Source organism: Lissotriton helveticus, assembly GCF_964261635.1.
Source record: "Lissotriton helveticus chromosome 1_1 unlocalized genomic scaffold, aLisHel1.1 SUPER_1_unloc_8, whole genome shotgun sequence".
Lineage (NCBI taxonomy): Eukaryota > Metazoa > Chordata > Amphibia > Caudata > Salamandridae > Lissotriton > Lissotriton helveticus.
Window position 1 is genome coordinate 1,576,495 of NW_027611725.1, and position 144,179 is coordinate 1,720,673.

General features: G+C 46.6%; 2 protein-coding genes and 1 long non-coding RNA gene across 3 annotated transcripts in view; 2 read left to right on the forward strand and 1 right to left on the reverse strand.

Moving 5' to 3' along the window:
- Positions 1-8,981: 8,981 nt before the first annotated feature.
- LOC144806507 (uncharacterized) lies at positions 8,982-73,133 on the reverse strand. The gene is made up of 3 exons (XR_013605820.1): positions 73,019-73,133; positions 67,658-67,712; positions 8,982-10,437 (listed from the first exon to the last, which is right to left on the reverse strand). It is a non-coding gene; the product is annotated as an uncharacterized LOC144806507 (long non-coding RNA).
- A 10,540-nt stretch (positions 73,134-83,673) lies between these two features.
- Positions 83,674-144,179, forward strand: part of LOC144806531 (uncharacterized) — a 653,350-nt gene continuing 592,844 nt past the window's right edge. The window contains exon 1 of the mRNA XM_078672872.1: positions 83,674-83,795. The gene's annotated coding sequence lies outside the window, so the exon portion shown is untranslated. The remainder of the gene's footprint in view (positions 83,796-144,179) is intronic.
- Positions 83,693-108,566, forward strand: LOC144806530 (uncharacterized). The gene is made up of 3 exons (XM_078672870.1): positions 83,693-83,795; positions 102,949-103,117; positions 103,267-108,566. Exon 3 carries the CDS (start codon positions 104,201-104,203, stop codon positions 106,115-106,117), a length of 1,917 nt encoding a protein of 638 aa, XP_078528996.1. The 5' UTR covers positions 83,693-83,795; positions 102,949-103,117; positions 103,267-104,200; the 3' UTR covers positions 106,118-108,566.

Genomic DNA, 144,179 nt, shown 5'->3' on the forward strand with positions numbered 1-144,179 from the left:
CTTTTGGTGTAGCATTCATTAAGGTTTGACCAGGCTTGAAACTAGAATTCCTGAACTTTTGGACATTTAAATGTCATATTTCAAAAGAGTTCAAACAGAGCCAGCACGAGCTCCACGAAAAATAGAAGATGAGTGAAAATGTGCTGATAAGTAATCTATTGATGAAAAATACAGTGTTCAGGCAATGCTTGTGGATATAATCTATTCAGATTTTAACTCCATAGTTTGTTCAATAAATTGACTGAGCATAATACTTGAAGGTCCATCTCTCAGATCAGTTCTATTACAGTTTTAGTTGCGATAACACTAATAGAGATCATTGATAAATAGATTTTAAAAGCCATGGGTGGAATTGATCCTGGGTCTAAATCTAGATTATTGTCATGCATAGATCTAAGCTCTGCTTTTGACTGTGTGGTCCATGACCAATTGTGGGAAACTCTTGACCGCTTAGGGATGGACCCTTCAATTCTTGCCTTCATCATGAAATTGTATAAGGATACTGGTGCTAGGGTCCGGTTTGGCCTGAAGGGAGAATGCTCGCCAAGGTTTACCATCAATAGAGGGGTGAGGCAGGGTTGCATCCTAGCCCCCCTGCTCTTCTCCCTCTATATAAATGCCATTGGTGAGCAGTTAAAAAACATCGAATGTGACTACCCTAAGGTGGGAGGCCAATCCATCCCAATCTTGTTGTACGCCGATGATGCGGCTATCATCTCACAAACAAGATTGGGGTTACAAAGAGCTGTTACTGCTTTTACCATCTATATGCATGAAAGGGGCTTAAAAGTCAACATTGGGAAGACTTTTTCCATGGCCTGTAGTAAAGGCAGAAAGAAAATTCCATGCCCCATTTTTATCAAGGACCAAAAGCTGGAGACAGTTGACAATTTCATGTACCTTGGTATAAGTATAAACAGGAAGGTATTATGGCACTCCGCTGTTAAAGCTAGGAAACTTGCCTTTGTTAGAGCAATTGGAGGCATACGTGACTTTTCAAGCAAAATAGGAGGGAGGCCAGTTAAACAACTGATTAAGATCTACAAAGCCAAGTGTGTGTCCACAGCCATCTATGGGGCCGGCCTCTGGGGTATTGAAAATGACATCTCATCAATCCAAGTGGCAGAAAACAACTTCCTAAGGTACCTGTTGGCGACATCGAAATCCACATCAGTCTATATGATGCATATAGAATTAGATCTACCGTATATTATAGATCTAATTAAAGTCGAGCCACCGCTTCTATGGCACAAAATTTGGACCACTGCCGAGACTGCTCTAAATCGCGACATAATAATGGATATCTTTAAACTGGAGGGAGCAAAACACATGAAATGGCTTATATATGTCAAAAAGATGTTCCAAGATATAGATCGTCCTGAATATTACATCGACCCAACGACTTTGGAGAACATCTCAAGAAAAGAACTTAGAAAGATCCTATTGGATCATTTAGAAGCCAAAAGGTGGGCGACCCAGAAACCAAACAAATCTGTTCAGGCCTATCAAAGGATCACAGTGAATAAAGGGTTACAACGATATCTGTCCAGTGACAATTCCTGCTATACAAGAATGTTGCTTACAAGATTCAGGCTGGGCTCCTTTTTTCGCTTAATAACTTTTCCAAATTGTAATGACTGGTCGCGAAATCTGAGCCTATGCCCTTGTGATCACATGTCGGCCCAATCAAATATTCACTCCATATTATTTTGCACTTATTATACCACCCCAAGGGAATCTTTATTGAGACCCCTGCTGAGAAAATGGGGCCTAAGGTCCTGCAGAGACGCCTTTGAACGCCTACAAGAGCTGGAGGACAAGGATGTTATACGTAAAATGGAACATTTTTTAAAATTACTACTTAAATTTAGAAATACGTTAGCAGGTACAACTTGATTCGCTAAAGCTTTTACTGTATATTAGTATGTTCTTAAATTATCATCCCTGTCGAATGATTCTTTTTTTATGGAAAATGTATTTAATTGTTATACACGTTATAAATATGAGAAGCTTTTCTTTTAAACCAAAAATTTCTGTTGAATGCTTTTATGATATTCTATGTAAATATCGAATAAAGCGTATTTTGATTTGATTTGATTTGTCTGCAATAGACACCAGTACAAACAAATCAAATCTAAAGGGATTGAATATGTTTATTATAGTGGTTTAGAGTAAACCCAGAAGACACACATTGTTCCTGAAACTCAGAAAATGTATCTAAAGATTCTGATTACATCCTATTTTATGTCCAGAGACCGCTTTACATCCTTTCCTGTTTAAGTAACAACATTTGCAAATATATTTAACAAAACATTAAAGCTGGATGTCAGAAATTCTGTCTTTAAGTATTGTGTAAGAGTTACGTGTGATGGTTTTTATTTGATCTGAAGCAACACTAATACTAAATAGGTACGTGCACAGGTTATCATTCAACTAACATTATTATCAAACTTAATTTGGAGGAAATTGAGAAAACTTGCCTCATGTACCAAGGGTTTTATTGTTAAAAAAATCCACTGGTTCGGTAATTCACAGAGTTTGCAAATGCTAAACCCCTTTTAGAAATGTACTAAGCCCATTTAACAATTCAGATTTCGGAAGGGGAATGTTAATAGTTTACCTTCTTAATATTAAATACATCCTTAAGGTATGTATGAAGCTTTGAAACCATATGTGGGCTGAAAAACCGTAACAGGAGGTAGTATCCCAAGGGGACATTTGTAAATCTGAAAGTAAAATGGGGTGCATTAAAAAATTCCATTATTTAAAAGCAATCGCAGACACAGTAGTGTGCTGACTCCACAAGCAACCACGTTTTACTGAATGGATTATTAGTACCTGAACCTCAGTATTTCCTATATTGGTGAAATTTAGTCTCTAATATTTTTGTAATGTTGTGTAAATATGTGTTTCTGTTATTTCAATATTGTCATGAAATGTACCTATTCTTTTTGTCAAACATATTGAAATATATTTATCACAATTTTTGGGGCATTCTAAAAAGTGTTTTCATTCTCTAACTTGAAGCTTCCTCAGAAAAATACTGACGCCAGTTCCTGGTTTCTCCTAGATTATTTAGCTATCTCACTAAACAAGCACAATATTGATTTGAGAGCGGTGGTTATTGTAGTCATACGCACAGGGGTTAGTTTAGAAAAGACCAATATAGAACTTCCTTTATATTTAGAAATAATACTTGCAAAATTTACGTTCAATAATTTCAGATAATTTACTGATAAATATATCAGATAAAGATCCCCTAATTTCTTATACCTTGTGGTATCACAAATCTGCTAGAATTAACAGACTTCTCTTCTAGATAAATCCAGGTATCAGAAGTTATTAAATGCGATTATCAAGTTTCCGTTATTTTAACACATTTTCTCAGTGCACAGAGTATTTTCCCTACATAGATCACAACATTTCATGCAATGGTCTGTGCTTGAACGTACAATGAAGGGGTAAAAATGCATTTCTACCACAATCAAGAACCCTTGGGTCTCTGAGGATTACTGTTGCAAATGAAGACCTAGCTAAGATGAAATATCCATTTAAAAGGACGATTTCCCTCACCCACCATAGTTGGCATGCTTCCTTATTGGGCATCTCCTTGCACCGTGATACAACCCCCTCACTGAGAGGGAGGAGTTCAGGCATATTTTGTTATAGAGAAAGGTATACTAAATACCACAATAATGAGCTCAGGGTAGTGGGGGCAGCAGAGTGAAAGTTAAAACTGGCTAAGTGTTTAGCCATGCAGATCAAGTAACAATGTGAAATAATTTCTATTAAAAAAAAGAAGACTATAAACTAAGCTAGACGTGACTTTATAACTGGTTAATCAAACGTTTCTGGAGGTTTAAACAACTCCTTCTTTCTATGGTGTGTCATAAAAATGATGCTCTAAATTTTGGTAAGAGTACACAATGTCAAAATATTCAATACTGCTTTTATATCAATTTACTTTTAAAAGCTTGAAGTAAAAGACAATTCTAAGTGGCATTTGGTTATGAGTAGGCGCTAATGACTATTCCCGGATGACAATGTAGTTAGCATTTTTTGTATAAGATGTGTTAAAAGTATGGGTAGGAAAATGACTATTTTGGCCAAGGGCTCCCCTTTCTATATGCATGCGAGTTTTAATTTGTAAACAGAATCACAATGTTTTATGTGGTACACTGTAATGTTAGATGAATCTCTTTTACCCTTCTTATAAGCAAGGGATGACGATGAACCGTTTTTTTGTCCCTGGTTTTAAATGGATTAAGTTTGGAACAGACGAGGTGTTGGTTGACTTTGCCTCAGAAAATGGTTGTTTCCCGCATGCTGCTTTCATGCGACTTAAATCCCTTCAGTGGAAGAGGCGGCTGCATGACTGCATATATGGCCAGATCAGTACTTGGCTGTTTTGGTTCCACAGTGGGGCTAGAATAGAAGCTGTTAAGGGCTTCCCATTGGTGCAGCAAGTACAGTGGCACCGGCTCCCAGATGCCTTAAAGGCCCACTGAACCCTGATAACTGCTGTTTGTCACAGTTCAAACAGAGGCCTGAGGTGCCCAGAGAACAATGATTATTACTGTTTTCCACAGTCCAAACAGGGGGCAGGGGTCACATTTCCTTTCTTGCCTTGGGGCCCAGGGAACACTGGCTAGGCCACTGGTTAAGGATGCAGCATGGAAAAGGTGGCGAGACAGGTGGATTATTTAAACAGCTCGATGATGACTTCATGCCTGGGTATTAAAGTATTCATTGCAATTAAAGACTGAAGCAGGAATAGATCTCATAATATAGGAAGGCCTATCTACAAATGCAGCTCAATTAACGGCTGCCTTTTTACTTCTCACTTCTCACCTCTCCTAATTTACAGTTTTATTTTAGATGCAGACTTAAATTGTGACCAATGAATATGTTTATCTATCTTTAGGTTCCAAATGACCCATCTTTTCCATATGCAAGTATCAGACAGGTCGGGAAAGCCTAATGGCTTTGAACTTGATAAAGCCACATTAATCACTGGTCTTGAAATGCAAATGGCAGCATTAGGCACGTAGAGGTGTAATCTACGTAATCTCATTATGTTCAGGGTACGGGAGGGTGTTGAGGGCATAAAGCACTTTGACAAAAACATTGCTGCCATCGTAGAAATTCAATCTTCCTTGTCCTACCCTAGTATACAAGTAGTACCACATTCTTTGTATACCTGAATTAAAACACAAAATAATACCGTATTTAAAGGCCCAGTTCAGAATTACATGGAAGGTGCACCATCCCAGACTACACAACGATGCAGTCTTTAGTGGGTGCTATCATCCCACACAGGGGGAGTACACCAGATTATGCTGGAAAAAGCATGTGGTGCCCCAACGTAGGTACAGTTGTAAACCACCAGTCTGCTTACAAAGTAAAGTGTCTGGGAGCTATTAAACGAGGTGGCCCGTTTCCCCTGCAGGTGGTTGGGGTCTGTCACCATCCTGTCATGTGGGGGTATACAAGCCTCCTGACTGCTTGTTTGCCCTGCTTGTTTGTGTGGAGAAGTGTGGCTCAGTGGTTAGAGGCGGCAGACCCGGAATCTGAGATCAACCGTGGACCAGGGTTCGGTTCCCCGCCTCGGCGGGTCTCGGGCTCATAAATTCCACGCTCTCGACAATTCTCGCTCCGGTGCCTACTCGACTCACGGGGTCACACTCTGCGACTCTGGGCAATAGCTTGCTTAATCTCCACATCGGCCCCTCGCGGCGGGATGCCTGGCTTTCACCTTGTGGATACCCTGCCGGGGTCTCTCACAGGGGAATACCAGGACGGGTTCCCTAAGCAAGCGCGGAGATGCCCCAGGGTAAGTCCTGCGCTATATAAGTTTCATACATTTACATTTACATTTACTTTCACCCGTGTCAGTAATACAGTGCAGTCGCAAGACAAAAGGTTTTCCCACATTTGAACGTGGCCATGCCCAAATACAAAGGAAAACATGCCCGCTTAGAATCTCTCCTACGTGATCCACGCTACATAAAGGGCTATGGAAGTGTCTGCAGCCTCTTCTGTAGAACAAAAGCCAAAATGCCCATGGGACGCAGAAAGAGGGTGCACTCTGATGCTTCATTATGTACGAGGACCTTTGGCGTTCGTCTGTACTAAGCTAGTGACAGAGTTAGTGGAGTGTTTATTGCCCTCTATGTCACTCTACTTCTAAGCACCTAACACAGCTTGTACAGTGGTTACTGTCATATGTTCACCTACATTATGCTTAATATAAATAGTGCACAATTTCGGCGTTTGTTTCTGCCTACAACGTGGACCTGATACAAATAGCAGTGCCTACAAGTTGGATGGTACAATTCAACAAGAGTCTAGGATACTCCAGCACAGATGACTTTGCATCAACATTACAGGGTATCAGTCTTGATGGCAAGCCAACTGTGTATACATTATTATCAGAGACTATACTTGCCTCTTGGATACAACTTTACAACAGGATTTTATGAATTTTCGTACAGTTGTATTTATATAATAAAACAACCTACCCATCATAATTGATCTATCTATTCATCTTTTTGGGTTCTGGAGTAGCATGCTACTCGCTGAAAAGCACTTCAACACTTCATATGGGGTAGAAAGCGCTATATAAATGCAAAACCTTCCCTCTTCTATCCCTCCACTCTCTTTTTCAACCCAACTAACAGACCAACAAGTCCAGCTCTCAAATACGTTTTATATTTCCCTACACTAATTCACCACTAATCATTTTTGGATCCTGGAGTAGCGTGCTACTCGCCGAAAAAGCGCTTCAAATTGACCCTAACGCACTCCGCTGCTCGCAGAACTCTGCGTTGAGCGGTTGAGTTTTTTTGACATTTTGCGGAGTTCTTCATTGCAGAACACCACCAAGGCCTAATCTTATCATAAAAATCTAGATTTCAGTCATATGTAAAGAAACAAGTGTGAGTAGAAACCTTTTGGGTGGAGAAAATGTAAGACATTAATATTGTGAATTTTGTGTTAATTAGTTGATGTTTGCAAGTACGAACACTTCTCTGTGTCAAGTAAAGACCTTGAGAGTTTTGTAATTTTCAGATACTCAAATTGTGGATTTTGTTGCAATTAAAACATTTTCAAGGCCTGAAATTTCTTTGGAGGTTGCATGCGGGCAGCCTAAGTTATCCTGCAAGAATTTCTTGATGAATTCTATTGCAACTACAAAATGTGCTCTCTCATGTAAAGTCAGGTTGTTAGAAGCTTTTCTGCAACTCAAGATACGCCTTACTTTTCACCTGGTGTGGGTGCATTTCTCATGTTAAGTGAGATCTCCTTTCTGAGTATAACGTTTCTGGCTTTCCCCTCCTGTATAAGGCTTTAGTCCAGTGTGAATTCTCTCATGTGAAATGACATTGTATTTGTGAATAAACCTTATCTGACATTCCGAACACACATAAGGCTTTTTTCTCCCTTGTGAGTTTGCTCCTGACAAGTGAGAAGTAATTTGTGACCAAAACTTTGCTTGCATTTTGAGAACTCATAAGGTTTTTCCCCAGAGTGGGATCTCTCATGAAGCATAACTCTGTCTTTCAGATTCAAGCTTTTATGGCATAAGGATTTTCTCCAGTTTGGAGTTTCTCATGGTGAGATAGCGTTTTTCTCTGCAGCTTTTCTGGCATTCAGAGCACTCATAAGGTTTTCATCAGTATGGAGCTGATTATGGTTGGTGAGGCTGTGCCTATCAAAAAATAGGAATTTCTGGCATTCACAGCATTGGTAATGTTTTTTCCCTGTGTGCGTCTGCTCATGTAGAGTGAGATTGCATTTACAATTGATGCTTTTCTGGCACTTGGAGCACTGAAGTATTTTTGATGGTGTGTTTTCTTATGGTGCATGTAACCATCACTACCTCTGAATCTTTTCGGACATTTAGAGCACTGATAATGTTTTTCCCCCAGTGTGGATTCTCACATGTGCAGTGAGATCAGATTTACAGCTGAAACATTTTTGGCATTCGGAGCACTGATAAGGTTTTTCCCCAGTGTGGGTTCTTATATGGTGAGTGAGATTGATTTTTTTCACTGAAACATTTGTGGCATTCAATGCACTGATAAGGTTTTTCCCCAGTGAGGATTCTTATGTGCCGTGTGAGACTACTTTTTATACTGAAACATTTCTGGCATTCAGAGCACTGATAAGGATGTTCCACAGAATGGGTTATTGAATGTTGAGAAAGACTCTGTTGGTTACAAAACCTTTCTTGGCTTTCAGAGCACTGATAAGGTTATTCCCCGGTGTGGAATCTCACATGTGCAGTTAGAAGTGATTTACGGATGAAATGTTTTGGGCATTCAGAGCACTGATAAGGGTTTGCCCCAGTGTGGAGTCTGATGTGCCGTGTGAGACTACTTTTTAAACTGAAACATTTCTGGCATTCAGAGCACGTATAAGGTTTTTCCCCAGTGTGGTTCATTGCATGTAGAGAAAGACTTTGTTTTTTACAAAACCTTTTCTGGCATTCAGAGCACTGATAAGGTTTTTCCCCAGTGTGGATTCTTCTATGTTCATTGAGTCTTTTTTTTAACCTGAAACATTTCTGGCATTCAGAGCACTGAAAAGGTTTCTCCCCAGTGTGGGTTCTTATATGAAGAGTGAGACTGTTTTTGGCAATGAAACATTTCTGGCATTCTGAGCACTGATAAGGTTTCTCTCCAGTGTGAGTTCTTCTATGCCGAGTGAGATGGGTTTTGGCATTGAAACATTTCTGGCAATCTGTGCACTGATAAGGTTTTTCCCCAGTGTGGGTTAATACATGTTGAAAAAGACTTTGTTTTTTACGAAACCTTTTTTGGCATTCAGAGCACTGATAAGGTTTTTCCCCAGTGTGGGTCCTTATATGTACAGTAAGGTCTCTTTTGTCACTGAAATATTTCTGGCATTCAGAGCACTGATAAGGTTTTTCACCATGGTGGATTCTCATATGCTCAGTGAGATGAGATTTACGGCTGTAACTTTTGTGGCACACTGAGCACTGAGAGTGGTTTTTCCCAGTGTGCATTCTCTCAAATTCAGTGAGATGAGATTTATGGCCGAATCTTTTTTGGCACAGGTAACTTTTTTCCCCAACTTGGGTTACTTTGCTTTGATTGAGGCGAGTTTTAACACTGAATTTGTTCTCACAGCCCGTGTTTTTATAAGGTTTATTCCTAGAGTTAATATCTCTACATTTAGTTTCCTCTTGCTTATATGCCACGGTAAGAGTGAACCCGATTTTAGAGTCGGGCTTGTTTAGATAATGTTCAGCATTTACCTTTACAAGAAATTGTGTGTAATCTTCTTAACACTTAAATTGAGCAAAATATGTCTGGAAGCAGCCCTGTAACACCTGTCGTAATGTTTCTAGCAAATAACAGTCTTTTGGTTATAACCTCTCCGGCAGCAACTTATTTTGTGACTGAAGTTTTTCTCAAATCTATTTGTATAGGTTCTTAACAATGCAGTGATAAGGTGTTAGTCTGATATTTAATGATTAAACTGAGAAGTACCTTTTTGCACTGGCGTAATGGCAGTAACTGAGAACATTAGAACATGCACAGTAATATTGTGTCTCACCAGTCGCAGAACATCAGTTCCTTTTACCCTTTCTATGTTTGGTGGAAGGTTAAGGATTGTAGTTCTGAAGACGAGGATTTATTTACATTACCTATAGCGCAATGGTGCTCATTTAATCCATTTTTATATTTAACAGTTTTACATATCACTCCTGCACAACAGATAATGTTGAGGCGATTTACATAGAATTACAGAACAGTACACAATAAAAAGGAAACAATCTGAGATGGTCATGAACACAATAAAGTGGTGAATTTTTAAGGTTTTCGCCAGAGTGAGCAGAGGGGGTCGTGGTGTTGTATCCCAAGGTAGATAGTCTCAAACTTGCGTAACTGGTTAAAAACGGTTGTTGAACAAAGGTGATTTTCCAATCTTTTGGTTGTTAGCGTGTCAGCTTCGGAGTCTTCTTTCAGTGTCGTTTCTTTGATGGTCTGCAGAAGAAACCTTTTGTTATATCTTTCTTTTATGCAGTGTGTGCTTCCACTCTGGTATTACATGATGCTTTAGATCATGCGTGCTTTAGATGAACGTTATTCTGTCATGCTGCGGCAATTTGTCTTTCTGATACTATTTCAGATGAGGATGTTGTGATTGGTCTTTCTGGCATTATTTCTGATGCTGTGTGGACAGATATGACTTTGCTCTGGGTTAATGAAATGCAAAATTAGAGACTTCACTTACATGTATAGTACCTTCCTCAGCTCCCACTTCCTCGCCACACCAAGATTTTAGAAATTGTTTAAACTTAGAATGCTGGTTGTCAATCAGTTTTTCAAAATAAACCTTCTTATGGCACTAACATTCAGTTGGCTGGTGCTAAATCTTGCTTTCTTCGTCCATAATTTCAATCACCTATAGTATTAAAATTAAATAGTTAATACATGTAAATCTCCCCAAAAATAATTTACAAGCCATATCAATGCAGAATTGCAGAATTTTTAAAGTGTTGAGCTGTTTTTCAGACAGAGCAGAGTGTGGAATGGTAGCCTGAGAGTACTTGGATCTATGAGTGAGGATTTGTAGAATTTCCAACATTTTATTAAGCTCAGAAAGGATAAATGTACCCTATGGACATGTAACATAGAATCCCAAAAGCAGACATTAAAGTCATATGGACTGGCAACAAAAAGATATTTAAAATAGAATACTATTAATTAATTTTAATGTAGATTTCTAGGATGGGAATTTCCCCTCCACGGACAACAGGCGTTTCCCCCGCCCTGAGTTACCACCTACTTGTATCTGGTATCCTGACTTTTGAGCTCTGGCCTCTGCCGCACGCAAGTCTATTGTGTGTTGCGGGGACTAATCCTAGACCTATCCCTCAACTATGGTCCACAGTATGAATCAAGGGCAATGAAATTAAGGAATACTTTCATGTGTGCATTTTATTCCACCTGATTATCAGTTGTTAGGCTTTTCTGCACCTGAATTTACCGGACAGAAAAATTAGACTGAAAAGACCCACAAGACTCTGGGTGGAGCAGAAGCAGCCAAGACTTATGCTGTTTTTTTTACTAACTGGGGGAAACACACAATTCTTCCCTCTGTTAGAAAATGCTTTCCTCTTTCCTACCCTGCTTCACCCATCTCCCCCCAACCAACCACATGCATATATCTACCACCTGCTTAAAACAAGTGGTAAATAAAAGCAGAAAAACACTATGAAATAGTGAATGGCATATGGTTTGACAGGGAGAAGAATCTGTTCCTCGTGGCAACTCCCCAGTCCATGGCATCAAACTTGTAACTGCACGTTACTGAGTTAAATCTACCACAAAACAATTACATACGATTTTTCTGCCAACCCTGTACTATGCAACTTCTAACAAGGGACTATGAGAGATCTTGGACCGGTCCTGTGACCTGGAGGGTCACAGCAAGTGTGCCCTCATTTAAAGCAGAGGACTGTCATGGGTTTAACAGCTAGAGCGGTGGTGGCAATGCACCCTGTTGTAAGGATCAATAGCCTGATGAGATCTTTGCATCATTGTCAGTGGAGTGGCTTTCTACTGACACACCCATGTAATGCTCCATTTCTATACCTGTGCCCAGACTTTGCAATAACATCAAGTGCATGTTTAGGGTGTTGGTGTGCATAGCATAAATGCAATGTGAGGGTGCGACAGAGTAAACTGCATCACCTGCCTGCCAGTCGTGTAAACAAGTGGGACCATATATCCCTCTTTTATACCCTAGTTCAAAGTCCTCTGTTACCAAGGAATAATGTGCTCTACAAAGTACTCAGGTGCCTGCTGTGGCACCAGGGATGGTGTCAGCCTGACAGTTTATATAAGTTGAGGGGACATAATCTGCAGGGAAGGGAGTTTGACTATCCAGCAGGAGGACAACGCTGTCCTGGAAGAAGCAAGGTCCAACACATCCCCGTTATCTGTAGGGCGGGCCGGAAAGCCATCCAGCAGGACCAGCTAGTCTGAGGGACCCCATCCCGCCAAGACTCTCCCAACAGTTGAAGGCAGAAAATAAAACTCTACAACATGATTGTTGAGGCCCAGTAGGACGATTGTGTGCTGCCAACCGTCCCGTTCAAGGTTGCATTTGCCAAATTCCTAACACAACAGAGTCTGATTCTACTGACTTCCTGTAGAGCCTGTGTTGGGCTTTTAGCTGCTGAATTTCTGACTACTCTGTGTCAGAGGCCCATGAAGGACTACAACTACTCGAGTGTCGAACACCCTGTCAGAGCTTACGCCTGTGGTCCAGCCAGCCACAGTATGGGCTCAATTGCTGATGGTCGGGCCTCCAGAGGGGCTGCACTTACCGACAGGCCAGGTGTGACTGCTACCTTGGAACTGCTGATCTTCAGGCAACTGCAAACGAAAGGCAGAGTGGGTGCCCTACAGAATGCAGCCCTACATCCAGGGCAAAAGGGATCCACAAAAGCCTGTTGGTGGGTCACTGCTCTCTCGAGTGTTCGGGCATGCCATTTAAGTGCCGGGAAACAGGAAAGAGACCCAGACAAGACTGACTCATCCTGTGAAAGGGTAAGATGCTTATGACACAGCATACAGGAAGGGGGGTGACTGGAGTGACAGAACTGACACTATACTATATTCATGATACTCCTAAATGCCCTTAGAGGGGAAGAGGGGATCAGAATCGGATGCACCTGTCTGCAGCACATGGTAGTCTGGCATGCCTGCACTATCTTTTCACCCAGACACTCCATAAAGATGATTTTAGAGCTGCTACACACATATAAGTGGGAATCACAGACCATTCGCCGGTGGAGGTGCGACTCGATGGTCCGGTTTTGGACTTCATGCTATCCCCAAGGGTTGATCCGTGATATTTAAAAGACAAGACATTCAAAGCTCGTATGAGAGATGGAGCAGAATTCTACTTTAAGGAGAACGGGCGGGCTGTTGAATCAGCTTGCGTGCTATAGGATGAATTCAAGCCAGTGATCCTTGAGGACACTGTCAACAAGGGGACGGAAATACTGGGAGAGACTTCCTGAAAGACCTGACCCTGCCAATGCTAACGAATGAGGACCAAGATGCACTAGCCCAAGACCTGACAGTAGACTAAATAAATAAGACAATAAGAACCTTGCAAACAGGGCAAGCAACAGGGCCTAATGAGCTCTCCTTAGAATTATATAAAAGCATGATGGATAAAATCAGAGAGTGCCTCCAGAGTAGGTTTCAGACTGCCTGAAAATAAGGGTGTCTCCCAGAGGACCAAAGAACGCCAGAGGTGGTGTTCATCCCAAAAAAGGACGAACCAGCAACTGAGTTTGGGTCTCATAGACCTATCTCCCTTCTTAATTTTGAGACTAGGGTCCTTGCGTTGGGGGGGGCGCTAGAGGGCGCACTGCGGGATGGCTGGCAGAAACGGCAGCTCCGCCGGATGGACGACTAATCACGCTATATCTCTACTATTCCACAACCGAATCCTCTATTGGCAAGCATGATCCGAGAGCGGAAAGCGCAGGGAATCTAATGACGGCTCCCAGGCAGCAAATCTATTGATATCTGAGGAGCAGCGGCCTTCGGAGGACCCGCGAACGTGACGGCGGGATCCGGGTAAGATGGCGCCCGCCTCCTAACGGCCTGATCATCGCCCTTGTCACCTTGCGGATGCTGTCCACGGCTGTGCCCGAGAACGCCGCTGTTATGCCGGCTGCAGATGCCACGCAGTTGTTCGTGTTGACCGGCTGCAATGAAGCATAATTTTAAAGACGAATGGTTTACTCTGTATGGCGCGACAAGATGGCGGCGCCCATAGAGTCATAACGTAACGGACCATGTAAACCCGGGGGTGGTCCAGTATCCCATTTCGCGCTTACCGAGAATGCGGGGGCACAACTAGCGGACACACAGGCGTTGGACTCCTGCGCCACTTCAACGCTGCACGGGAAATTATTCCATCACAGATACCACCCGTGTGTCCCAACTGAGCGCCATTGCGAGCTGTACTGGTAAAATGGCGGCGTACCTCGAGGCGAATCTATGAGGTACTGCTCCAAGAAACTGCGTACCTGCAAGTATTTAAAAAAATCCGAGCGAGGTACTTTAAATTTAGTCTGTAAATAATCAAAAGTGACTATCTGCTTCCCCTGACAAAAATCTCCCAGCCTACAAATTCCGGACCGCTCCCATTTCCTCATCACATTATCCCTAAATACCACTGGAAAAAGGAAACAATTGTGAAAATGTGTATAAAAGTTTAAATTATGACATAAAGCTATTCTCCTCTTTATCTTATTTCGAATGCTGCTATCATTATCTTAAACCTTATTTTTATTATAATAACTTGGTTCCATTATGCGAACTAAACATTGCTTCGCCTCTTTGCCCATCGCCATCTCGTATATGGATGGTGTGGCAAATTCTTCCGTTGGATCTTCCTGAAAGAATAAAGGTCCCATATATTTCAAAAGAGATACCCAGTGGTACAGACGAAAGTTAGGTACACTCCAGCCTCCTTTCAGCCTCGGTAACGTCACCATTTAAGTGCTCTCCTCGATCTATGATAATTCCATAAGAACCTAGAGCACATTCTTTCAATACGAGAAAAAAACAGTTGGTATAAGTAAAGGAATAGTACGGAAAATATATAGAGATTTTGGAAAAATGAGCATCTTTAAAACATTAGTATGTCCATATAATGATAGATGTATATTGTTAATCCTTTCTAAAGACCGATTTGCAGAGGCGATAGATGGATTCAAATTTAGATGTACTATCTCTTCTACCTTAGGAGAGATTTTGATACCCAGATAGACAGCATCTGTTTCAAATGACATATCACTGGGTCAACCTGCTTCTGAATGAATCAGTTGAGTTTTATTAATGTTTAGTTTATATCCTGAATACTTCCCAAAGTTTTCCTCAGCTGAGATTATTCCGGGGAGGGCAGTTCTTATATTAGATGTAGTAATCGCAATATCATCCGCGTATGCCAGTACCTTATATGGTTTATTAGATATCATGACAGGGTCTATTTCGGGATTATTTTCTAGGTACTTTAAAAATGGATCCATATATAAGCCAAACAGCAAAGGGGAACAAGGGCAACCTTGTCTTGTTCCCCTAGCTATTGTGATGTTACCGGATAATTTACCAGAAATACGGATAGCAGCCCTTGTCCGTGCTTATAAAGCCTGCACTGAAGTGATAAATTCTTGTGGGAATCCCTTCCATGCCAGTACCGTCCACAAAAAACGCCATGTAACCCTGTCAAATGCTTTTTCTGCATCTAACAGGGCTATCGCTACGGAGGAATTTGTGACCTGTGACCAGTCTAGCATGGAGATGATCCTTTTGACATGATCTGTTGTGTCTCTCTGTTTAATAAACCTGTGTTGATTTTTTGAGACCAGGCTCGGCATAAAATCATTAAGCCTGTTAGCAAGCAGCTTGGAATAGATCTTACTGTCAGTATTTAATAAAGATATAGGTCTATAAGACCCCATTTCCGGGTCTTTTTTACCTTTCTTTAAGAATAATACAATTATTGCCTCCAGCCAGGAATCAGGAGGATTACCTATGAAAGCTTGTTGAAAGACAAACTTCAGTATACTCCTGAAGGTTCGGTAAAATTCCAATGGAATATTATCGGGCCCCATCGCCTTGCCTAGTAAAGCACACTAAATTTCTTCCCCTACTATGGGAGCAGACAATAGAGCTTTCTGCACATCCGAGAGTTCTTGAGATTGTATATCCTTCAGAAAATTCCCTTCTCCCTGCCGCGAGGGTGCTACCTCAGTTGCACTATACAGAGATTGGTAAAAGCTGCGGAAGGCTTCTAGAACCCCTCCTTTGTGTCTTGTAATACACCATTTTGATCAATAATTTTGGTAATATCATTAAAAACGGCCTTCTGCCTAAGTCTAATAGCCAAAGTCCGGCCCGTCCTCTCACTGAATTCATAAGAATCCTCTCTATGCTGTAGATATTTCTGCGCTATTTGGTCGGCTAGATTAGCATAGGCTGACGCTCTTTTTATCGTAAGATCTCTCTGAGTAATGCTTGAATCCAAACCCTGCCTAATAGTATTGGCTGTGTATGAATGTACGGGTTGTACCCAACAGTAGTTACTGGAACCTGGGTAGACTAAGTGATAAAAGGAAGGGGTTCCAGCTTAATAGGACAGTTTGTAAAAGAATTTCAATCATTTATTTACACAGACACTGGATCCGTCCACATTGTTTTAATCACAATGGGGAAAAATGATAAATATCATATATTTAGACAATCAATGAATATAATGAACAGTGCCCCGGTTAGGGAGGGGGGAGTGAGTGATATCAAGTGAGGAAAAGGTGATGGGGAGTGAATATCGTGAGAGAATAATCAATCAATTGAAAGTAAGCCATTGAACTGTTACATATTCTGTACAAAAAAGACTTATACGTTCAAAATTGCTGTATTTACAAATAACATACTCCACATAGATTCAAATAAATGAAGAGTTAGGACATGGAGTTGTCATAGAGAGCAAACAGGTTGTCGACGTTTCGACCCCTAAATAGTTGCAGGTAATTCTTATTATCCTTGCCGTGGGGTCTTCATCAGGACGGGTGGTGGGGGCAGGTAACCTATTTAATATATACATTTGGTTAGTTGACTGACAAAGGATGTGTGTGATAACATCATCTATTGAGAATAGCGACACAATTGATTGCTTAAGTGGGCAGTAGGGAGCATGGAAATATAGAGACAATGAACCAAATTACAATTGATTCGGGCCAAAACGTGGCAATGAATCAGAAATTAATTAATCAGGTATCGCTGATTCGAATATCAAAGAGTTTTATTATGAGGTTATATACATCAAATTAAAAATGTTGAATGTGGCAACTAGGAGCGGCGCGAAGAAACTGGCAACATGTTGGAACAGGTGGGCAGGACAACTACAAACAAGAAACCATTACCTGTATCATGAATGGATACGGTATCTTGATGAGGAACCTCTTTATGCCGGTTTCTGAAAGGAGCATTTAATAGTCAAAATATTACAAAAACGTGGCTACATTCTGCACGTATTATCAGCATGTTGATTTAACAGCATGATGTAAATGTAGCGAAAACACTACGGGAAAGAATTAATAAGGGAGAGGGACTCACCAGGATCAAGCGTTCATGACGCCTACCTCGGCGGTAAATAAGTTGGTAGGACGATGTACAGCAGTCTTTGTCAAGTACTAGGAATAAAAAGAAAAGAAAGAAAGCACGTTAGTGCCGGCTGACCGCAGAAGCTGAATCTGTATCTACGAGTCATTAGTACCAGCACTCGTGGTGCCCGTGGTTCAAAAGGGAAGTAGGCGGCGGGGGTGTGCCTCGCATCTGCTAGCCTACGGGGGTGGTGTGCCCACCGAACTCACCAGATGCCGAATCAATCGGGTGCATTGACGTTCAACTCCGCAATGGCAATGGCGGGTCAGTCTTCCTGGTTAGGTTTGTTTCCATGGGAATATGGTCACGTGGTCAGAACTTGGTTGGCTAAAAATAGATGAAAGACTACCCGGCCACGCGTTTTACTCAAACTGGATGAAAGACTAAATGGTCAAGCGTTTCGGCGTTATCATGGTGACTGAAACGCATGCGAGAAAGAACCATTCGTGTAAGGTTAACAGTAATTTAGCGCGATTATTAGTAAGGAGGTAATGAGACTCAGAAGAGGAATTTATGATGGCTTAATATTCCAATTACCAGTGGAGAGTTATATATGAGTAAAAATATATATAGTACCAATCTGCCAAAGACATTATTCCACACATTGAAATACACACCTTGAGAAAAAATATAGTGTCAAATTGCCAAAGATATTATTCCACATATTAGTGTCCAAGCACTTAGAAAGATTAAAAATCAATTAGAAATAAGGGTAGAGGCATAGCTCTCACATTCTTACATACATTAGTATCCAGTAATTTGAAATTACGATCATTTAGAGAAATTGCGGACTCAGGTGGAGGCGTACCTCTCACATGAGGGTATAGGCCTTTGACTCCCAACATGACTACCATGATCGAGATGAAGAGTACACAGTGCCAACATCAATGATTTAAAACGCATGGCAGTAGGAGTGAGTGCGGCGTACCTCTCACATGAGGGTATAAGCCTCTCACATAGGACCCCTGTGAAGATAGACAGTAATCAGATCCACACCTTATACATGTGTTGGAGTTGTGGCTAAAATAAGGGGTTCCTCATACGGATAAGAGAGGATAAAGCCTGCGTGAATGTATGTACATTGAATAGGGATGGAGCTGTTGGCATCTGATTGAGTGGGACGTGCCTCTCACATGAGTGTATAGGTCAAATCAGTCTGATTTCCGTAGTGGGCCGCTCAAAGCAGAGTCGCCAGTTGAGAGAAAGAACTGTCATATTCATTAAGTCCCATTTCTATGGAGTTAAAGAAGAACATCCATTTTAACTCGCGGATGTTGAGAATGTTAGAAATGTTCCCTCCACGTGGACCCAGGACTACTCTTTCAATCACTACCCATTTGAAACTGTCTGGCAAGTGAGATGCTGTAGTGAAGTGCTCAACTAAGGGCGCCCCTGGTACCTGGCACCTGATTCTGCTCATATGCTGCAACATTCGTGTTTTAATTTTTTGTTGGGTCTGTCCTATGTAGATGAGTTGACAAGGACAGACTATGGCGTACACAACGTTGGTCGAATTGCAGTTTGTGTGTGTTTTGAGACGTACTCGCTTGTTGTGGAATATGAATTCCTTAGTTTGAATAGTTGATTCGCATGCCTTGCAGCTGCCACATCTGAAATGTCCAACTACGGGTGGTAGATTCCATAGAGTCGTCACAGTGGGGTCCTCCGGGGTTGTTAGGAAGGAGCGTACCACCTGATCTTTAACACTTTTTGCTTTTTTGAATGCGTGTAAAGGTTTGGCTGGTTGTTCAATGTCATCAGATATTAAGTCCCAGTGGTGATTTATTATTTGTCTGATTTTGTTACTTTTTGTGTTGAACGTAGTGACACATACGATCCTGTTGTCAGATGAATCTTGGTTACTTTTAGGAGTCAATAGTTCCTCTCGCGGGTAAAACCAAGCTCTTTTTCGTGATCGCTTAATTAGGCGTCTGGGTAGCCTCTTTGGGTCAGGCGATTGGAGAGTTCTTCTGATTCCGTGAAGTAGTCGTCCTTGATTGAGCAGTTCCTGCGGATACGCAGGAATTGCCCAAAGGGCAGATTGTCCCGGAGGGCTCTGGGATGGTGGCTCTGATAGTGTAGGAGCGAATTCCTCTCGGCCGGTTTGCGATAAAGTTTGGTGGACAGTTTACCCGATTCCTCATATATACTGAGATCCAAGAAATTGACCGTATGGGTATCAGATTCGATGGTGAATTTAAGAAACTCTGATTGCCCATTCAGCCAGACGAAGAAGGCATTTAGTTCTTCCAAAAGTCCGTGCCAGACGATGAGGATGTCGTCGATATATCTCATCCAGAGACTGAGATGGTCTCTGAATGGATTGACGTGATTCAAAATGGTGTCTGCCTCAAAAGCCGCCATATATAGAATGGCCACATCAGGTGCAAATGGAGCTCCCATCGCCACTCCCGATGTATGGATGTAAAATTTATTCCTGAATACGAAAAAGTTTTTGGTCATGGCAATTCGTAGCAGGGCCACTATGAATTCAGTGGGTCTTTGATATTCGAATCAGCGATACCTGATTAATTAATTTCTGATTCATTGCCACGTTTTGGCCCGAATCAATTGTAATTTGGTTCATTGTCTCTATATTTCCATGCTCCCTACTGCCCACTTAAGCAATTAATTGTGTCGCTATTCTCAATAGATGATGTTATCACACACATCCTTTGTCAGTCAACTAACCAAATGTATATATTAAATAGGTTACCTGCCCCCACCACCCGTCCTGATGAAGACCCCACGGCAAGGATAATAAGAATTACCTGCAACTATTTAGGGGTCGAAACGTCGACAACCTGTTTGCTCTCTATGACAACTCCATGTCCTAACTCTTCATTTATTTGAATCTATGTGGAGTATGTTATTTGTAAATACAGCAATTTTGAACGTATAAGTCTTTTTTGTACAGAATATGTAACAGTTCAATGGCTTACTTTCAATTGATTGATTATTCTCTCACGATATTCACTCCCCATCACCTTTTCCTCACTTGATATCACTCACTCCCCCCTCCCTAACCGGGGCACTGTTCATTATATTCATTGATTGTCTAAATATATGATATGTATCATTTTTCTCCATTGTGATTAAAACAATGTGGACGGATCCAGTGTCTGTGTAAATAAATGATTGAAATTCTTTTACAAACTGGCCTATTAAGCTGGAACCCCTTCCATAATAGTATTGGCTAGCTTTCGCTCCGCTAATATGAGTTCATCAAAGTCCCTTTTATGTTTAGCCAGTGTTTTATTTCGTTTGGTGTTCGAAAACCATAATGTTTCTCCCCTTACAATGGATTTAAAAGTGTCCCAGACCACTTTAAACGAGGCTGTTCCTTTATTAAAAGCCAAAAATTCCTGTATTTTCCTGGTCATAAACTGAATGTATTCATCGTCCAGGAGGAGGCTCCGATCAAACGTCCAGGCTTGATTCCCTGTTTTGTGCTGGGAACCTATCATCAAATCAATAATTAAAGGGTTGAGGTCAGAAATAATTTTTGGCTCAATATGCATATCTATCCTACCTAAAAGTGAAGGGGAGAGAAAAAAATAATCTAAACAAACAAATTTTGCATGAGGAGAGGAAAAAAAAGTAAAGCCTGGATCACCTGGATATAAAAGATTCCAGACATCAACCAGCCCATGATCTAAACACAAACCACATAATGATGAGAATACCTGCTTCTTCCTACCCGAGTAAGGAGCTCTCTTTCTAATATCAACCTGAGCATCGATGTGTATATTCAGGTCCCCACATAGTAACAATGGTTGAGGTAATTGCGCTAATTCAATATTAAGATAATTCATAAGTTCCGAGTCATCCAGATTGGGACCATATATATTACAAATAGTAAACCTAAAAGAACCCATCTTCAACTCACTTATTGCCCAACGGCCCCATTTATCTTCTGCCTTTTTTACACAGAGACCCAGGCCACCTCGCATGAGGATAGCAACACCTCTTTTAATCCCAGTTTGTCTAGAACAGGCAATTAACTCCAGACCTAAGGTCTTTAAGCATCTCCTATTGACCCACGAAATATGAGTTTCTTGTAAACATAACAAGCCAATATGTAATATCTGTATAAGTCTGGCTAAAATTTGTCGTTTTTTTGGTTCATTAAGTCCACATACGTTCAGAGTGCACACCTTTACTTTCTTATCCATTTTCAAGAGAGGAAAACATCTTTCGAGAAATCATTACGTCACAGGGAAAATAGGATGAAAGAAACTCAATGTGGTCATAACACTTTTTATAAGATACCACATTACTTAATTGCCTCTGCACACAACACCACCATACCAGTTGTACCAATAGTATCTTTACTGCCGCTGATTTTATACCCCCCCAACACCCACACCCAAACCCCACCACCAAAACCCTTCCCCCCCCAACCCCACCCACCCACTCAAACCACCTTATGAGGCCCAGGGGCTATAAGTCCCTGTTGTAATGGAGTGCTGTGTCCCCCCACTCCAGGGAAGGGAAGAGAAAACAAAACTTTAACGGCGACACTCATTGTTTGAGAAAATTCAAAATTAACATTCTACTTTAATTACAAGGATCCCAAAAATTCTTTTGCCTCAATCTCCGATAGAAAAAATGTTGTCTGACCCTTAACAGTAACTTTAAGTTTTGCAGGATACTGCAAGAAAGCAGAGGCCCCTTTACTCTGAAACCCTGTTATTAGCTGACAGAGATGCCATCGTTTGCTGACTGTCGACTGCCAAAAATGGGGTCTGACAATAAAGTTACAATCTTTAGCAGAACCCCTTTTATCTGGTCTGGCACGAGAATATATAGCCTCCATTGCTAGAAAATTATTAGAAGAAACAAGAATAGCTCTCGGATAGTCTTCTTCTCCTTGCCTAGGTTTCCTAATTACAAACGGAAACCTATGTGCGCGTTGAACTTCCTGTGACCAGTCCCAGAGAGTCAGTTCAGGAAAAGCTTCAGTTAACAACTCACAGATAAATTTCCGAGGGTCTGCTCCCTCTTTCTTCTCTGGGATACCTAAAAAGCGGAGATTATTCCTCCGTGCCTGGTTCTCTAACTCGGAGAGTTTGTAACTGAGATCATCCCGGTGTGCTCTAACAGCATTCAATTCCGATTTATATTATGCAGCATCATCCTCTAATGCAGAGATTCTGGCTTCTGCTTCTGTCACTCTTACAGCTGTGTCAGAGCAAATTTTAATCACACGGCTTACTGCGTTCTTAACTTTACTACAAGTAGCCTGAGTACGCGAATTTTCCATTTTAATTTCAGCCCTATGGTTCATCATTGTAGTATAAATGGTCGCCAAAGTAATCTCTTGTTGTGAATTAGAGTCATCAACATTCATTTCAACGTCCAACAGTGCAGTTTCACTTGATATGGGGTCTCCTATTGGCGCTTCATCTGAGTTTACTGGGGTTAGTTCATCTTTTTTCGATTTATTGCGCCGAGTCCCACTCTTCTTTACTCTTTTAACTGTGGACGCACTGGCATTAGGGGAGACCGGAATTGATGTTGAGTCATACTCGAAGCTGCTCCCCTCACCATATTCGGCCCAATCCTTACTTAAGTTTGTGCTTTCGTCTGAGGAGGGGTTAGACATTGAGTAAAAGTTATCACCGGCCTCCTGAGACCCATATGTAAAAGCACCCTCTGTTATTGCCCTCGTGTCTATCTCTGTAACCAAACTATCCAAACTACCAGACGGGGGACCCATTAGCAAGCCAGCAGAGGCCCCATCTCCTTCTAGAGCTTCATCTCCCACAATCCTCTTCTCTGTGATAGATGAAACCTGAACCGGAGTTCCACGCTCCCCTTCACCTGCCAAATGATTTACTACAATGTTCTCAAAGTTTTCTACTTCTGATTCAGTCATACGGGAAAAATTGTCTTCCACATTTGGTGAATTCGCTATTACACCCGGCTGCTGCGCTGAAGACTCAATCACGACTGCCATCTCAGCTTCAATACCAGGCTGCAGAGTGGTATTTTTCGACAACTGCCTCTCAAAAAGCTCTGGGAGGGTATTTTTTGACTTAATCATAGCAGGTTTGCTCTTAGTTTTCTTACGAATCTTGCCTCCATCATCTGCTTCCCCACCGGCATCTCAACTGTTCTGCGCCACAGCGGGCTGTTCCTTTGCTCTGCCGCTTCTGGTATTGATTTTCGGCGGCATTTCCTTCTCCCGGGCAGCCACAGCTACATGACCGCGGACAACACTGAGCTGAGCTCCGGTGAAGAGAGCAGGAAGCCGCCAGACTGGAGCTCTGCGTTGAAAGAGAAGGAAGCTGACGGTCATTTGTGCAGGGCGTTCACGATCCAAAGTGAATCAGCCACAGGTGTGTCGGGGTAGCAGGTAAAAGTCAAACAGCTATCTTGCTTTCTAGCGCCGTAAAATTGCTATTTGCGCTGTTCCCAGAGTAAGCACTTAAACCGCTTTTCCAGGGTCAGAAAGCGAGAGTCTACTAATTCCAGCCCGGGGTCCGCACGGTCATTTCTCTCTCGTCCTCGTTCTCTCTCCCCAAAAACCCGGAGTGAGGACTGGGCTGCTTACGCAACCCACACCACGGTCGCCATCTTGCCTCTCGCGGCTGGACTCTAGGTGCACAGTTCGGGTGGCACTACATGGCTTTAAATATTTGGGCGTGTTCATTACAAGAGAGCCACAGGCAGGAACATACTCCTGAAATTAGACCGGCTTCGCTGGGATGCCCACACTTGTGGACGCTCCCGCTTTCCTTACTGGGCTGGGTGGTCCTATTTAAAGTGATAACCCTCCAGGGTCTCCTGTACATCGTGCAAAAAACGTCCTTTAAGATCCCACCAGACATTTTCTTTCAAAAGGTACACTGAGAACTTTGGCTCCTGTTGTGGGATGGTGACACTTCGCGCTGAGTAAGGTGCAGAGGGGAGTTTAAGGTGGACTGGCGGTCCGGAGCATTCGCAGGTATTACTGGGCCACACAGCTGGTGGCAGTCAACAACTGGGTTTTTGCAGACCGTGAGGATCCTGCTTACCGGGTAGATAGATTGGCCATGGGCAAGAGAGGTTACCCCACCCTGGTGCTGTATCGAAGAAAGTATGAGTGCGCCCTACCTACTCATACCTAAACAGTGGTAAGGGTGTGGAGAGAGGCTACCAAGTGTTTAGGCTGAGAAAATAAGCTGACTGAAATTACTCCACTGTATGATGGTGATCTTTTAAGTGCAGTGGGAGGATTGCAGGGCTTTTCAAAATAGGGACTGATTAGCTTAGAATGGCCGGGCGATGTGTGGAGGAGCCAGGCGCTTGTGTCCTTCACAATCCTACAGCAAAGGTATATTAGGTGACTAAAGACTGTTCTGACATTTGCAGGTGGGTCACGCTCTGCAAGGTCACATATGGGAAGGAGGGAAGTTGCCTGATGCATTCCCACTGGAGGACCAGCTGCTAACTAATCCCCGACCAAAAAAAGCAATCTCAACCATCTATAGGAAGTTGATCTACAATTCTCTGAATCCCTTGGGGATGTTCCAGGAGGCCATTCACCAACTTTTGTGTTTTTCAAAAACAAGCTTACAAAGCTGGAGTTGGATTTTAAAAACCAATAACTAATCACCCTCACACCCTTGGAACTTTCTCCCAGATTAATTTTCTCCCAGGAAGTGTGATTCATTTAAAAACAAATTCTCATCACGACTGCCAGGTATTCCCTGGTGGTCCTGAATAAGAGAAAAATACATCAGACAGCTTGATCTAGAGAGGAAGGGCCGTCCGATGTATTTACATCAATGCCACTCAAGTAAGGCTGGACTCATGACAATCCAGCTGACTTGCATTAGGTCAGGCAGACCATCCGTTTGTTGGACAGGATACTCCAACACGCTTGTGAAGGAGTACCCTGCTCACCAAACTCTAAATCAAGACCTTTATCTTGTCTGTGCTATGCATGTATCTCTAGGTCTGCTTCATTATGTCCATCAGTCTTTGTATTATCTACCTGTTATTGAGGCGTGTGTGTTTAGTACAGTGTAATCTTACGGTGTGTGTGTGGGTTTATTTGAACCCTGTGGTTTAATCTGCACTTGTTGTTTATGGAGTGTTATCACACTCTTGTAATTATAAAAAGTATGTTACAGGCGGCCAGATGTCTCTTGCCCCTGACTTCTGAGGAAGTAATGGTGCACAGTTAACAGCAGCAACATAGCAAGCTGTCAAGAGCCTGATTCACAGTTCGCTGGCCGGGTTACTCAGACACAAACGTGACGGATATTCTGGCCACCGTATTACAAGCACCACTGAATATAATATATGGGAGCCTCATTTCTTTCTTTCATACTTTCTATTTCCCTTGTTTTTATTATCTTTACTAGCTGTACCCAGCCACGCGTTGCTGTGGCTCAGTCTGGTTAAATGGAAAAGAAAGAAAAGAGTAAGCGCACGTTTCTAATATGTTTAATTTCACAATGCTTGTGGGTATACAATATTTTTTGTTGTTCCATTGTCTGTGCAGATGTAGAGATTGTCTGGTTTGCCGACTCTAGAACACGCAACATATAATTGTCTGTGTGAGAAGCAATCCTTGTCCAGATCTAAACAGCACAATTCTAAAGATTGGCCCTGAGTTTTTTTTTTTTTTTTTTTATTTAAACAAACTGTATTGAAAACCACAGTTTGTAGTACATGTATCATAGCAAGTACTCATTTTTTTTTTTTGTTTTTGCTGCTTGTTATCCTGTTTTTACTGATATCAATTTGATACATATTTAAATCACATCACATCAGTTAATATAACAGAAACAATCAGTACAGATGGTAGCTTTTGGACGCATCCTTAATATATAACATGTAATAGAACCGCAGGTCGCGGTTGCATTGTGTTCTTTTAAATTATGTTGCAAACTGAACCAACTCCTCCCCCCTTCCTCCACCCACTTCACGGTCTGCCATCCTGACACCAACTGTCCATCCTAATATATGTAGACTATTGTCTCTATGCGTCCCTTGTAGTTGTTGCGCATCAACCAAACGATAGGGTCTGTTCGGGCTTTCGATTAAAAATACGTGCGTATGCGACATGCGCGTTTCCGAACCCAATGTTGTGTATATAACAACGCGCACGTATTCTAATCCACCGTTGTGGCAAAATTTTAAAGCAATCAGTGAAGAACTTTTGGAGATTTAAGATTTTGAACAAAGAAACACTTTACATTTTTAATTGCCTGTTTGGGCTTTCGATTAAAAACACGCACGTATTCGACACGCGCGTTTTCGAATCCAACGTTGTGTCAAAATTTCAAAGCAATCGGTGGAGTACTTTCGGAGATTTGAGATTTTGAACAACAAACAGTTACATTTTTATTTATATAGATAGACTTTACTTTTTTTGTCCTATTTCTTATTTCTTTTTCTGTTTATCTCTATTCCAGGCTATCTTTCATTCATTTTTTAAATTAAGAATGCTTAGCCTCCTAAAGCATTTTATTCATTCATTTGCATTTCTTCTTTCCTGTCATGGGGATGACTGCACAGATATCCTAACAAGTAGGATCTTTTGAATTCTGCATGAACCGGTTTACTAATGGTCCTAGTTGAAGTTGTCATTTAGAAGTTAAATATATGTTTCTTATGTGAGGTAGGGTGGGTATGTGTGAGAATGTGTGTGAGTGAGAGAGCGTGTGTGTCTGTGTGTCTATGTTATGTTATGTTATTTGTACTTGTAAAGCGCACTGCTACCCTAGGGTGTCCAGGCGCTGAGTACTGGTGACCTGGGGAACATCAGCTGTTTAGTGGGAAAAGAATCATGTTGTCAAACCCTTGCGAAAAGAAAAAAGCTTTGGCGCATTTTTGAGATGAAACGGAAGTTCATTCAATGCTTTGGAGGCACAGTGGGGAAAACCTCTGCCTCCCCAGTTAGTTTTCTTAAAGGTGGAGGTTTGGACTAATGTGGATCCGGAGGAACGCAGGAACATACCATGTAAGTCTGGTTTTAAGAAACTCCGGACCAACCCCATTAACCGCCTTAAAGAAGACACAAAGTGCCTTGAAGGGTGATCTAAGTGGAACTGGGAGCCAATGCAGATTCTTAAGTTCTCCTTTGACCGAAGCAAACCTACGGGTTCCCGACAGCATTCTCGCTGCCGCGTTCTGGACCAGTTGCAACTTGTTCATATGTTGTTTCTGAACATTAAGATAGAGGTTGTTGCAATAGTCCAGATGGGACATAATGAGTGCAGTGACAACCGTCCTTAGGTTGTCTACCGATAGGAAGAACTTGATTTTTTTGCTGAAGTTACCTGATTCACTTGGTCCCCCATGGTGAGTTTGTTATCCACTATGACTCCCAAATTCTTAGCTTTCCTAGAGAGTGTAGGGCACGATCCCAGATCCTCCGGCCACCAGTCCGGGGTCCAGACCCAGGGATTATTGCCAAATTTTAACACCTCAATTTTAGCTGAGTTGAGTTTTAAACAGTTGGACGACATCCAGGTGGAAATAGAGCTCATGCAATTATAGAATCTCTCTCCCGCCTCCCTTTCCGCTCCCTCCGTCAGCGATAGCACAATTTGTGTGTCATCAGCGTAGGAGGTGAGCAGGAAACCAAACGACTGGATGACACTGGCCAGGGGTACCACGTAGATGTTAAAAGCCCTGTGGCACCCTGCCGAGCCCTGTTGCCATCTAAATCTACCGTTTGACAGGAAGGAATGTAGCAGTTTCCATGCTGAGCCCTTCACACCAATATCAGAGAGCCTGTTCAACAGGACCTTATGGGGGACCGCATCAAAGGCCGCGGATAGGCCCAGGAGGATTAAGATGGTATTACCTCCCCTATCCACGGCTTCTCTGATTTCCTCGGTTGATTTTATTAAAGCCAGTTTCGTACTGTGAAAAGCTCTAAACCCATATTGCGATGGGGCCAAGGAGTTATTGGCAGAGATAAAGTTGCTGATTTGGCTATTTATTTATTTTTCCAGTAATTTGGCAGGTAGTGAAAGCCTAGAGATAGGACGATAATTATTCTGGTCCTTGGGATCAAGAGATTGCTTCTTTAGAAGAGGAAGCAGAGAGCCTTTTTCCAATTTTTGGGAAAAATTCCGGACCGTAAAACTGCATTAAGCAGGGGTGTGAGAGCCGTTCCAATAGTTTCCGGACTTTGCTTAGCAATTCCAGCAGGACACGGATCACTAGGGGCACCCGATTTTATCGTAGACAACAATTTGACCAAATCTGCTTTCTCAATCGGGGTGAAATGCTCCAGTAGTTCTGCTGGGGCACCTAAGCTTCATGATTCTGTTAGATTGAAATCAGTCTGAGTATCATTGATCCGACCATCGAGTGAGGTAAAAATTGTTTCTACTTTAGTTTTAAAAAAGCCAGCTATTTTATTACAAAATTCTGCATCCCCCTGTTTCTTTGGAGTGGCAGGGTTAGCTAGTTTAGAAAAATCATTCCACTTTTAAAAAAGCCTTCCTTGGAGTCATCGGACCTGAGTAACTTTCGTCCAATTTCCCAGCTTCCTTTTCTGGCTAAGGTTACGGAGGCATATGTGAACTCAGTCCTGGCAGAATTTGTAGAGCATTTCAAGTGGTGGCGCCACCGTTTCATTCTCACACACATGCTATTAAACACGGGGTTCCTCAGGGCTCTATATTGAGCCCTGCACTTTTTAACATCTTTGTACGGCCCCTACTCCTGCTGGCAAAAAGCAGAGGGTTGTCATTGGTTTCATACGCCAATGACACCCAGCTAGTCATCACTTTTTCGAGGAACTGTCAAGACAATCTCATCACATTGAAAGAGGACTTGGTAGCTATCTCTGACTGGATGGCAGCTAATTGTTTACAGCTGAATGCTGCCAAGTCAGAAATTCTAGTGCTGGGTAGAGTCAGCTCCCTCTGGTCAGAACAATGGTGGCCTGTCAAACTTAAATCTGCACCCCGGCCAAAGAAGTATAAAATTTGGGCTTTTGGATCGATAGCGAACTTTCATTTGATGTGCAATCCAAGGCCCTGGCTGGATCCTGCTTTGGCCTCCTAAGAGGGTTGAGGCCCCTACTTGGCTATTTTGCACCAAAAGTTCGCCAAACCATCCTTCAGGCTACAATTTTGTCAAGGCTGGACTATGGGAACTCCTAATATTTAGGCGTCAACAGGTCCTGTATTGTCCGCCTGCAGAGAATCCAGAACCCAGCAGCTCGCGCCCTGCTAGCTTTGCCCAGATCTTGCTCAGTCTCGCACCTTTTGCCTAAATTGCACTGGCTACCGATAGCGAAAAGAATCCAGTTTAAGTCTTTGTGTGTGGCTCATAAAATATTGACCTACCAAAGACCGCAGATTTTGGCGAATCTGCTGGCCCATTATGTACCGGACCGCCTTTTGCTTTCGGCTAATGCGGGCTTGGCTTGCACTTCCCGTTTTCTCAGAGCTAGAGCGGGCGGTCGATCATTTAAAGTTCAGGCGGCACGCCTTTGAAACTCTCTTCCTACATCTATCAGAGGACTCCAGAACCATCTGGCCTTTCGTAAGGCGTTTAAGACCTGGCTCTTTCCAGCTTAGGCTCTTCTTTTTCCTTTGAAGTGTTTCAGCCATGGCTTAGTTAGCGCTGGAACGCCCCGTCACTGGGGCAGCTATGCGCTTTATAAAACTTAAAACATTAAAAATAGTTCTAAACAATTATTTGTAGTTGGATTTGGCCATGGTACTTTGTAACGAGAAGTACTCTTTTAACTGGAAATACAAGTTTTGTAATTCTCCTTCTCTGCTTTGTCATAAAATTTCTGCCAATTCATCTCTGCATGTTTACAAACTAATTTCTTGGCCCTGAGCTTATCCGAATACCAGGGAGCGGTTGGAGAGGCCCGTTTGGGAGTCAATTTTTTGTGAGAAACAAGCTGATCACAGGCATCCAAAAGCCAATTATTATAAATGGTCGTGGCCTCCTCCACATCCAGCGGGAGCTGGTACATTGAGTTTTCCAAGACATTTCCCAGTCCTTCCACATCCAGCTTGTCTGAGTGTGAGTCTCAATATAATATACCATAGTGTGCAGAGAGTCCAGTGGATCCCCAGAGATTTTACAGAGGTTAAAGTAGATAATACTAATGCTCTTTTGTGGTAGTGTGGGGGAGCAGTTAGATGTATCCGAGGGTACTGTTAAGCATCTGTTGTACACACAGTGGTAATACATGACACACACTCAATTAATAAATCTGAGGTCAATTTATAAAATGACACTTGGTTAGATTTATTTTGCAGAACCACAGAATTTCATCTTGAATAAATATGTTTTGCAATAGAAATACTGTCCAATATAAAAAGTGGATAATTAGTGCAATTTTCAGACTTTGCAATGTTAACCTATGAGGTGAAGAAAACATTCAACATACGTATAGGCAACATCCACTTACAAGACCATTCTTCAGAAATTAAGGTCAGTATTGGACAAGGTTCAGTTCAGAACCAACAGTGCACCACCAGCGGCACAGGGGCGCCCGGGTGCAGGTGCAAGTTCAAGGTTGGAAACCCAATACAAATTAAGGGGGACTGGGGCAATCGGACAGAGGCTGCTTACAGGTAAGTAACAGCGGCTTGGGGGAACTAGGTGGTCAGGAACTAAAGTTCATGGACTGGGGATGCCACCTAAAAACTAGATTTAAGGGCGTTACAAGGGAGTGACAGGTAGTGTCCAATGGGCCCTTTGCCTGGGGTGTCTACGCACTCTAACATGCCCACCTTCTGTGAGATCCGACTTAGCGGATGGGTGCAGGTTCGAGTGCTTGTTCTTTGGATTTGCAGTGGCTCTGCTCACTGAGATTGTTTCAGATTTTTTAGGACGTGTACACCAGTACCCGTGTCCTGATGAAGCCTAAAGAAATATTTGGCGGAAACGCGACCGCGACTGCGTTGACACCATTCTAAGGAGTCTCCTTCTATTGATTTATTGTGTTTCATTTCTGGCGCCTTCTTCTCTATATTTTTGTGTATAAAGAATGTACAACGCGCTGAGAGGATCTCCTTTATAGCTATATATCACTCAAAGGTTACAGCAGAGTTCTTCAATATGTGGGACACCATTTCAGGGGGGGCGCGCACTCCACACTAGGATCTTCCCTGTCAGATTCTTTTATTGTCCTGAGACGTGCAGGTCTTCATTCCTTTCAATGACAATCTGTTTATTGAGCTCCGGTAACTGAGGGCTGGAGGAGGGTGGGGGCGGGGAGGGGGGGATATATAAGGCACCACTTGCGCTTTTGTCTTGCAAAGAGCTACGCGTTAACCTTCCCAGGAGGGGGTTAATTGGTAGAGCTGAAGCTTCAGCTGTAGTGGGAGGCAGGGTCTCCTCTGCTAAAAAAACAAAAGCAAATGAACAGACAGTCCTGTTCCTTTGTGTTCGATTTCATAGCAGAGGAGATTCCTTGCCTCCCACTGAAGCTGAAATGACGTCTGTTCCTTGCTTTTAGTTTTAGCAAAGGAGACATCCGGCCTCCTAAAGCAGCTGAAGCATTTCAGCTCTACAAGTTTAACCCCGTCCTGAGAGGAAGCTCTTAGAAAGGAGCCAAAGTTTCTGTTACATTTACACAGGCAGGCGCCACAACACCTTGAGTTACCAAAAGAAAAATGCCAGCCCCCCATGTGTTTTTTTAACCAGCCTGCAAATTGCTTGTCTTGACACCAAATATGCTTATAAATAAATATAAATACATTTGTAATGTGACTTTTCTGTCTTTGTTCCGTTTTATATTTTATTATCAGTCATGGACCATTCAGGCAGCCTTAAAACACAATTAAAAGTGCTACTATTTATATTTGCTGTTCAAAGTATGTGCAGACAAGTGCTGACAATACAGCTTTAGGTGACTGTTTATGTTTGTACCAACTGGGCCATCAAAATAATGAGCTGGCAACCCTAACCATAAAACTGGAAGTTTGTTGCAAGAGCAGCATATTTATTTCCTCCACCTTGATCTCTTGTTAATGCCATAACAGCAATAGTTTAACATATCTGAAACCCTATGCTGCCGTCAATAACCTGCTGAGTTAGTTAAAGTGTCTGGGAATGCACCCTGCATTCAGGCAACTCGCTCCCCATTCTCGCCCTTCACTTTCACACTCACCCTGCACTCACAGTGATCACAATGCACTCACACTGATCACCATGCTCTCACACCATTCACCCTCTCACCCTGCACTCACAGCGATCACCATGCACTCACACCATTCACCCTGCACTCACGCTGATTGCCATGCACTCACGCTGATTGCCATGCACTCACACTGATCGCCCTGCACTCACGCTGATCGCCATGCACTCACACTGATCGCCATGCACTCACACCCATCGCCATGCACTCACACCCATCGCCATGCACTCACACCCATCGCCATGCACTCACACCCATCGCCATGCACTCACACCGATCGCCATGCACTCACGCTGATCAACATGCACTCACACTCATCACCATGCACTCACACTCATCACCATGCACTCACACTCATCACCATGCACTCACACCATTCACCCGCTCACCCTGCACTCACAGTGATCACCATGCACTCACACCGATCACCCTCTCACCCTGCACTCAAAGCCATCACAATACACTCACAGTGATCACCCTGCGCTGACTCTGATCACCCTGCGCTGACTCTGATCACCCTGCACTCACTCTGATCACCATGCACTCATTCCGATCACTCGCTCACCCTGCACTCAGTAATCACTCTGCACTCACAATGCACTTGTGCTGTTCACCCTGTACCTCACCCTGCTGTCACACAAGCACACTACTCACCCTGCACTCACAAAATACTTCACTCACATGTCCCCCTTATTGCTCAATGTGCATACTCACTCAAATAAGACCACCACTAACCATACATTCATTTGTCCGACTCTGCACTTACATCCGAACCCAAATTCATATGGTCACCTCACTCACCCTGCAGTCACTCCTCTTACCCTACTCACACACTGTTGCATCGCTCAACGTGCACTCACATGGGTACTCCTGACACCCACACATCGCAGAGGTTTAATGTGCCTGCTACAAAGAACGTGTACCATGCAGATCAGACTGTGGGTAAACTATGAGTAGAGCTATAAAAAAAATGTGCATTGTTGATGAGTGGTAGTGAGGAAATTCATGGAGAAGGAGGAAAGGGGGGGGGGGGGGCAAAACAGACTGTTGCACTATGTGCAACCAGTGCTAGGTCCAGCCCTGGATGGGAGTGTTAGCCCCCACCGAAGTTCGGGTCTAGTTGCGCCCCTGTACACAAGTATGGGCATGTCGTGCCCTATCAAGGTTTTCGTCCTAAATTACAAAAGCACATATTTACATGCACTGCAATCCAGCCTTTCAGGGGTTCCCTTGATAGAGGCAGCTCTGTTTTTGCCCTGATGGCGGGGAATAAATCCTAAACAGATTCTTCTAAATACTGTTTTGTTTCATTTCTTTTTAATGTGATTGATATGAGAGATTCTATTACTATTTGCAGAGAAATGTTTTTGTTTCATGCAATTTTAGATCAAAACGGGTCCACAGATTTATGTTGGTGGTGTTGTTATTAATCTAGGTCGTGTGTTAAACAAAGCATTCTAGTAAAAAGAACTTGCGCACATTTTATCTTGGAAAATTGGGTTTTGAGCTGTGTAATAAGCCTCTGTCATTTCACCACACCCATTCACAAACCTGCAGTTTACTAAACACTCTAATTATGTAAAACATTATTTTCCAAATATGGCCCGTGATATGCACGTGGCAGTCGATTATGTAGTGTACCAGATTCCAGACATTTCTGTCAGGTGGTGGGGGAGGGGGGGCAACATCTAAAAAAATTCAGCTGGGGGGGCTCAACCTACAAAAGTTTGAAGACCTCTGGGTTATAGTGAATACTGTTTATCCTAATTATTTTTCTTTCCTTTTGTAGGGTACACATTGTTTGTTTATATGTAATGTATATAATGTATTTGTATGATGTATATATATATATAATCTATATATTATTTTTGCTGTTGTCCGCCACCTTGCCTGTGATGCGTATATCTGTGTTTGTAAATTTGTGAAATCATATGCTTTACAAATAATTGTACATTACAAGGTAATTAAATATATCTTGTGTATAAAGTTTTTTGTCGAATTGATCCCTCTATACCCCCTTTGTTCTACTTTCTCATCCTTGTGATGTACCTAGCCCAGGTTTGGGAGGGTTATTTGGGCAGAACCCCTGCATAATTTTTTCACCTTCTGTGAGAGGACACAGTCCTAGCCCTAAGTGGATAAGTCCCATCATCTTCAAGATGGTGGGCATTGAAAAGTGTACGTGACCTAGCCTCCAGCACCCGAGGGGTGGAGTTGGCAGAGGAGGGGCTCATCTCCTCTTCTATCAAAGGTTTCCCACCTGTCCTGCTGCCAAAAAGGGGGTGAGGACAGGATGGAGGCCAGCTCCTTCGAACAGGAGAGGCTGGGGTCACGTTACAAAGGAGGCAAGACCTCTGAAGCTCCCCACCGCGGATGGATCTTCCTGTCCAGTGGGAGATGGGAACACCTCCACCCAGGAAAGGCATTGTTCTCAGTCTCAGACTGCGCAGGCACACTCCCCTGAGGTCAGAACACACTCTGGTGGTAGCAGGCTGGCTCAGGCCAGTCAATGACCACACTAAGGATTGGTAGGTTTCAGGGGACCCCTCTAAGGGGCCGTCTGCGTGCAATTTTTTATAAAATCGACACAAATCAGTGCAGGTTTATTATGTTGAGATGCTTGGTGCCAAATATCACATATTTCAGTGAAGCCATCATGGAGCTCGCGAACTCATAATGACGAGTGTCCAGCCTATGTACTTACTATGACTTCCCTGGTCACTTACAATATTCAGGAATTGACCAGGATATTGCAGGGGCATCAGGGGCATTTCATGCAGATATGCCCTCACAGGGGGGAGGGGATGTGGTGCAGCAGCGAGAGCTGCTGACTCGGGAACTGGAGATCAGGGTTCGAGTCTCTGCTTCAGCGCAACATCATGGGATTCTGGGCAAATCACTTTATCACCCCGTGACCATAGACAGCGTCTGGATACCCTCACGGGTGATGAGCCGCACAATATAAATCTGCGAACTTTAACTTTAACTCACTGCCTGGGATATGGGTAAGACACCCCTCTAGCAGTGTTTATGGGAATGGCACACAGGTTAGCTCTTCAGTTTTGTCTGCAACAGGACACTCAGGCCGCTGTGGCAGGGTGCATGTGCTTGGTGAGGGGCCCCTTAGGGTGGCATAATTTGTGCTGCAGCCCCTAGGGACCCTCTTTACCCACAAGGCACTTGGTACCAGGGGTATCTTTTACTAGGAACTTATATGTGAGCCAAAGGGGTGCCAATTGTCGAACTGACGGGTACTGTTTAGGGAAGGAGATCTGGCACAGGAGGCCTGGTTGGCAGGGGACTCTTTGCACTTGCAGTCGAAACCACAATATTTTCCAAGCAACAAGTGGGGCTAACTATGTCCAAAAGAGGCACGTGTATTCATGACACCCTCCCCCCCAAATGAAAGAGGACGAGAGTAACCTTCCACTACAGTATTCATCGTCCTCTTAGTGGGTAATGTTAGTAATGCAGAGATACAGGGCCTGGCCCTTAAGTGGCTTACGTCTTTCCAAGAGGATTGCCCTCAAGCTGTACGCTTTGCACATTTCTCTACCTCTAAAGTCAAATTAACTTGTGGAGTGCCGCATGGCTCCTCCCTGTCACTACACCTTTTAAATGTTATGTTATCATTTACTTATAAAGCACATGGTCACCCAAAGGTTTTATGGCGCTACTCCTGCTTAAGTTGTTACGATAGACCCGATTAGTAGGCTAGCCCAAACAGTCAAGTTTTTTGTGCTTTTCTAAAGCCAAGTAGGTTGTCACAGCTTCTCATTGTTACCGGAAGAGAATTCCAGAGAGTAGGTGCGAAGTAAGAAAATCTACAACCTCCAGCGCGTTTGAGTTTTATAGTCGGGACAGATAGGAGATGCAGATAGGATGAGCGCAAATTGCGCCAAGAGACATGTTTGATGATCATGGCCGTGATAAATTTTTGACTGTTGCCATGCAGTGCTTTAAATGCTAGGCACCCAGTCTTGAATGCCGCACATTGCTCCACAGGAAGCCAGTGGAGCTTGATCAACAGGGACCTGGCAGAATGCCATTTTGGCTGTTTGTATATTAATCTGGCCGCCTGGTTGTAGGAGAGTAGGGTCTGCTATCCTATGGTCACCCCAAATTTTTGCTTTTTGCTTCACTGGTTTTCGACTACTGAGGCTGTGGGCCTGCTGATCAGACCCCCAGCCTGCTGTTCTCTCACTAAATTACTGACACATGTGCTATAGGCACATACCACAATTGGAAATGGACTCCTTGTCAGCCCCTGTATAATGCACTATAGGTGCCCAGGGCATAGGGGCCACCAAGGCCTACCAGGGGCTGCAGCATATCTTTTGCCACCCCTGGCTGGTTCTTAAATTGACACAACTGGCTGATCACTCAGCTGGGGTAAGGTGGTGTAATCACCCCTTGCTTAGATATAGTATACCTATATCTAAACCTATATCTGGACACATGTAAACCTGTGAGCCACTCCTATGGAAGGCCTCATCAATCCTGGAGGCAGAGTGCGTGGTTTTATGTGAGATGGAGCTCTAGCATGAGCTGAGCCTGTCTGCAGCTGTCGGGAACAACTCCCTAAGCTGTTCCAGGATAATGCCATACCATATACTCTTAAGTGCCTTATAATCCTCGCGGTTAAATAGCAACTTTGGTTTGGCTTTATCAAAACATGTCGTGTAAGGTGTCATACGATTTGGAATACTATCCCCTCGCCAGTTCTGGCGACAGGGATAGCATTCCACCCCTCTAGAGGGGTAGGACATGTTGCTTTACTTAAATGCGGTTAATTTCTCCAAAGACCTTAAGATCTACAAAATGGATGCCTCTGCCACAGACAAATGTCTGGACCCCTGCAGTTGACCGAAACTCGACCAAATGGGGCCTGGACAAAGGGTTTCCTGTCACAGGAGGGTGTCACCGCCCTCCAGACAGGAGATAGTGGATTGTAGCAGGGAGGTTTGAAAGAAACCAGACACTGCTTGGGGCGCACAAGGCTGCCCCTTGCATAATCCGGCCAAACCGGTTCTGGGGCACTCCAGCCCTCGTGCCAGGGCGGCCTGGATCAAAGGAAGGGGGTGTATCCACCCACTTCCTGGGTCCCACCCATAGGGGGGGACCTAGCAGGTAATCACGCCCCCCAGATTCGAATAAGAGTGGGAGCAGTGCCAATGCACATCAGATTTCCTGGAAGAAACATTAGAAACGAAACTCTGGACCCTTGGACCTCCATCTCAACGTGGAAGCCCGAAGAATCTTTCTTGTGGTCAAGGAGTGACCACCCTGCAGCAGCAGGCACCATCCAGCCCTCGATGTCTACTTAGTTGCAGTTCCCGCCGGAACTCGAGCGACTGAGATCGACGAGATCAAGCTTGCCTGCCTTCCAACAGCCCGATCCACAGTCCCTGCAAAGCTGAGACCCGTGGAGGCGACCGGAAGCGTGGGGCACGCCATCTTGAATTGACCATGAGACGCTGACCGTGCAGCCCACGAGTGACCCTCGAAGCTGTGCACCGGGGTTTGAGAAGCCCCCACCCTGAGCTACACCCGAGCCGAAGTTCAGCCCTCCACACTCGACGAGTGCTGCGTGGGGCCCTTCTGCTCCATTTGGCTCAACGCGTTGGCCCGGTCACTTGCCAGCCGGCTAGTGGGCCCTGTGCCGACGAAACTACAAAGAAGACTTGTGAATCTGGTTGCTCCAGATCCACAACAGCTCCCCTGAAAAGGAGCCCCCACTCTGACCTTCCTGGTTCGAGTGAGAAGCAATCTCCCGGTTCCGCGTGGATTGCTCTTGCCAAGTGTTGTTTGCTCCAAACTTGAAGCCGACAGCGCCGACGGTGAGAGCCTGCGTGGGACAGATCGTGACCTGCTCCTGGACGTCGCAGATGCCCCAGAGCCCACGTGACAGCGGAGAGAAGTTCCTCGACGACCACCTGATTGCGCCCGACATTGCCTGGTTCCGTCCTGGTTCCACCCTGGTCACTGCTGAGTGACCCAGACTCTGTCCCCTCTGCTTTCAGGTACCCTTCGACTTGAGTCCACCCTTGGACTCCACCGGACACTTCATCTTCAACCCGCCTGCAGCCCTTTCAGCTTCAAGCACCAAGAGCCTGCGTGTCAAAACCCGACGCCACTTCGACCCTGTGCACCCACTTCCTGTGGGTGAGGTAACTTTGCTCCGCCGGTGTTCCCACACTGGTGCACATCTCTAGGGTCTGTGTCTTAAGTTTTGTTCCTCTAGGTTCAGCGGAAGTGTCCTTAAACTCTAACTTTACACTTTTTACGCACCATTGGTTAACATTGGTGCATGCGTGCGCTTTCCGCACTGCTCCCGAATCCCGAGGGCCATTCCCGACTTCAGCATTGCTTGTCCTGACTGCTCCCAGCGATTCTCTAGGCCCTAGGCCTAACCACTGTTCGAGTGGCATCTCTTATACCACTTGTTTAGTATATGGTTTGAGTGGCCCCCTGCCCTCATCCATAATTGTGCAACTTTGTATGTTTAAACAGTGCTTTTGATTTAACGCTTGTGCCCCTTTATTCATAAAGAATACTGGGGATTGTTTTTAGTAATAAATACATATATTTTTATAATATATACTTGTGTGGTGTCCTTTCATTTGGTATTACAGGATTGTATGTGGTAAAACAGCTCGCTTAACACGACCTCTTAAGTTAAGCCTTTAGGCTGCTTAGTCCATGCTACCCCTAGGATAGCTTGTCTAATAAGGTTGACTTACAACCAGACACCATAAGGGATTGTTTGGTCTGATAATAGGTGGTTCCAGAATTGGAAACATCACCTATCAGGCCAACTTCTCACATTGGTGAGCAGCGGTGCGGATTTGAGCTTGCTGTTGTTTTACCATTGCAATCTTTATATCAAATTGAAAGATCACATTAAGTACCTCTAGGTACATATAAATCAAAAGCTTAGCATATTAAGTTCTACTGAACTTAGTAGTTGTAGATAAAAGGGATTAGCACACCCTGACTACAACTCACTAGTAAGGTACAGTAGGAAAACACTTAGTGTAGGTAAGTGCACCACTTACACCTCACTAGCAGTCATGTCTGACACAGGAAAAGCCTCAGGGTCTACTCCTGTGACAGTTGACCTTACCCAGGCAACTTTCAGCTATGACAAACTAACCCGAAAGGACTTGGTTGCCTTGTGCAAATCAAGAGGGTTAAAAAGGGGCAGAAGTCCCACCTGCCAAATCCTGGTAGGCATCCTAGAGCAGGATGACTTAGAAAGGGCGAAGGAAGCTTCCCTAGAGACAGGAAATGGAGGGAACCCCCCTGTAACTGATCCCCCTCAGGAGGAGGACGAGGAAGAAGAAGAAGAGGAGGAGGAGGACTCAGAAGTTGAGGACCCAGAAGATCAGGATCAGAGGGGTAGCCAGGTCCAAGTTGCCAGGCTTAACCAGGCCAACTTAGACCTACTAGGGAATGGAGAGGGCCAGCCCCTCCCCAGATCCCATCATGTTATTCTCCCAGGCAACAGAAGAGTGAGATCTCCCTCAGGGGACTCTCATATTTCTAGTGCCTCCAGAGAATCACAGAGAGGCATGACTGCTTCTCAAAAACTAGAGCATAGGGCCAGAATGAGGGCTGTCAAACTCCAGATAGAGAGGGAGGAGGTAGCCTTGGCTCAAGCTAGACTTGCCTTGGCAAGAGAGCAGAAATTAAGTGGCTTAGATGCCACTGGTGGCAGCAAATTTCCAAGAGAAAAAGACAGGGGCTATGACAATAGAAACCTGACAAAAATTGTGCCCCCCTTCAAAGAAGGGGATGACATCCACAAATGGATGACTGCTCTTGAGAGAGCCTGCATGGTACAGCAGGTTCCTGAGGATCAGTGGGCAGCAATTTTATGGTACTCCTTTTCTGAGAAAGGGAGGGACAGGCTCCTCACAGTTAGACCTGAGGATGCCAAAAACTACTCTGTTTTGAAGAGTGCTCTTATTGAAGGGTTTGGCCTAACCACTGAGCAATACAGGTTGTTGTTCAGAGACACCCAAAAAGCACAGACTCAAGACTGGACTGATTTCGTTGAGTGTGCCACTAAGGCTTTGGAGGGTTGGTTGCAGGGAAGTAAAGTTTCAGACTATACAGGATTGTACAATCTTATGATGAGAGAACAGATCCTTAATAACTGTACAAACCAGCTGTTGCATCAATACCTTATTGACTCTGATCTGACCTCTCCCCAAGAATTGGGAAAGAAGGCGGACAAATGGGTCAGAACAAGGATTAAGCAGAAACCCCAGAACCAAGGTGGTGACCAGAAGAAAACAGACCAGAAGGGTGGTAATCAGAAAGATAAAGAAAAAGACCAGAAGTCTTCAGGCCCCCAAACTAATAGTAAGGAGGGTGGTTCCCAAAATGGAAACAAGAAGAAGAAGAACAAAGGTCCAAAGACACCTTGGTGTAATACCTGCAAATCAGTTTCACACTGGGGCAGTGAGTGCACCAAGGCAAATCCCGTCCCCACCACTCCAGCTCCTAAAGCAACTGCAACCCCAAGTACAGTAAGCAGTGGTGGAACACAGTCCAAGGGTGTAGCTGGGTTGACCCTGGGTGTTGAAGTAGGATCTGGCCTAGTCAGAATCCCTACACAGGCAGTTCTCCTGTATGATGTGGACATTGAGTTGCCCACTGCAGTAAGCCCCAGTAACCTGGGCAAATACAGGCAGACTCCCTTAATTAATGAGAAACTGGCTCAGGCCTACAGGGACACATGTGCCAGTGTCACAATGGTGACACCTGACTTTGTGGACCCTGGACAGATTGTACTAGGTGAGAGTTACCTAGTGACCAATGCAAGCAACTGCACTACTTCCCATAGTGTAGCAGTTGTGAACTTCTCCTGGGGAGGGGTAAATGGCCTAAAGAAAGTTGTTGTGAGTGCAGACCTTCCAGTAGACTGTCTGTTAGGCAATGATCTTGAAAGCTCAGCGTGGTCAGAAGTGGAGTACAGGACTCATGCAGAAATGCTAGGGATTTCAGAGCATGTCCTTGCCATGACAAGGGCTCAGGCTAAGAAGTGCCTTCCTGAACCAGTGGTGGATCTTGGAACAATAGACCAACCACAACCCAAGAGAAGGAGCAAGAGAGGAAAGGCTGAGCCTTCCACCTTGCCCCAGGTTGAGGATCAAGTTTCAGAGGAAACTGATTCTGCAGTCCAAGAGGAGACTGTCTCTGAGGAACTTGAACCTGACCAGGTTGAGTTTCTGGGGACAGGGGGACCCTCAAGGGCAGACCTGAGGCAGGCTCAATTAGATTGCCCTTCCCTTGAACCCCTCAGACAGCAGGCTGCTGCTGAGCCTGCTGGGGATGCCCAAGGTACCCATACTGTGTATTGGGATGATGGACTCCTTTACTCAGAGGCTAGAGACCCCAAGCCTGGCATGACCAGGAGGTTGGTCATACCTCTGCAGTTTAGGGGGTTCCTTCTTACCTTGGCCCATGATATTCCCCTTGCAGGACACTTAGGCCAGAACAAGACGTGGGACAGGCTTGTTTCACACTTTCACTGGCCTCACATGTCAGAGAATGTCAAGGAGTTTTGTCGCTCCTGTGTCACTTGCCAAGCCAGTGGTAAGTCAGGTGGCACAACAAAGGCCCCCCTAATACCACTACCTGTGGTGGGGGTTCCCTTTGAAAGAGTTGGAATTGATATTGTGGGTCCAATGGACCCCCAAACAGCATCTGGGAACAGATTTATACTGGTGGTAGTGGATCATGCCACCAGGTATCCAGAGGCTATTCCCCTAAGGACCACCACAGCACCTGTGGTGGCAAAAGCCCTCATTGCAGTTTTCTCAAGAGTGGGCTTTCCAAAGGAGGTACTATCAGATAGAGGCACGAATTTTATGTCTAGCTATCTGAAAGCAATGTGGAAGGAGTGTGGAGTAAACTATAAGTTTACCACCCCCTATCATCCACAGTGCAATGGGCTTGTGGAGAGATTTAACAAGACCCTTAAAGGCATGATAAAAGGATTACCAGAGAAGCTCAGGCGGAAATGGGACATTCTTTTACCCTGCCTGCTCTTTGCTTACAGAGAGGTCCCACAGAAGGGGGTTGGCTACAGCCCTTTTGAACTTTTGTTTGGCCACCCTGTGAGGGGTCCATTGTGTTTGGTGAAGGAAGGATGGAAGTTACCTCTCAAAAAGCCCAAACTAGACATAGTGGACTATGTACTTGGTCGCCGCTCCAGGATGGCTGAATACATGGAAAGAGCATCCAAAAACCTGGAGGCCAGCCAAGAATTACAGAAAGCTTGGCATGACCAAAAGGCTGTACTGGTAGAGTTCCAACCAGGACAGAAGGTGTGGGTACTGGAGCCAGTGGCTCCAGCAGCACTCCAGGACAAATGGAGTGGACCCTATCCTGTCATTGAAAAGAAGGGAGAAGTCACCTACTTGGTGGACTTTGGAACACCCAGGAGCCCTCACAGGGTAATCCATGTGAATCGCTTGAAAGCATTTGTGGACAGGGAGGACATGAGCTTGCTCATGGCCACAGATGGGGATCAGGAGGAAGAGAGTGACCCTCTCCCAGACCTGCTTTCTCAGAACCCTGATGATGGTTCAGTAGATGGAGTAGCCTTGGCAGGCAGCCTCACTGACCAGCAACAGATGGACTGCAGACAAGTTTTGCAGGCCCACAGGCATTTGTTTTCACTCACACCCAGCCAGACTGATGTACCCATGTAGTGGACACTGGTGACAGTCTGCCTGTGAAGAATAAGATCTACAGGCAACCTGACCATGTCAGGGATTGCATCAAGGCTGAGGTGCAAAAGATGTTGGAGCTTGGAGTGATTGAGCCATCAGAGAGCCCATGGGCCAGCCCAGTAGTCCTGGTGCCAAAACCTCATACCCAAGATGGAAAGAGAGAAATGAGGTTTTGCGTGGACTACAGGGGTCTCAATGCTGTCACTAGGACAGATGCTCACCCCATTCCAAGAGCAGATGAGCTCATTGACAGATTGGCTTCTGCCAAGTTTCTGAGCACATTCGATCTGACAGCTGGCTACTGGCAAATCAGACTAGCTGAAGAGTCAAAAGCCAAAACAGCATTCTCTACCCCTAGTGGACATTATCAGTTTGTGGTAATGCCCTTTGGTTTGAAGAATGCACCTGCCACTTTCCAAAGGTTGGTGAACCAAGTCCTTACTGGGTTGGATGACTTTTGCGCAGCATATCTAGATGGTATTGCTGTCTTTAGCTCCACCTGGGAGGATCACCTGATCCACCTGAAGAGAGTTTTGGAGGCCCTGCAAAAGGCAGGCCTAACTATCAAGGCCACTAAGTGCCAGATAGGGCAGAGTAAGGTTGTATACCTGGGCCACCTAGTGGGTGGAGGCCAGGTTCAGCCACTGGAGAGCAAAATCCAGGCCATACAGGACTGGGCTCCTCCAGTTACCCAGACACAAGTCAGAGCCTTCTTGGGCCTGACTGGGTATTACAGGAAGTTTGTGAAGAACTATGGGTCTATAGTGACACCATTAAATGACTTGACATCCAAGAAGATGCCAAAAAAGGTTCAGTGGACAGTTAGCTGTCAGAAGGCATTTGATGACCTGAAGAAGGCCATGTGCTCTGCACCTATCCTGAAGAGTCCTGACTACTCCAAACAGTTCATTGTACAGACAGATGCTTCTGAGTTGGGGGTGGGAGCTGTGCTCTCACAACTTAATCAAGATGGTCAAGACCAGCCCATTGCTTTCATTAGCAGAAGGCTGACCCCTAGAGAGAAACGTTGGTCAGCCATTGAGAGGGAGGCCTTTGCTGTGGTTTGGGCACTGAAGAAGTTGAGGTCCTACTTGTTTGGAACTCACTTCCTAGTTCAGACAGACCATAAGCCCCTCTTATGGCTTAATCAGATGAAGGGTGAAAATCCCAAACTGCTCAGGTGGTCCATTTCCCTACAGGGGATGGACTTTACAGTGGAGCACCGCCCAGGGACTGACCATGGTAATGCAGATGGTCTCTCCTGGTACTTCCACTTAGAACATGAAGACTTATCTGGTCAAGGTTAGTTTAATGTCCCTGCGTTTGGGGGGGGTTGTGTAGGAGAGTAGGGTCTGCTATCCTATGGTCACCCCAAATTTTTGCTTTTTGCTTCACTGGTTTTCGACTACTGAGGCTGTGGGCCTGCTGATCAGACCCCCAGCCTGCTGTTCTCTCACTAAATTACTGACACATGTGCTATAGGCACATACCACAATTGGAAATGGACTCCTTGTCAGCCCCTGTATAATGCACTATAGGTGCCCAGGGCATAGGGGCCACCAAGGCCTACCAGGGGCTGCAGCATATCTTTTGCCACCCCTGGCTGGTTCTTAAATTGACACAACTGGCTGATCACTCAGCTGGGGTAAGGTGGTGTAATCACCCCTTGCTTAGATATAGTATACCTATATCTAAACCTATATCTGGACACATGTAAACCTGTGAGCCACTCCTATGGAAGGCCTCATCAATCCTGGAGGCAGAGTGCGTGGTTTTATGTGAGATGGAGCTCTAGCATGAGCTGAGCCTGTCTGCAGCTGTCGGGAACAACTCCCTAAGCTGTTCCAGGATAATGCCATACCATATACTCTTAAGTGCCTTATAATCCTCGCGGTTAAATAGCAACTTTGGTTTGGCTTTATCAAAACATGTCGTGTAAGGTGTCATACGATTTGGAATACTATCCCCTCGCCAGTTCTGGCGACGGGGATAGCATTCCACCCCTGTAGAGGGGTAGGACATGTTGCTTTACTTAAATGCGGTTAATTTCTCCAAAGACCTTAAGATCCACAAAATGGATGCCTCTGCCACAGACAAATGTCTGGACCCCTGCAGTTGACCGAAACTCGACCAAATGGGGCCTGGACAAAGGGTTTCCTGTCACAGGAGGGTGTCACCGCCCTCCAGACAGGAGATAGTGGATTGTAGCAGGGAGGTTTGAAAGAAACCAGACACTGCTTGGGGCGCACAAGGCTGCCCCTTGCATAATCCGGCCAAACCGGTTCTGGGGCACTCCAGCCCTCGTGCCAGGGCGGCCTGGATCAAAGGAAGGGGGTGTATCCACCCACTTCCTGGGTCCCACCCATAGGGGGGGACCTAACAGGTAATCACGCCCCCCAGATTCGAATAAGAGTGGGAGCAGTGCCAATGCACATCAGATTTCCTGGAAGAAACATTAGAAACGAAACTCTGGACCCTTGGACCTCCATCTCAACGTGGAAGCCCGAAGAATCTCCCTTGTGGTCAAGGAGTGACCACCCTGCAGCAGCAGGCACCATCCAGCCCTCGATGTCTACTTAGTTGCAGTTCCCGCCGGAACTCGAGCGACTGAGATCGACGAGATCAAGCTTGCCTGCCTTCCAACAGCCCGATCCACAGTCCCTGCAAAGCTGAGACCCGTGGAGGCGACCGGAAGCGTGGGGCACGCCATCTTGAATTGACCACGAGACGCTGACCGTGCAGCCCACGAGTGACCCTCGAAGCTGTGCACCGGGGTTTGAGAAGCCCCCACCCTGAGCTACACCCGAGCCGAAGTTCAGCCCTCCACACTCGACGAGTGCTGCGTGGGGCCCTTCTGCTCCATTTGGCTCAACGCGTTGGCCCGGTCACTTGCCAGCCGGCTAGTGGGCCCTGTGCCGACGAAACTACAAAGAAGACTCGTGAATCTGGTTGCTCCAGATCCACAACAGCTCCCCTGAAAAGGAGCCCCCACTCTGACCTTCCTGGTTCGAGTGAGAAGCAATCTCCCGGTTCCGCGTGGATTGCTCTTGCCAAGTGTTGTTTGCTCCAAACTTGAAGCCGACAGCGCCGACGGTGAGAGCCTGCGTGGGACAGATCGTGACCTGCTCCTGGACGTCGCAGATGCCCCAGAGCCCACGTGACAGCGGAGAGAAGCTCCTCGACGACCACCTGATTGCGCCCGACATTGCCTGGTTCCGTCCTGGTTCCACCCTGGTCACTGCTGAGTGACCCAGACTCTGTCCCCTCTGCTTTCAGGTACCCTTCGACTTGAGTCCACCCTTGGACTCCACCGGACACTTCATCTTCAACCCGCCTGCAGCCCTTTCAGCTTCAAGCACCAAGAGCCTGCGTGTCAAAACCCGACGCCACTTCAACCCTGTGCACCCACTTCCTGTGGGTGAGGTAACTTTGCTCCGCCGGTGTTCCCACACTGGTGCACATCTCTAGGGTCTGTGTCTTAAGTTTTGTTCCTCTAGGTTCAGCGGAAGTGTCCTTAAACTCTAACTTTACACTTTTTACGCACCATTGGTTAACATTGGTGTATGCGTGCGCTTTCCGCACTGCTCCCGAATCCCGAGGGCCATTCCCGACTTCAGCATTGCTTGTCCTGACTGCTCCCAGCGATTCCCTAGGCCCTAGGCCTAACCACTGTTCGAGTGGCATCTCTTATACCACTTGTTTAGTATATGGTTTGAGTGGCCCCCTGCCCTCATCCATAATTGTGCAACTTTGTATGTTTAAACAGTGCTTTTGATTTAACGCTTGTGCCCCTTTATTCATAAAGAATACTGGGGATTGTTTTTAGTAATAAATACATATATTTTTATAATATATACTTGTGTGGTGTCCTTTCATTTGGTATTACAGGATTGTATGTGGTAAAACAGCTCGCTTAACACGACCTCTTAAGTTAAGCCTTTAGGCTGCTTAGTCCATGCTACCCCTAGGATAGCTTGTCTAATAAGGTTGACTTACAACCAGACACCATAAGGGATTGTTTGGTCTGATAATAGGTGGTTCCAGAATTGGAAACATCACCTATCAGGCCAACTTCTCACACTGGTTCTGAACCATTTGCAGATGTTTAATTAGGTACTGAGGCAGACCAATATAAAGGGAGTTTGCAAAAGAACCAGCACTAACACCACTTGGATTAGAGCTGAATGAGTCAGCAAATGAGCGATTTCCCTAATTTTACGAAGCTGATAGAGACTAGTGGAGATCACGGCACCCACCTGTCCTCTAAGTGAGAGGTCGGCATTAATTACTACCCCTAAACTTTTTACAGACGAGGACGGAGTAGGGTGGGGACCCAGTTCGCTAGGCCAGAAGTGTGGACCCCAGCAGTCCTTACTCTTCCCAGGCAACACCAATTCAGTCTTGCCTGGGTTGAGTTTCAAATAGTTACTGTCCATCCAATGTTGAATGTGGAGCATGGTGGTTTGAAATTCCACAGCCGCATTAGGGGCGTTTAGGGGGGAAATCATTTGGAGGTCGTCTGCATAATTAAAAATAGTGACCTTCCGATTTTTTAAGGAATAGAGCAGAGGCCTCAGATAGACGTTAAACAATAATGGCGACAGGGACGAACCCTGCGGTACACCACAAGAGGTGGTCACCGTAGGGGCAGTCAAATTGCCCAGTTGCACTGCTTGCGTTCTGCCAGTGAGAAATGACTTAAGCCAATTGTAGGCAGGACCTTGGATGCCTGCTTGTTCGGCACAGTTCAACAGGATGTTATGGTCGACCTGTCGAACGCTGCCGACAAATCCAAAAGCACCAAGGCCTGAGGGATTCCCCTATCTGAATTAGCTCTTAGAGTATCCAGGATGGCAAGAACTACTGCCTCCGTTGAATGGGCTGGCCGAAAGCCCGCTTGGTTTGGCTCCAAATATTCCGTTTGTTCAACAAAATTAGATAGACATCTGGCCACATGTGCCTCCAAGATCTTAAACAGGCAAGGGAGAAGGGAAATGGGGCGATAGTTAGAGGGGGTTAAAGGATCTGCCCCGGGCTTTTTCAGAAGGGGAACTATTGTGGAAACCTTGAAGGCCGACGGTACCACCCCTTTAGTGAGAGATGCATTCAAAAAAGGGAGAATGCTGTGTGGCAGTGCTGTAAATATGTCTTTGATGATAGCGGGAGGACAACAGTCATTAGCGGAGCCCGACTTAACCCGGATTAATAAATCAGACAAGGTTTTGGGGCATAAGACAGAGAAATGAGTCATAGTGACAGGGTTTCTAAGGATATCATCCTGGCATTCTATATTAATCGGAGGGGGAATGCCAGATTTAATGATGGCAATTTTTTCCACAAAATAATGGTTTAAAACATCACACATCTCTTGCTTGGGAGCATGGGTTGGTGGTATTCTCTCGTCACTGCTGATCTCACTAACAATTTTGAAAATGTCCTTGGTGCTATTGTTCGCATTGAGTATTCTTGCTTAGAAATGGGCTGCTTTAGCCGTCATTATAGCCTTTTGTACTCTATGCGAGCCAGCAAAAACTGATGTCTGTCTTGAATAATATAGCAGTGCCTCCATTTCCTTTCTAATTGACGAAGCTTCAATTTTTGTATCTTCAATTCTGAGGTATACCATTTGTGGGCATCTTGATATCTAGTGCGAGAAAATGGAATCAAAGGGGCATGTCTGTCACTAGCCGATCTCAGCCAGTCCGCCATAGTAGTTTCTATAGCGTCGATGTTTGAGTTAAGGATGGGAAGAAAGCCAGCGAGGGTGTGAATAAACTCCTGTTTATCAAGAGTTCTCCACTTCCTTTTTAGTCCCCCCCCTGCCTTAGGAGGTTTCTGCCTGCCGCTGAAACGGATAGTAAAATCAATCAGATGGTGGTCTGACCATATACAGGGAGATATCAAGGGAGTCGATATTGTCAGATTGTGGGACCAGATTTGGTCCAATGTATGTCCTTTTATATGGGTAGGGGACGATAGAAGCTGAGTCAGGTTCCGATTGGAGAGCAATTCAGATAGTTCTGTTGCCTGTGGTCCACCATGATTGTCATTAACCCAGTAGTTCAGAGCCCCAATAAGTAAGACCCTGGAATGGTTTGTCACAAGGTTGGCCATTTGTTCACTTAACAAAAGCGGAAAAGAGGGCATGGCCCGAGGGAGGCGATAAATCAGCACATCTGTATCTGTATCCTCTAATTCAATCCTTAGGCTAAAGAAAGGTATGCACTTTCAACTACGCTGACGATCGTCAACTGATCTTGGAAATCGACAAGTCTGCAGCCTCTGTCAGTAACTTTCAAACTACCATGTGACATATTGGTAGCTGGATGAACAGTAACCACCTGAATTTTAACCCAGACAAAACTGAAATGATCCTAATTGGTGGGTCCTGGAACTCTAATTTTTGACCGACTGAGTTGGGAAACCCAGCCCTACCAGCTAGATCAACTAAAAGCCTTGGCATCACAATTGACTGCGATCTGTCTGTGAAATCCCAGATTGGGACGGTGGTCTCTACCTGCTTTTTTCCGCTCCGGAAGATCAGGAAGATGAACATAAGTTACTTACCTGTAGACTGTGGTTCTCCAGCATTGGTATCTTTGATAGATTCACATGCTTGAATCATTCCCCGTCGTCGAAGTGGGATTACCATGATACATAGAATAGCAATATAGCAATAGCATAGCGAAAGCATAGCTAAAAGAGCAATAGGAAGTATTGTAACATGGACGTTAATAGGAAAAAACTTGTCACTTTAATAACTTGTCCAAGTCATTAGATATGGTCCAGACTCCAGCCAATCAGGCAACAGCACCCTCTGGAACCTTCTCCTCAGAGGCTCAGGCGCTCAGATTTCCGAGCACATGTGTGGCATAAGAGCCAAGGAGAAGAGGGGAGCCTCTGAGGGGAGGTGTGTGGGTCGCATGTGAATCTATGCAAGATACCAATACTGGAGAACTGCAGTTTTCAGGTCAGTAACTTATGTTCTTCTCCAGTATTGGGGTATCTTCCATAGATTCAAATGCCTGAATCAGGGTAGATAGAAGTAATTCGAGAATTGTGCATGGTAAATCGTAAAAAGAGTACGAGAAAATACATATACGTATATTACAGTATAGCAGTAAACATGGGCACATCTGCAAAGCAGAAATATATACATATATACAATGTGTGCAGGAGGAGGTAAGAAACAGAGGCTCACCTTACTTAAAAAGATTACGTAGCACCGCTTGCCCCACAGCAGTGTCAGCATTGTTGGCAGCTTCCAACGAGTGCTTGGTCGCAGCTCTGCGAATCTGATAAAGAGGCACACCAGCAAAGAGAGAAGTAGAAGAGGAGACTGCTCTAGTATGGAGCGCTTTAATCGTTGCTTGAAGTGTCTTGCCTGCTTGCTGATGGCAAAAAGACATTTCTCTAGATATCCAACGTGCAATAGTCTGTTTAGCAACTGGATGTCCTTTATGCATCCTCTCATAGGCTATGAAGAGCTGATCAGTTTTACGGATACTGGTTGTTCTTTGCAAATAAAATTTCAAACATATCTTAACATCTAGAGAATGTAAAGTCTTTTTTGCTGCTGACTGTGGATTAGGGAAAAAAGTCTTTCAGATGACCGGCTCATTCAGGTGGAAATCAGATGGAACTTTTGGAATAAAGGCCGGATTAGAGCGTCTTTGGTGAATTGAAGAAAAGGAGGTTTGATAGTAAAAGCATGTATCTCTCTGACTCGCCAAGCCGAAGTAGGAGCTAAAAGCAGTGATGTCTTCCAGGAGATTAATTTAAGATCAGCCCTACGAATGGGCTCAAATGGGGACTTCATGAGTTGTGCCAACACAATGTTCAGAAGCCAAGGAGGAGGGGGGCGTCGAATTGGAGGGAACATCCGAAATAAGCCTTTGAAAAATTGTTGAATAATTCTTGAAGAATAAAGAGAATTGAAGCCATCCTGACAGAATCTGGAAATTGCGGCCATAAAAACCTTCAGGGTAGAGTGAGAGAGGCCGGATTTTGCTAATTGTATGAAAAAAGGCAGAAGCAGCTCTGGCGTAGAGTGAACCAGGGTGAACATTTATTTATTTATTTATTTTATCATTATTTGTAAAGCGCAACTGACACCCTACGGGTAACCTGGCGCTGTGATACAGTCGACGAGCTTAGGGCCGAGAGACAATGTCCCCTGCCCGGAAGGAGTTAGCAGGATGCCAAAGCCTACTCGAGGGTAGGGAGGTTTTTAACCTTTTTCTAAACTGCAGGATGTTGTCTATTTGTCTCGTATCAAATGGAAGAGTATTCCAAAGGCGGGACGCTACCGCAGTGAAGGCCCTACCTCCTGATTTGACTTTCCTAACTCTAGGCACCCTCACCAGATTAGCGGATGAGGGGCGCAGCGCTCGTGGAGGGGCATACCATGTCAGTTTCTCCTGCAGAGATTTGGGCCCTTGACCATGTAGAGCCTTAAATACTATACATAGTGCCTTAAATCGTATCCTCTGCGAGACTGGCAGCCAGTGTAAATCTGAGAGTGCCGGGGAGGCGGAGGTGTGGCGTGGTTGCACTAGTACTAGTTTGGCAGCCATGGTCTGTACTCTCTGCAATCTCTCAATCAGATATTGCGGGGATTCTAGTAACGGGGCATTACAATAGTCCAGCTTACTGAGGATGGTGCTCCGGGCCATCAGCGCTCTGTTCTGTTAAGAGAACATTGTAAGGATTTTCCGAAATGCTCTAATCAGAGTAAAACAACTTCCAGCTGTTTTGTTGACAGTTGTCTAATGTCAATTTGTTGTCAACCATGACTCCCAGATTATGTACCACGCTACTGGGAGCCAATGGAGTAGCAGGGGATGTTGGACAAAACTCAAGCGGAAGTTTAGGAGGGATTCTATCTACTGCACAGTGTAGAATCTCTGTCTTCTCAGAGTTAAACTGAAGAATTTGAAGCTTCATACCAAAGATAGAACCGTTTCCACTTGAGTTTGTAGGTTTTGATAGTGGAGGGTGCTCTAGCGTTAGTGAGGACCTCCCTGCAGTCTGGAGGAATAATCAAATTAGCAAACTCATAGTGCTCAGGCACCAGTAGGATTCGGATGGCAGATCAGGCCGTGGTTCATAGTAAGAAGATTCGAAATTGGGCGCAGCCAAATTGGATTGCACTCCGACAGAAGGAGGAGCTCCGTAAACCAGAACTGGCGAGGCCATCTGGGGGCTATGAGAAGAATGCCGCAGGGTTCTTTCTGCATTTTCCAAAGTACCCTTGCGACTAGAGAAATCAGTGGAAAAGCGTGAGCATATATTTTTGACCGTTTCATCAAAAACGCATTTCTGCACGATTCTGAGTGGGGAAGCCAACTTGCATAGAATGGGCATTTGCGGTTCAGGTTGGTCACCAATAAATCCAGATTGGGGTGTCCGCAAAGCTAAAAGATGCGGTCCAGCGTCGGCTGATGAAGTTCCCACTAGTGGTTTGACGAGACTGACCTGCTCAGGGAGTCCGCTAGAAGGTTGGACACCCCCGGAACATGGACTGCTGTGATCTGATGTTGACTCGCCCAATCCCAAATTTGCTGAGCTTGTAGGGATAGCAAAGTGTATCTCGTGCCCCCTTGTTTGGTCACATAATGCATTCTTGTTCAATCAATCAATCAACAAATTTGTAAAGTGCGCTACTCACCCGTAAGGGTCTCAGGCGCTGGGAGGAGGGGGGAGGGGGTCGCTACTGCTCGAAGAGCCAGGTCTTGAGTTGTTTCCTGAAGGAGAAATGGTCCTGGGTCAGCCGTAGGTGGGTGGGGAGGGAGTTCCATGTCTTGGTCTTCCTCCGGCGGTGGCTTTGCGAATGCATGGGACGGTGCTGAGGGCGAGGCTGGCGGATCGGAGCTGGCGGGTGGGTGTGTAGAATGCGAGGCGGCTGTTGAGGTATTTGGCGCCCATATCGTGGAGAGCCTTGTGTGCATGGGTGAGGAGTCTGAACGTGATCCTCTTGCTGACGGGGAGCCAGTGCAGGTCTTTCAGATGGGGAGAGATGTGGCTGTGACGGGGGATGTCCAGGATGAGTCGTGCAGAGGCGTTCTGTATGCGCTGGAGTCTTTTCTGGAGTTTGGCTGTGGTTCCAGCGTAGAGGGTGTTCCCGTAGTCCAGTCGGCTGGTGACGAGGGCCTGGGTGACCGTCTTCCTGGTTTCGGTGGGGATCCACCGGAAGATTTTTCGAAGCATGCGCAGGGTGTTGCAACAGAATGACGAGGCGGCGTTGACTTGCTTGGTCATCTTGAGGGAGGAGTCCAAGAAGGTTGCGTGCATGGTCCTTTGGCTTGGGGGCGGTGCCCAGGGCAGGGGGCCACCAGGAATCGTCCCAGGCAGAGGGGGATGGTCCCAGGATGAGGACTTCCGTCTTGTCTGAGTTCAGTTTCAGACAGCTGAGCTTCATCCATTCCGCGACGTCTTTCCTTCCTTCTGGAGGCTGGCTCTGGCGGTGGCGGGGTCGTTCGTGAGGGAGAGGATCAGCTGGGTGTCGTCAGCGTAGATGATGTTTAGGTTGTGTTGGTGTGCGATGGCTGCGAGGGGGCTCATGTAGACGTTGAAGAGGGTGGGGCTGAGCGAGGATCCTTGCGGTACGCCGCAGATGACTTCGATGGACGCGGATCGGAACGGGGGAGGCGGACTCTCTGGGTTCTTCCGGCGAGGAACGAGATGATCCACTCCAAGGCCTTTCCTTGGATTCCGGTGTTGCTGAGGCGCTGTATTAGGGTGCGGTGGCACACAGTGTCGAAGGCTGCTGATAGGTCCAGGAGGATGAGGGCAGCTGTTTCCCCGTTGTCGAGCAAGGACCTGATGTCGTCGGTAGCTGCGATGAGGGCGGTCTCGGTGCTGTGGTTTGCTCGGAAACCGGACTGCGAGGGGTCGAGGGATCCGTTTGTCTCGAGGAAGGCGGAGAGTTGTTTGTTGGCGGTCTTCTCGATGACTTTGGCCGGAAACGGGAGGAGCGAGATGGGGCAAAAGTTCTTGAGGTCCGTGGGGTCCGCGAGGGGTTTCTTCAGGAGGGCGCTGAGCTCGGCATGTTTCCAGCTCTCCGGGAAGGTGGCGGATGCGAAGAAGCTGTTGATGATGTCCCGGAGTTGGGGTGCAAAGATGGAGTCGGCTTTGTTGAAGATGTGGTGTGGCTAGGGGTCGGTTGGGGAGCCGGAGTGGATGGTGTTAATCGTTTGGGTGATATCTTCGGTGCTAACCGAGGTGCAGGTGCATAGGGTGGTGGTGGCGAGGGGCGATGGTTCGGTGGTAGGGTGCGTGGTCTGTGCGCCGAAGCTGTTGTGTATGTCGGCGATCTTGCTGTGAAAGAACAAGGCGAGTGAGTCGCAGAGGTCTTGCGATGGTTTAATGTCGTTGTTGCAGGTGCTGGGGTTGGAGAGCTCTTTAACGATGCTGAAGAGTTCCTTGCTGTTGTGGGTGTTGTTGTCCAGTCGTTCTTTGAATGTTGTCCTTTTGGTGGTGCGGATCAGCTGGTGGTGTTTGCGGGTGGCGTACTTGAGGGCTGTCATGTTTTCTGTTGTCTGGTTGTGGCGTCAGGCTTTCTCGAGGGTGCGGCAGGTATTCTTGGGAGTTTTTGAGGTTGTTGGTAAACCATGAGGCTTTCTTGCTGCCGGGTCTGCGGGGAGTATTCTTCCGTAGTGCGAGTTCATCGGCGCAGTTGGTAAGCCACTGTATGAGGTTGCGGGCTGCTTCGTTGGGGTCCGTCGTGTTGGTGGGAAGGTTCTGGCTGAGGGAGGTGGTGAGCTGGTCGGTGGTGATCTTGCGCCAGCTTCTGCGAGGAACCTATTGCGGGTGGTGGTGGGTCGTGGTTCTCCTGAAGTTGAAGTGGACGCAGCTGTGATCTGTCCAGTGTAGTCCGGTGGAGTGGCTGAAGGAGATGTGCTTGCTGGAGGAGAAGATGGGGTCAAGCGTGTGGCCGGCGTACTGGGTGGGGATGTTCACCAGTTGCTTGAGTCCGAGGTTGGCGAGGTTGTCCAGCAGGGCGGCGGTGTTGCTGTCATTGTAGTTCTCCAGGTGGAAGTTGAGGTCCCCTAGGAGGATGTAGTCTGAGGAGGTTAGGGTGTGCGGGCTGACGAAGTCTGCGATGGCTTCGCTGAATTGTGTGCGTGGTCCCAGGGGTCTGTACATGAGAGTGCCCCTGAGGGTGGTCTTGCGGTCGGTGTGTATCTGGAAGTGAAGGTGCTCGGCGGCAGAGTTGGTGTCGTCGGAGTTGGTCGTGATTTGGATGGTGTTTCTGTGGACAATGGCGATGCCTCCTCCGGTTTGGTTGACGCGGTCCCTCCGGGTGATCTTGTAGCCATCCGGGATGGCTATGGCGATGTCGGGGGCTGAGAAGGCGTGCATCCAGGTTACTGTGAGGAAGGCGACGTCTGGTGATGTGTCCAGGAGGTTCTAGAGTTCCAGAGTTCGACTGTGTGCCTGTGGACGGAGCGGGTGTCGAGCAGGATGCACTTGAGGTGATTGTTGCTGGTAGCTGACTTGGCGGGTGCGGTGCAGGTTTGGAGGCAGGTGAATTTGCAGGCTTGGCAGGTGAAGGGTCCGTGGGTGCGTTTCGGGATGGCTCGGTAGCAGGCGGGGTTCCAGCCGGCGTTGAGTGCGTGGATGGTGGCGGCGTCGTAAGTCCGTCGGGTGGGCAGGCATCGTTGAGGGCCAGGGGTACTGGCGCTGGGCGTGGTCCAGGCGCAGACGGGCTTGCCTTTGGCGCGCCTTCTGCGCGCGGCTGCCTTGCGGCCGCCATATGAGACGAAGTGGGAGGGTGGAGCAGCTGGGAGGCGGGAGCGGGCGGCCAATGGGCAGGGGGTACAAAAGAAAAGGGGCGGGGCCATGGGGGAGCTGCGGCAGGAAGCTGGGGGGGCACACACAGAGGGCAGAAGTCCAGGAAAAAAGCACAATTCACAAGTGAGGGCAGAAGCAGAAAGGAGAAGGTAGCAGCAGGGGGACACCGAGGTCAGGGGCGAACCTGCGGCGCCGGGGGCAGAGACCCGGTCACAGCGGAGGAGCCGAGCAGCGTGGGGGGTGGCCTGGGGTCAGGTTGTTGTGTTGTCCATTCGGATCAACACTGAAGCTTCTTGAATGAGGGTGCAAAAGGACTTCAGAGCCGGAAATATTGCCAGTAACTCCAAAAGGTTTATGTGCCAAGTTCATAGGTGGGTGTCCCATTTCCCCTTGACTGTGAGGGCTTGAAGATTACTTTCCCATCATTTGAGGGAGGCATCTGTCGTGAGGATGAAACTTGGAGTGTCCACTACAAACGAACTGCAGAGATGTTTGGTATGCGAGTCCACCATAGCAATGCTATTCATATCTGAGACATTATGTTGATGACATTGTCGAAGGACCCTGAGACTTGTTGCAATTGGTTGTCGAGTTCTCCAGTCGGGGTCCTATTTTGAGGCGACAGTTGGGAATTAGGGGAATACCGGAAGACAGCATCCCCAGAAGCGATTTGAACTGTTGAACAAAAACATACTTTTATGTGCACAGGAGAGTTGCCAGTTTGGAAATCTGCTGTTGTCTTTCATTGGAGACAAAAGCCCTTGTTTGCTGTGTGTCTATGATGGCCCCCAAGAAGGTCCTCACTTGAGAGGGGGTGAACTGAGACTTCTACAGAGTGATGGAAAGACACAGAGACAGGCATGATTGAGTGTGTCTGCTTGCGACTGTGAACGACTAGGCCTTTATAAGGCAGTCATCGAGGTAGCGAAATATTTGGACATCAGCTTGACCAAGATATGCTGCCACCGGTGCCAAGACTTTAGTGAACATTCGGGTGCAGAGCGAAGGCCAGATGGAAGGACTTGGAATTGGAAATCTCTGCCAGCCACTCTAAAGCGCAGGAAGTTTCTGTGACTGGGTAGGATAGGGACATGAAAATAGGCATCTTGAAGGTCCAGTGTTGGCTTGTAATCCCCTTGAGGCAGTAATTGACGCACTTCTAGGAGAGACAACATCCGGAAAGTTTGCTTCTTGACAATCTTTTTGAGGGAACGAAGGTCCAGAATGGGGTGCCACTTCCCTGATTTTTCCTTGATTTGGAAGAATCTTGACTAGAAGCCTGCACCCCTTTGAAGATTCGGTACACTTTGATCGCTCCTTTCCTTAACATGAGATGGATTTGGCATATAAGTTCCATCAGACGGGCAGGAGGAGGACCTCTGGGGGGAGATTTTTTAGGGAATTTCACAAATTCCAGAGTGTAGTCTCTGGACACTATGTCCAAAACCCATCAATCTGTAGTTATTACGGACCAATAGGAGAAGAAATGGGAGATCCGCCCTCCAACTTTGGTCGGATTGATGGGAAGAGCGGTTGACAGTTGGCAGTTGGCAGTGCTTTTTTGAGGAATCTCTACCTCAGCAGGAGGATTTCCCTCTGTACTGCTTGTAAGAGGCAGCCTGCGGCTGTCGAAACGACTGCTGTTGCAGGCAGGAGGAGTAACGCGGTCGGCCCGGATAGGGATGGTACTGCTGATATTGGTTGTAACATCCCCAAAAGGAAGAGGAGGAGCCACGACCCCTCGCGCCCCTAAAGGGCTGCATTTTAAACTGTACAGTAGTCACTACACACTACAAACGGACCAGAGAGGCCTGGAATTTAGACTTTGACATTCCAATGGAAGATCAAGACTGGCAGCGGTCCTGTGAACTAACATGCATGGTTTCTAGTATTGCCCATTTTTGACTGATACATTATAATTTTCTGCGAAGAACCTACTTAACGCCACAAGACCTTTATCGAATGGTCGTGTCTTGCCCAGATATATGCCTGCGCTGCAACACTGTGGGGGCTGATTTCTTACATTAACCATGGCCCTGCGATGCAATACACTCCTTCTGGCAACAAGCTGTCGAAGAAATGGTACATGCCACACAACTAAGTATTGAGCTGACAACCAAATGCTGCTTATTAAGCCTCATTAGATGCCAGAAGGGCGCAAGATAACCTATACATTTGGTCAGTCGCCTATGGTACTGGCATGACCTAGAATTGCAATCACATGGCTGCCCCAGCATGCCCCAACGATTGCGCTCTGGCATAGAGATGCGCTCGACTGGGCCCTAGCTGGGGAGACACATATGCGCCTTAGCAGAAAGGATGACATATTTGAGGATACACTAAACACTTGCCGTGCTCATACAGATAACTCCTAGCTCCTGCTTCCCGAGTGACAACAGACACAGACTCTGGCTCTGAAACTGACGAGGCAAAACACTACGACACTGGGGACGAGCAGGGAGGTGTCTCCACATGATAATTATAAGGTACATTCCCAATTAGGGGAATGGGACACTTATTGATCACCTGGAGAATGGGAAAGCAGATTAGTGCATGTGTAATTATTGACTGCTTCTTGATTAACCTACTTACGTGGAACATATTGGTATGATATGTCTATGTATACTCTGACTGCCAGGTTGTATGTTGACAAAATTAAAATAAAGTTCTAAAAAAAATTTAAAAAACAAAGCCATTACATTGTGGGTGGTAGAGGGTAGTGAACCGGTAATTCACTCCACACTCCTTCGACATGTGTTTCAAGTAGCCAGACATGAAGTTGGTACCTCTGTATGACACCATCTCCTTAGGGAAGCCCACCCTGGTAAAGATGCTAATGAGGGCCCTAGCCACTGGAGGGGCAGTGGTAGTCCAGAGGGGAATAGCCTCAGAATACCTGGAGGCATGATCTACTACCAGCAGAACTGTTCCCTGATGCTGTAGGGGGACAAGGGGACCAACAATGTCAATCATTGACTTTCAAAGGGAACACCAACAACTGGAAGCGGGATTAAGGTGGCCTTTGGGTGCCCACCTGTCGTGCCACTGGCTTGACAGATGGGACAGGAGTTACAAATCTCCTTCACCTTCTGGTCTGGTCAAGGTGTCCAGCTACGGGGATGCCATAACCAGGTCCTCTAGGAAAGATACAAACAAGTTTGCCCCACTGAAGGGAAGATGGCTTAACAAGAGCTTCTGAGAGTTACTTACCTTCAAGACTCTCATCCAGATATGCTTCATGGCTGCTTTCACTGATCTTAAAGCAGATGTGGTTGCACAGACGCCAAACAATACGTCATATACAACTCTGACCCGAAGTTCTATCATGGAAAGCTGTGAAGCACAGTCCGTTCGTTGATAATCTCAAAAAGTCTGGACAGAATAAGTCGTATATGTGGCTGCGTGTGATGCACAAATGGAGGCGCAGGAACTCCCCAAACGCCCGAGGCTCTACCACTCTCCTAGTGGCACTAGGTTTGGGGTCTTTGGCCTCAGTGTAAAGGATTCCTCCCAATACGTCCTGTGGGCACCACTGCCATCACCTCCTTCCTGTGCTGCAGCTTGCCGTCACAGGTTTTCAAGAATGGGACAGGTTTTCTGTCCCTGGCACAGATCTTCCCTAGAGGGTCGCCCCAGGGCCAAAAGCTCATCCTGGTAAAACTTCAGCTCCTGAGGCTCAGTTGTCTCTGGGGCTGACCCTTCTTCCTCCTGAGGAGAGCGGTCTGGTGTCTGACTAGAAGCTGGTTCTCCAGTTTTCCTGCCTTTTCTCTTGGAGGACTGGGGCATTATTCCAGACTTCAGCACCTCTTTTACACCCGGGCTCTGCTCTGTGCTATGGTTTTCACACACACCCAGTGTGAGGTTCCAAGCATTTCTGCATGGATCCTCAGTTCTGCCTCAGCCCAGGCTAAGGGTTCCAAATCATTGCCAAGAAAACAATCAACTAGTATGGATGAAGAGACTGCTACCTCTTCGTTGCCTGCAACTCCTCCCAAATCAAAAGACACCCTCGCCTGGGTTTTTGTCACATTTTCAGCATTGATGACTGGAAAGGTCCTTCAAGGCAGATGCTGTTCCAAGGAAACTATCTGCTCAGCCACCATGGTGATGCTGGCACCAGTGTCTCCCAAGGCCTCTACCCTAATAACCCCATGTGCATGTTAGTGGGCCAGGCACCTAAGGCGGCTAAGGCCACATCCCTACTCGAGTCGCCTCAGTGAGCTCCTTGGCCTGGCCATTGCTCTCTGAGATCCCATCTGGAGATTGGCAGCTGCAGGTACTGCAGGTGGACCAGAGGTATATTTCTTGTTTTTACAGCCAGAGTCTCAAGGTCAGTGCCCAAGTGACCTATAGCCATGGCACCAAGCCTTCTTAGGATCCCAGTTCTTACCCTGGTACCCACCCTTTGGCTGTCAAGAGTCTCTGGGCCCACTCTCTTGAACAGGTTTTTGGGGGCCAGAAGTAGAATCTTTCTTTTTCGGGTTACCCTATTTCCCTAGGGTCGCTTTCTGGCCTCTTTCTTTTGGTCTCCCCCACCAGCAGGAGTCTTGGTCACCCTTGTTTTGACCCAGTGGTCTGCCTTCTTCCCCAACTTTTGAGGAGAAAGTGGACCAAGGTCTACCAGGAATTGATGTAGCTTCCCTTGGTAACAATTACTTAAAAGATGATCCTTCATTATCAAATGATAAAGCCCTTCAAAGTCATGCACATTCTTACCTACTAACCAACCTCCTACTGATTTCAGTGAATAGTCGACAAAATCTACCCAGGCCTGGCTCTGGGTTTTTCGAGCCTCCCTGAAACTGGTGCTATACTCAGTACTGAATCCCAAGCCCTCACTTAGGGTCCCCTTCATGAGGTCATTGGATTCAGCCTCTTTCTCACTGAGTGTCAGGAGTCTATCCCTGCACTTTTCTGAGAACATTTCCCACAGGATAGCACTCCACGGCTTCCTGTGGACCTGCCTGCTAACACAGGCCCGCTCAAAAGCAATGAACCACTTGGTGATATCACCCTCAAATAATGTTGGGTCAATCCCTTTGGGGTTTTTAGGGTAAAAGGAATCTACTTTCTCCTTATTTATGATTGTGATGCCACCAAAGATGGGTCCTAGGCCAAACTCCTTTCTCTCTCTTCTGTAGCTAGGAGTTGGGCTTCTAAAGCTGCCCTCCTGGCTAGTCTTAGCAGAGCAAGCTCTTCGTCTGAAGAGGCTTCTTTGTCTTGGGGTGTCACACGGTCACTCCCACTGTCAGTATTTTGATCTGTAAGATCAGAGTCATCCTCTGGATGCTCTTGGTCATATTCTGCCAAAAGATCCTGGAGCTTTGCTTTGGTAGGGTTTGACCCAGTCCTGAACCTGTAGGTTTTACCCATGCCTCTGAGCTATTTTATATTTAAAGACATAAGGTGTGAGGTCGATTTCCTTCACCTGTATCAGCTCTTCTGAGTGACTACTTCTAGCACTCATTGTCTTTACAAAGTTGGGAACCTTTTTGGAGAGGAAAACCCCTAATGCTGGTTTCCTAACTACAGCAAGAGTTTGACTTTTGAAACAGCTGTACTCAAGGGGACCAAACCAGGGCCCTGACATATTTCAAAATTTGGAAAAATAGTCAATTTGCAAAACTACAATTTAACGAAAGGCAATTTCTGGATTATTTATTTATTTATTTTTTCCAGAGTTTTATATAGCGCGAACTAGAACCGAACCGAATCAGTTATCAGAGCGCTTTACATAGCACCAGTTACGTTACATGAGGACACACTTTAATTTTTTTAGGCACGGGGAGATTAAGTGATTTGCCCAGAATCACAGGGGGTTTTTGGCGTCGTTACCGAGACTCGAACCGAGTTCCCCAGGTCCGAGGTCGAGCGCCTTAGCCGTTAGGCCAACCCCTCTCCCCAATCCTGTTGTCATTTACTGTCAGAGGGGTCCAGCAAATGCAAAGTTGTGTACCCTACCGCTGGCCCCCCCAGTGTAGGAAGCTGGCTCTCTATATACTATACAAAAGGGGGTGGTGATGGACGGAGCATCTGAACCAATCAAACACTCACACCCAGTCAAAAGATCTGGGTTTAATCTATCACCGTTCTTTAGCCCGCTCTGCCACCCCAGTTCAGACATGGCTATATGCAAATCAATCTGACCCTGTGCCTCATGGGAACAGTCCAGCCCGAACTGCCAAGCCATGCCTTCCCTGGACAGGAAACAAGCTTCCGAGGACCGGTTTCTGGCGTTACAGCCGTCTTCCGCCCGGCTTGCTTGAATCCAGTGGCAAAATGAGCAAGGGACTCACGTCTGAGCATACCCTGCCAACTTAGGGCGAACAAAGGAAAACCAAAGGTGGTGATGGACGGACCATCATGATCCATGATCCACAGAACGTCCAACGGCAGTCCTCCCACGGTTCTGGAGGTTGCTGGGCTACTAGACGAGTTGACTTTTGGTTCAGGATCATCCAGGGATGCAGACAGGCCAGTAGGGCTGGGACCATGTCCGTAGTTCTCTACAGAGCCTCACCAGCAGAGAAGGCTGCAGTGCCCGGCTCTTCTTAGGTCGGCAGGTACTGAGATTCAGGGTCTAGGAATGCCACCTAAACTCTTGATTTAAAGGGTGTTACAAGGGAGTAAAAGGTAGTGGCCACCCTCTTATCATGCCCACCTCCTATGGGAAGGGGACATAGTCCTAGCCCTGATTGGATAAGTCCCACCATCTTCAAGATGGTGGGCACTACAAAGTGTACTTCACCTCGCCTTCAGCACCTGAGGGGTGGAGTTGGCAGAGGGGACGGGGGGCACACCTCCTATTCTATCTAAGGTTTCCCACCTGTCCTCGCGCCAAAAAGGGGGTGAGGACATGAAGATCGCTTGCTCCCTCTAACAGGAGAGGCTGGGGTCGCATTACAAAGGCGGCAAGTCCTTTGAAAATCCCTGCCACAGATGGCTCTTCCTGACCAGGGGAGGAGTGAACACCTCCACCCAGGAAAGCCATTGTTCTCGACCTCAAAGTGCACAGGCACTCTACTCATGAGGACAGAACACTGTCTTGTGTTAGCAGACTGGCTCGGGCCAGTCGATGGCCACACTAAGGATTGGAAGATCTTTGGAGACCCCTCTAAGGGGCACTCTGTGTGCAATTTTCAATAAATCGGACACTGCAATCAGCACAGGTTTATTATGCTGAGATGTTTGGTAGCAAATATCCCATATTTCAGTGAAACCTTCAATAAATATGCTTAAACTGGAATACAAGTGGATTTGCTCCCAAGGGAAGGAGACATTGATGCACTTTTACGGGTACAAGCTGTGGAGCAGGAGACACAGACCTGATCTAGTCTAGAGCTATATAAACAACTGTAGCCAAATACATTTCCCTTCTGGCACGCGATGAGTGGATTACATAAATACTACAATAATGAATGAAAAATACACGGCATGCAAAGACAAGGTTTGCTATGTAACCTCTGGACTCCTGTAAACCTAAACAAACACTGGTACTCAGACACTAGGGACATCACCTGAAGCTCCTAAGATTCTCCTTTTGTTTGGTATCTTATTTTTAGAAAGTGGGTTTTTAGGATAAGCTATTTTTAGGTGTGACTTCTTTTATTCCAGGATGGGCACTAGTTTTAGCATTGTCATCTTTTATACTCTGCATACCAAGTTGCTGATTTTTTTTCACGCATCCCTCATTTCCCCGAACGGGAAACGTCTGGGGGTGGGGCTTGTCTGGTAGCCCCTGTGGTAGACGATGGGATAGAGGATAAGGAGTGCCATGCCATCCCTTCATATATTTCTCCCCTCCTATATTCACAGTCCCCTTTTACCAGTTGTACGCTTTGCTGTCATCAAGAAGTGGAGAGAGGGAAATCGGCAGGCGGCCCTTTTAAGCCGGAGCTGAGGCCGGACATCAGAGGATACACACTTGAAGAAGGCGGGGGCGGAGAGCGTGGCAGGTTGGTCAGTAGTTGGTCCAGCTACACGCGGCATGGGAACGTGAGGCGGAGAAACCAGCGGGGAAAGACCGGAAAGACAGAGAAGGACTAACAGCTTTACGAGAGAGCGAACCGGAACCCAGGGGAGGTCACAGCTTGTCTGCGTTTTAAGGCTGTAACTGCCGCCTACCTTCATATTGGGGTCGAAACGTCGACTTTTGTTTTCACCTCAACAACGGCTTACGCTAACAGTTAACCTGATACATGCAGGAGCTTTTTGAGCATGTTGTCTAACTAAATAGTCATGAACAGTTGATGTCGTTCTTCATAACTGGCTCACATTTGAAGCCAGGGTTATTACGGACTGTTTTATAAACTATGAAGAAATGTTTACTCTTTAGATAGGAGTTAAGATCTGCTATATTTTACCTTCACCCTGCACTGCCTCCCCTTCTCCCCTCTTGCCTTGGGGCACACATTTTTCTATGATGATTATGAAATGCCTTTATTGGTTTTGTAATTTGTGTAATCCTTTGCTATGTTATCACACTGTGAGTAAAAACAAGTATGATAAGACTTCAGTTTAGTTGTATTTTCATTTATTATTCAATTGTTTGTCTGTTATCTGTACTGGGACCCCCTTGTATATGTAACAGCTTGTCGGCGGGCAGAACACCTGAACCTGGCGGAGGAGGGAAAGTCGAAGCAGAAGACCAGACCTCACTGAAGGACGCAGAGTCACCACGCCACGGCCCCGGAGTGACGTGGCTCTTCCAGGTGCGTGGGCGTCTACAGGGCTTTTGGAAAGGGGCTGAGTAAGAGAGGGACGGGAGGGAAGGCTGAGGGGTGAAAGGGACCAAGGGAAAAGGAAATAAGTGAGACGGAAACAGAGACAAGAGCAGAAATCATCGGCTGCTCTTTTTCTTTTGGTTGCTCCAACCTCTACACCACAGCTTTCCAAACTATGTGGTGTGACCCATATGCAGGTGTGTCGCATCGGCAGAGTCGAGCTGCAGGGGCTCTTAGAAGGGGCGAAGCAACAACAAAGCCCTATTAACATGCACAAGGTCTTAAAGACCTGGGAAGTACTCGGGTGCGGCTGTGAGCGGTCCCGGGCTGCCACACACAACGGGGCGGGGGGGGGGGGGGGGGTGCTGAAGTAGGGTGACCACCGTTTTTGGCGGAGTGTCCCAGTGTCCTGACACTTTTCTCCAAAGTAGATAAATGTCCGGGTTTTACAACAGCGTCCGGGTAAAACATCCAAATGTCCCGGTTTTAGTATGCTGTTTAGATCACCCCCGCGGGCCTTCCAGCAACAGGCAGAGTGGCGCTGCAGGGGCTCTTATATGAATAACAACAAAGCCTTATTAGCACGTTAAATGGTCTTCATTTGTGGATAGTCCATTTGGCAAAGGGCCCTTCAATGAGTGAATACGGTGGGTTATTGGGTCCAGGGGGTTGGCCTGGGGTTTGGGGCAGCCCCGGGATCGCGGTGCATTGGGAAGAAAAGCTGCCAAGAAGCCCTATAGAAGCTTTCACATTTACATGATACTGCACGCTGCGGCTTGTGACCTTACGAAAACAAAAACATAAACAATTCAGTTCAATGGAGAATGCCCGTGTGAGCCTTGGGCATGGAGGAGTGCGGGGGAGGGAGTGGGTAGGGGCGCTGCGCACCTGGGCACCACCAATACAGGAAAATATAAAAAAGATTTAAGAATGAAAGCAACATTTTTTCCTCTTTGTCACAGACCCTTATGGAACCCACAGAATATGTTGGTCGGGAGAGAGGGATAGAGTGAGACAGAGAGAGAGAGAGAGTGAGACAGAGAGGGAGGGAGTGAGATAGACAGGGAGGGAGACAGAGAATGAAACAGAGAGAGTGAGACAGAGGGAGACGGAGGGAGAGACAGAGGGAGACGGAGCGAGAGACAGAGTGAGACAGAGGCAGAGACAGAGGGAGAGGGAGGGAGAGATAGAGAGAGAGGGAGGGAGACAGAGAGGAAGGGAGACTGAGAGGAAGGGAGACAGAGAGGGAGGGAGGCAGAGAGGGAGGGAGGGAGACAGAGAGGGAGGGAGGGGGACAGAGAGGGAGGGGGACAGAGAGGGAGGGAGACAGAGAGGGAGGGAGACAGAGGGAGGGAGACAGAGGGAGGGAGACGGTCGGCGGGAGAGGGAGTGAGACAGAGAGGGAGTGAGACAGAGAGGGAGTGAGACAGAGAGGGAGGGAGACAGAGAGGAAGGGAGACAGAGAGGGAGGCACACAGAGAGGGAGGGAGACAGAGAGGGAGGGAGAGGGACAGAGAGGGAGGGAGACAGAGAGTGAAACAGAGAGAGTGAGACAAAGGGAGACGGAGGGAGAGACAGAGGGAGACGGAGGGAGAGACAGAGGGAGAGGGAGGGAGAGATAGAGAGAGAGGGAGGGAGACAGAGAGGAAGGGAGACAGAGAGGAAGGGAGACAGAGAGGGAGGGAGGGAGACAGAGAGGGAGTGAGACAGAGGGAGGGAGATGGTCGGCGGGAGAGGGAGTGAGACAGAGAGGGAGTGAGACAGAGAGGGAGGGAGATAGAGAGGGAGGGAGACAGAGAGGGAGGGAGACAGAGAGGGAGGGAGACAGAGAGGGAGGAAGACAGAGAGGGAGGAAGACAGAGAGGAAGGGAGACAGAGAGGGAGGGAGACAGAGAGGGAGGGAGGGAGACAGAGAGGGAGGGAGACAGAGAGGGAGGGAGACAGAGAGGGAGTGAGACAGAGAGGAAGGGAGACAGAGAGGGAGGGAGACAGAGAGGGAGGGAGGGAGACAGAGAGGGAGGGAGGGAGACAGAGAGGGAGGGAGGGAGACAGAGAGGGAGGGAGACAGAGAGGGAGGGAGACAGAGAGGGAGGGAGGGAGACAGAGAGGGAGTGAGACAGCGGGGGGTAGACGGTCGGTGGGAGAGGGAGGGAGACAGAGAGGGAGTGAGACAGAGAGGGAGTGAGACAGAGAGGGAGTGAGACAGAGAGGGAGTGAGACAGAGAGGGAGGGAGACAGAGAGGGAGGGAGACAGAGAGGGAGGGAGACAGTCGGAGGGAGAGGGAGTGAGACAGAGAGGGAGTGAGAGAGAGGGAGTGAGACAGAGAGGGAGTGAAAGCGAGGGAGTGAGTCAGGGAGGGAGTGAGACAGAGAGTGAGTGAGACAGAGAGGGAATGAGACAGAGAGGGAGGGAGTCAGGGAGGGAGGGAGACAGGGAGGGAGACAGAGGGAGGGAGAGGGAGTGAGACAGAGGGAGGAAGACAGAGAGGGAATGAGACTGAGAGGGAGTGAGACAGAGAGGGATTGAGACAGAGTGGGAGGAAGGGAGACCGATGGAGGGAGACAGATGAAGGGAAATGCCACCTCCGCCACTGATTCCCTCACTAGTACCCTTTAACAGTGCCCCTCAAGCCTCTCTGTGTGGGGTGTGTGTGTGTGTGGGAGGTGTGTGTGTGGGGTGTGTGTGTGGGGGTCTGGGGGTGGGGTTAGTGTTGGGTGTGTGGGGTTGGTGTTGGCTGTGTGGGGTTGTGTGTGTGAGGGTGTGTGTGTGGGGTGGTGTGTCTGTGGGGTGGTGTGTGGGAGGTGTGTGTGTGGGTTGGGGTGTGTGTGGGGCCCGAACCCACCATAGGTGGTTCGGGCTCGCTCGCTGCGCTTTCTCCTGTTACCGTGTCCCTGAATTTTTTTTCACAAAAGGGTGAGTCACCAACAAGAAAAGTTTGGAAAGCTGTGCTCCATACCCTCCCTTCACATTTATGCATAGTTATTATGTATCCCTCACATCCTCCCTTGACTCAACCATTAAGCAAAAACACTTACCTTAGTCTTTTCCTTCTGTCCGAGGGACGGCGGCGGCCAAGGCACACCTAAGGGACTGAAGAATATAACAGAGACAATCAATCATTGTGATTTCCTGTAATACTAATAAAAAGTGCATACCAAGAAATTATTCAATGCAGTGTGCTCCTTCTTGACCGACTCTTCTACAACGGGGAGCTACATACTTTCCCTACAGGGAATGGGAGACAGAAACCAGAGAGACCAACAGACACACACATACGGGAAAGCATAGTAGGAAAACGCTATATACAGTTTTTATATGCTTGCATATGTACATTGTTAGGTCTCGCTATTATATCCCGCAGGGATTAATAGCAAGAGTATATAGTAGGCGAAACAAACTCTTGACCAATCGTGTATTACGTCCAGTTCATGTGGACCAGTCGTGTGAGACGCGCGTGCACGTCAAACCCATTAGCCTTGCACCGCAATGGAATGCTGCCTCCCAAGATGCTCCCCCGCCATCAGACTTCAAAGCAATGGGCTCCCGCCCCGCCCTTCCACAGCAATGCCAAGAGCTTGTTTTACAAAAGCGAACGGTGCCGCTGGTTTCATTTATGCAGTCTGCATTAGGAAAACTCTGGTCATGCAATCTATGTACTAGTTGTGTTTAAAACACAAAACCGCAGTGGTGTGAGACAGTTTCTTTTTCTTACCTTCTGCTCCCCTGATTGTACTCGTTTTTCTTGGCATCTGCTCTCCTGATTGTGACCGTTCTCTTGCCTTCTGCTCCCCTAATTGTACTCGTTCTCTTGCCTCCTGCTCCCCTGATTGTGCCCGTTCTCTTGCCTTCTGCTCCCCTGATTACATTCGTTCTTTTTGCCTCTGCTCCCCAGATTGTACTCGTTCTCTTGCCTTCAGCTCCCCTGATTGCACTCGTTTTTCTAGCCTTCTGCTCCCCTGATTGTGCCCGTTCTCTTGCCTTCTGCTCCCTGATTGAACTTGTTCTTCTTGCCTCTGCTCCCCTGATTGCACTCCTTCTTCTTGCCTTCTGCTCCCCTGATTGCACTAGTTTTTCTTGCCTTCTGCTCCCCTGATTTTACCCGTTCTCTTGCCTTCTGCTCCCCTGATTGCACTTGTTTGCTTGCCTTCTGCTCCCCTGATTGTGCCGGTTCTCTTGTCTTCCGCTCCCCTGATTGTACTCGTTCTCTTGCCTTCTGCTCCCCTGATTGCACTTGTTTTTCTTGCCTTCTGCTCCCCTGATTGTGCCTGTTCTTCTTGCCTTCTGCTCCCCTGATTGTGCCCGTTCTCTTGCCTTCTGCTCCCCTGATTGTGCCCGTTCTCTTGCCTTCTGCTCCCCTGATTGCACTCGTTTTTCTTGCCTTCTGCTCCCCTGATTGTGCCCGTTCTCTTGCCTTCTGCTCCACTGAGTGCACTCGTTTTTCTTGCCTTGTGCTCCCCTGATTGTGCCTGTTCTCTTGCATTCTGCTCCCTTGATTGCACTCGTTTTTCTTGCCTTCTGCTCCGCTGATAGTGCCCGTTCACCCACACCCTCAGACCCCCTCACCCCCACTCCCTCACACCACCACACCCACTCACCCTCACACACCCTCACACACCCCCTCACCCTCACACACACCCTCATCCTCACACACTCCCTCACCCTCACACACACACCCACACCCTCACCACTGTACCACGCTACCGCCCTCACTCTACCACCATCTCGCCCTCACTCTACTGCCCTCACTCTACATCTCTACCGCCCTCATGCTACTCCCTCACTCTACCACTCTACCGTCCTCACTCTACCACTCTACCGCCATCACTCTACCGCCCTCACTCTACCGCCCTCACTCTACCGCCCTCACACTCTCACTCTACTGCCTTCACTCTACCACTCTACCACCCTCACTCTACCACTCTACCGCCCTCTCTACCACTCTACCGCCATCACTCTACCGCCCTCACTCTACCGCCCTCACACACTCACTCTACTGCCTTCACTCTACCACTCTAACACCCTCACTCTACCACCCTCACTCTACCGCCCTCTCTACCACTCTACCACACTCACTCTACCGCCCTCACTCTACCACTCTACTGCCCTCACTCTACCGCCCTCCCCTTACTACCCTACCACCCTCACTCTACCACTCTACTACCCTCACTCTACCGCCCTCACTCTACCGCCCTCACTCTACCACCCTCACTCTACCGCCCTCACTCTACCGCCCTCACTCTACCACTCTACTGCCCTCACTCTACCGCCCTCCCCTTACTACCCTACCACCCTCACTCTACCACTCTACTACCCTCACTCTACCGCCCTCACTCTACCGCCCTCACTCTACCACCCTCACTCTACCACTCTACCGCCCTCACTCTACCGCCCTCACTCTACCACCCTCACTCTACCACTCTACCGCCCTCACTCTACCACTACCGCCCTCACTCTACCACTACCGCCCTCACTCTACCCCTCTACCGCCCTCACTCTACCACTCTACCGCCCTCACTCTACCACTACCGCCCTCACTCTACCACTCTACCGCCCTCACTCTACCACTTTAAGTTCGATCAGGTCATGAGAGTCGACCGATGGGAAAAGGAAGTCTCATTCTGGTATTAGACTTTGATGGAGGCGGATGAAAAGATCGAGATTGAAATCTCAAATTTATGTGCAAAGGAGCTTGGGTATGGACATTTGAAGCAAATGTCGCTAGACTCTGGTAAAACCTGCCTCGCTTAAACGTAATCATCTGTTTTCCACCCATAGAGTTTATTGATCCCCAGCGAAGCTATCAAAGGTCACAGGTAATATCTACAACTTCCCAAGGTGTATGCTTCCATCAGCAGATGATCTGCATTCGATTGCTGAAATAATCACCGCGCAGCCGCGCGCATTCCGCACTTTCCTGACGTCACAGCTACTTCCGCCAATCATTGGTAGACACCGGGCGGGCAGCAGTTAATTCTCCACTGAGCCCGCTCGCTGTGAAATGAGGACTGCTGTGGTTCTGCAATTAAGCATGAGTCCGACCCCCATTGACGACACCACGGGGGGCACCGTGGTCTTGATGCCGCCCGAGCAAACTGGCCAGGCACCCCTGTCTGTAGCTCTCAGCTGACACTGAGCCGGCCCAAGCGAGCTCGGGCAGTCAGGCATCAGACAAGCGAGGCCGACATGGAAAATGCAGTTGTACTCTCTCGGCCATCACTGCATAATTAAGTAAGTATATGCGGAAGGCAATTCCTGGACGCATAACAAATGTTGAGGCTCCCATAATTTAGAGCCTCTGCCTGCCAGCAGTGTCTTATTTAGTGATAAGAATTGTTTACCAAATGTCCTGGATAGTGTTGGGGTAACCATTGCTACTTTACTAAACATGCCTGGTATCATCGGAGCGAACACTTTTGTTTAGAAACGCACATATCTGACAGTACCAGCTTCAAGCGAACAGCTCGTGTGTCCGATAAAGCTTCGAATTGTCTAGTCTCTGCTTTTTCCTCGGGGCACTCTGTTCCTCTTTTCTGGTCTCTTGGCCTCTGGAAGATACCCTCGGGCGCCTTCAGAGCCATATTTAAATATCCATTAATGTATGAGACTTTTACTCTAGTGTTTACAAGGCTCGAGCTCTAAGACGGTAACTGTGGATGAAGCACTTGGTCAATGGAGCACGATTACAGTCTATTCTGAGCAAATATCTTAATGATAACTACAAGTAGTGTTCACCATGTTTGTAAGTATTTAAGTTTAAAAAGCACCTGCTGTCGCTTTCATTTCCTCCTGAAATGTTCATACAACAATAAAAATGGCACGATAACTCTGATTAATGTTCTTCTTGTAGTACGATCATTTTCTCCAGTGGAAGTTTTGACTGCTTACAAAGTAGCACAGCAGATTAATATACCTACTGCAAAATACGCGATCCATGCGGATCAGGGAGTGCATATATGGAAAATAGGTCAGTGCTTTAGTTAGAGAGGTCATTTTTTACTTGAAGTGTAAAAGTTAAAATCCCAGTTTAGAACAGGGAACTAATAACTGTCATAAAAGAGCTGGGAATAAACTGGAAGGTACAGATTAGGGCGCTATGATCCCCCCTCAGTCTTTCATTATTATAATGTTGCAGAAAGGGGTCATTTCGATAAAAAAATAAACAGTTATTATTAAAGAGAACCCCCAACCACGGAGTAAGATGTTGATTTATGAGTTTGTTGCTTCTCCAGACCAAGTCCTCCTAAACTACACTGTCTATCAGTATGGATGCTTGTAGTTCTCTGTCTTAAGTAACATTCCTATACACTGATTTACACATTTTGAATGAGTGTATGTGTGTGATGTAAAGTGCTCTAACACCCTACACTGGTATGAGTGGCGCTATAAACCTAGTTAAATGCATCCGAGCTACAGTGGTTATGGAGAATTGAGGGGACTGTTAAAGGGGTGGTAGTAAGGGAATCCGCAGCAAAGGTGGTCATTGGGGGTCCAGCAAACAAACAAGCCGGCCCTGGATATAATAATATACGTACAGCTGACAACAAGGCGAGTGCTCTTCTGCAATGGCCAAAGTCATACAACTGAATTGAATTACCACCTGTCTTAGTGACTCCACTGTTGACTAAGCGTTCGTCCAGTATTAACAGGCTTGAGAGCAGCAATGAGCCTGGCTGACTGTAACTTATGTGTGCCTCAGTCTCACTCTCCTGAGGCTTGCCTGATGCGGAGAGTCTTTGACCGCTGACCGAACAGGCTACAAGGGCACTAGGTTGTGCCCTTCAGTTTCTGGTGCTTTGCAGATATATTTTAAGATCTTTTTAGGAGTTTCTCGTTGCTCAAATGGGTGTCATTTCTTATAATTGTTTGTTTCCCTCGTCTTCATTGCTTGATTTTGCTCGTGAGAAAGTGTCACTCATAGTTGTTGAAATGTCACTCACAATTACACTGAAATTAAGAAAATGTCACACATAGCAATCCGAAACCCTGGCAGCTGTGCTGGTGAATGACAAATGCGGCATCTTGCAGGGGCTTTGGTTTCCTCAGAAAACATAATCTGCAAAACCATCAAATGACTGACCCTCTTATGATCCCTCGGAGGGTCTGTACAAGTAGTGACCGATGACTGACTCAGCTTCTTCAACACTTCAATGCTTCCCCCGCCCGTCCCATCACCACACTGGGAGCTTCAACCTCCTCCCAGCCCCAGCGGCTGTTTAAATGTCCCAGATACAAAGCGACCAAAGCACCTTAGAAAAGGGGATGACTGCATCCAGGCTTAGAATAGACAGGCTCACGCGCCGTGCAACTGCGCATGCGCGGAAAACAGACACTGTCTCCAGCACGCGCAAAGATGACAGTACCAACGGAGCTTGGAAACTGGGATTACAGTGCCTCACCTCTCCTTGTGCACCGCTCAGTGGAGGCTGCAGGGCCTGGGGAGAGGTGGGGGCTGCCCTGCTGAGCCCGGCACCGGGGGCCCGGCTGTCTGTAAGGAGTGTGCCCCGGTGTGTTATTGCCCCCGGAGTGACGCGCACGCTCACGCCGATCCACAGGCGCGCGAACAAAACATGGCGTCTCACGACTGCGCACGCGCAGGACCGCGCGTCACAGCTGCGCATGTGCGGAGCGAAGACACTACTTTCGACCGCCGAGTTAGGGCCTGACACGGAGGGCAGCCTTTGAACTGCCCTGGACTGAAGACACTCAGTCTCACTGCGCATGCGCAGAGCAAAGACACTTCCCCCAATATAGAGGAGCCAACCCGAGACGCTTTGCACTGAAATCTCGGGGTTTGCTGTGTCGCGAGGCGCCTCGTGGTCTCTGTTGGTCCTCCGCGCATGCGCAGTTAATCCAAGGCCTCTTTACCCCCCCCCCGCTCATGGTTCAGTCCTGGCCTCGGGCTCAGCAGAGAGCACAGGCACCGAAATAAACCCCAGGTGAGGCCCGACCAGGTGAGGCCAAGAGATACAAAGCCTGTCTGCTGCTGGAGGGTCTCGAGCCTGCTCTCCGGGGTTCATCTGTTGTTGTTGCATCGATCCTTAGACATGATTATTTTGTGTCAACAATGCTCATTGGCCCTCTCTGCTGGAGTTGGGTCTCTTTTCAAGGCCTCAGCAAACGGTGACAAGTCTGTGAAGAGAATATCGACTTGAATCCCGTTTGTGTCTTTCACCAGAGTGAAGGGGGGCCGCCCCGTCAATCGAAAGTGAAAGAACGCACTCCCAGGCAGCACCGACTGCGTCTCATTGCACCTGGGCCTGCACAGCATCATCTGATGAGGATAAAACTCACCCAAATATGACTCAACCTCACTAGGGCCTCAGTGACCAGGCAGCACCGACTGCGCCTCATTGCACCTGGGCCTGCACAGCATCATCTGATGAGGCTAAAACTCCCCCAAATATGACTCAACCTCACTAGGGCCTCAGTGACCAGGCTGCGGTCAGCCGATGCCCATCAGGTAAACAAGCATTGGCATCGCCAGTGGGTCTCGCCTCTGGGACCTTATACATGTTTAGTTATCCAGCACAATATCCTTGGTGCAACAACATCAACTGTTGCATGGTTAAACACTTATAAGGTCCCAAAGGCGAGACCTATTGGCCATGCCAATGCTTGTTTTCATTGGTTCCTGTTTGTGCTTCTTAGAGATGCATGCTTCTGTTTCATCCTCCTGTCTAACTACTCCAGCATTTTGTTGATCTAGGTCATGGGTACTCACAAACATTTTCTCTGGGGCCGCAAAGTTTGGTCTGTGGTGTGACCGAGGGCCGCCCTGATGCCAGAGGGGGTGTAAAGTCTGGGATGGGGAAACAAAGCATGTATATCTAGTGGCTGCCTTTAAGAATGAAGGTGTTCCTAAAGTTAAAGGCCTTGTTACTTCATTTTCCTAACTGCAATTAACCTGTAAGTAAGTGTTTGCTGTATATGTACGTTTCTTGTTCATGTTAGTTCTGACTCGAGTAAACAGCAGCGCAGTGCTGCTGCTGCCCAGGAGTCCGCATGTAAAGGCCATGAAGTGCCTTATGCGGCCCCCGGGCCGTACTTTGAGTATCACTGATCTAGATCCTCCCGGCGACCACCCCAGCTACATGTGTATTTCCATGTTCTTCAAAAAGGGGTCGCAGTTGAGCAGACAGGCTTGTCAAGTCTTCAAGGAAGTGTGAGTGTGACGAGGCTGGTGTATTTATTCACCACTTAACTAATCAGTCCCATGTCCCTCCGTCCTCGCTTAAGCCACAATTTGTGACACATTTGCTATTTTAAGGATTGTAGTAACATCACTTTCGTATATTTAAGCCCATACAGATACTGAAAACAGCAAACCGCAAGTACAAAAATGAAAAGTACTGGGGGCACGAGCCCTAAACAAAACAAAAAATAGGTTTCAGAGGGGCAGGGTTTGTTAATTAGCATAGGCAGTGTGCAGTAATGTCACAGAGAGGGACATTGCAAATCTATTATGCCTCTCTTTAATGGTAATGAACCGTCATTCACGTAATATAAGCACACACATGAGCAGCGTATACCCTCATGTACATGAATAAAGAAGTCTTAAATGTATTTTGGTACAACAATGTGGGAGAGTTTTAATGAAACGTGGGGGAACATGTTAACATTGACTTTCATTGGGCAGAGCAAGTTTCCAGTGGGAGAAAGCTAAAATATTGTAATGCATGATATAGAATGAATATAGTGCTCTCTGAATCTGACTTGCATATCTATGTACTTTTTTTTACTGCATTGCACAGATATTCTATGCAGTAGTCTATTATTATTTTCCTTTTGCATGATAGCTGTGCATTACAGTTAGCTTATAGATGCCACTTCTTCAGCTATTCACTAATGGTGAGCATTTTTATTTTGGTGCCCGTAAATATTCTCTATGTCAGTGCGACCCTGATAGTTGGCAGCCCACTAGCGATTCATTTGATGTTTACTAAATACCAGGCAGTTGGGGTAAACCTGCTACTTGCTACCAAATGGGTGTTTGTACACACAACAAACTGGAACAAGCATTTGCAATGCAATTGGTCTCACATTTACGCAAGTTTGAGCTATTGGCATTGTAAATGACAATGCCTTTTATTTATGTTTTGGGTTTCAAAACATAAATAAAATGCTTTGTCATTTACAATCCCAATAGCTTAAACTCGTGTAAATGCGCTACCTGTTGCATTGCAAATGCTTGTTATCTTCAGTCTCATGGTCTTTTTAGTAACATTAGAAAACTTAAATTTGAAGCTTTTGTGTGGACCCTTATGGCCTAGGGCGCTGTACACACAACCATACATTTCTAATTCGTTGTCAACAAAGTTTGAATTTGAATGATTCTGCCCAGGTTTAACCAAAAGCTGTCAGTTACTGAAACATTTTGCATAGTGTATTTTCCTGTCAACAAATAAAAATGTGTGTGGAATAAATGCCTTAGTGGCCGCTTACTTCCTTGAAGTACTATTTTCCTTACAGTAAAGTCCCCAATTTAATTATATTCAAATGGCATTAGATTTATGGAATTCCCCCTTCCCACCCCACAACAGAAGCAATCCTATGGATTACCTAGATACCTGTGTGTGTGGTTTGATTGCCACAGTTGTCCTTGACGACTCCGGTTCTGGTGTGCATTACTGGGTCAATGGTGAAGATGGACATATACTGTTTGAAGAAGTTATGTCCAGTGGTCCTTTTGGCAGTGGCTATAAACCACTCGCGCCTCTTTGTCCCATGCTCCACTGGCATCCCACTGATTTTTCATGGAAGATTAAATCTGCCCCTGTAAGTGTATCCCGCTCCTGGGAAGCCTGTGGGATCTATTCAAAGCCAATGGCCTGTTACATTAAACCACGCGAGCTACCGGGGCAAGAACCCACAGATGGCAGCCGCGGTGCGTGCATCTGCGGCGTGACGGCCGTGCTCTCAGGGCTTCTACGCGCTTGGTTTCTTGGCCTCCACGTGTAATATTACTGTAGCACCAAGGCCGCAGGCCACGGCTCTCATTCAGTCCATTTTTTTCGTAAATGTATTGTTTGGGTGATGGGTTAAGTTCCTCTTAGTTTCCAACAGGAAGAGGACTTTTCTGCAGATGCGCCACTGGAAAATCTTTTAACGTTATTCATTGCATAGGAAATTAAGGTGGTGGACATGGTGGTGGTGGATGCGATGGTGGTGGTGGTGGACATAGTGGTGGTGGTAGACTTGGTGGTGGTGGATATGCTGGTGGTGGGGGTGGGGTGGACATGGTGGTGGTTGACGTGGTGGTGATTGACGAGGTGGTGATGGACGCGGTGGTGTTGGACACAGTGGTGGTGGACACGGTGGTGGGCGTAGTGATGGTGGCATGGTGGTGGTGGATGTGGGGGTGGACGTGGTGGTGGACGTGGTGGTGGACATGGTGGATGTGGTGGTGATGGACGTGGTGGTGGTAGACGTGGTGGTGGCCTCGTGGTGAACGTGGTGGTGGTGGTGGACATGGTGGTGGTGGACGTGGTGGTGGTGGATGTGGTGGTGGTGGATGTGGTTGTTGTGGACATGGTGGTGGATGTGGTGGTGGTGGATGTTATGGTGGTGGACGTGATGGTGGTGGATGTAGTGGTGGACGTGGTGGTGGACATGGTGTTTGTGATTTGGTGGATGTGGTGGACATGGTGGTGGATGTGGTGGACATGGTGGTGGTGGACGTAGTGGTGGTAGATGCGGTGGTGGTGGATGTAGTGGTGATGGACGTGGTGGTGGTGGTGGACGTGGTGGTGGTGGACGTGATGGTGGTGGACATGGTGGTGGACGTGGTAGTGGTGGACGTGGTAGTGGTGGATGTGGTGGTGGACGTGGTGGTGGTAGTGGAGGTGGTGGTAGTGGATGTGATGAAGGACGTGGTGGTGGTAGTTGTGGTGGACGTGTGGTGGTGGGTGTGGTGCTGGTTGACGTGGTGGTGGAGGTGGGTGTGGTGGTGGTGGACGTGTTAGTGGTGGACGTGGTGATTGTGGTGGACATGGTGGTGGTGGACGTGGTGGACGTGGTGGTGGGTGTGGTGGTGGTGGACATGGTGGTGGTGGAGGTGGTGGTGGTGGACGTGGTGGTGGTGGACATGGTGGGGGTGGACGATGTGGACGTGGTGGTGATGGATGTGGTGGTGATGGACATGGTGGTGGTGGTTGGGGTGGAGTTGGTGGTGGATGTGGTGGACGTGGTGGTGATGGACGCAGTGGTGTTGAACGCGGTGGTGGTGGATGCGGTGGTGGATGTGGCGGTGGACGTGGTGGTGGACGTAGATGTGGTGGTGGCCGTGGTGGTGGTGATGGACATGGTGGTGGTGGACATGGTGGTATTGGTGGATGTGGTGGACATTGTGGTGGTGGATGTAGTGGTGGTGGATGTGGTGGTGGTGGACATGGTGGTGGTGGTGGACAAGGAGCCTCGTATACCACACATATAATAATACAGAACAGAGCACCCTTTCGAGTGGATGACAGTGTAGGCCACATAACTTTCAAGTCAGTAACACCCCCATGCATGCACTCATCCTGCACACACTTTCCTTAAAGCGACTTCCTAGCTGGTGACCCGCATGCATGCACTCACCCTGCAAACACTTTCCTTAAAGCGACTTCCTAGCTGGTGACCCCCATGCATACCTTCACCCTGCACACACTTTTGTTGCAATAACTTCCTAGCCAGTGACCCCCCATGCACGCACTTACCTTGCACACACTTTCCTTGCGGTGACTTCCTAGCTGGTATTCACCATGCACGCACTCACCCTGCACGCACTCTCCCTGCAGTGGCTAGTGGCTACCTAGCTGGTGATCCCCTTTGCACACACTTTTGTTGCAGTGACTTCCTAATCGGCTGTGGTGACTTCCTAACTTGTGACCCCCATACACGCACTCCCCCTGCACACACTTTGTTGTAGTGACTTTCTGCAAGAAGCCTCTCTATGCACAAGCTCACTGACACACTCCCTCTGATATAACGTCTGCACAATGGTTCCCGGTGCACACATTTCTCTGAAGACACGCGCCTTGCACGCACTTTCCATGAGGGGTGTCACAGCGATATATATACCGCCAGCGCGTTTTCAGGGCATCGGTGACGTATCACGCACTGCTGGCAGACAGTTGTTCTCAGACACTACCTGCACTCACAGTCCCCTCACAATCACGCTGCACACACCTTCAACGAGCAGCCCTTCATCGCTGCACACAGCCCTCCAGCAGACAGTCATTACACACACTGGTTCACCCTCTCCTTGCTTCCTCACCACCTGCACGGATGCAACCTTCACTCGGTGATTCCATACACTCACTATCACCCGTGCACACATCCACTCTCCCCACAGTGACTTCTTGCAGTGTGCGCCCTATTCACACCTCAACCACACGCGTGCACACACAGTCCCGGTAGACAGGGACTTCCTCTCCCATACAAACTCACTCCTTTCAAGATCTCACTGTGACGGCTCACTACCAGATGCGCACCTCTGATCACTCCCCGAGTTACACCTTCAACCAGTGACGCGCTGATCGGCCTCCCTCCGTGGGGCATCCAATCTCACACCAGAGGGCGCCCGTTTACACACTTATCACACTATCTGCTCCATCCTTTTGTTGTTGTTAGCCACTGCCATGGCACTCCTCACTGTGGTAGTGCCCCCAGTCTCCCCTCTTCAATGCCCTCGATGAAGTCTGCAGCGATCCCCTCTCGTGCACAGCTCCCAGGTACACGTCAGTGTCCTTCTCCCACCAGCAATGTCCCCTCTCCCCCCTTGCAGGGCATCCCTTGCCCCCTGCAGCCCCCGTCCCCGAACCCTGTGTTACCCCTCTAACGCCTGAATTACTGTTTGTCTACTACAGTGCCCTTTCGCTCCCTCTTCAGCACATCTGTTACCCCCACCAGGCCCTCTCCCGCTCAAGCAGTGCAGCTTTCACACCACCTGGAGTTCTTTCTCACCTCTAGCAGAGCCCCTCCCACCCTTAGTAGCGCCACTCTCATCCCCAGCAGCACCCCTCACAGCCTCCTCTCACCACCCCACAGCGCCTCTCACATCCTCGCAGCACCCATCACACCCGCAGCGCCCATCACACCCTCGCACCTCCCATCACACCCTCGCAGCACCCATTACACCCTTGCAGCGCCGCTCTCACACCAGCTACAGTTCTCTCACCTCTCGCAGCCCCCTCTCACCCTTAGCAGCCCCCCTCAAGCTTTGAAGCCATCGCTGTTGCATATTTATCTTATGCAACTAACAACCATTGACAAAGCCAATAGTCCTGGCTTGTAGTAGATGTAATGTTACTTGTTATATATGGATGGAATGGCGAAGCAGCAAAATACCAGTGGGGCGACACACTATGCCGAGCATGTATTTTCAGTTTGGGTTTTTAAGCCACGCCCTTCATTACATCGACCACGTCCCTCTGGGAGCCATCACAAGGTTTTTCATTCCACTTAAAGCCCTTTCTCCGGTATAGTGGCTTCCTGCTGAACTGAGAATACAAGTTCACTCAGACTTGGCAGTCCGCTCCTGAGAGACTAATCCATGCCCGGGCCCCTCATCCATTGGCACCTTGTGATTCTTACAGCGTTACAGTTCATATCTCATTCCCCTTATTGGATTTGGTCATTTTAGTGTTAATTTGTTCAATACATTTTACTTTTTTTTTCTATTTTGGTTTGGGTTTTTTATTGTTTTGCATTTTGACTTTTACTTTTTTGGTTTCTGCATAAATATTTGACATATTACCTTAAGTTAAGCCTGCCTGTTCCGTGCTTAGGTACCAGGGGGTTGATCCTAGGTTATTTGAATGGCTTTGAAAGTTCATTCTGACAACGGTTGTGATTGTTCCTCATCTACCGTAAATAATAATTCAGTTTCTTACAGAAACTATCTGAAATTATCTGCAAAACAGGCAGGAGACAACCTACCAGGCTTGAAGCACCCTGTGGACAAACTGGAATATGGGAATAGTATTGTGTGGCAATAGAACCTCTAAAAAAATTCAGCTTGGTGATGAACCAAGAATCACGCTTGAATGTCACAACTTTTTAAAACAAGGTAGTCAGGAAAGTGTGGCGAATATATTGCAGCTCTTTGCATTTTGGCAGCCCCAAGCAAATTTGAGAACAGAGTGGATGTATATAGCAGAGGCGAGTCTGTTCACCCAATGTGAGTGGTGAGATCCGCTTTGCTAGTCTGCCTGAAGTTATGATGCTGCTGACAGTGGCCTGTCTGCTAATAGCGATGGCGTTACTGGTGGATCTATGAAGCCAAATAAGAGAAAATTATCTTCCGACACTACAGTCTTCGTGACTGAGACCAGTAATACTGAAGACTCTGAGACTCACAGCAGTATTTTCTCCTTTCAGAGCGTTATTGCTGCAGATGGAGTGAAGCCCAGAAGTAAGCACATTACTAAGGTACCAACAAAGTTTAATATTGTTCATTTGTATGAACAGTTTCTCTTTTGCAGCTTTTGGAAATGCATTTTCTAGTTTTGTTGCTTTTTGGTTAGTTTTTTATTGTAGCTGTTATCTTCGGTTTAAAGGGAAAGATGTTGTAGTGTGTGACTGTGGCGTGGGATCAAGAAGAGACCTAAGACCAGTTCGGGGTAGGTAAGGTTTTATTTTGGAAAACGTCTTTTTATGACAGGTTGTCAAGGTGTCTCTCTGAAAAGCTCTGGGGTGCGTGATGGCGTCTGGTTATGGTCTTGTTTCCAGATGGTTAAGAAGCAGACTTCAGGGGATTTTCCGTTCTTCCTAACTCCTCGTTGGACTCCGCCAGGGAAAAGAAAAAGGTACAGGTCGTCAGGATATGTACTCTATCTGGACTCTCCCACAGGGAACCGGGCAAGTGCAGCGGACACCCGTGCTAAGGTGCTAAACACTTTATTAAACGTGCGAGGGTGCAGAGGCGTGATTACTGGTGAGAAGGGGTATATTTACACGGTGAGGACAAAGAAAGGTTGGGCATATATTGTGGCACACACGCGGCTACGGTTTACAAGAACCCCGTCTTCCACAGATTCGGTGGCCCCCTGGCTTACTCCTGTCATCCTCGGGTTCGCCTCCAAAAGCTACGTTCTCTGCTCCCCCGGGCCGCTCTCCCACTCTCGATCCTCGGTCGGTGACGTCACACGCCAGGACATCTTCTTCCGCGTTTTTACCCACTAGGAATCCCGCGTCGTCATCAGGGGCCGGAGCTGCGTACTCGTGTGTCTTCCAGTTAAAGGGGCCGTCCTCCAATTCGTCTGCTAGGTCCCAGGAACAAGGTTCTCCCCTGTTCCAGTTATGCTGATAATGAGGCAGCGAGGGGGAGGACGTCAGTTCACTACGCCACCACTCAACATTATCCGGTTCTTTTCCTCCCGTCCCCTGTCCAGTGTTACAGTGACCTTAATGCTGCAATTTGCATCTCATTACCATCATTTGCTTAGTCTGGAGAATCTCCAGGGTGTAGGAGGTTTGCTGTTCCAGAGTTCTTTCTTCAGCTTCTGGGCAGTTATCACTCTGTGGCGATCTGTGGTCCTGTTTCTCTGCTCTTCTTGTAGTAGCTCTTATCAGAGCTTCATCCATCCACCAACGATAATAAGATGCCAGGCATCACCCAGCACACAACACAGACTATGTTGGGCTACGTCGGCGCAGTTAGAGCGAGGATAAAGTTCTCTGGACCCATCAGGCTGTGAATGTAACCTAAGGGCTTAAGATGAAATGAAGAGCTTACCTCCTTCCTGAGTGGCTCCAGACTGCTGTGTGCAGACTCTATAGCTGGCAGCACCCTGGAGTATGTATGTATAAATCAGATTATGTTGCAAGTAACCTGCAATATAGTGGCAGACAGCACCCTGCCATAGAGTAGGATTTCTCATAGTATTTTATTTCCTGACACATTAATGGAGATTGTCTTTTAACAGGCAGAAGAACAACACTGACTACATTTTTCTGGGTTTGTCTTTAAAATGACGTACACATTAGGAATGGCATTTTGTTCTGCTGGAATAATAACACAAGTTATCTTGTACTCTATGTTGTTGCATGGATTTTTGGCTGCAATGCATTCCATGTTTCATTCAAACATGCTTTCTGCAGGGCACATACATGATTTGCTGTTGTAGAAAAGTAATGCTCCTGTGTACTGTGGCAGACTCAGAAATATTGAAAAACGTAATGATTTCTCTTTCAGCATTCATAGTAAAACTTTCAATTTTTGACTCAATCATTTGGCATAAACATAACTTAGTACCCTTAAAATAGTTGTGATGGGGAACATTCATGTGGGGACTGGCTCGACCAGAGTGCTTGCTGACTTGGAGGAGTATGGAGTTGACCACCTTGCCTGGTCCGGTGTGGAACCAAGCCAGCGATGCTTTGCTACAGGCTCATTTGCCCTGATAGCTGGTCAACAGTTTGAGGAGGAGGAGGTGAAGAGCTGGCTAAGTGTGCCATGAGGCTGGCATTTCAGTACATCACAGAGAAGTGAGCTTTGAGTCGACGTAGTGTTCCTCTTATACCACGTGCAATTCACCCTCTCCAAAGCCTCAAGAATTCCTGGGTGTGAAGGGCGACTGATTCTGATTGGGTGCTTAATAGTTTTCCAGAAACTCATGTTCTTGATTGTTCATGTTTGTCAGTAGTTAATTAAACACGTCCAGGGGTTTTATCTCTTCAGTGACACAAGCTGCAATAAAAGTTTCTTTGTCGCTGCAAAAAAATATGAACGGCTGACGAGCCTCTGTAGATCAAAGAATGGAAGGCCTGGGGAACTGTCAGTCATATCACAGCTAAGCAGAGCAGTGTCATGCTTCACCCTCACTCAGGCCTCTGATTTTGACCAACATCGCTTAAAACACTGGGACGTTAGAGCCCATCCTTTTAATGAGAAAACTACAAGTCCCATAAGCAATAGTGGCGGAAGGTGTCATGCATGACCTGGGGCAACATCTGATTCAGCACATCCAGTTCCATTTTTTAAGTATTTGACACAATATTGAATTTATAACCTTTGTTTTTTATGGTCATGAGTCACCAGAATACTAAAAACGTGTCTTTTATTTTCAAGGTCAATTAAGTAATGGTCACCAGCTTGGAAGCTCTGTTAATTCTTCAGTATTTGTCATTGATCTCCACGTGTGGCTGGTTTGGGTCTGCCCCCTGCATCGTTCCCGATAACTCACACAGGTAAGGGCCTTGTAGCAGCAACATGATAACCCGATACTCGTCTGTAAGAAGTGCGCTCTGAGGCAGGTATCCAATCATTTATGTGAAACAAGCAAGCGCCAATATCTGCTATGTACATTTGTTAAAATAAAACACAATCAAATCACAGTATACTGTTCCGGGGGTTCAGTCCCAGAGACATTATCTGTAACTGAATGCAATCACCCTAGGAAGCAGGTGCTTTTGAGACAAGTTGCGTTCACTCACCTGAAGGTGACATGCTTCATCATTGGGCTATACTCCTCACCAGGCCGGCGCTACAATGCCTGGCAGGCACCACCAGAGGGCACTTTGTCGCAGATCTTTTATTAAGTACGCCGGATGAGCATAGTAGGACAGAGGATGTTGTGTCATAAGAAGTGAGATGGTGAAAGTCTGAATATAAGATCAATTATCGACCAGTTGCCGCAATATAGTTCAAGTGATCTTTCTGGTCCATGTTGAGATTAAAAACAGTGGCAGAGAAATTGAGCAACTAATGGCCCCTATCACTGTGTGAAAGTATCGATCACCTATGGACCTGCTGGTAAGCTGGAGTCTATACTTCAGGTCAACTTTTTTCATGCCTTGTGTAGTCATGGAGCAATCTGTTGGCATTTCATCAGTACCAAATATGGGAAAATGGGAATATGTGACCTAATCTTCTCCACCGCGTGAGGAGCTCTGTAACTCAAAGCCCTGCACCGTGCATAGGTGATATCGTGCCTATTACCATCTTACTACCACAGGTGAGCGCTGCCTAACAGAGTGCACTAGATACGGTAACCCTCCTAAAATTCAGTGCATATTGACTTATCCAATAGCGAGGACGCCGCATCAGAGGGCAACTGGTTTGAAAAGCACATGCTTCCTAGGGCGTTCAGTTAGAGATAATGTCTGTGGGACTGAACCTCCAGAACAGTATACTGTGAGTTGATTTATATGAAGAATGTGTATACTGGACTGTCATTTTCCTCAGCCTCTCTAACTCTGTAACTTTAAAACGCGATTACCCCCGGCGCTGTGCTCTGCCCTCCCCCCGCTGCCATTTTGTTTATATTGTTGTTGTCCTCGTCCTCGTGAGCCCGCCCCGCCTCCCAGCTGAGCCGCCCTCGCCCCTCCCCCTTCCCAGCATCCATATATGACAGATGAGCATCCGCGCAGCGTCCACGCGCAGCGTTCGTGCCCCAGTCGCGCCGAAGGTGCGCCAAAGGTAAGCCCGTCTACGCCCGTCCGCGCCTGGACCGCGCCCAGCGCCAGAGCCCCTGGTCCTCGCAATGCCCAGCCTTCCCACATTACTTACGACGCCTCCACCCTCCTAGCCCTTAACCCCGGCCGACTCCCCAACTGCGTCCAAGCTGCTCCCGGACACCTCCATGGACCCTTCTCCTGCTACTCCTGCAAGTTCGACGGCACCAAGAACAACTCCTCACCTACGAACACAGAACAGATATCCGACCCCAATCACCTACAATGCATCCTGCTCAACACCCGCTCGGTCCACAGGCACGCCATCGACCTCTGGAATCTACTAGACACCATCTCTCCGGACGTCGCCTTCCTAACAGAAACATGGATGAACACCACATCAGCCCCAGACATCACCATTGCTATCCCGGAAGGCTATAAGATCATTCGCAAGGACCGTACCGGCCAAACAGGAGGAGGCATCGCTATCGTCCATAAGAAATCCATCCGCATCTCAACCAGCTCAGACGTCAATCTCGCCAACACTGAACACCTTCACTTCCAGATCCACATCGACCCCAAGACCACACTCAGAGGCACCCTCCTCTACAGGCCACCAGGACCCCGCGCACAATTTAGTGAAGACATCACGGACTTCATCACCCCACACGCGCTCCCCTCCGAGGAATACTTCCTTTTGGGAGACCTCAACTTTCACCTTGAAAAGAACAACGACCGCAACACCACCACCCTTTTGGACAACCTCGCCAACCTCGGACTTAAACAACTTGTCACTACCCCCACCCACATCGCAGGTCACACACTCGACCCTATCTTCAACTCCAGCAAACATGTCTCCTTCAGCCACACCACAACTCTCCATTGGACGGACCACAGCTGCGTTCACTTCACCTACAACAAGACCCCTACCAACAACCATCCTCAACCCACTCTGCGTAGAAACTGGAACAAAATCACCATCGACCAGATCTCCTCATCGCTTCTTCAAAACCCCCCTACCCACTCATCAAACCCCGACCGAGCAGCCACTAACCTCACCCAATGGTTATCCAACAGCGCCGACATCCTAGCACCAATGAAAAAACGACATATCAAACTAGGCAGCAAGAAGACCTCCTGGTTCAACGATGATCTTAAGAAATCCAAGAAACTCTGTCGCTCCCTTGAGAAAGCCTGGAAAAAAGACCCAAACACCAGCACCAAGGACGCCTTCAAAAACGCCACCCGCATACACCACCAACTTATCCGGTCTGCCAAGAAAGCCGCATTCAAAGACCGACTAGGTAACCACGCCCACAACAGCAAGGAATTATTCAACATCGTCAAAGAGTTTACCAACCCCTCAGCCAACTCCAACGACATCTCCCCCTCTCAAGCCCTCTGCGACTCACTAGCCTCATTCTTCCACAAGAAAATTGCAGACATCCACAACAGCTTCGACAACCGACCCGAAGACCAACCCACCCAACCCTCTGCAGGACCCCCACCCCCTTGAACATCCTCAATGACTGGAACCCAATCTCCACTGAGGACACCATCCGTCTGATGAACTCTATCCACTCAGGATCCCCCACAGACCCATGCCCTCACCACATCTTTAACAAAGCAGACTCCATTATAGCACCGCACCTCCGAGACGTCATCAACTGCTCCCTCAACTCCGCAACCTTCCCGGAAAGTTGGAAACATGCCGAACTCAGCGCCCTCCTGAAGAAACCCACAGCTGACCCCACCGAACTCAAAAATTACCGCCCTATCTCGCTCCTTCCATTCCCGGCCAAAGTCATCGAGAAAGCGGTCAACAACCAGCTTGCCGCCTTCCTCGAAACCAACAAATCCCTCGACTCCTCACAGTCCGGCTTCCGAGCCAAACACAGCACTGAAACCGCCCTCATCGCAGCAACAGACGACATTCGAACTCTACTGGACAATGGAGACACAGTCGCCCTCATCCTCCTCGACCTCTCCGCAGCCTTCGACACAGTCTGTCATAGCACCCTTTTACAGCGCCTCAGAAACGTCGGAATCCAAGGAAAAGCACTGGAATGGATCACCTCGTTCCTCACCGGAAGAACCCAGAGAGTTCGCCTTCCACCATTCAAGTCAGAGGCCACTGAAGTCATCTGCGGCGTACCACAAGGATCTTCACTCAGCCCCACCCTCTTCAACGTATACATGAGCCCCCTCGCGGTCATCGCACGCCAACACAACCTCAACATCATCTCCTACGCCGATGACACTCAACTGATCCTATCACTCACCAGAGACCCGAACACCGCCAAAACCAACCTGCATGAAGGAATGAAAGAAGTAGCCGAATGGATGAAGCACAGCCGTCTGAAACTGAACTCAGACAAAACAGAAGTCCTCATCCTAGGCACCTCCCCCTCCGCCTGGGATGACTCTTGGTGGCCAGAGGCCCTTGGAAAAGCACCGATCCCGACGGACCACGCACGGAACCTGGCCGTCATCCTGGACTCCTCTCTCTCCATGAACAGACAAGTCAACGCCGTTTCTTCATCTTGCTTCAACATTCTTCGTATGCTCAAAAAAACATTTCGCTGGATCCCCACCGAAACTAGAAAAACGGTCACCCACGCGCTGGTCACGAGCCGCCTGGACTACGGAAACACCCTATACGCCGGTACCACCGCAAAACTCCAGAAAAAACTCCAACGCATCCAGAACGCTTCAGCCAGGCTCATATTAGACATCCCGCGTAAAGAACACATCTCTGGTCACCTGAAAAACCTCCACTGGCTCCCCGTCAATAAGAGGATCACTTTCCGCCTCCTAACCCACGCACACAAAGCACTTTACGAAATTGGACCCGAATGCCTCAACACACGACTGTCCTTCTACACCCCCTCCCGCCAGCTACGATCCTCCAACCAAGCCCTTGCCACTGTACCTCGCATCAACAAAACCACTATGGGAGGTAGATCCTTCTCCTACCTGGCAGCTAAAACCTGGAACTCACTTCCCACTCACCTTCGTCTTACTCAGAACCACCTAGCATTCAGAAAGCAACTTAAAATGTGGATATTCGACAAGTAATTCCCCACCCTTCTTCAAGCGCCTTGAGACCCTCTGGGTATGTAGCGCGCTATAGAAATCTCTTGACTTGACTTGACTTGACTCTCTTGAGCTATGTAAAATAAAACACAACACACCTTGAGGCCAACAAATCTATCATACATTTAATGCAAAAATAGCAAAAGGCCAAGCAAACTAACAAGTGACAATTGTCTTTGCAATGGACGAGAGCATCCACCCTAAAGCAAGTTGGGGTATATAATGCTAATGCTACACAATGTATTTTTATACACTTTTCTCCTAATACAAGTCAATGAAACATGAACACGTGATAGAAACAGTTACTGAAACAACACTAATGAGGAGGAGGCAGGATCTTCTCTCGAGAGGAATGTGAGGAGTCCGTGAGGTGCAGATAAAAGATACACAGACAAGCTGCAGAATTCACTGTTTCTGGAAATAACACTTCTGTTTGTCAATATTCAATTTACTACAAGATACAGGAAAGGGTGCAGATGGACATCACTAAATAAAAATGTTCTGGCCCCTAATAGAATCATGTAACTTTGCAGGCATATTAAGGCGAACAGTCACATCAAATTAATATAAGAATATTGTAATTTGGTAATGTAATATATCAATGCACGTTGTGACAGTGATGTGATGTGTAACCAATTATCGGCATTAAAGAAACCAGTATATCCAGTTATGCTTTCTCAATTCCTTCTTCCTAGAGGCCACCACTGCTGCTTGCCAGCTGTATTCAGCAGTGCCTCCTGTGACCTGGAATCCTGCATTTAATCAATACCAAAGGTTGTCAATGCTTCTAGCCAACCCCGGTCACTGGTGCCACTCGCACCCCCACCACCCTTGGGCCTGTTATTCTTTAGCCGGCTCCAGTCAGTAGTGGCCCCTTGGGCCTGTATGTACGCCTACTAGCCAGCTCCTGTTAGTACTGGCCCCTGGGACCTGTTATCATTCTAGCCAACTTGAGTCATTAGTAGCACCTTGGGACTAGTGATCATACTAAACAGCTTCAGGCAGTAATTGCCCCCTGAGACCTATTATCCTGCTAAGTAACTCCAGTCAGTAGTGACCCCTGCACCTTAAATCCTGCAAATATTCAAAACCAGAGGTCAACTCTACTGCCAACCAGTTCCAGTCAATATTGACATGTATTGTTACCCTGCCTGTAATGAATACCAGAGGCCAGCGTTGTTGCTAGCCAGCTCCAGTCACTAGTGCCCGTCACATATTATCCTGAGTAGGATCAATGCCCAAGGCCTGTGCAGCTGCTAACCTGCCCTAGTCAATAGTGACCTCCCAGACCTGTTATTCTGCATATAATCAGCAAGGCTTAGGCCCTAATAACACTCACCCCACGTCCTTATGGTATATTAGCAATGTAATTTGTTTACATCATACGGTAGGTACCGCACTCTTTCACACAATCCCAAAAACAAAGAAAATCAAAATTTGTCTAACCATTCAGCACTCCACCTTGTCAAAAATGACTAAATCACACCAAACACTATAGCCTGCTACATCACATGGCACACTCAGCCACAACATGACAAGATACCACGGCAGGGATTTGGGGCCATTAATCCTCTGTTCGAGGCTTGTGTGCTGTAGATGCGCATGCTTTACATACTCCTGCCATCTTGTGTTGGGTCTGGATGTTTGCAAGTTGTTTTTCTATGAAGAAGTCTTTCCAATCACGAGGAAAGGTGACTCCACCTTTCGGTGATAGTGCACTTGGACATCGACTCCATTGTTAGATTGTTTTTACCCCAAATGGGTTCGGATGTGTATTGCTGCGCTCCGAAACCGCTCTTTGGGTTTCCCGCAGTCCACTCTACACTCAACGGTATTGATTCAGTACCCGTTTTCCTGTTCTCCGTGTTTCAAATAGATCAACAAACTCTCCATGTTCGATAGAAAACCTCATGGGCAACCGTCGGGCCTTGCTGCGTAGGGCCAGTCAACTGCAAATGGAACGGACTCCATTCCATTTCTGTCCTGGGTGCCACGCCAAGTACCCTCGCAAAACATACATCAAGTTTGTAACTTGTGCCTCTCTCCAGCGCACAAGGAGAAAGACTGCGACGCTTGTAAGTCGTTTCGGTCCAAGAGGACTCTACCCGATCATCAGGCTCGACGGCGAGAGAGTCAGCGTCAGAGCATTCAACATACTCTGGATATCTTCTGGGAAGAATCTGACCAAGACGAGATAGAAGCGTCTGCCGTAGAAAAAGATGCCCATCTCTATGCCAGTATGGTACAAAAGGGGGTGGTGATGGACGGAACATCTGAACCAATCAAACACTCACACCCAGTCAACAGATCTGGGTTTAATCCATCACCGTTCTTTAGCCCACTCTGCCACCCCAGTTCAGACATGGCCATATGCAAATCAGTCTGACCCTGTGCCTCATGGGAACAGTCCAGCCCGACCTGCCAAGCCATGTCTTCCCTGGACCGGAAACAAGCTTCAGAGGACCGGTTTCTGGCATTTCAGCCGTCTTCAGCCCGGCTTGCTTGAATCCAGTGGCAAAGTGAGCAAGGGACTCACGTCTGAGCATACCCTGCCAACTTATGGCGAACAAAAAGGTACAAAAGGGGGTGGTGATGGACGGAGCATCTGAACCAATCAAACACTCACACCCGGTCAACAGATCTAGGTTTAATCCATCACCGTTCTTTAGCCCACTGTGCCACCCCAGTTCAGACATGGCCATATGCAAATCAGTCTGACCCTGTGCCTCATGGGAACAGTCCAGCCCGAACTGCCAAGCCATGCCTTCCCTGGACCGGAAACCAGCTTCTGAGGACCGGTTTCTGGCATTACAGCCGTCTTCAGCCCCGCCTTGCTTGAATCCAGTGGCAAAGTGAGCAAAGGACTCATATCTGAGCATACCCTGCCAACTTATGGCAAACAAAATGGTACAAAACGGGGTGGTGATGGACGGAGCATCTGAACCAATCAAATACTCACACCCGGTCAACAGATCTGGGTTTAATCCATCACCGTTCTTTAGCCCACTCTGCCACCCCAGTTCAGACATGGCCATATCCAAATCAGTCTGACCCTATGCCTCATGGGAACATTCCAGCCCGAACTGCCAAGCCATGCCTTCCCTGGACCGGAAACAAGCTTCGGAGGACCGGTTTCTGGCATTCTCGCCGTCTTCAGCCCAGCTTGCTTGCATCCAGTGGCAAAGTGAGCAAGGGACTCACGTCTGAGCATACCCTGCCAACTTATGGTAAACAAAATGGTACAAAAGGTGGTGGTGATGGATGGAGCATCTGAACCAATCAAACACTCACACCCAGTCAACAGATCTGGGTTTAATCCATCACCGTTCTTTAGCCCACTCTGCCACCCCAGCTCAGACATGGCCATATGCAAATCAGTCTGACCCTGTGCTCAGTACCTCTACCTTTTCCCTTCAGAAAATCTTCAGAATATCTTCACTGCTTTGTCTACTACAAAAAGGTCACTCATCAGACACTGTGAGCCTTGTGGGAAATTCTGGCTTCATTCCGAAGACCCCCACAAAAAGTGTATCTACTGCCTCCACCCTGAACATCAGGTGAGAGATTGTAAAATCTGCAGGACTTTTCCTCAAAAGACTTTAAGAGACAGAGAGGGAGGTCAACTTCTGTGGTTACAGAAACTCAAGACTAAGGATATTGGATGTTGAGAGTGATTCCTCTCTCAGGACTGTCATCTCTAAGAAGAGGGCTTGTGAGGCGGAGATCATATCTGCTAAGGCCAAGGTGCTCAAGAAAGACCACACCTCTACTCATGAAGGCCAGACTTCTTCCTCAAAAGGGCTCCTGTTCCTTCTAAGTGACTACTTATGCCCTCTACGCCTCCGAAATCTAAGTCTCAGACATCTAAATCTCTTCCTGAGACAAATTTGCCTAAAAAATGGGTTCCTCGTCGACAATGATTTCCGTCGCCACTGCTACAACGAAGACTTCCACCTTCTCTTCTCCTCAACCTACAATGATTATGTTGTCAGCGTCCTCTCCGTCGACGTTTGTCATGGTGTCGGTGAAGCCTCGCTCGTCTGCCCCCTCCCTCACTTCGTCATCGACAAAAAAGAGGTCTGTCTCTGGTCAGTCGTCGACGGATGCCTTCTCGCCGACGAGACGGTAGATGGCTTTCAAGGCTCCACCTGCTTCGTCGACGGTTGCCTCGTCGACGGTTGCCTCGTCGACAGCACAGAAGCTTTTCCTTACGGAACTTCAACCCCTCTCTTCGTCGTCGACCGCTGAGTCGGTGGCGGCATCCTTGGTTCCACCTTCAGCTTTGATGTCTCTAGTCCCCTTGAAATCTTCAGCAACACTTTTGCTGCCTTCAGGAACGTCGGATGTTTCCTTTCTTCAACGTAGGAACTCTTCTTTGGATCTATTGCCGATTCAACCATCTCCAAATCTTTCTGTGGAGCTTTTTGACTACGGGGCTAATGAGGAGGTTTCGGAAGAGGATGACCGGTTCCGTGCTCCCTGTACTCCTTCTGGGCTTCTCATCAAATGACAAGATATTGATGATGACCAAGGATATGATTATTACCCTGAGCCTAATACTCAACCACCACTTGTGATCCAACTGTTCAGATGCCCATGTCTCTCATCTCTAATTTGCAACATGTGCTTGATGACTACTACCGCCGATTTCCTCCCTCGGAGTCGGCCTCATCTGTCCCACAGATGCCTCTTCCTCTGCCTTCATCGATCATCAGGCCGCCACCTCCGGTGGCATCGATGTCTCATCTCCCTGAGGACGCACACACAACTGACGATGAGAGCGAAGAAGGGGAGTGGGTGATAGATCCCTCCTTACTGAGTGGGACAATTATTAAATTCAGACTGCGTCATCTACTGACAAAACTGAAGAGCCGACCTGGCACACATCCCTGTGTGCCATTCCCATGAACACTGCTCTAGGGATGTCTTACACATATCTTGGGCAGTGAGTTAAAATTCGCAGATTTATATATTGCGGCTCATCACCTGTGATGGTTTCTAGATGCTGTCTATGGTCACGGGGTGATAAAGTGATTTGCCCAGAATCACAGAATGTTGCAGTGAAGCAGAAACTCAAACCCGTATCCCCAGTTCCCAAGTCAGGGGAGAGTGCCTGCGCACTCTGTGGCTGAGAACAATGCCTTTCCTGGGTGGAGGTGTTCACTCCTCCCCTGGACAGGAAGAGCCATCCGTGGTGGGGAGCTTCAAAGGTCTTGCCCCCTTTGTAATGCGAACCCAGCCTCTCCTGTTCGAAGGAGCTGGCCTCCGTCACGTCCTCACCCCCTTTTTGGCGGCAGGACAGGTGGGAAACCTTTGATAGAATAGGAGATGTGCCCCCCCCCCTCTGTCAACTCCAGCCCTCGGGTGCTGGAGGCTAGGTCAAGTACACTTTTCAGTGCCCACCATCTTGAAAATGGTGGGACTTGTTTAGTTAAGGCTAAGTCTGTGTCTTCCTCTCACAGAAGGTGGGCATGTTAGAGGGCCTAGACACCCAGGCAAAGGACCCAATTGACACTACCTGTCACTTACTTGTATCGCCCTTAAATCAAGTTTTTAGGTGGCATCCCCAGTCTCTGAACTTCAGTTCCTGACCACCTAGTTCCCCCAAGCCACTGTTACCTACCTGTAAGCAGCCTCTGCCCGATTGCCCCAGTCCCCCTTAATTACTATTGGGTTTCCAACCTTGAACTTGTACTTGCACCTGGGCGCCCACGTGCCGCTGGTGGTGCACTGTTTGTTCTGAAGTGAACCTTGTCCAATACTGACCTTAACTTCTGAAGAATGGTCTTGTAAGTAGATGTTGGCTATACGTTTTTTGAATGTTTTCTTCACCCCATAGGTTAACATTGCAAAGTCTGAAAATTGCACTAATTGTCCACTTTTTATATTGACCAGAATTTCTATTGCAATTTTTTTTACTCAAGATGAAAATCTGTGGTTCCGCAAAATAAATCTAACCAAGTGTCATTTTATAAATTGGTCTCAGATTTATTCATTGATTGTGTGTCATTTATTGCCACTGCGTGTACAACAAATGCTTAAAACTACCCTCGTATACGTCTAACTGCTCCCCCACACTACCACAAAAGAGCATTAGTATTATCTACTTTAGCCTCTGTAAAATCTCTGGGGATCCACTGGACTCTCTGCACACTATACCTCTTTTTGGTATAGTATAGTGAGAGCCGACTCCCCACGCTCAAGTACTCACACACACTCGGACATAGACAGACAGACACACACACACACACACACTCTCTCTCTCTCTGACACATTCTGACACATACCCTCCCTACCTCACATCAGAAACATATATTTAACTTCTAAATGACAGCTCCAACTAGGACCATTAGTAAATGGGTTCATGCAGAATTCAAAAGATCCCACTTGTAAGGATATCTGCGCAGTCATTCCTGTGACAGGAAAGAAGAAATGCAAATGAAGGAATAAAATGCTTTAGGAAGCTAAGCCTTCTTAAATTAAGAAATGAATGAAAGATAAGCCTGGAATAGAGAGAAACAGAAAAAGAAATAAGAGAGAAAAAAAAGTAAAATAATGATAATAAAAACAAGGGACATAGAAAGTACGAAAGAAAGAAATGAGGCTCCCACATATTATATTCAGTGGTGCTTGTAATGCGGCGGCCAGGATATCCGTCACGTTTGTGTCTGAGTAACCGGGCCAGTAACCCGGCCAGCGAACTCTAAATCAGGCTCTTGACACTTTGCAATGTTGTTGTTGTTAAATGTGCACAATTACTTCCTCACAAGTCACAGGCAAGAGACACCTGGTCGCCTGTAACATAATTTTTAAGATTAAACCGCAGGGTTCAAATAAACCTACACACACACACAGACCGTAAGAATAAACCTGTACTAAACACACAAGTGTTAGACCTGGCACCTTGGCGTGAGTCTTCCTTCCACTTTTTGCTGATGTGCCTCAGATGTTTTGCTGGTGTTCGCTGCTCAGGGCACTGCGCCACCACCAATCCATGCCGCAGTGCAAGTGCTCCCAATGTAAAGTGTACCTGTAATTGATTTCCATGATTGGCTCATTGGATTTACTGTCAGTCCCCAGTAAAGTGCACCAGGAGTGCCAGGGCTTGTAAATGCCAATACTGCTAGTGGGCCTGCAGCGCTGGTTGCGCCACCCACAGAAGCAGCCTGTTAACATGTGTCTAGGGTCTGCCATTGCAGAACCTGTGTGCAGTCTGGTACTGTCATGCTGGCTGAGCAAGTGCACACACTTGCCAGCCTCTAAACCTTCCCTTTGCTTCATATTAGTCACCCCTATGGTAGGCCCAAGGGCAGGGTGCATTGTAAGTGTAAGGTAGGACAAGCCCTGATGTATGTGGCATGTCCTAATAGTGAATTACAGCCAATTTCGTTTTTCACTATTGTAAGGCTACCTGTTCGCTTAGGCCAAGATGGGCTGCTGGAATTATTACACCCTATAATCCCACCAGGCTCAGGGAACATGGTAGAAGGTCAACTTTAGTATGCCTGAACTACTTCTTTCAGTAAAGTTTATCTTAATATTCTGTGTTTGCAAATGCTACTTTTAGAAAGCTAGCATTTGCTTGCCTAACCTTTTCAGCCCGCCTCTGCTAGGATGTGTATCTGCTGTCTGGTTTGTGTGAGTGACAGGGCTGGGGGATGACAGGTTTTGAATGCAAGGATTACACCTAGGTGGGGGGTGGGAGTGCCCCTGGACTCTGAATAGGGCTGTGCTCTGCCACCACAATGCTGGCTCCACCTCCTGGGGAGCCACTGATGACTCAGCCCGACACCTGGCCCAGGAAGAGGGAAGCCTGTCAACAGAGTACTCCTGGCTGCCCCTGTCCCCACAATGCCGGCTACACCTCCTGTGGAGCGTCTGATGTGCCTTCCCTGCTCCCTGAAAAGAGAGACCCAAGTTTACCCAACACAGTGCTCAGAGACTGAAAAGGAGCTATGCAAAGGCCCCCTGGCCTGCCAGGACAAAAGAATTGCTGTATAAAAGAAGGAGCCCTGCTCCCAAGAAACTAGATCCTGTTTCCCACAACGAACCTTTGCCCAACTAGAAGGAAGAAGAAGAAGCTGAAGGACTGATCTGCTGTCTGCCTTGCTGAGGAAGGAGAGGAAAAGACCTAGGAAGGAATTTGCTGAATTGTGCTTGAAACTCTCTCCAAGGGCTTGACTGAGCTTGCCCCCTGAACTATACCCCAGGTGCCTTGGCTCATCTGCAAACAGAGCCGTGTGTTTCCTCCCGCTGGAGGCAAGACTGCATCCCCCTCGCCCCCTCCTAGAGCCGTGACACTCGGGAGCGGCCCGCCCTTCTGCCCGTTGAGAGCCTCGCTCAGCCCAGAGCCGCTCTCTGCCCCTCGGGTCAGGCTGCCTGCTCCTCTGCGACTGCGCTCGTCATTGGAGTGCTTGGAGTGCTTTCTTCCCCCCTCCTGCCGGAATCTGGGTCTCCTGAGTGCACTGTAAAGCCTGGACGGCCGCCCGTGCGTTGCTTCGCACCAGGCTGCCCCGCTGTGCCCTCTGACTTGTGGAGAGGCCGCGCCGCACATCAAGGGAATCCGCCCCAGTACGGACTGTACCGGAGGCCCCCGTGCCGCGCCCCGCCTTTTGGAACCCGCCCGCTGTGTTTACAGACCCCAAGGTACGTCCCGTGCTTCGAAGCGCACCAACGCGTCTGCTTGCTTGGTAGGCTGAGGAAGAGTGAACGTCGCGCCCAAGCACGAACCAGCCCACAACGGGCTCGGGCCCGCAACGTTTTATTTCCCCGTATCTACAACTGTGTGCTTCTGATGAATCTCGGTGACACGAAGCGCTGAGGATTTTAGTAAAAGCTGTGCGCTCCGTGTCATCCTTTGAACTCGTGTGCATCGCATCTCCAAGACTGTGCGGCCCGTATGGCTTTCAAGAGCCGTACGCTTCCTTTCCTTGAAGCTGTGCGCCGCGTACGCCGGCTCACGCGAGTAGTGTGAATATCGGAAGGGGTTTTGTGTTGGCAACCGTTCGAAGCACCCTGAAGTGCTATAACACGCACAACTTGTTCGAAGTACACCAAAGTTGTAGAAAGAGTACCTGTAGAGCCTAAGACCATTGCCAAGTGAGCGATACCTGTTTTGAACAATCTCCAAAGAACTCTTGCATATTTAAAGTATTGTGGCCCACCTGCTCAACGTTATTGGGTCTGGTAAATAAGTCTGCTGAAACGTGATGTAAGGTCTTGTGATATCTGCCTGCATATATATATATATATATATATATATATATATATATTTTTTTTTTTTTACATAAAGAACGTATTTTCATAGAAATACCGCCTGGTGTCCATTTGTGGGGGGAATCAGTGTGTTTTACTGTGAAAGGTCATAAATGCTTAACTGTAGCGCCCCGAAGTTTAGCCTTGTCTGCTTGCGCCAGACTACCTAAAAGGGTGAGCAGGGGTCATTCTGAGGAGTAGTTCCCTTGACCTGACTAGAGTGGTGATTTCTGCCTGGTTTTGGTGCTAACCTCAGCCAGCCAGGAATTCCATTGCTAACAACAAGCCTCAATAACAGGTAGATAATACAAAGACTGATGGACATAATGAAGCAGACCTAGAGATACATGCATAGCACAGACAAGATAAAAGTCTTGATTTAGAGTTTGGTGAGCAGGGTACTCCTTCACAAGCGTGGTGGAGTATCCTGTCCAACAAACGATGGTCTGCCAGTAAATACATCGGACGGCCCTTCCTCTCTAGATCAGGCTGTCTGATGTTTTTTTCTCTTATTCAGGACCACCAGGGAATACCTGGCAGTCGTGATGAGAATTTGTTTTTAAATGAATCCCACTTCCTGGGAGTAAATTAATCAGGGAGAAAGTTCCAGGGATGTGAGGGTCATTAGTTATTGCTTTTTAAAAACAAACTCCAGCTTTGGAAGCTTGTTCTTGAAAATAACAAAAGTTGGTGAATGGCCACCTGAAACATCCCCAAGGGATCCAGAGAATTGTAGATCAACTTCCTATAGATGGTTGAGATTGTTTTTTCGGTCAGGGGATTAGTTAGCAGCTGGTCCTCCAGTGGGGATGCATCAGGCAACTTCCCCCTTCCCAGATGTGACCTTGCAGAGCGTGACCCACCTGCAAATGTCAGAACCGTTTTTAGTCACCTAATTCATACTTTTGTTGTAGGATTGTGAAGGGCACAAGCTCCTGTCCCCTCCACACATCGCCCGGCTGCTCTAAGCTAATCAATCCCCATTTTGTGAAGCCCTGCAATCCTCCCACTGCACTTAAGAGATCACCACCATACAGTGGAATAATTTCAGTCAGCTTACCTTCTCAGCCTAAACACTTGGTAGCCTCTTTCCACACCCTTACCACTGTTTAGGTATGAGTAGGTATGGCGCACTTATACTTTCTTTGATACAGCACCAGGGTGGGGTAACCTCTCTTGCCCATGGTCAATCTATCTACCCGGTAAGCAGGATCCTCCTGGTCCACAAAAACCCAGTTGTTGACAGCCATCAGTTGCGTGGCCCCGTAATACTTGAGAATGCTCCGGACCGCCAGTCCACCTTAATAAACTCCCCTCTGCACCTTACTCAGCGCGAAGTGCCACCAACCCACAACAGGAGCCAAAGTTCTCGGTCTACCCTTTGAAAGAAAATGTTTGGTGGGATCTTAAAGGACGTTTTTTTCACAATGTACAGGAGACCCACGAGGGTCATCACTTTAAATAGGACCACCCAGCCCAGTAAGGAAAGCGGGAGCGCCCACAAGTGTGGGGCATCCCAGCAAAGCTGGTCTAATTTCGGAAGTATGTTTCTGCCTGTGGCTCTCTTGTAATAAACACGCCCAAATATTTGAAGCCATGTAGTGTCACCCGAACTGTGCACCTAGAGTGCAGCCGCAGGGTCCCTGCCACCAGCAGGAATGTTAAGGACTTATTCCAGTTGATCTTATATCCTGAATAATCTCTAAATATGTAAAAAATGTGTAGGATTCGTTCACCGAGAAGGCTGATTACGTGTCCTACAGCAAAACGCCAGCGTAGAGGGAGATTCTCTCATCCCACTCCTGATCAACTGGAATACTCCATATGAGAGGTCCTGGCGAACCCACGCACACGTGAAGAGCATAGGAGACAAGGAACATCCCTGTCGGATGGCAAAGACTCGGGAGACTGTTTTATTGGCTCGCAAGCGCGCTAGAGGGGCCACATACAAGAGCTTGACAGCAGCGCCACTGGTTCAGCAAAGGATTCCCCTGTTGCATGTGGTATGCCATTAAGGTGTCGGAGGTATAAGCGCGTTCCCTGGTGTGGCATGAATCCCGAATAATCAGGATGAACCACTGTTGCAATTACTCTCCGCAGGCAGATCGCCAGAGCCTACGCAAGGACCTTAGTCTCAAAATTAAGCAGGGAGAAAGGTCTATAAGACCCACACTCAGTTGCTGCTTCGTCCTTTTTTGGGATGACCACCACCTCAGACATTCTTTGGTCCTCTGGAAGACGCCCTTATTTTCAGGCAGTCTGAAACCTCCTCTGGAGGCACTCCCTGATTTTATCCATCATGCTTTTATATAATTCTATGGGGAGCTCATTAGGCCCCGTCGCTGGCCTTGTTTGCAAGGCTCCTATTGTCTTATTTATTTAGTCTACTGTCAGGTCTTGGTCTAGTGCGTCTCAGTCCTCATTCGTTAGCATTGGCAGGGTCAGGTCTTTCTGGAAGTCTCTCCCAGTATTTCCGTCCCCTTGTTGTCAGTGTCCTCAAGGATCACTAGCTTGAATTCATCCTATAGCACGCAAGCTGATTCAACAGGCCGCCCGTTCTCCTTAAAATAGAAGTCTGCTCCATCTCTCATACAAGCTTTGAACTTCTTGCCTTTTAAATAGCAAGGATCAACCCTTGGGGTTAGCATGAAGTCCACAACTGGACCAACGAGTTGCACCTCAACCAGCGAATGGTCTGAGATTCCCCCTGCTATGTGTGCAGCGGTGCTAAAATCATCTTTATGGACAGTCTGGGTGAAAGGATGGTGCAGGCATGCCAGACTACCTTGTGCTGCAGACAGGTGCGTCTGGTTCTGATACCCTCTTCCCCTCAAGGGGCATTTTGGAGTATCATGAATATAGTATAGGTGCAGTTCTGTCACTCCAGTCACCCCAATGCGTGTATGCTCTGTCGTAAGTGTCTTACCCTTTCACAGATGAGTCAGTCTTGTCTGGGTCTCTTTCCTGTTTCCCGGCACTTGAATGGCACGCCTGAAAACTCGAGAGAGCATTGACCCACCAGCAGGCTTTTGAGGAGCGCTTTTGTCCTGGATGTAAGGCTGCATACATTAGGGCACCCACTCTGTCTATTATTTGCCTTTGCCTGAAGATCAGCAGTCCCAAGGTAGCAGTCACACCTGTCCTGTCGGTAAGTGCAGCCCCTCTGGAGGCCCGACCGTCAGCAATTGAGCCCACACTGTGGCTGGCAGGACCACAGGCGTAAGCTCAGACAGGGTGTTCGACACTGGGGTAGTCGTAGTCCCTCATGGGCCTCTGACACAGAGTAGTCAGAAATTTATCAGCTAAAAGCCCAACACAGGCTCTCCAGGAAGCCAGTAGATTCAGACTCTGTTGTGTTAGGAATTTGTCAAATGCAACCTTGACGGGCCGTTGGCAGCACACAATCGTCCAACTGGGGTCAACAATCACGTTGTCATAGAGTTTTATTTTCTGCCTTGAACTGTTGGGAACGTTTTGGCGGGGGTGGGGGGGAAGTCCCTCAGACTAGCTGGTCCTGCTGGATGGCTTTCCGGCCCACCCTACAGATAACGAGGATGTGTCGGACCTTTGCTTCTTCCAGGACAGCCTTGTCCTCCCTTCCCTTTCTTACCAGATAGGCAGGCTTCTAGGCAGACTTCTAGGCTCTTCAGGACAGGTACACAGCTTCTCCATTAAGTAATTCAGCATGCAGGTGATGTCCCTTCAACTTAGATAGACTGTCAGGCTAAGACCATCCCTGGTGGCACAGCAGGCAGCTGAGTACTTTGTAGAGCACATTATTCCTTGGTAACAGAGGACTTTGGACTAGGGTATAAAAGAGGGATAGATGGTTCCACTTGTATACACAACTGGCAGGCAGGAGATGCAGTTTACTCTGTCGCACTCTCAAATTGCTTTTATGCTACGCACACCAACACCCTAAACATGCACTTGATGTTAGTGCAAAGTCTGTGCACAGGCATAGAAATGGCTCATTACATGGGTGTGTCAGCAGGACGCCACTCCACTGACCATGATACAAAGATCTCATCAGGCTATTGATCCTTACAAGAGGGTGCATTTCCACCACCGCTCTAGCTGTTAAACCCATGACAGTCCTCTGCCTTAAATAAGGGCACACTTGGTGTGACCCTCCAGGTCACAGGACCGGTCCAAGGCCTCTCATAGTCCCTTGTTAGAAGTTGCACAGAACTGGGGTGGCAGAAAAATCTCATGTAATTCTTTTGTGGTAGATTTATCCCAGTAATGTGCAATTACCAGTTTGACGCCATTGACTGGGGAGTTGCCACAAGGAACAGATTCTTCTGCCTGTTAAACCGCATGCCATTCATTATTTCATAATGTTTTTGGGCTTTTATTTACCACTTATTTTAAGCAGGTGGTAGATAAATGCATGTGGTTGGGTGGGGGGGGGCAATGGGTGAAGCAGGGGAGGGGAGGGTAAAGAAATGTCTAACAAAGGGAAGAATTGTGTGTTTCCCCCAGTTAGTAAAAAAACAGCATAAGTCTTGGCTGCTTCTGCTGCACCCAGAGTCTTGTGCGTCTTTTCAGTCTAACTTTCCTGTCTCGAAAAAAATGGTGTCCTGTTTTTCTGCACCCGGTACATCCAGGTGCAGAAAAACCCAACAACTGATAATCAGGTGGAATAAAATGAGCACATGAAAGTACTCCTTAATTTCATTGCCCTTGATTCATACTCTGGACCATAGTTGAGGGATAGGTCTAGGCATAGTCCTCGCAATACACAATAGATTTGCGTGCGGCAGAGGTCAGAGCTCAAAATTCAGGATACCAGATACAAGTAGGTGGTAACTCAGGGCAGGGGAAACGCATGTTGTCCGTGGAGGGGAAATTCCCGTCCCAGAAATCTACATTAAAAATTAATTAATCCTCGCATGGATAACCTGACTTCTTCACGTACTTTATCACTGATGCCACGCACGGGGGGTTGGTTTCTTGTTCTATGTTAAAGCAGTGTTTTATTGGAAACATAACAAAAAGTTGTTATACAGAGGGATAGGAGTGGGATTGTATGAAGGACGTGGGAGAGAGGATATGTATATAAAAATCAGCGGAATACAATGATGGCTACATATTGTTAATGTACGGCTATGTTTATTTGAGACATGCTCTGAATTTACGCCGCCCTGCCTCCGGGATGTGGGCCCATATGGCTGTGTTTTACTATGAACATCGCATGTTGATAATCTTGTCCTTGATTGTCCTGAGAGGCTATGAGAACCAGTGTCTTCTATGGTTTCGCAATAAAAATATAAAAAAAAAAAAAAAATCGATTAGTAGTATCCTTTTTTAAATATCTGTTTGGTGCCAGTGCATATGACTTTAATTTCTGCCTTTGGGATTCTATGTTACAAGTCCATAGGGTGCATGTATCCTTTGTGAGCTTAATAAAATGTTGGAATTTCTATAAATCCTCACTCCTACATCCAAGTACTCTCAGGCTACCATTCTACACTCTGGTCTGTCTGAAAAACAGCTCAACATTTTCAAAATTCTGCAACTCTGCATTGATTCAGCTTGTAAATTATATTTTTGGAAATGTTCATGTGTTAACTATTTAATTTTAATACTATAGGTGATTGAAATTACTGACGAATAAAGCAAGATTTAGCACCAGGCAACTGATGTCAGTGCCATAAGAAGGATTATTTTGAAAAACTGAAGGACATCCAGCATTCTACGTTTAAACAATTTCCAAAATATAGGTGTGGCGAGGAAGTGGGAGCTGAGGAAAGTACTATACTGTAAGTGAAGTCTCTAATTTAGTATTTCATTAACCCAGAGCAAAGCCATATCTGTGCACAGAATAACGTTCATCTAAAACATCATGTAATTCCAGAGAGGAAGCACACACTGCATAAAAGAAAGTTATAACAAAATGTTTCTTCTGCAGACCATAAAAGAAAAGACGCTGAGAGAAGACTCCGAAGCTGACACGTTAACAACCGAAAGATTGGAAAGTCACCTTTGTTCAACAACCGTTTTTAACCAGTTACACAAGTTTGAGACTATCTGCCTCAGGGTAGAAAACCACGACCCACTCTGCTTACTCTTGCGAAAAACCTTAAAAATTCACCACTTTATTGTGTTCATAACCATCTCAGATTGTTTCCTCTTTATTGTGTACTGTTCTGTAATTCTATGTAAATCGCCTCAACATTATCTGCTGTGCGTGAGTGATATGTAAAACTGTTAAAGGTAAAAATGGATTAAATGAGCACAGTTGCGCTATAGGTAATGTAAATACATCCTCGTCTTCAGAACTATAAATCTTAACCTTACACCAAACAAAGAAAGGGTAAAAGGAACTGATGTTCTGAGACTCGTGATCCACAATAGTACTGTGCCGTTCTAACGCCCTCAGTTACTGCCATTACGTCAGTGCAAAAAGGTACTTAACAGTTTAATGATTAAATATCAGACTAACACCTTATCACTGCATTGTTAAGAACCTATACAAATAGATTTGAGAAAATCTTCAGTCACAAAATAAGTTGCTGCCGGATAGGCTATAACCTAAAGACTATTATCTGCTTGAAACATTTCGACAGGTGTTACAGGACTGCTTCCATACATATTTTGCTCAATTCAAGTGTTAAGAAGATTACACACAATTTCTTTTAGAGATAAATGCTGAACATTATCTAAACAAGCCTGACTCTAAAATCGGGTTCACTCTTACTGTGGCATATAAGCAAGAGAAAACTAAACGTAGAGATATTAACTCTCGGTATACACCTTATAAAAACACGGACTGTGAGAACAAATTCAGTGTTCAAAACCGCCTCAATCGAGGCAAAATACCCTAAGTTGGGGAAAAAAGTTACATGTGCCAAAAAAGATACAGCCATAAATCTTATCTAACAGAATTTGACAGAATGCACCCTGGGGGAAACCACTCTCAGTGCAAAGTATGCCAAAAAAGTTTCAGGCGTAAATCTTATCTCACTGAGCATATGAGAATCCACACTGGGGAAAACCACTCTCCGTGCAATGTATGCCAAAAAAGTTTCAGGCGTAAATCTTATCTCACTGAGCATATGAGAATCCACACTGGGGAAAAACCTTATCAGTGCTCTGAATGCCAGAAAAGCTTTAGAGTCAAACCGAGTCTATGTCAACATGCATTAACCCACTCTGTGGAAAAACCTTACCAGTGCTCTGAATGCCAAAAAAGTTTCTGCCGTAAATCTAAACTCACTGAACATATGAGAATCCATTCTGGGGAAAAACCTTATCAGTGCACTGACTGCCAGAAATGTTTCAGTGACAAAAGAGGACTCACTCTACATACAAGGACCCACACTGGGGAAAAACCTTACCAGTGCTCTGAATGCCAGGAATGTTTCAGTGACCAAAGCAGTCTCACTCGGCATATCAAAACCCACACTGGGGAAAAAGCTTTTCAGTGCTCTGAATGCCAGGAATGTTTCAGTTACCAAAGCAGTCTCACTCGGCATATCAGAACCCACACTGGGGAAAAATCTTTTCAGTGCTCTGAATGCCAGAAATGTTTCAGTGACCAAAGCAGTCTATCTCGGCATATAAGAACCCACACTGGGTATAAACCTTTTCAGTGCTCTGAATGCCAGAAATGTTTCAGTTACAAAATCAGACTCACTGAACATATAAGAATCCACACTGGGGAAAACCCTTATCAGTGCTCTGAATGCCCAAAACATTTCAAACTTAAATCACTTCTAACTGCACATTTGAGATTCCACACTGGGGAAAAACCTTATCAGTGTTCTGAATGCCAGGAAAGGTTTTGTAACAAACAAAATCTTTCTCGACATGCAATAACCCATTCTGGGGAACAACCTTATCAGTGCTCTGAATGCCAGAAATGTTTCAGTATAAAAAGTAGTCTCACACGGCATAGAAAGATCCACGCTGGGGAAAAACGTTATCAGTGCACTGAATGTCACAAATGTTTCAGTGAAAAAAACTGTCTCAATCGGCATACAAGAATCCACACTGGGGAAAAACCTTATCAGTGCTCTGAATGCCAGAAATGTTTCAGTGAAAAACGCTTTCTCACAGTGCATATAAAAACCCACACTGGGGAAAAACCTTTTCAGTGCTCTGAATGCCAGAAAGATTTCCGAGACAAAAGAAGTCTTTCTCAACATACAATAACCCACACAGGGAAAAAACCTTATCCATGCTCTGAATGTCAGAAATGTTTCAGTTACAAAGACAGTCTCGCTGAGCATATAAGAACCCACACTGGGGAAAAACCTTATCAGTGCTCTGAATGCCCAAAAGATTTCAAACTAAAATCACTTTTAACTGCACATGTGAGATTCCACACTGGGGAAAAACCTTATCAGTGCTCTGAATGCCAAAGATGTTTCAGTGAAAAAGTCAGTCTCACTCAGCATATAAGAACCCACACTGGGGAAAAGCCTTATCAGTGCTCCGAATGCCTAAAATGTTTCAGTGACAAAATAAGACTCACTCAACATATACCAACCCACACTGGGGAAAAACCTTACCAGTGCTCAGAATGCCACAAATGTTTCAGTTTAAAAAGCAATCTCACTAAGCATATAAGAACCCACACTGGGGAAAAACCTTATCAGTGCTCTGAATGCCAAAGATGTTTCAGTGAAAAAGTCAGTCTCACTCAGCATATAAGAACCCACACTGGGGAAAAGCCTTATCAGTGCTCTGAATGCCAAAAATGTTTCAGCCAAAAATCTAGTCTCAGTAAACATGTGAGAATCCACACTGGTGAATAAAATTATCAGTGCTCTAAATGTCAGAAAAGATTCAGAGGTAGAGATGGTTACAAGCACCATAAGAAAACACACCATTAAAATAATTCAGTGCTCCGAATGACAGAAAAGCATCAATTTTAAACGCAATCTCACTCTACATGAGCAGATGCACACAGGGAAAAACATTACCAATACCGTGAATGCCAGAAATTCCTACAGCCTCACTAACCATAAGCGACTCCATACTGATGAAAAACCTTATGAGTGCTTTGAATGCCAGAAAAGCTGCATGAGAAACTCCACACTGGAGAAAATCCTTATGCCATAAAAGCTTGAATCTGAAAGACAAGAGTTATGCTTCATGAGAGATCCCACTCTGGGGAAAAACCTTATGATTGCTCGAAATGCAAGCAAAGTCTTGAATACAATGTCATTTCACATGAGAGAATTCACACTGGAATAAAGCCATATACAGGTGGGGAAAGCCAGAAACGTTATACTCAGAAAGGAGATCTCTCTAAACATGAGAAATGCATCCACATGAGGTGAAAAGTAAGGCGTATCTTGAATTGCAGAAAATCTTCTAACAACCTGACTTTACATGAGAGCGCACATATTGTAATTGCAATAGGATTCATCAAGAAACACTTGCAGGATAACTTAGGCGGCCCGTATGCACCTCCAAAGAAATTTCAGGCCTGGAAATATTTTTAATTGCAACAGAATCCACAATTTGAGTATCTGAAAGTTACAAAACTCTCAAGGTCTTTACTTTACACAGAGTAGTGTTAGTGCTTGCAAAAATCAACTAATTGCCAAAAAAATCACAATAATAATGTCTTAAATTTTACTCCACCCAAAAGGTTTCTACTCGCCCTTGTTTCTTAACATATGACTGATATCTATTTTTTCATGATAAGATTAAGCCTACGCGGAGTTCCTCGTTGAGGAACTCCGCAAAGTGACAAAAAAACTCTGGTGGTCTACACGGAGTTCCGCGAGCAGTGGAGTGCGTAAGGGTCATGCCGTTTGTGGTGATTTCATCCCATGTCGGAGGAATATTTGGCCCTTCTCTTCCAGGAAGTTATGGATCTCTTTGCCAAGGGAACTATCAAATGCGTCCCTGTGCCAGAAGTAGGTCGGGGTTGATGTAAGAAATGGGGTTACCAAATCTCCAGGGGGGTAGCACGGAACCAAGCGGGCAGGCCAAACTTCGGAGGACATGTGAAGCACTCACGCAGTACCCACAGACGACACACCAGGCACACCACAAAAGAGACAGGACACCAGTTTGAGTTGGAAAAATAAGAAGTTTAGTATCTCCAACCTGCAAGGCAAAAATGCATCAACAGTGGTATCATAACACGGCGCCAACTGGCACCAGAGCCAAGCGTATCAAGGGGGGATTATTTACATGGGAAGTAAGGGCTGAGTCCGTAAGTCCATAGCTGAAATATAAAAATGTGACTAACTTGACATTGGGGGACTTACCAGCAGTGCGGGGGCAAACTTTGTCCAGGGTCCTTTCTGCGCCAGCCACCGCCTATCTTGCTCCTGCTCTCCTCCCTCCCGCCGCCGCAGCCCACAGCCACCAGCGGCCGCAGTGCGGAGGGGGGGGCATTGCGCACTACTGCTCCCAGACGCCTTAGCGGCACCGGAAGCCGCAGCACGTCATTTCCGCGCCAGGAGGCGCACAAAAAGGGTCACAACCTCCGTGGAGTGGGGGACTTACCAGCGGCGCGGGGGCAGACTTTGTCCGGGGTCCTTTCTGCGCCAGCCACCGCCTATCTTGCTCCTGCTCTCCTCCCTCCCGCCGCCGCGGCCCACGGCCACCGGCGGCCGCGGTGCGGAGGGGGGGCATTGCAAACTACTGCTCCCAGACGCCTTAGCGGCACCGGAAGCCGCAGCACGTCATTTCCGCGCCAGGAGGCGCACAAAAAGGGTCACAACCTCCGTGGAGTGGGGGACTTACCAGCAGCGCGGGGGCAAACTTTGTCCAGGGTCCTTTCTGCGCCAGCCACCGCCTATCTTGCTCCTGCTCTCCTCCCTCCCGCCGCCGCAGCCCACAGCCACCAGCGGCCGCAGTGCGGAGGGGGGGCATTGCGAACTACTGCTCCCAGATGCCTTAGCGGCACCGGAAGCCGCAGCACGCCATTTCCGCGCCAGGAGGCGCACAAAAAGGGTCACAACCTCCGTGGAGTGGGAGACTTACCAGCAGCGCGGGGGCAAACTTTGTCCAGGGTCCTTTCTGCGCCAGCCACCGCCTATCTTGCTCCTGCTCTCCTCCCTCCCGCCGCCGCAGCCCACAGCCACCAGCGGCCGCAGTGCGGAGGGGGGGCATTGCGAACTACTGCTCCCAGACGCCTTAGCGGCACCGGAAGCCGCAGCACGTCATTTCCGCGCCAGGAGGCGCACAAAAAGGGTCACAACATCCGCGTCGCGGGACCGCGCGCGGGCTAAGCCCGGGCAAAGGGCGGGCCCTCTGTGGCCCTCCGAGGACCGAGAAGGACGGGACGGGCCACCCCCCTTGGCGCGCACTAAAGAGGAGGTAGATAGACTTATACAATTACATTTTCAATACCTACCTATTGATTATACCAACGGACCTGACCCTTCATGTATAAACACTCCGACTGTGTTACTACGCCATATTCCCTATAGTGCTAAGTCATAACTAAATCAGACCATGACTCAGCAAGGGTTCACCAATAAAGCTACTCCACAGAGGGGATTCTGCAAAGGGACATTAGATTTTCATTTTAACAGGACAACAGTGCTTACTCCTGATGAAACAGCAGAAAATGATTCACCCCTGTTCAAACTTAGTACACCTGCCACACCCAGCTCACAAGCATCTTCACATACAGCCGATACCACGCAATGTCTAGCACTGTGGGAGGAATTAAATAGCCTGTGTAAAACCAGGTACGTTCCATTGGAACCATTAAACTAACAAAAAAGCGTTCCATCCTGTACCATAACCAGTGGCTGTACATTACCTATTAATGACTGCCCGCAGGAATCCCCCCTTTCACGTAAAAAAGCTAACACTCAAACCACAGTACTCCCACAGATCTCTTGTGTTAAAAGGAAGCACGATGGAGTTAAACAAAATGGGAACTATCCAAAGTTACAAAAATTGTGCCTAAGCCCCTCTTTGTCTTCTAATAATTCCCCTTTAACCACAGAAACAGTAGTAAAGCTTGACCACACAGTACCTCCTTCAAAGCAGCCTTTACTTTCTCAGATTGAACTACTGGTCAAATCCCTTTTATCACCTTTGTTGGAAAAAATTAACACTCTAGGGGATAGGCTGACGGGAATAGAAGAAAGGCTCAAGGATATCTTCCCACCCACCAAAATTATCAAAACATCAAATTGCTCTCAGCCATTAGCCTCTAAAGAGACCAAGCCACCTACAACAAGCAAAAGTGCTCAAATCCTGTCGCTAGACTCTGATACAACAGTCTCAAAAGCTCTAAGGGTCAATTCAACGCAGCACAACCTTGCTAGAACAGAGACAAAAAAAGTTCCCCATATTCATTTACCCCCAGAGGCTGCCCCATTTGTGTCTGTCCTGGCGGGAGTACCAGCACTCCCATATGGTAAACCCGAAAGTCAGCAAGACTTACTTAACAAGGTCACGTTTTGGCTAGCAAAAAATAGACCCCTTCCACCCGACCTCGATGGACGAATATTGAGTGCTAGAAGGGTGGGCTGGCTGGGTTCCTTACCAAAAGACATTCCCGGAGACCTAGTGTTAGTAAAATTTAGGAACAGATATGTTGTCCCATACTTAAAAACTTGGCAACCTCAAGAAGGAGATGGACTTATATCCACCTAGGACTTATATGACTTTTACCCTAGTGCACAATACATCTCGCCTTTAAGACCAAAGGCAAGGTACAACTATCTGATGGGTAGAACCGCCTGTGCATGGAATGGTAGGGGCCCTTTTGCTTTCAATAGGCCGGAATTACTGTACAATAGTAATAAGAGCGGAAAGCGCTTTTAATTGTTAATATTATGGGATAATTTCCTCCTTCTTTGTAACGATAGATCCATGAATGCTAAACTTTTACGTGTAATTAACAAGGAAGATTAAGTTTAGGAGATCTTTAGAATGGTCTGTGTGATATTGATGCTGTTTTTCTAATATTGACTTTTTGTCCTCTCTTACTTCTGAGTTTTAAACTTTTTTAACTGTGTAATTGATGATTTTAAACTGAAATTTTATGTCTATTTTTATAACAGTTATAATTATGTATGCTTATATGATATTTCTTTTTGAATATCGAATAAAGCTTATTTTGAACCTTTGGACATTGAACCTGGGGCCAATATGGCGGGGCCAACTCAAGCTCTCATCCTTAGTGATAGGCTGTAATTGCAAAATACAACATCAGCATAAGTACACTCCGTGCACTATAACTCCAACCCGACCCCTGTAAAGGAAAACTTCATGGCATCACAGCAAATCCCAACAAACAGGAACACCTGTAATAAATCAGCAATGGGATATGACCAGGGGCCTGGAATGGCACGTCAGGCCAACACCGGGGCAGGACACCTTCATAGGGGTCTCCTCTGCAACAGACCATAAATCACCCGGCATTAACATCAGGTAGGGGCCATACTCCTGGTCCAGGAACACATGTAATGAAACAGCAAGGCTTCCTCTACCATAAACCTAGGGGTATCAAACATCAGGCGAAGCAGGCCTAAATCAAGGGGCAGAAACCCATCAATCCAGAATGCACATATCATTAGACATCACATTAAACCCGGAAGGTAACCATCTCATCCGGTGTGTATAAACACTTCATTCAGCAGGGTCCGGGCTGGTCTAATCCCATCCACCCGGGGTGACCAACCTAATCCTGAGCACCTGGGCATAAACATATAGATTGGATGTCAGGCCTAAACATTTCAGGGAACATCAGGCAACAGGTAAAAATGTGCATTTCATTAGGCATATCACCTGGCTATGCGTATCAAACCTTGGCATGAGCAGGTAACGTTCAGTAGGCAACCATTTGCACCCTTATACTTCTAGGCTCCCTTAGACATTTCCTTCCTCATGTTTCCGTAATAACTGGGGACCTCAGGGCAACCCATACAGCAGGGACCTATATTCGCAATGAGGGGGAATGAGGCTCTCTACCCCAAAATATTCAATAAGGGCAACCGGCTTGCTCCCGAGTTGTCTGGTAGGGCAGTTAGGTGCACGAGAGTCAGGGCAGTTCAATACTGCTAGAGCCCAAGTCGCAGGTGCCCTCTGCCAGAAGGGGCACCTGATAAGGTAACACAGTCCCCGGGGCGGGCACCAGCAATGTACCCCATTGCCCTCTACCCTCCTCACAGTCTGACCAAGGCCCCACTCACCGGGCTACTCCGGGGGACCTCTTCTCTCGGGGACCTCAGCAGGCACGGGGCTTCACCGAGGGAGGGCAGGCACCGACAATGTACCTCGAGGCCCCTCCCTCCTTGTTCTCCAGGCTGGCCCGGGCTCCGCTGTTCCCCATGGGGCTCCCTCAACTCTGGCTTCTTGACTTCTCTAGGACTCTCACTAGATGCGGGGGAGGGACCGGCACCGATCCTGTGCCTCGACGCTCCCTCTCCCTCTGCAGCTGCTCCTCCTCGTGGGTCGCGGGCAGGAAAGGCACCAACGCTGTGCCTAGGCAGTCCCTGCCAGTCTCCCTCCTCATGCGGGGCTCTCCTCAGCGCGTGAGGGCCCCGCCTCCTGCTGCTCCGTGCGGGTCTTTACCCGGGCCCTTATTCTCCACAGGGGCACGGGGATTCCAAACGGCCTCGGAGAGGCCACCGGGGACAAACGCGGTGACTTGGCCCGCGTGGGGTAAGCCTACCTGGCTTTCCTCCCACCTCCCACGGGCTCCTGCAGCACAATCGGGACTCCCTCTTCCTCATGGGAGCCCCGCTGGCACTCTACTCCTCCAGCCGGCTTTGCTTCTTCTGTGGCGGTGGGGCTGGCACCGACAGTGTGCCCCGGCCCGCCTCTTCCACCGGCCCCTCACTCCGGGACACAGACCGGCGGGGTGGCCTCCCGCTCCGGTCGCTCCCAATTGGGGCTCCCCCTGGACCACGGGGGCCCGCACCGGCGCTTCACCCGGGTCCCTCTCCTACCCCACGGGGACCCGTGGCGGGGGCGGGCCGACGATGCGGCCAGGCGCCCCCGTCATGTGATGGGGGAGAGGAAGGCTTCAGGGCCTAGCATGGCCCTCTCTTCACTTTGGCGGCCCTCTCCTGACACCGGGGGCCGCCGCAACGGTATCCACAATGGTGGGGGTCCCTCCTAGACGGCGCCGGGCCACGGCGGCGATTTTCACCAATTCCCAACCGGTGCAAGGCAGCGCCAACACTCCTCGGGCTGCGGCGGTGATATCGGCGGCAATAAGGAGTAGGCTCCCTTTCACTTAATTATTTGGAACACCAATTCAGCGCACCATCGCGCGGCGCTATCTCCCCCGCCAGAGAGGGCGTGACCACGTGGGGTAGGCACCCACAGCGCTATTCACGGCGCCTAGCTCCTCTCCTCGGGCCACGCAGCGGGGGGAGGAAATTATCTCTTCTCCAGCGCTTCGCAAATATAGCGCTTCCAAATTATAGCGCTTCTTCCAAATTATAGCACTTGACAGGCATGGCCTTACAGCACTTAGGTGGCCACAACAGTCCCAGGGCCCAGCGCTTCCAAAGGGCCTCACAGCGCCTCATCAAGCAACAGTTCTTTTGGGGGCACAATCTTCCCCCTGCAGTGCTTCAAAGGGGCCACAGCTTCCCAAGGGGGGCAGACAGTCCTACAACAGTCCCTCAGGGGCACGCTCCTCACCTCCTGGGTGCTTCTCCCATGCAGCGCTGGCGTGGTTACAGGTCCAAACAGCGTCAGTGACCTGGGTAAGGGCCCTCCCTTGTCAGGGGCCCAGGGGACAGGAGAGGGGGGGGGGTTTAGGGGTGCAGGGCCCAGCTCACAGGCCCATGTGGCGGTAGCACCTCGCAGCAGGTCCCCTCTCTTTCTTGTCCCAGCTCTGACTGACTCTCTGGTGGCACATCCCCCTTACTTATACCCTCCTCCCAGGCAGTGCCAGAACCTTCTAGAATGTTGGCAAAGCTGGCCTAAACTGGCTCAAGGGGAGGGGTTGAGCACCCTGGGTGCCAGGCTTTCCCTCCAAAAGCTAGGGGTAGCTGGGTAATAATAACTAGACCGCTGACCTATGGCAGTTCAGTGACAAAACCCATGGGGCATGGCATCCATTTTAAACACAGTACATTCTAGTCAGGTGCATTTTACATTGGGGGAGATTTACAAGTGCTCACATGATTTCATGACATTACATTTTAACAAGGTGTCTCACACCACTCATGGCCTATACAGGTTTAATCCCATGGGGGAGACATTCCAAATTAGGGGGGCAAAAGCGAAACATTTTGGGGGAAAGGCCAAGTCCAACAGGGTCGCTACTCCCACTACTTCTTGGTACCCAAAAAGGACATAGGCCTGCATCCTATCTTAGTCCTCAGGGACATCAACCGCTTCCTCCGAAAGGAGAAGTTCAAGATGTTAACCTTGGCTCAGGTCTTGTCTGCCTTTGACCCTGGAGATTAGATGGTAGTGTTGGACTTGCAGGATACTTACTTTCACATCCCCGTCTTGCCTGCCCACCGGCATTACCTACGGTTCACGGTAGGCCACATGCCTTTTCAGTTTACCAAGCTTCCCTTTGGCCTTACCAGCCCCCCCAGGTGTTCACGAAAGTGATGGTGGTGTCGCAGCTCTTCTGCGCAGATCAGGGGTTCCAGTCTTCCCCTATCTCGACGACTGGCTGTTGAAGGCGAGCTCCCTCAGGCTTTCGTCTCACACCTCCAGACTACAACGTACTTCCTGCATTTGCTGGGGTTCTCAGTTAACGTGCTGAAGTCGCACCTGATTCCAACCGATAAGCTCCTTTTCATCGGAGCGGTTCTGGACACAGCACAGTTTTGGGTCTATCCTCCGGAGCAGCAAGTCCAGGATATTCGGGCTATGATACCGATGTTTCAGCATCCATCCCGGTGTTCGGTGAGAATGACCCTGAGGCTGCTGGCCTCATGGCCTCCTGCATCCTGCTGGTGCATCATGCCAGATGGCATATACGTGCTCTGCAGTGGGACCTGAAGTTCCAGTGGGCGCAGCACCAGGGGAATCTTTCCGATGAAGTTCAGATTTCGGAGGGGACTGCAAGTCAGTTGCAGTGGTGGTTCACGAACCAGGATTGGGTCAACAGCAGATCCCTCTCACTTCCCCAACCTGAGTTCACAGTAGTGACGAATGTATCACTCCTGGGTTGGGGCAGCCATATGGGAATGGCAAAGATCAAAGACCTCTGGTCTCTGGCGGAGTCCAGGCACCACATCAACCCTCTGGAGCTATGGGTGATTCGTCTTGCACTGAAGGCATTCCTTCTTTCTGTCAAAGGAAGAGTGGCGCAGGTGTTCACGGACAACACCACGGCCATGTGGTACTGCAACAAACAGGGCAGGGTGGGGTCGTGGACCCTATGTCAAGAGGCTCTTCTCCTTTTGACATGGCTGGAACATCAGAGCATATCTCTGGTGGTTCAACACCTAACAGGTTCACTGAACGCAAGGACGGACAAACTCAGCCGCCGGTGCATGATGGATCACAAATGGCATCTTCACTCGAAGGTCGTGCTAGGTCTCTTTCAGTAGTGGGGAGAGCCTTGGTTAGATCTATTCGCCACCGAAGAGAACGCTCAATGTCAGCAGTTCTGCGTGTTAGAGTTTCCAAGGCGGCTTTCGCTCGGCGACCCTTTTTGTTGCGAGTCGAGTTGCGGCCTCCTGTACCACTTCTGCCAAGATTGCTGAAGAAGATCAAACACGATCAGTCCCAAGTCTGGTACCCCGAGCTCTTGAGCATGGCCAACGATCCTATTGTTAACAGATTTTTGAAGTGCATTACTCTTCTCTTTCCTCCTTCTCCTTTCGTAATGCCCTAGTGGGAGTTGAATCTTGTCCTCACTTATCTTATGTGTGCTCCCTTTGAGCGCCTACATAATTGTCCTCTTCGCCTCCTTTGAAGACTGCTTTTTTGCTTGCCATCGCCCCTGCTTGCAGGATGAGTGAGCTTCAGGCTTATCTTCCAGACCTCCCTTTCTTGCTGTCCATCCGGACAAAGTAGTCCTCCGTATAAGCCCTCTTTTCTGCCCAAAGTGATTGCATCTTTCCACATAGGTCTGACCATCACATTACCTACCTTCTTCCCACCTCTACTGAGTTTTTCTCTGCCAGGCGCACAACATATAGACTGTTCACACACTTTCTGTAGTATGCTTCGTTCTGGGCAGATCAACTCTAATCCCCACTCTACTTCTATCCTCGTGTTAGTGCAGCCCGATGTAAACAGTAATTGTAATGTATTTAGATTTACATAACACTTACTACCCCATATGAACTTTGAAGCGCTTTTTCGGCGAGTAGCACACTACTCCAGGATCCAAAAATGATTAGTGGTGAATTAGTATAGGGTAATATAAAATGTATATGAGAGCTGGACATGTTGGTCTGTTAGTTGGGTTAAAAAAGATAGTGGGGGGATAGAAGAGGGAAGGTTTTGTATTTATATAGCGCTTGCTACCCCTGATGAAGTGTTGAAGTGCTTTTCGGCAAGTAGCATGCTACTCCAGATCCCAAAAAGATGAATAGACGGATCAATTATGGTGGGTAGGTTGTTTTATTGTATACACACAACTGTTCAAAAATTAATAAAATTCTGTTGTAAAGTTGTATCCAAGAGGCAAGTATAGTCTCTGATAATAATGTATACAATACTGATAAGTTTTAAGTTGGCTTGCCATGAAGACTGATGCCCCGTAATGTTGATGCAAAGTCATCTGTGCTGGAGTATCTGAGATTCTTGTTGAAATGTACCATCCACCTTGTAGGTACTGCTATTCGTCGCAGGTCCACGTTGTAGGCAGACACAAACGCCTAAATTGTGCACTATTTATATTAGGCATAATGTAGGTGAGCAGATGACAGTAACCACTCTACAAGCTGTATTACGTGCTTAGAAGTAGAGTGACATAGAGGGCAATAAACACTCCACTAAATCTTTTTTTATTATTAACAGTCCTCATAAGACCATACAATTCAATACCATGTACAAATAGCCCATTGGGGAACAGTTCAGGCATCATCTGGGGATTACACATCCGAGAAACACAAGTGTCTTTCATGAATACAAATTGACTACTCCTCCAAGGACTGCACGGTATTATTGACACGGGCGAAAAGGCAAACAAGCAGTCAGGAGGCGCACTGATTGTATACCCCCCACCTGACAGGATGGTGACAGACCCCAACCACCTGCAGGGGAATCGTGCCACCTCATCTCATAGCTGCCAGGCGCTTTACTATGTAAGCAGACTGGTGGTTTACAACTCCGCCTACGTTGGGGCGCCACATGTTTTTTCCATCATAATCTGGTGTGCTCCCCCCTGTTTGGGATGATAGCACCCACTGAAAACTGCACCGTTGTGTAGTCTGGGACAGTGCACCTTCCGTGTAATTCTGAACTGGGCCTTTAAATACGGTACTATTTTGTATGCCTATTTAATTCAGGTATACAAAGAATGTGGTACTACTTGTATACTAGGGTAGGACAAGGAAGATTGAATTTCTGTGGTGGCAGAAATGTTTTTGTCAAAGTGCTTTATGCCCTAAACACTCTCCCGTACCATGAACATAATGAGATTACGTAGAATACACCTCTGCGTGCCTAATGCTGCCATTTGCATTTCAAGACCGGTGATTAATGTGGCTTTATCACGTTCAAAGCCATTAGGCGTTTCCGACCTGTCTGATACTTGCATATGGAAAAGATGGGTCATTTGAACCTAAAGATAGATAAACATATTCATAGGTCACGATTTATGTCTGCATCTAAAATAAAACTGTAAATTAGGAGAGGTGAGAAGTGAGAAGTTAAAAGGCAGCCGCTAATCGAGCTGCATTTGTACATAGGCCTTCCTATATTATGATATCTATTCCTGCTTCAGTCTTTAATTGTAATGAATACTTTAATACCAATGCATGAAGTCATCGTCGAGCTGTTTAGATAATCCACCTGTCTCACCACCTCTTCCCGACTGCATCCTTAACCAGTGGCCTAGCCAGTGTGCCCTGGGCCCCAAGGCAAGAAAGGAAATGTGACACGTTTGGACTGTGGAAAACAGCAATAATCATTGTTCTGTGGGACCCTCAGGCCTCTGTTTGAACTGTGACAAACAGCAGTTATCAGGGTTCAGTAGGCCTTTAAGGCATCTGGGACCTGGTGCCACTGCACCTGTTGCACCAACGGGAAGCTAAGCCCCTGCACTTAACAGCTTCTATTCTAGCCCCACTGGAGAACCGAAACAGCCAAGTACTGATCTGGCCATATCTGCAGGCATGCAGTCGCCTCTTCCACTGAAGGGATTTAAGTCGCATGAAAGCAGCATGCGGGAAACAACCATTTTCTGAGGCAAAGTCAACCAACACCTCGTCTGTTCCAACCTGAATCCATTTAAAACCAGGGACGAAAAAACGGTTCATCGTCATCCCTTGCTTATCAGAAGGGTAAAACAGTTTCAGCTAACATTACAGTGTACCACATAAAAAATTGTAATTCTGTGTACAAATTAAAATTAGCATTCATAAAGAAAGGGGAGCCTTTGGCCAAAATAGCCATTTCCCCTATCCATACTTTTAACACATCTTATACAAAAATGCTAATTACGTTGTCATCCGGAAATAGTCATTAACGCCTACTCATAAGCAAATGCCACTTAGAATTGTCTTTCACTTCAAGCTTTCAAAAGTAAATTGATATAAAAGCAGTATTGAATTTTATGACATTGTGTACTCTTACCAAAATTTAGAGCATCAATTTTATATGACACACCATAGAAAAAAGGAGTTGTTTATATATACTAAACCTCCAGAAACGTTTCATTAAGCAGTTATAAAGTCACGTCTAGCTTAGTTAGTTTATAGTCTTTTTTTTTTTATAGAAATTATTTCACATTGTTACTGGATCTGCATGGCTAAACACTTATAAGGTCCCAAAGGCGAGACCTATTGGCTATGCCAATGCTTGTTATTGGTTGAGTACATTGAGCAGCAGAACTTTTGATTAAGTCCTGAAGAATGCTGCAAACACCTCTTTGGAGGGTTAATAGGCTGAAACATGTTGACCTCTTATTGACTCTAACAGTGCATATATATTTCTCCCACAGTGCCCTGTTTTTAATCCTGGCCGAGGGGTGTACAAATAATGGAAATCACATACCCTTTAGCAAGTTTTAACTTTTACTCTGTTGCCCCCACTACCCTGAGCTCATTATTGTGGTATTTAGTGTACCTTTCTCTATAGCAAAACATGCCTTAACTCCTCCCTCTCAGTGAGGGGGTTGTTTCATGGTACAAGAAGATTCACAATAAGGAAGCATGCCAACTATGGTGGGTGAGGGAAATCATCCTTTTAAAGGGATATTTCATCTTAGCTAGGTCTTCATTTGCAACAGTAATCCTCAGAGACCCAAGGGTTTCTTGATTGTGGTAGAAATGCATTTTTACCCTTTCATTGTACATTCAAGCACAGACCATTGCATGAAATGTGATCTATGTAGGGAAAATACTCTGGGCACTGACAAAATGTGTTAAAATAACAGAAAGTTGATCATCGCAAATATAACTAGAATGTTAATTCTAGCATATTTTTGATACCACAAGGTATAAGAAATTTGGGGATCTTTATCTGATATCTTTATCAGTAAGTTATCTGAAATTATTGAACATAAACTTTTCCAAGTATTATTTCGAAAGATTAAGGAATTGGTCTTTTCTAAACTAACCCCAGTGCGTATGACTACAATAATCACCTCTCTCAAATCAATATTGTGCTTGTTTTAGTGAGAAAGCTAAATGATCTAGGAGATACCAGGAACTGGCGTCAGTATTTTTCTTAGGAAGCTTCAAGTTAGAGAGTGAAAACACTTTTTAGAATGCCCCAAAAATTGTGATAAAGATATTTCAATATGTTTGACAAAAAGAATAGGGACATTTCATGACAATATTGAAATTCTGAACTAACAGGAACAAATATTTACACCACATGATAAAAATATTAGAGACTAAATTTCAGCAATGTAGGAAATACTGAGGTTCATGTACTAATAATCCATTTGGTAAAAAGTGGTTGCTTGTAGAGTCAGCACACTACTTTGTCTGTGATAGCTTTTAAATAAAGGCATTTTTAATGCACATCATTTTACTTTCAGATTCACAAATGTCCCCATGGGTTACTACCTCCTGTTACTGTTTTGCAGTCCACATATGGTTTCAAAGCTCAATACATACCTTAACAATGTATTAATATTCAGAAGGGAAACTATTAACATTCCCCTTCCAAATTCTGAATTGTTAAATGGGCTTAGTACATTTCAAAAAGGGGTTTAGCATTTTCAAACTCTGTGAATGACTGAACCAGTAGATTTTTTTAACAATAAAACATGAGGCAATTTTTCTCAATTCCCTCCAAATTAAGTTTGCTAATATTGTTAGTTGAATGATAACCGGTGCATGTGCCTATTTAGTGTTAGTGTTGCTTCAGATCAAATAAAAACCATCACACATAACTCTTACACAATACTTAAAGACAGAATTTCTGACATCCAGCGTTAATGTTTTGTTAAATATATTTGCAAATGTTGTCACTTAAACAGGAAAGCAGCTAAAGCAGTCTCTGGATATAAAATAGGATGTAATCATAATCTTTAGATACATTTTCTGAGTTTCAGGAACACTGTGTGTCTTCTGCGTTTACTCTAAACCACTATAATAAACATATTCAAAGCTTTTATATTTGATCTGTTTGTACTGGTTTCCATTGCAGACTTTAATCTAGATTTAGACCAAGGATCAATTCCACCCATGGCTTTTAAAATCTATTGATCAATGATCTGTATTAGTGTTATCGCAACTAAAACTGTAATAGAACTGATCTGAGAGATGGACCTTCAAGTATTATGCTCAGTCAATTTATGGAACGAACTATGGAGTTAAAATCTGAATAGATTAGATCCTCAAGCATTGCCTGACCACTCTATTTTACATCAATAGATTACTTATCAGCACATTTTCTCTAAGTACAATCCAGTCATCTTCTATTGTTTGCGGAGCTCATGCTGGGTCTGTTAGAACTCTTTCAAAAATATGACATTTAAATGTCCCAAAAATAAGGAATTCTAGTTTCAAGCATGTCAAACCTTAATGAGTGCTACACCAAAAGATGCCCTTCTGTTCCTACATTTTATTGTGCACCATGATTCAGAAATGGCAAGGTAAAATTCTAAACATATTTATTGTTATTGCCAGCCGAAAAATTATCACTACTTGGGAAGATAACAACAAGTGGTCTTGTGATGCTTGCTGGAATGGGAAGTGTTTAATCAAAACGTGGATGGAATTCAAGTTTAGGAGACAATTTTTACAAAAGTGTATGAATTTTGTATATATTTCAAATTGTTGACCTCCAAAGTGGCCTAAATAAATAAATTGAATTGAATTTCAAGTTTATCATTTGAATCCTATTGTTGTAAAAGATGTGATTTTGAACTCCATGAGGCGGTTCCTTTCCAAAAAGAATTCAGGTTGTAATCATGAGTCAAATAATGCTGAGGAGGTTAATATATTCAAATTGAATTCTAATTACATATGAAATGTTCATTGTTCAATATATTTCTCTTAGTATTTTAATGTGAGGACTTTATTGCTTAAGCAAAATAATTAGTATTTGTTTTTCTATATGTAGGAAGCATTACATTAATGAAATCACTGTATCCAACCTTCTTTGTTTCCTTTCCTGTTCTTTATGAACGTTTCTATTGTTGAACTTTAAAGATTTCATAAATCAATTGGGGGGGGGGATCACTTGTCCTGCATAACCTGGGTATACAGGTGAATTGTATGTCCCATGGTAAAATACCCTCATGCACGTGTAAAGTTGTTCGTGTTAGCGGTATATTTTGGTTCTCCGCTCCTTTATTCACGTGACTGTATAATCCTCGGGTTAGTCGATATGCAACCTCCACCAGGAGGTGTTTGCCATAGGTTAAAAGCATTAGTGACCAGTGATAAGTGCTGAATGTGAGGTTTAAAAAAACTCGGACATCCAGATAGTTTAATTTATTGTCCTGGATTGGAGTTAGGAGTGAAAATATTGTAGATATGCGTAGGGAGAATGATTAGGATTCTTACGCAATCAATTTTTTGCGTTCTAAAAGGTCGACATGTTTCAGCCCTCTGTTGCCTAGGTAGGTCGGTCGGGCTTTCATCAGGACCATGTGGTATGTGTGTAGTAAAGTGACGTATTAGTCCTCTACTTCATGGAGGTCAATTTGTGCCTGTGGATAACAAAAGTGTAGATAACCAAGGGAGGGGTAGTGGGACATGGTGAATAAAACATTTCAAACTGTAAATGCAACTTTAAGAATGGCAATACTTTATCGATCACTCGCTCTGCGGTCAGCCACCACAGACTCACACACTGGTCTTCACTCTCAAGTACTGTGATTGTCCTTATCATGTCTTGTAAGTTTACTGGCAAGATTTCCCTACTCATTAACTATTTACAACCAAGTGGTCCACAATATTTTTGTCCATGTGTTACAGGTGTTGTGTGGAGTTATACGTGGTTCTCATATAGAGAAGCGATCGTGCTGCCTCTATTTTTGATTCGCAGTTTGTTAATAAGCACGCTAGTGTAGCTGATTGATAAACCACAAGAACTGGTTCTCATATAGAGAAGCGATAGTGCTGCCTCTCTTTTTGACTAGCTGTATGTTAATAAGTACGCTAGTGTAGCTGATTGATAAACCTCAAGAACTCTCGAAGTTCATGCTTATTTTGTGCTGTCAGGAACGCACAGTAGTTCCTGTTGTATGTACATTTTGGCCATTATCACGTTTAACAGGGCAGGTCACTAGATGTAGTGTTATGGACTAACCCGACCTGATATGGTTTAATACGTTCATATTCATTGCTCATTTTAACAACCGCCTCTGTCCCTAGGGCATCTGTGCATGTCCCCAATTATTATTCTTCTATTACTTGCTAGCGTTATACAAAAAGTCTTAAGTTTTCTCCATTCGCCATGACCGCCATTCTTTTCGGGGTTTCATGTACCTCTGCGCGCTGCTTGCTGCGCGTCTACAGGTGCCAGGGAGTCGGAGGAGGGGGCGCCTTCTAAGGATAAATATTCTACAATTAGTAAAAGATTGTAATACTTATCCGTCTCCATTCCGGCGCCAAACCCGCTCTCACAGCTACCTGTCGCTCGTGGCCTCCCACACTGCTTGTGCTGACTCTGCCGTTCCTGGTCCCGCAGGATGAGTTCATATCCGGGTCTTGCTCTAATACGTTCGCGATCTGTAGATACTGAAAAGAGACTACATGCATCTCTCCACTACGTAGAATTGACAGTGTTGTTTTTCTGGGAATTGTTTTGCACTTACGACTGAATAGTGCTCTCAACTGGAGATTGGCTATAATTACAATAGTGACATAATAATGAATAGATTCATAATTATAGTAATAATTACAGTAGTAATTTCAACATTAATTTCCAATTGCGACAACTTGGTGCCCCAAATTTGAGGTTGGTAACGGTTGCAGTAGTGACGTAATTAGCTCAGTATTTTTGGGTGACACGTCGGGATATATATTATGCACCTTGGCTAATGCGGTAAAGACTCGTCTGGTTGCAGTAGTTTCAAGTGGTACCTATAAATACACCAGGGAATCTTGGTGGTACTCACTTGCCAGATCGCAAGTATTGTGATTGTTCTAACTGGGATCTTTTCTGGTGACATGTGGGTCTTTTAGTTTCTGGTGGAAGATGTTTCAGGTAATCTACCTGTTCAGGCTCACCCATGGGATATTATCGTTCAGGCCCATTTGGTCTGTCCCCAGTCTGTGTACCCACCTCTGTTCTTTCTCGAACAGGATGCGTTCTGCATTGTGATCCTTGACAGTTAAGGTTTCCAGGATTATCCATTTAAGGTCATTCACTGTATGGCCTTTCTCCCAAAAATGACTCGCCATTTTGGTCGTAGTTTCTTTACATTTCACGTTACTCCGATGTTTGCAGATTCTTTGTTTTGTCTTCCTGCATGTCATGCCTATGTAATTCATGTTGCACGGACAGGTAATCATGTATATTACATGGCTCGTATTACAGTTTGTATGGCTCCTCATGGTCCATTTTAGGTGTGGTAAGAGTTGTATTTCTTTGGTCGGTTTTGTTAGTTGACAGGCTGAACACGATCTGCATGGAAAGTGTCCGGTGATAGGTGGAAGGTTCTACAGGTTAGTCTGATTTTGTAAAGTCGTGGGCGATGGTCTTGTATGAACAAAGATATCTTTCAAATTGCGGGAACTTTAAAGATTGCCCAAAATTAGGAATTGTGCTCTACATAACTTTGCTGTTTTACAGTATGTTGATTTTTATGTACTACTTTTGTCTCTTATGTGTATGGCAACTGATGTTTTGTTTTGCTTTAATAATCAGCTTATGTTTATTAGCTTTTATTATTCAATAAAATGTTTCAAAAACAACAAATGGTAGTTGATATGTATTTACAACTGCAGCATTTTTATTGTATGGGCAGTTTCAAAGCGACCAAAAACATGGTCTGTGGGATGACGGAGGACCACATTGGCATCAGCAGGGAGAGGTTTGGGCAGGTGATTTTGAACTTTATGAACGTTTCTATTGTTGAACTTTAAAGATTGCCCGAAATTAGGAATTGTGCTCTACATAACTTTGCTGTGTTTCAGTAGTTGATTTTTATGTACTACTTTTGTCTCTTATGTGTATGGCAACTGATGTTTTGTTTTGCTTTAATAATCAGCTTATGTTTATTAGGTTTTATTATTCAAATAAAATGTTTCGAACACAACAAATGGTAGTTGATATGTATTTACAACTGCAGCATTTTTATTGTATGGGCAGTTTCAAAGCGGCCAAAAATATGGTCTGTGGGATGACTGAGGACCACATTGGCATCAGCAGGGAGAGGTTTGGGCAGGTGATTAGGGGTACATGTAAGGTTGGAAGTAGGGGGAACAAAGCATGTCCATTGTGTGGACTGTGACTCCTGGAGTTAGTGTGAGGGATACCATGCTACCCTGTAAATGAATCCCCTAGTGATTATTATCAACAAACTTTATTCGGTTTTACAAAAGAAAAACATCTTCCAAGTTACAGATTGACAAATATAATATGTCCAAGTTAATCAGAACACAAGATAAAAATTCATGAATTACAGCAGTAGCTTTTTGCGTCTGTGAGATATCAATGAATTCCGTCATCAGACTCGGTAGCCGCTGGGGACAACACAGTGCATGGGCTGTTACTGGTTCAAGCAAAGTATCAACATCCGTTGGCATGACTGATGGGAGTGTGAGACATGTCACTGAATCAAAGGAGAGAGTGTCTAACACGCATTCTTCTCAGCATATCAGGCAGCGTAGAACAGGTAGGATGCAATCTTGCCAAATTGGTCTGAATGACAGAAACCATGTGGTATTTAGTTCCCTTAGACCAGGTAGTCCCAAAATTTGGACGATGCGCTCACGACACTTCATCGCCAGTAGAGTTGTCTCCATGGAGAACTAGGTGTCGTTTGTGAAATGACTTGCCATAACGCAGCAATAGAAGCAAAAATAGTATTCCTGCAGCGAGTCCCAAAATGATAGGCAATCCGCGAAACACAGAGTGCACAAAGTTTGGAAATATTACCTGGACTGCTTCAAAAGGTGCTAACAGTCCAGAAAATACGGTCTTAAATACATGTACAATACCACTCATATCAGACATGTTTAAGATACGACTTAACATTTCTGAGAAATGTATTGGGTAATGTGTAGTTAAGAGGGCATGTAACTCTGCAGAAGTACTTGCGATTTGCAGATCATAGGTTTCTTTGGCCGAGGTCAGTGGCAGTGTTTTTTGCAAAAGAATGGCTTTCATTCTGCTTAAAGAATCAATTTGTATAGAAGAGATGTTCAGTGAAGGCCAAAGTGGCGACTCCCAGCTGTCTTGGTTTTAGGAAACAATACTTGCATACAGCAAGTGACCCTGGCTGACACAGTTACTAGATATGGTATTCCTGGCAACATGCCACAGCATCTGCGATCATTCAACGTAAGGTAACTCCCATTCGAGAGTTGTCCAAAAATTGGATTGCATTTTCACAATTTTCCCCGCTAAGAAATACTTCACGACCCCCACTCCAACATCTGTATGTGTACAGCAATTCCCAGGATGTCTTGATGTATTCTTTACCCAACCTTTTATATGTGCCTGCTGGTATATATTGTAGGCAATATTGAAAATGGAAAATTGTAACAGACTGAGTGAATGTTCCAATGTATAATCCATTCCATAACTGGCTTTTCAGCGACAGTATATAGCAATCTTTCCAGTTTTTCAATGCTCAGCACCGTATTGTCTGCTCCCCTTTGTGCCAATTTGATCTGTTTATCAGTGAGATTGAATTCTGAATACAGTGACGTAGTATAGCCTGAATGAAGGTTTTGCAACGTCTAGCCTAATAGCATGATAGAACGTACTTGCGACTGACCATGTTGCAACATGACCAAGTCCTGTTCCATGATGTCTATGGCAGAAGACACAATGCTATCTAAAGAATATATCCTGGACCACAGAGTCGTTAACCCATTGTCAACCACAGAGAGAGATTTCTCTAAATGAATACGATCAATTTCTCGTATTCGTTCTGCAGTCTCTGCTTGCGTAATTTTCCATGCTTCATTATAAGCAGCAAAGATACCGGCATATATAAAACGTTTATGACGCGGTGTTCTTATTCCTAGCAACAATTCCCTAAGATCAGCGCCATCTTTAAGTAAAGATAAGTGTTGCTTTACATCCTTAAGTGTAGATCTATGTATCCAATCAAGGCAAAGTTTCCCTACACTGTATGTTGTTAATATTCCTGGATGCTGTCTTTGAACATATCTTGGTTCTGGCCTAATGAATGTGAACCCCTTTGTTTTATTCAGGAATTTATCTTGACAGTTGTTTGTGTCTGTGGGCCAGATCAACCATTTATTCCAATCTGGGTCTGTTCTGTTGTGATGCAAAATAGTATGTATGTCGACTCCCCCCTCTGAAGTGTTATCACTAACAGGTGTAGGTGTAGGTATAGACGGATTGTTCAAGTCTTTTATCTTGGCTAACCCAAGACAAGACGTCTCTTAGACAGTGTCATTCAAAAACATAATTTGCTCAGGGATGAGGCAGGCTCTAAATAAAGCTTCTATCCCCTGCACTTGCCAATATTTTGTGCCCCAGACAGTTTTTTGTCTCAATGTTGTCTTTCCAAGATTCGAAACCTAGTGAAGACAGTTGAGCATAAAAGGCTGTAGAATAAATTTGCTTGGTATTTGTTAACATATTTTTCATTCCTGTTTTTGTTTACATTTTTAAAGTAAAATGATTCTGGATTGGATACATTGAACCCTGAAAAGTACGGACATTTTCTAAAAAATGTTTTTGAGCTACCCTTTGGCGTAGGACAATGTTCCCATTGGTTATACATTAATACATTTCTAGGATTTGCAGATTTGTGCAAGAAATGATGACCATAGTGATTATAACAATACATTTGTTCATAATCTGATGAACCTTCTAAGTATTCATGATTTGTAAAGTCTAACATCATATTATTAACAGTCTCGAAGTCCCAATCATCAGAAAAGGTACTATATATTTATACTTATATTTGTGTATTTTGTATAGCGCGCAGCTACCCCAACGGGGTGTCCCGGCGCTGGTGCTTAGAATACTAGATCTAGTCCAGAAGGATTTAGCAGAAGAGAAATGTTTTAAGCGCTTTACGGAAAGGTAACTCCTCCTGGATTTTTTACGGAGGGAGATAGGAGGTTTGTTCCATTGAGAAGAGGCATACACCTGGAAAGTTCTGCCCCCAGAGCGAACTTTTTTAAATCTGGGTGTGGTCAGCAATAACTTAGAATTGGAACGAAGGTTTCTAACATTGCTATAGGGACGGAGACAGGACGAAAGATAGGCAGATCCGCGTCCTTTTATTGCCCGATGGGCCAGAGTCAACACTTTAAACTCTGCCCTTTTATGAATCGGCAGCCAGTGCAGCCTCCGCCGGTAAGGTGATATATGTTCTTGGGGAGAGATGCCACAGACTAGCCGAACAGTGGCTTTCTGAACTATTTGTAGTCTATGGCTCAGACCCGAAGTGAGTCAGAGATAGAGACCGTTAGCATAATCCAGGTGAGAAGTAATTAAGGCCTGGACTATTGTTTTCCTAGTGTTGCTGGAAAGATAGTTAATTAATTTTTTAATCATCCTGATTTTAGAGAAGCAGGCAGCAGCGACTACATGGACTTGGCTGTGGAAGGAGAGACTGGTGTCCCATCTCACCCCAAGGTTTCTTACTGATTCCTTGGGTGAGGGGGCAGAGCTCAGCTCCACCGGCCACCAGAGGTTCGAGTCCAGAGGGGAAGATTGATGAAAGAAAAGAACCTCAGTTTTTCCTGCATTCAATCTCAGGAAGTTATTATCCATCCAGTGCGCTATATCACGGAGGCAGTCTTTCAGAGGATCAAATGTAGTCAGGGTGGGGTCGTCATATGTGAACAACAGCTGAATGTCATCAGCATACGATTACACTTTTATTCCTGACTGGGCAATTAACTCGGCCAGAGGAGAGAAGTACACATTGAATAAAAGAGGACTCAGTGAAGAGCCTTGGGGAACGCCCCATTTGAGCTGGCGACAGAAGAAGTGTATGGTGGAGTAAACACTGCTTGTGTACGGTTGGACAGAAAAGAAGAGATACAGCTAAGAGCCTTACCCTGGATGCCTATTGACCGGAGGCGGTTCAGCAGGACAGGGTGAGAGACAGTGTTGAATGCTGCGGAAAGATCCAACAGCACCAACACCGCCCTTGCACCCCTGTCGAGTGTCCAGCGTACCGAATCGGACATTTCTGTCAGGGCCGACTCAGTGCTGTTCCCGGGTCTGAATCCATGTTGGGAATCATGAAGTAGTCCATTAGATTCTATGTATCCGGCAAGTTGCTGGTGGGCCAGCTTTTCAAGAATCTTGGCCGGAGCAGGAAGTAGAGAAATAGGCCTGTAGTTAGCCGAGTTCTCTGGGTCGGCGTTGGCCTTTTTCAAGATGGGAATCAGATGGGCGTGGTTCCAGGAATCCGGGTAAATCCCGGTGCGAAGAAAATCATTCCAGATGCCATTAAGATGGGGGTTGAGAAGTGGAGCAAGGACTTTATATTGCTTAGCCGGCCAGGGATCACTAGGTGATCCAGACTTGCACTTGATGAGCTCTGAGAGAGAACGGTCTTCCGAGATCTCCTCAAATTCAGAGAAGATAGAAGATGGAATCTGAAAAACAGATGGTGTTTCCCCGGTTCCGTTGCTGTCAATAGTGGGGAAGGAGACATAGATGGATGTTATTTTCTCCTCAAAGTAATCAGAAAGTTGATTACAAAGAGACTGCAACATTGGGGATTGGCGATGAAGAGCCTGTGGGTCTGTGAATGTTTTGACCGTGTTAAAAATCTCCCTAAAGGAGCCTTGCGCCTTATTGATCTTATCGGCAAGGTAGCTCCGTTTATGATTTATGATCTTTTTCCGATAATCTTTGAGGGCAGCTTTGTATAATGATTTACTATCCGCTGAATAAGACTGTCTCCAACCCTGTTCCAAAAGTTTACATGCAGATTTACATTTGCGCAGTTCATCAGAATACCAGGGCGCGGCGGGAGCTGAACAGTAGGTCTTTATAGGCCGAAGAGGGGTAATGGAATCGATGGCCTTGGATACCCAGTTGTTTAGAATGACCAAGCGTGAGTCCAAATCTAACGCTCCTGGAGGATCAGCAGAGGGAAGATGATTGACTACACTGTCCAGGGAAATCTTGCACAAAGTTTGGAAATATTACCAGGACTGCTTCAAAAGGTGCTAACAGTCCAGAAAATACGGTCTTAAATACATGTACAATACCACTCGTATCAGACATGTTTAAGATACGACTTAACATTTCTGAGAAATGTATAGGGTAATGTGTAGTTAAGAGGGCATGTAACTCTGCAGAAGTCCTTGCGATTTGCAGATCATAGGTTTCTTTGGCTGATGTCAGTGGCAGTGTTTTTTGCAAAAGAATGGCTTTCATTCTGCTTAAAGTATCAATTTGTATAGAAGAGATGTTCAGTGAAGGCCAAAGTGGCGACTCCCAGCTGTCTTGGTTTTAGGAAACAATACTTGCATACAGCAAGTGACCCTGGCTGACACAGTTACTAGATATGGTAATCCTAGCAACATGCCACAGCATCTGCGATCATTCAACGTAAGGTAACTCCCATTCGAGAATTGTCCAAAAATTGGATTGCATTTTCACAATTTTCCCCGCTAAGAAATACTTCACGACCCCCACTCCAACATCTGTATGTGTAAAGCCATTCCCAGGATGTCTTGATGTATTCTTTACCCAACCTTTTATATGTGCCTGCTGGTATATATTGTAGGCAATATTGAAAATGGAAAATTGTAACAGACTGAGTGAATGTTCCAATGTATAATCCATTCCATAACTGGCTTTTCAGCGACAGTAAATAGCAATCTTTCCAGTTTTTCAATGCTCAGCACCGTATTGTCTGCTCCCCTTTGTGACAATTTGATCTGTTTATCAGTGAGATTGAATTCTGAAAACAGTGACGTAGTATAGCCTGAATGAAGGTTTTGCAACGTCCAGCCTAATAGCATGATAGAACGTACTTGCGACTGACCATGTTGCAACATGACCAAGTCCTGTTCCATGATGTCTATGGCAGAAGACACTATGCTATCTAAAGAATATATCCTGGACCACAGAGTCGTTAACCCATTGTCAACCACAGAGAGAGATTTCTCTAAATGAATACGATCAATTTCTCGTATTCGTTCTGCAGTCTCTGCTTGCGTAATTTTCCATGCTTCATTATAAGCAGCAAAGATACTGGCATATATAAAACGTTTATGACGCGGTGTTCTTGTTCCTAGCAACAATTCCCTAAGATCAGCGCCATCTTTAAGTAAAGATAAGTGTTGCTTTACATCCTTAAGTGTAGATCTATGTATCCAATCAAGGCAAAGTTTCCCTACACTGTATGTTGTTAATATTCCTGGATGCTGTCTTTGAACATATCTTGGTTCTGGCCTAATGAATGTGAACCCCTTTGTTTTATTCAGGAATCTATCTTGACAGTTGTTTGTGTCTGTGGGCCAGATCAACCATTTATTCCAATCTGGGTCTGTTCTGTTGTGATGCAAAATAGTATGTATGTCGACTCCCCCCTCTGAAGTGTTATCACTAACAGGTGTAGGTGTAGGTATAGACTGATTGTTCAAGTCTTTTATCTTGGCTAACCCAAGACAAGTCGTCTCTTAGACAGTGTCATTCAAAAACATAATTTGCTCAGGGATGATGCAGGCACTAAATAAAGCTTCTATCCCCTGCACTTGCCAATATTTTGTGCCCCAGACAGTTTTTTGTCTCAATGTTGTCTTTCCAAGATTCGAAACCTAGTGAAGACAGTTGAGCATAAAAGGCTGTAGAATAAATTTGCTTGGTATTTGTTAACATACTTTTCATTCCTGTTTTTGTTTACATTTTTAAAGTAAAATGATTCCAGATTGGATACATTGAACCCTGAAAAGTACGGACATTTTAAAAAATATATTTTTGAGCTACCCCTTGGTGGCATAGGACAATGTTCCCATTGGTTATACATTAATACATTTCTAGGATTTGCAGATTTGTGCAAGAAATGATGATCATAGTCATTATAACAATACATTTGTTCATAATCAGATGAACCTTCTAAGTATTCATGATTTGTAAAGTCTGACATCATATTTTTAACAGTCTCGAAGTCCCAATCATCAGAAAAGGTACTAGATGAAACAAAGTCATTCAATGAAATCTTTAACTGGTGTAGAATCTTCAACAGCTCTGACGGGCCAAAAATGTCATAGTTAGTTCTGTAAACAACAGGGAGGGACAATAGGGGGACAATGTTTATAGGGGTCCAGTGTGCGTGTCCCATCAGTCTATATAGCAAAAAGAGGCACACAGTTCCCCAGGGGAATGGTATTTAGTGCAGTGAAGTAAACTTTCATCCTCTCTCCATGGGGTACAAAGATGTAGGTGTACCAAAAGTGAAACAGGGAAGGGTATCCCTTTTCGGAACTAGGGATGCCTCACACAACAGGCTGGCTTAACGGCTGTTGTCATATCGCCAGCTAGTCGTCTCGTGTCATCATCGGCTTCCTGCTCCAACGTCAAGCCGGCGCTGCAATGCCTGACGGGTAGCACTCGGTGCTACACTTTTGTGGAGATCTTTTGTTCCTGGCCGTTTGAGTGAGTGGGTGTGAGGGCCCCTAGAGTGAGAAGTAGTGAGCGTGAGGGAAATGTGTGGATAAAAAAGGTTGGTATAGTCTACTCCATTCAATTTATTCATGTAGTTCACCACCTTCTTAAAACAAGAGGGGTATTGGGACGCAAACGATTAATAGGGATTGGTCCCGTTCGACCCTCATCTGTGAAAAGGTCAACATGTTTCATGCCCTATTGGCAATTCTTCAGGCCCTAGGGTGTGCTCATAAACTTAGTGACAAGCCCAAAAACGGGGCTGAGGAGTGTGGAGGATACAACCTGTGTGGTTGCCCACTCCAGCAGGAAGAGTTCCTGGATCGTTGGTCTACCCTGTAGGGAGAAAGATAAACATGAGCTGAAGATCAATCCCCGTCGACTTATCCATTGTTTGAAGTCATTGATTATATACAAGGGTATAAAGTGAAGAGAGAGGAGGATGTATACTTAGTGACTAAGAATGTAACTTAACATTACTGCGTATTAAAGTTACAGCAGACACATAGTGTCTCAACCGAGTGGTTGTGTATATAGGTAGTTAATTGGTAGGATCTAACGCCAAACGGCGTACTAACAAGAAGGGGTTAGGAAAGAATACCAAGTTCTAATAGACTTACCCTCACTGGTGGGCAGTAGTACCCCAAGGCTGCTCCGGTAGGACCTGCGTTGTGTGACAATTGTCTGGGGGGTAGACAAGGAGGGTCCAGTTGGTATAGAGGTTATTGAATTATATTATGTGATTGGATTATAGGGGTGGAATGTTGGATTGGGCCACCTGGCTGGAAGATCGGGGTCAAGTGAAGCCACATCGGCCAAACCGGCCGTGGTCTCGCCAAACACCCGATGGCCCCAGTTAGTTCATACCACCCAAGGAAGGTCGTAGTCTGGGTAGGGACCAAGTAAGCAACCAGCGCGACCCCGCAATAACCACAGCGATGCCCAGCGGGACCGCCGCGGTCCAAGTGGTGAGGGAGGCTCCGTCAGCTACACACACCGCCAGACCCAACACCCACCCTCCCGGTCAACACGCGGTGCCGCCAAACCGGTGCGCCGGTAAGGTAGCGGGGGCCGAGCGCGCGCGGGCGCCCGGACAAGCGTGAGCCCACCATTGGGGGGTGGTGTGGGATTCACTACAGCGGTCGGGGCCACGAAGGCGCCACCGGTCACCTAATCCCGCAATCGACCTCGGAGGGGGCAGAACCCTGGATCCCTTAAGAGTCAGCTCGACGCACTAAGGCTTCATCCGAGGGTCCATTGAGCCCGACTGGCCACGAGGCAACAAGACAACAAGACCCAGTGTCCCATCCACCTTACCTTATTAGCGCAGCAAAGTGGCCTCTCCACCTAGTCCCACGCTCCGACGTGGTTTGGCACGTAGAGCAGCCGTGGGAGTGTGATGGTAGCACACGTAGTTATATGGCCGGGCTGGTAGACTATTGCAGGGGCGTGTCTAACGTAGGGTTGCTGGGAAACAGCCCGGCAACCCTGGTGCATCAAGATGACGTCAGTGCGTCTAAGTGTCGAATGCGCACGCCATCTTGGAAAGGGGTTAGGGGAGCGGTATTAGGGTTAAAAAGGCAAGGGTGGCGGGAGCCTGACTATGAATAGTTGGCTATCTCGTATCGATCATGTGGGACATTGAATCAATAGTGGTGGGGGGCCAATCATATTTGTGTCAGGATGCAAATCAAGGTTATGGAGTCTATGATGGGATTAGTTATTGGGCAGCTGTGTAGATTGCAGAGTGGCGAGAATAGCGCGCCATCTTGGAGTGGGACAGAGAACTCCTGCGAGTGAACTTGTGTGAGGCACAGCTGTTGCGGAAAACCCTTGACACAGCGTGGCCGTCATGTCGCAGTTGGACATCAGTCAGTGCTCAGTGGAGTGGCTCAAGGGTCAAGGAGGGTCAATTAACTTTGTGCAATAATCATACATAAATTGTATGTTGGTAATAGACAGATGGGTAGGTACCTCTCCTAGTGCAACCGGGCTGTGATTTGGCAACCCATGCATAGTAGTATGCTATCGGCAGATTGGAATCCATTAGCAATGGACAGGGGTCATATCACGTAATGGACAGTTATATCTGCCTGGTGGCGATCTATCTAGATAGCATATTCCAAGGGACGGAATCATTTAGTCCCTCAGTGTCTAAATGTAAGCGATGCACCCATCTTTGTTCAATTCTATATAAGGCCTGTTGGTTTGATGAAGGATGCCATTCTAGAACAACCCATTTGATGTATTCAGCTGCATGATCATGTTGTTGGCAGTGTTCATACAGGCGGGTATGTGTCTTCTTGCATCGGATATTGCTGTTATGTTCCATGATGCGTACCTTCACCGTGAGGGTCGTCATTCCAATGTACATCAGTCCGCAGGGACAGGTCAGCATATAGATGCAGTTACTGCTGTTGCAGTTGGTGTGTCTGTTGAAACACCACTTGAAAGTCTCTGAGAGTTGGACTGTTTTAGTTTGTGTGGTTTGGGGACAAACCACACAGCTGCCACAGCTGTAATGTCCCGTGACAGGGGGCAAATCCCAAAGGGTATTCTGTGGACGAGTGCTTGTCTTCTTTGGTCGAGTGTGGACCAATTGGTCCTTCAGGCTAGTTGTTCTTCTGAAAGCGAACCGGGGGCGGGGGATGTCCAAATTCACAGAGTTCAAAATGCCCCAGTGCGTGTTCACTGCTTTCTTAATGAAAGAGGAATTTTTCGTGAAAGATGTTACACAGGTGATGATATCTTCTTTTTCCTTTATGTGGGTTTCCAGGAGAGATTCTCTGTTGTTATTGAGGGCTCTCTTCATGGATTGTTTCAATAGTCTAGTCGGGTAGCCCCTCTCCTGAAGTTTATGTTGTAGGGAGTGTGCTTCACGTTGGTAATCAGAGGTAGCGGTGCAATTTCTACGAAGTCTGAGAAATTGCCCAAACGGTAGGTTGTCCCTCAATGCCTTGGTATGGTGGCTGTTATATAGCAGGAGGCTGTTCCTATCGGTCTCTTTTTTGTAGAGGGTGGTGGTAATTCCTGTAGGGCCTAATATGATTGTCAGATCGAGGAATGGTATTGAGTCTTCAGCGATAGTCCCTGTAAATTTCAGAAAGGGATCCTGCTGGTTGATCCAGGTACAGAAGGCATTGCAGCTCGTCCGATCTCCTTTCCAAAAGATCAGGATATCGTCTATATAACGACGCCAAAGGGTTGGATTCTCGAGGAATGGGTTACGTTCAGAGGAGTAGATGAAATAATTCTTGAACGTGGCCATATATATGCAGGCCACGCTCGGCGCGAAGGTAGAACCCATGGATGTTCCCCGGATCTGGTGATACAGTTGTGATTCATATTTGAAATTTTTTTCAGTCAAAGCTATATTGGCCAATTCCATGATAAAGGAGATCGGGTAGGGGATGTCCATTCTTCCAATCTCAGAGTGGATTCTACTGCCTCTAAGGTTGGTTGTTGAGGGATGTTCGTGTACAAGGCTTCCACGTCTAAGGTCAGTAGGAAGTCCACGTCAGTGCTACCGTCCATATCATTGATCAAGCGAAGGACATCTCTGATGTCTTGGAGATAGGAGGGAATTTTCTTCACTACCGGTTGTAAAAAAACGTCACAAAACTGTGACAGTGGTTCCAGTAGAGAGCCGATTCCGGAGACAATCGGTCTTCCGGGGACAGGGGTGATGCCTTTATGGATTTTGGGAAGTGTGTAAAAGTATGGTGTAATCGGATCCGGAGTTATGAGAAAATCAGCTTCTTTCCTCGTAATCCACTCATTGGTCTCACCCTCAATCACTAGGCTCATGATGGAGGTGGCCAGGCGTTTGGTCGGGTCCACAGTAAGGGGCCTATAATGGGTAGTGTTGGAGAGTTGTCGTCTGCATTCAAGGTCGTAGTCGTGGCGATCCTGTAAGACTGTGGCTCCCCCTTTATCTGCTTGTTTAATCACAATTGCGCCATCATTGCCCAAAGTGACTGACGCTTGTCTTTCCGCATTCGTCAAATTGTGGAATTGTTTGATGCGCGGTTTCTGTTTGAGACTCGAAAGGACAGCTCGCTCGAAGGTCAGGACTTCTGGAGGGACCATGCCATCTGTCGGGGTGAAAGAAGACGGTTTCTTAATACCAGAGTCCTGTTGGGGGAGTTCGGGTTTACCATCCAAGAAGGCTCGTAAACGTACCTTCCTGAAAAGATTCTTATTTTCAATCATTTCCTGGAAACTGTCTGGGATGGGTGTGGGAACAAAACCCAATCCTTTCTCCAAAACGCTGGTTTCCGCGGGGGTCAGGGTTCTCGTGGAGAGGTTGACAATTAAACTCTTCTCCCTCTGGTGGTGATGCTCCGTGTTTCCATCATGGCCTGTGGTGTCGATTGGTCGGTCCACTGGACACCTTTCTGCCCTCCTCGCCTGCGCCCTCTTCCTCTGCCCCAACCTCTGCCTTGAAAAGGTGGCGGATTCAGAGGGTAGAATTGCGGTGGACCCTGTGGAAAGAAGGGATATTGCCGAGGGGGTGTCATGTGAGGGGGACCATGGAACATTGGTCCTTGTTGGTATCCTTGCTGCCAATTCGGTTGATGTTGGATCCGGTTGTTTCTGGGGGCTTGGCCTCCACTGGAGTCACTACTAGTGGATCCTCGTCTGTTACTCCCATCCGAGTTGTCATCTGAGGAGTAGTTGGTCTTTTTACTCTTGAAGTCATCTTTGAGATAAGGATAAACCTTTTCTTTATCAAATTTGGAAATGTCTTTCTGTAATTTATCTGTTTTCTGTTTCAACAGATATTCGTGATGGTCCGCCATTTCTTGGTTGATGTCGGCCAGTTTAGTGATGAAGGCGGTTTTGTTGTTTTTATTAACAGCGCCCTTCATTGTAGCCTCTATGCTTGAAATTTTGTCCTGCAGGGCATCCGCGAGACGTTTCGCTGTTTGGGATATCAAGAATAGTAAATCTTTAGTGCACTTCCACAACACCTGGCACCAGTCCATTTTGAATTGTTTATCTATCAGGAACAATCTTGGTATAATGTTCACAATCAGTCCTTGTGGGGCTATGTTGTATCTGAGGTATTCTGTCATCATCACCCCGTGTAGCGTGATCCTTATCAATTCTTTTTTCAGCTCCATGAGAGTAGCCCAATCATCACTGGATGAGCCCGAAGCAGAGGCAGTTGGATTGTTCAGTATAGATGGAGCTGATCTCAGTGCTTCGGCGATTGCATCCTCATCAAAGCTAAGGCCCGGTATGTTCTCCATGGTGTCAGGAGGATGATCGGGAAGGAGGTAGGAAGTGAATCAACCACAAGGGGAGTTATGTGGTTAAAGTGTTGGGCCAAGATAGTGAAGTAGTTTCACTAGTGGTAACCTCGAGGGTCCCGTGGGGATAACCCACGTGTAATCAGTAAACAACAGGGAGGGACAATAGGGGGACAATGTTTATAGGGGTCCAGTGTGCGTGTCCCATCAGTCTATATAGCAAAAAGAGGCACACAGTTCCCCAGGGGAATGGTATTTAGTGCAGTGAAGTAAACTTTCTTCCTCTCTCCATGGGGTACAAAGATGTAGGTGTACCAAAAGTGAAACAGGGAAGGGTATCCCTTTTCGGAACTAGGGATGCCTCACACAACAGGCTGGCTTAACGGCTGTTGTCATATCGCCAGCTAGTTGTCTCGTGTCATCATCGGCTTCCTGCTCCAACGTCAAGCCGGCGCTGCAATGCCTGACGGGTAGCACTCGGTGCTACACTTTTGTGGAGATCTTTTGTTCCTGGCCGTTTGAGTGAGTGGGTGTGAGGGCCCCTAGAGTGAGAAGTAGTGAGCGTGAGGGAAATGTGTGGATAAAAAAGGTTGGTATAGTCTACTCCATTCAATTTATTCATGTAGTTCACCACCTTCTTAAAACAAGAGGGGTATTGGGACGCAAACGATTAATAGGGATTGGTCCCGTTCGACCCTCATCTGTGAAAAGGTCAACATGTTTCATGCCCTATTGGCAATTCTTCAGGACCTAGGGTGTGCTCATAAACTTAGTGACAAGCCCAAAAAGGGGGCTGAGGAGTGTGGAGGATGCAACCTGTGTGGTTGCCCACTCCAGCAGGAAGAGTTCCTGGATCGTTGGTCTACCCTGTAGGGAGAAAGATAAGCATGAGCTGAAGATCAATCCCCGTCGATTTATCCATTGTTTGAAGTCATTGATTATATACAAGGGTATAAAGTGAAGAGAGAGGAGGATGTATACTTAGTGACTAAGAATGTAACTTAACATTACTGCGTATTAAAGTTACAGCAGACACATAGTGTCTCAACCGAGTGGTTGTGTATATAGGTAGTTAATTGGTAGGATCTAACGCCAAACGGCGTACTAACAAGAAGGGGTTAGGAAAGAATACCAAGTTCTAATAGACTTACCCTCACTGGTGGGCAGTAGTACCCCAAGGCTGCTCCCGTAGGACCTGCGTTGTGTGACAATTGTCTGGGGGGTAGACAAGGAGGGTCCAGTTGGTATAGAGGTTATTGAATTATATTATGTGATTGGATTATAGGGGTGAAATGTTGGATTGGGCCACCTGGCTGGAATCCAAACCGGCCGTGGTCTCGCCAAACACCCGATGGCCCCAGTTAGTTCATACCACCCAAGGAAGGTCGTAGCCTGGGTAGGGACCAAGTAAGCAACCAGCGGGACCCCGCAATAACCACAGCGATGCCCAGCGGGACCGCCGCGGTCCAAGTGGTGAGGGAGGCTCCGTCAGCTACACACACCGCCAGACCCAACACCCACCCTCCCGGTCAACATGCGGTGCCGCCAAACCGGTGTGCCGGTGAGGTAGCTGGGGCCGAGCGCGCGCGGGCGCCCGGACAAGCGTGAGCCCACCATTGGGGGGTGGGGTGGGATTCACTACAGCGGTCGGGGCCACGAAGGCGCCACCGGTCACCTAATCCCGCAATCGACCTCGGAGGGGGCAGAACCCTGGAGCCCTTAAGAGTCAGCTCAACGCACTAAGGCTTCATCCGAGGGTCCATTGAGCCCGACTGGCCACGAGGCAACAAGACAACAAGACCCAGTGTCCCATCCACCTTACCTTATTAGCGCAGCAAAGTGGCCTCTCCACCTAGTCCCACGCTCCGACGTGGTTTGGCACGTAGAGCAGCCGTGGGAGTGTGATGGTAGCACACGTAGTTATATGGCCGGGCTGGTAGACTATTGCAGGGGCGTGTCTAACGTAGGGTTGCTGGGAAACAGCCCGGCAACCCTGGTGCATCAAGATGACGTCAGTGCGTCTAAGTGTCGAATGCGCACGCCATCTTGGAAAGGGGTTAGGGGAGCGGTATTAGGGTAAAAAAGGCAAGGGTGGCGGGAGCCTGACTATGAATAGTTGGCTATCTCGTATCGATCATGTGGGACATTGAATCAATGGTGGTGGGGGGCCAATCATATTTGTGTCAGGATGCAAATCAAGGTTATGGAGTCTATGATGGGATTAGTTATTGGGCAGCTGTGTAGATTGCAGAGTGGCGAGAATAGCGCGCCATCTTGGAGTGGGACAGAGAACTCCTGCGAGTGAACTTGTGTGAGGCACAGCTGTTGCGGAAAACCCTTGACACAGCGTGGCCGTCATGTCGCAGTTGGACATCAGTCAGTGCTCAGTGGAGTGGCTCAAGGGTCAAGGAGGGTCAATTAACTTTGTGCAATAATCATACATAAATTGTATGTTGGTAATAGACAGATGGGTAGGTATCTCTCCTAGTGCAACCGGGCTGTGATTTGGCAACCCATGCATAGTAGTATGCTATCGGCAGATTGGAATCCATTAGCAATGGACAGGGGTCATATCATGTAATGGACAGTTATATCTGCCTGGTGGCGATCTATCTAGATAGCATATTCCAAGGGACGGAATCATTTAGTCCCTCAGTGTCTAAATGTAAGCGGTGCACCCATCTTTGTTCAATTCTATATAAGGCCTGTTGGTTTGATGAAGGATGCCATTCTAGAACAACCCATTTGATGTCTTCAGCTGCATGATCATGTTGTTGGCAGTGTTCATACAGGCGGGTATGTGTCTTCTTGCATCGGATATTGCTGTTATGTTCCATGATGCGTACCTTCACCGTGCGGGTCGTCATTCCAATGTACATCAGTCCGCAGGGACAGGTCAGCATATAGATGCAGTTACTGCTGTTGCAGTTGGTGTGTCTGTTCAAACACCACTTGAAAGTCTCTGAGAGTTGGACTGTTTTAGTTTGTGTGGTTTGGGGACAAACCACACAGCTGCCACAGCGGTAATGTCCCGTGACAGGGGGCAAATCCCAAAGGGTATTCTGTGGACGAGTGCTTGTCTTCTTTGGTCGAGTGTGGACCAATTGGTCCTTCAGGCTAGTTGTTCTTCTGAAAGCGAACCGGGGGCGGGGGATGTCCAAATTCACAGAGTTCAAAATGCCCCAGTGCGTGTTCACTGCTTTCTTAATGAAAGAGGAATTTTTCGTGAAAGATGTTACACAGGTGATGATATCTTCTTTTTCCTTTATGTGAGTTTCCAGGAGAGATTCTCTGTTGTTATTGAGGGCTCTCTTCATGGATTGTTTCAATAGTCTAGTCGGGTAGCCCCTCTCCTGAAGTTTATGTTGTAGGGAGTGTGCTTCACGTTGGTAATCAGAGGTAGCGGTGCAATTTCTACGAAGTCTGAGAAATTGCCCAAACGGTAGGTTGTCCCTCAATGCCTTGGTATGGTGGCTGTTATATAGCAGGAGGCTGTTCCTATCGGTCTCTTTTTTGTAGAGGGTGGTGGTAATTCCTGTAGGGCCTAATATGATTGTCAGATCGAGGAATGGTATTGAGTCTTCAGCGATAGTCCCTGTAAATTTCAGAAAGGGATCCTGCTGGTTGATCCAGGTACAGAAGGCATTGCAGCTCGTCCGATCTCCTTTCCAAAAGATCAGGATATCGTCTATATAACAACGCCAAAGGGTTAGATTCTCGAGGAATGGGTTACGTTCAGAGGAGTAGATGAAATAATTCTTGAACGTGGCCATATATATGCAGGCCACGCTCGGCGCGAAGGTAGAACCCATGGATGTTCCCCGGATCTGGTGATACAGTTGTGATTCATATTTGAAATTTTTTTCAGTCAAAGCTATATTGGCCAATTCCATGATAAAGGAGATCGGGGTAGGGGATGTCCATTCTTCCAATCTCAGAGTGGATTCTACTGCCTCTAAGGTTGCTTGTTGAGGGATGTTCGTGTACAAGGCTTCCACGTCTAAGGTCAGTAGGAAGTCCACGTCAGTGCTACCGTCCATATCATTGATCAAGCGAAGGACATCTCTGGTGTCTTGGAGATAGGAGGGAATTTTCTTCACTACCGGTTGTAAAAAAAGTCACAAAACTGTGACAGTGGTTCCAGTAGAGAGCCGATTCCGGAGACAATCGGTCTTCCGGGGACAGGGGTGATGCCTTTATGGATTTTGGGAAGTGTGTAAAAGTATGGTGTAATCGGATCCGGAGTTATGAGAAAATCAGCTTCTTTCCTCGTAATCCATTCATTGGTCTCACCCTCAATCACTAGGCTCATGATGGAGGTGGCCAGGCGTTTGGTCGGGTCCACAGTAAGGGGCCTATAATGGGTAGTGTTGGAGAGTTGTCGTCTGCATTCAAGGTCGTAGTCGTGGCGATCCTGTAAGACTGTGGCTCCCCCTTTATCTGCTTGTTTAATCACAATTGCGCCATCATTGCCCTTGTATATAATCAATGACTTCAAACAATGGATAAGTCGACGGGGATTGATCTTCAGCTCATGTTTATCTTTCTCCCTACAGGGTAGACCAACGATCCAGGAACTCTTCCTGCTGGAGTGGGCAACCACACAGGTTGTATCCTCCACACTTCTCAGCCCCCTTTTTGGGCTTGTCACTAAGTTTATGAGCACACCCTAGGTCCTGAAGAATTGCCAATAGGGCATGAAACATGTTGACCTTTTCACAGATGAGGGTCGAACGGGACCAATCCCTATTAATCGTTTGCGTCCCAATACCCCTCTTGTTTTAAGAAGGTGGTGAACTACATGAATAAATTGAATGGAGTAGACTATACCAACCTTTTTTATCCACACATTTCCCTCACGCTCACTACTTCTCACTCTAGGGGCCCTCACACCCACTCACTCAAACGGCCAGGAACAAAAGATCTCCATAAAAGTGTAGCACCGAGTGCTACCCGTCAGGCATTGCAGCGCCGGCTTGACGTTGGAGCAGGAAGCCGATGATGACACGAGACGACTAGCTGGCGATATGACAACAGCCGTTAAGCCAGCCTGTTGTGTGAGGCATCCCTAGTTCCGAAAAGGGATACCCTTCCCTGTTTCACTTTTGGTACACCTACATCTTTGTACCCCATGGAGAGAGGAAGAAAGTTTACTTCACTGCACTAAATACCATTCCCCTGGGGAACTGTGTGCCTCTTTTTGCTATATAATTAGTTCTGTCCCAAGCTATACTCCCTGGTATTGGAACGGCTGTGATGTTCACTGATGACAAGTCTATTTGTTCACCATAGGATGATTTGTATGGCTTGAGAATTAAGTTGATCTTCTTACTTGCTGTGTCCATTTTGACATATCTTCCATTTTTCAGCATTTCCAAAGTTATTACCAGAGTCAACCAAAGTAGAAGAAAAAGCACACCCAACACAATCCAAAGTTCATTCCATGGTAAAACCAAATAGGTATTTTCCAGGTGATGAAAAAGGTCTGTTGCTTGTTCTTTCAAAGTTCTTTTTACTGGCACAGTTTTAGGTTCGCTTGGATCCTCGGAAAATGTATCAAAGTTAATGAAATAGCCAGAGGCAGTTCTGTCAATTGTTGGGATTGCATCTGGATTCGTTGAAATCGCTGGAACCTCAGGATTACTTGTAACATTTGTGTAGTCAGATGCTACTTCATTGTAGACAGGCGTTTCTTGACAAACTGTTATTTGGGTTTCAAGAGGTACAAGTTCCATTGCTTTGTTCTTCAGGCACTAAACGGTAGATTTGCGACTGATTCCCCTCCAGTAGAAACATTCTACTCACAAACAGCTAGCTCCATCTTGGACTACACTTTCTCTAGCCTGGCCCTATTTCCACACATCCAGGGGTTGAGAATGGGGGACTAGGGCGAAAGCGACCATCGCCCCCAGGAATGCCATATGACATCAAAGACGCCAACATCAATCAGGCCAGACAAAACGATGGGGGAGATTTACTCTATTAACCAAAAAAGAATCAAATGTACGCCAACCAACTCTACCACCCTGGCCGACACTGCCCTTCAAATATACAATAAACAAAAACCAAACGTAGCGGGGCCTATCTCTCACTGGGAGCAATATACAGAATCTTTGCTAAAGGAACTGGCAACTAAGACTGCCCCTAAAATCAATTTTAACAAAGAGAGCAGCAAAACCAGCCTAACAAACGGTCAAAGAATGCAACTAAGGTTACCAAAAAGAGCTGTAAACTGGACCCTACGGAAGCTGAGATCAGCGCCCTAAAACACATACTTACGAGCCACACTGAAAAACAAAAAGGGCTGAGCTCAACCACACAAAATGGAAAATAAAAAAAGACGCAGAAAATGAGACATGGGCAAAATTATTACACAATACCAAAAGCAACAACAGTGCCTGCTTTTGGCAAACAATGAACAAGATCCTACGTCCACAGCATAAGGACATAGGATCTCACATTGTGGAAGAGTCATGGACCAACTACCTCGCTAGCCATTTTAATGATCCTTCGGGACACGCAGGAGCACACAGCAGTAACACCACAGAGCAAGCCTCTCCTAGGCCTATGTCAGAGTCATCCACCAAGAGAGAGCAAACCCAGCCAAAAGACATCTCAGCAACACCAGCAGCCCAACAGATAGCCCTAATCACAAAGCAGATCTACAAGGGCAGGAAAGAAGGAGCTCCAGGTCCCAATGGGATTCCGCCAGCCCTGTTCAAGGGAAAAAACACAGAATGGGTGACCATCATGCAACCGTTATTTGCGGAAATCAGACTCCTAAACCGCATCCCAGACTCCTGGAGAGGGTCGACGATCGTTCCCATACACAAAAAAGGCGACAAAATGACCCCTAACAACTACCGCCTAATAGCCCTCCTCGACAACGAGGCAAAATACTTTGCGGGAACCATCCTAGAGGAGCTTGTGTTATGGGCGGAATCAAACCAGATCATAACCTTGAACCAGACTGGTTTCCGCAAAAACACAGGAACAGCAACTAACATTCTGGCTATCTCACTGATTATTGATACAGCAAAAATAAATAAACTGCCGCTGCACCTGTGTTACATCGACTTCAGTGCAGCATTTGATAACATCGAGAGAGGCAGGCTTTGGTGGAAACTAGCAAAATGGGGTATAACGCAACCAACTCTAAACATGCTGAAGCTTCTGCACTCCGATACCTGGGTGCAGGTGAAGCTAGGAAGCAGCACCCATTTGTCATCTAAAGTTCGCACCACCAAAGGCCTTAAACAAGGGTGTGTACTTGCCCCGATATTAT

Coding starts and splice junctions, on each gene's coding strand:
- LOC144806530 (XM_078672870.1), top strand. CDS start 104,201: ATGTGCCAAAAAAGATACAGCCATAAATCTTATCTAACAGAATTTGAC.